General features: G+C 38.9%; 5 protein-coding genes and 1 pseudogene across 10 annotated transcripts; all 6 read right to left on the reverse strand.

Annotated features, from left to right (window-relative positions):
• Nucleotides 1-694: 694 nt before the first annotated feature.
• On the reverse strand, nucleotides 695-19,155 carry RABIF (RAB interacting factor). Of its 2 annotated transcripts, XM_077157438.1 has the most exons (3): nucleotides 18,843-19,155; nucleotides 12,963-13,140; nucleotides 4,150-4,288 (listed from the first exon to the last, which is right to left on the reverse strand). In XM_077157438.1, exons 1-3 carry the CDS (start codon nucleotides 18,966-18,968, stop codon nucleotides 4,248-4,250), a joined length of 345 nt encoding a protein of 114 aa, XP_077013553.1. In that variant the 5' UTR covers nucleotides 18,969-19,155; the 3' UTR covers nucleotides 4,150-4,247. The 2 variants fall into 2 exon arrangements, with proteins under 2 accessions (XP_077013552.1, XP_077013553.1); XM_077157437.1 differs by lacking the exon at nucleotides 12,963-13,140 and having other exon boundaries at nucleotides 695-4,288; nucleotides 18,843-19,141.
• Nucleotides 19,156-21,266: 2,111 nt separating this feature from the next.
• On the reverse strand, nucleotides 21,267-80,409 carry KLHL12 (kelch like family member 12). 3 transcript variants are annotated; one of them, XM_077157431.1, is made up of 12 exons: nucleotides 80,270-80,409; nucleotides 70,046-70,285; nucleotides 64,773-64,926; nucleotides 63,421-63,638; nucleotides 49,815-49,964; nucleotides 47,683-47,797; nucleotides 27,549-27,655; nucleotides 25,504-25,699; nucleotides 24,865-25,023; nucleotides 24,039-24,137; nucleotides 23,038-23,224; nucleotides 21,267-22,846 (listed from the first exon to the last, which is right to left on the reverse strand). In XM_077157431.1, exons 1-12 carry the CDS (start codon nucleotides 80,336-80,338, stop codon nucleotides 22,720-22,722), a joined length of 1,821 nt encoding a protein of 606 aa, XP_077013546.1. In that variant the 5' UTR covers nucleotides 80,339-80,409; the 3' UTR covers nucleotides 21,267-22,719. The 3 variants fall into 3 exon arrangements, with proteins under 3 accessions (XP_077013546.1, XP_077013548.1, XP_077013547.1); XM_077157433.1 differs by lacking the exon at nucleotides 80,270-80,409 and adding an exon at nucleotides 79,787-79,930; XM_077157432.1 differs by lacking the exon at nucleotides 80,270-80,409 and adding an exon at nucleotides 78,161-78,342.
• A 1,786-nt stretch (nucleotides 80,410-82,195) lies between these two features.
• Nucleotides 82,196-103,394, reverse strand: ADIPOR1 (adiponectin receptor 1). 2 transcript variants are annotated; one of them, XM_077157434.1, is made up of 8 exons: nucleotides 103,159-103,394; nucleotides 93,490-93,724; nucleotides 92,096-92,212; nucleotides 90,780-90,951; nucleotides 90,104-90,290; nucleotides 88,142-88,329; nucleotides 83,378-83,571; nucleotides 82,196-83,043 (listed from the first exon to the last, which is right to left on the reverse strand). In XM_077157434.1, the coding sequence occupies exons 2-8, from the start codon at nucleotides 93,628-93,630 to the stop codon at nucleotides 82,915-82,917; spliced, it is 1,128 nt and encodes a 375-aa protein (XP_077013549.1). In that variant the 5' UTR covers nucleotides 93,631-93,724; nucleotides 103,159-103,394; the 3' UTR covers nucleotides 82,196-82,914. The 2 variants fall into 2 exon arrangements, with proteins under 2 accessions (XP_077013549.1, XP_077013550.1); XM_077157435.1 differs by lacking the exon at nucleotides 103,159-103,394 and adding an exon at nucleotides 102,901-103,021.
• A 2,583-nt stretch (nucleotides 103,395-105,977) lies between these two features.
• On the reverse strand, nucleotides 105,978-111,679 carry CYB5R1 (cytochrome b5 reductase 1). Its single transcript, XM_077157436.1, has 9 exons — nucleotides 111,550-111,679; nucleotides 111,094-111,243; nucleotides 110,868-110,940; nucleotides 110,314-110,420; nucleotides 109,942-110,071; nucleotides 109,216-109,299; nucleotides 108,244-108,329; nucleotides 107,170-107,269; nucleotides 105,978-106,770 (listed from the first exon to the last, which is right to left on the reverse strand). The coding sequence occupies exons 1-9, from the start codon at nucleotides 111,562-111,564 to the stop codon at nucleotides 106,598-106,600; spliced, it is 918 nt and encodes a 305-aa protein (XP_077013551.1). The 5' UTR covers nucleotides 111,565-111,679; the 3' UTR covers nucleotides 105,978-106,597.
• Nucleotides 111,680-120,355: 8,676 nt separating this feature from the next.
• LOC143680878 (alpha-1,3-mannosyl-glycoprotein 4-beta-N-acetylglucosaminyltransferase-like protein MGAT4E) lies at nucleotides 120,356-124,470 on the reverse strand. 2 transcript variants are annotated; one of them, XM_077157440.1, is made up of 4 exons: nucleotides 124,098-124,470; nucleotides 123,522-123,692; nucleotides 122,371-122,527; nucleotides 120,356-121,604 (listed from the first exon to the last, which is right to left on the reverse strand). In XM_077157440.1, the coding sequence occupies exons 2-4, from the start codon at nucleotides 123,678-123,680 to the stop codon at nucleotides 120,463-120,465; spliced, it is 1,458 nt and encodes a 485-aa protein (XP_077013555.1). In that variant the 5' UTR covers nucleotides 123,681-123,692; nucleotides 124,098-124,470; the 3' UTR covers nucleotides 120,356-120,462. The 2 variants fall into 2 exon arrangements, with proteins under 2 accessions (XP_077013555.1, XP_077013556.1); XM_077157441.1 differs by having other exon boundaries at nucleotides 120,357-121,604; nucleotides 123,522-123,651; nucleotides 124,098-124,466.
• Nucleotides 124,471-133,012: 8,542 nt separating this feature from the next.
• Nucleotides 133,013-133,486, reverse strand: LOC143678990 (low molecular weight phosphotyrosine protein phosphatase pseudogene; annotated as a pseudogene).
• Nucleotides 133,487-136,726: the final 3,240 nt, after the last annotated feature.

Below are 136,726 nucleotides of genomic sequence, written 5' to 3' on the forward strand. Positions count from 1 at the left end.
AAGGGTTTCAGGGAACTAGCAGTTCGCTTTACTCTAATTTCATGGATGAGATCATTGGAAGCCGAAAGAGCCTGTATATTTCCCACTTCTGGCTATCCTTATTCCTGGAGTACAGCCATTTGGGGCCTCAATCGAAAGTGAGGAGGTTCGCCAGGTCAACCACCCTTTGACAGGCCCTATCATTCTACTTTTGGAAGACTGTCAGAATCACTGATCAGCCTCTGAACTGCCTTCCTCCAAGTTTGGCAAATGTCCCCATTTGTGGTCGGTAGAGGAAGAGTGGTCGGTAACACTAAGCCTACTTCCCAGGAACACCATATTTCCAATGGTCCTGGTCCAATAATTCTTCAAAGTCATGTTAACTCTTTGATGCCATCAAACAGATTTTTAAAAATATTTTGTACAGTTTTTTTAGCTACCTTCAGTAGAATGGTCGGTCCAAATGGCCTATAGACCATGAACAGATGCCCTCTATTAGTGGTATGTTAAAATCACCCATGTAGCCTCATATGTGACATGGTAGCAAAACATAGTAATATGAGTCCACTTTTGATTCGGTAGAAAGACAATTTTGTTGTAACAACCATGCTTTGTTAAAATCAACTGCTGTCCCTCAAAGGAATGCAGGTTTCTACACACACAGTAGCAAGCATGTGTTACCTCCATCTATCTAGAGCAAATAACAGTTAACTGATTCAGAAGTTTTTATCAAGGTTTATTATGAGTGAGGGAAATGGAAAGATAACATTCTTATTTTATTTTGGACACTAAATGATTGCTTAATTAGTTGACAGACCTCAAGATAAAACCTAAGGTTCAGGTTTCAGATTTCCTCTGATTTTTTCAAATTATATATTCTTCCCAAGGACAGATAGGAATTTTAATTTCCACTGTTTAAATGTCTTTATTTCTTTCAAATCAAACTGAAAAGGTGGAATAGCAATTCAATGTTTTTGGCTTCTGGAGTAACAATGTTTGGCAATTCTCCAAAAAGAAATACATATGATCAATAATTATATAAAAATATCATTAGTAATAAAATAAATGCATATTAAAATAACGAGATATATTTTTTCTCCTACGAAATTGATAAAATATTTTTTAATGATAATAAATACCCAGTGTTCTTAAGGGTTCAAAGAAATGAGTGCTCCCCCCTCCCAGAACCTCTTTTGTTGCTCGGATGTGGCCTATCTTTCTTCTCAGCCAACAGGGCAAGCAAACTCAGGGCCCTCACACTCTCTACGCGCGACATGACTCCCGGGGGTGTAAACCTCCCTGGCAACATGGGACAGATATCCTAGAATGAGCTGGGACTCAGCATCAAGGGATTAAGAAAACCTTCCGGACTGAAAGGGAAAAGAGAGAAATGAGACAAAATAAAAGGCCAGTGGCTGAGAGATTTCAAACAGAGTTGAGAGGTTATCCTGGAGGTTATTCCTATGCATTATATAAATATCCCCTTTTTAGTTTAAGATGTATTAGAGAGGGTAGAGGGAAGTGCCTGAAGCTGTAGAGCTGTGTTCCAGTAACCACGTTTCTTGAAGATGACTGTATAATGATATACCTTTTGTAATGTGACTGTGTGATTGTGAAAATCTTGTGTCTATTGCTCCTTTTATCTATGGTATGGACAGATGAGTAAAACATATGAATTAAAAATAAATAATAGGGGGAACAAATGTTAAAATTAAAAAAATATATATTGGGTAGATGGAAATACTAGTAGTCAATGAGAAGGAGGGGTAAGGAGTATGGTATGTATGAATTTTTCTTTTTTTCATTTCTTTTTTCTGGAGTGATGCAAATGTTCTAAAAAATGATCATGGTGATGAAAATACAACTGTGTGATGACATTGTGAGCCACTAATTGTATACCATGCATGGAATATTTGTATGTTAAGAATGTATGTGCTTATATGTTGTTTTATGAATAAAAATGAAAAGAAAAATACAGAAATGAGTGCTCCTTCACAATGTTAAGAGGAGGGTGAATTAGCCCAGCTATTTTGGAGGAATGTGTCAATTCAGCAAAGCTTTGAAAATGTTCATAGCCTGCAATTTACTTCTAACAGTGAATGCCAAGGAAATAATTAATAGCGTGCATACAGATTTAACTACATGGTTGTACATTAAGTCATTGTTTATAAGAGTAAAAACTGGTGACAACATAATACTGGATTGGTTAAATGTACTATAGTACAGAATACAGTGCAATACTAAAAACAATGGTTTACGTAGATGGATCTCTACTGACATGGAAGATGTTCAGCCTATTTTGCGAAATGAAAAAAAGCAAGTTATACAAGGATAGTATGATGTCATGTTTGTTTTAAAGAAACCATATCTATTTCTGTATATACAAAGAAAAACATCAAGGAGGATATATGCCACAATATGACCAATTGGCAATCTATGGGTGCTGAAGTATGAATGATTTTTGAAAAATCTTCATACCCATTTTCACATTTATTTATCTGTAATGAATGTGTACTAGTTCTGTGATTTACAAAAAAAGAAAAAAAATTAAGCCTAATTAAATAAAAACAGAAAACTGCTTTGCTGAGATTTGACTTGTGAAATGGGGGTGCCATATGCCAGTAGAGGCATCTACTTGGTTTTATCCTTTCTGACCCGAGTCGTTAAATCTCACAGTTGTTCTTCTGCAAGTGCCATAACAATGGACATCTCACCATTTGTCTGGAAAACACAGTTCGCTGATTTTCTACTAGAAATTATTCAGGATTCCTGACTTGGGAATGAAGTCACTTTTCTAAGAGGGAAGGTTGGTTAAAGAACTGTGCCCAAGTCACCACTTCAGTGGGGGAGCCCTCAGAATATGTTTCAAGGGGAAGGAACACGGAAGCAACCAGAAAACAGATGCAAAGGAATGACTGTGGATGGTAAGGTCTCTATTTAGTCCTTATTTCAATTCTAGGCCTCCTGAATCTTAAGAGGTAGAGATGACAAGAGGACCTGAAACCTTGGTATACAGGTTATAAGATGTTAAGTCAGTTCAGCATAGAAGGGTTAAACAAGTAATCATACCAACATTAAGCTGTTAGATCAACCTCACAGCTATAGAAACAGGTGCATCTGAATGGAAAGTCTGTAGGCTGGATTGGTGTAGAGATTTTGGTTGAACCCAAACTCTGCAGAGACCATGCCCAATAGGTTCAGTAAAGGATGGTATCCAATACAAAAGCTGTTCCTAAGAACCAAGGATGTTACTTGTCCAGATGAGACAGACCTATAAAATCATGTATAATTTTGCAAAGATGCACCCCTCAAATATCCAATACCTTTTGCTCTGATTCTAAGAGATCCTGGGAAAACAGCTACAGCCGAGTTCTGCTTGAGGTGGCTGTCAGGCAGGGTTGAAAAGGGTGTAGCAGTGATTTAAAATAACAAAGAGAAACCACATTAGGATTTGAAGGGAAGACAGGTTAGATTCATCATTACAATAAAATAGCATCATCAACCTAGAACAGAGGCTCTCAAACACAGCATTAGAGGTAAATGAGAGAGAGATGTGTCCAAAATGTGTTTCTGATTAGTGGTTTAAATACCAAACTTTCTAAGCATTATACCCTTTAAAAGAACAAATTACTGTAGATATAAGGTTAGCCATACAACAAAGTCACTCTCAGACACTTGTATTCACATAAGCTTTCTTGAATGAGAAAAGGGTGGAGTTTCAACTATCAGCACATGAGCATTACCTGTCATGTGGCAGCATGGCTAAACGCTGAACACCGCTCTCTTAGAGCAAGAAACCAGGGAGCCCCAGGCAGAACACCAGGAATGAGAACAGATTTGTGAAAGCACTCCAGTGGCCCAAAACTAGAAGAAATAGAGTTGAGAAAATGATGTGATGCAAGGCTAACTAAGCAAGAGGCATGCGCTCGAGGCTTTAAGGGAGGATCAACCCTTTGTATGTTTAGGTGGACATGTTGGTACTCAAAATTTTATATTAGTACAGAGAAGGCTAAATGTCAGTTCTTTCATAGCTGGAGGTAGAGTTGAGGCCCCCTCCTCTCAGTTACTCATGGGAAACCCGTTCCAAGGCCACATAGAAACTGTTCTTGTCATCTAGGCAATGCCAGCCAATTGGTCCAATTTCACAGTCCGCACAGACTAGAAACTTGATGTTGCCCACGTCCTTGGTGAAGCCCACATTCTCAAAGATGAACATGTCATCAACCAGCCAGTGTTCCTGGAGGAGATCTCCATCAGGATTGCTGCCATCAGCCAGAGCTGGTTTCTTCCTCATGGAGGGAAGGAAAAGCTACAGTAGAAAAGAACATAAAGAAGAGGCATCAAAGCCGTTACAATATCACACTCATTCTACTCATATTTTTTTACTGCGTTCATCAGCTTCCTGGAATGAAAAATAGAGAAGGAGCCCTATCTTAAGTTATAGACTAGGGTGCTGGGTGGCTCCTCTGTAGCCTCTGGTCCATGCCTTGATTCTTAAGAGAAATAAAAAGGGACATTCCTGGTTGCTGTGGTGACTTGGCTTCATTGCTATCCTCACCATGGCTAACAAGACCCCACACAGCCCTAATCTTCCCCAAACTCATTATGCTCCAGCAACACTGGCCTTCTTGCCCTTCATTGAATAGGATAAATCTGTTCTGCCCCTGGATCCTGGCATGGCTAACTCCTTTGCATTCAGCTCAAACTCAACATCCTCATGAGGTCTTTTCTAAACAAACAATCTAAATTATCTTCCCATATAGCCCACTATATTTACATTTTTAAAAACAGCTTTATTGAGGTATACTAGACATATACACTGCAAACATTTAGAGTGTAAAATCTGATACATTTTGACATACATATACACTGGTGAAATCCCTACCACAATCAAGATAATGCACATATCCATCACCCCCAAAAGCATCCTCACGCCCTTCCTACTTTTTTGTTTTGTTTTGTTTTTGCATGGGCAGGCACCAGGAATCGAACATGGGTCATGGGTCTCCTGCACGGCAGGCGAGAACTCTGCCTGCTGGAGCCACCGTGGCCCGCCCCCTTCCTACTTTATGTTTTAAATACCGCTTACCACTCTCTGAAAGTAACTTATTTGCTTACTTATACACCGTGTGTTTTCCTCCATCAGAAAAAATCTGGAAAGAAGGGAGCTCGCCTTTCTCATTCATTACCATATCCCTAGTGCCTAGCATAGTAACTACTATAGAGCAGGAACTCGAATATTTTTTAGAAGAGTGAATACAGGAAATCTGGCTTTGGTCTATTCCATCACTGTTATAAATACATTATATTTATCATATGAAAAGATCACTGGAAGTTAAGGACCAAAGTTCACTGGCAGCGAGCCCCAGAATACCACAGTCCTCTTGAAAGTATCACCTCGAGACACCCTGATTTGGACTTTGTCCCAGGCTCAAAACCTTCAATCATTTTTTGTTTTTTTAAACTTTTTTTATTGTATATTATAACATATACACAAAGCAAAGAAATAAAAAAGCAACAGTTTTCAAAGCACTCTTCAACAAGTGGTAACAGGGAAGATCCCAGAGTGTGTCATGGGCTACCACACAATCCTCTCATATTTTTCCTTCTAGCTGCTCCAGAATAAAGGAGGCTAGAGGGCTTAAATATTTTTTTTCAGCAATAAAAAAGGAATAATTTATTGACATGCAACAACATGGATGAATTTTAAAGGCATTATGCTGAGTGGAAGAAGCCAAATGGAAAAAAAAATTGCACATTGTTTGATTCTATTTATCTGACTTTCTGGAACTGAAAAAAATAATCTATGATGAAAAAGAAGCCTAACAGTGGCTTCTTCTGCGTAGCTGGAGGTGGACCGGAGGCAGAACTGACTGGGAAAAGGCACGAGGGAACTTTCTGGAGTGATAATATTCTATATTTTAGTAGGGATTTTTGTTACGTAGATGTATGCATTTTTCAAAATTCATCCAGTGATACACATGAGATTTGTGCATTTCACTATATATAAATTTTACTTAAAATTAAATGAAAAAAAAATTAGCACCTACTATAAGCCTCCATTTTCTCATTAGTAAACAAAAATAGTAATATCCCTGAAAGGGACAGTTACAAAAAGTAGTATTTGTAAAGTATAATACCTTTACATGGTGCTCCATAAATGAAAATAATCCTTTAAAACATGAACATTTATTCAAAAGAGTTAATATAAAAAATTCAGGCACACTCACTAAAATGAAACTATACTTTGTTATTGCTTTTTTTTTTTTACACGGGCAGGGACCGGGAATCAAACCTGGGTCTCGGGCATGGCAGGCATGAACTCTGCCTGCTGAGCCACTGTGGCCCACCCTGTTATTACTTCTTCTTTTTTTTTTTTTTTAAACTTTTTTTATTGTATAGTATAACATATATACAAAGCAAAGAAATAAAAAAGCAACAGTTTTCAAGGCACTCTTCAAAAAGTGGACACAGAATATATCCCAGAGTTTGTCATGGGCTACCATACAATCCCCTCATATTTTTCCTTCTAGCTGCTCCAGAATATAGGAGGCTATAGGGCTTAAATACTTTTTTTATCATTACAATAGATTTTTTTCCTTCCTTTATTTTTTGTGAACAATAGCATATATATAAAAAAGCTATAAATTTCCAAGCACAGCACCACAATTAGTTGAGAATATATATTTCAGACTTTGACATGGGTTACAATGTGTTCTAGTTTGCTAGCTGCTGGAATACAATATATCAGAAACAGAATGGCTTTTAAAAGGGGAGTTTAATAAATTGCTAGTTTACAGTTCTAAGGTCAAGAAGTTGTCCCAACTAAAACAAGTCTATAGAAATGTGAAATCTAAGGCACACAGGGAAAGATACCTTGATTCAAGAAGGCCAATGAAGTTCAGAGTTTTTCTCTCATCTGGAAAGGCACATGGTGAACATGGTCAGGGTTCCTCTCTCATCTGGAAGGGCACATGGTGAACATTTTGTCATCTGCTAGCTTCTTCTCCTGGCTTCCTGTTTCATGAAGCTCCCCGGGAGGCATTTTCCTTTTTCATCTCCAAAGGTCGCGCTGGCTGGTGGGCTCTGTTTCAAGTGGCTATGTCGTTCTGCTCTGCTGTCTCCGAATCTCTTTTCTCCAAAATGTTTCCTCTTTTATAGGACTCCAGAAACTTATCAAGACCCACCCAAATGTGTGGAGACATGTCATCACCTAATCCAGCTTAACAACCACTCTTGATTTAATCACATCTCCAGGGAGATGATCTGTGTACAGTTTCAAACATACAGTATTGAATAGGGATTATTCTGCCTTTATGAAATGGGATTTAGATTAAAACATGGCTTTTCTAGGGAACATACATCCTTTCAAATCAGCACACAATTTCACAATTTTAGGTTTTTACTTCTAGCTGCTCTAAAACTAGAGCTAAAAGAGATATCAATGTAATGATTCGGCATTCTTTTCCATTTGTTAAGTCCCATCTTCTATATATAATTCCACCATCACCTTTGATCTTTCCATACTTCACTTTAGGGTTGTTTGGGCTATGGCAATTCTTAATTTTTGATATTGGAAGGGTCTGTCATTAATATGGGGTAGGGAGACAGAACTATCTGATCTTCTGGAGAGGCTGGGCTAGGTTTCAGGACTCATCTGGATCAGAGGCCCATCTGGAGGTTGTAGGTTTCCCGCAAGTTAATTTAGTGCCTGGAACCCTTGTGGAATCTTATATATTGTCCTAGGTGGTATTTAGGATTGGCTGGAATGGTCCTGGTTGGGGGTTGGCAGGTTATGATAGGCAGCAAAGTCTACCTGAAGCTTGAGTAAGAAAAACCTCCAGAGTAGCCTCTTGACTCTGTTTGAACTCTCTCTGCCACTGATACTTTATTAATTGCACTTCTTTTCTCCCATTTGGTCAGGATGGAATTGTTGATCCCATTGTTCCAGGTCTGGATTCATCCCTGGGAGTCCTGTCCCACATCACAAGGGAGACTTTCAACCTTGGATGTCATGTCCCACATAGGGGGGAAGGCAGTGATGTCACTTGCAGAGTTGGACTTAGAGAGATGAGGCCACATCTGAGCAAAAACAGAGGTCCTCCAGAAGTAACTCTCAGGCATGCGTATAGGTCAAGTCTAAGCTTCTCTGCTACCTATATAAGCTCCACAAGACTAAGTCTCATGATCGAGGGCCTGGCCTATTGATTTGAGTATCCCTAAAGTTTGACACAGTATCAGGGTATTCCCTGATGGTAAGGTTTAATAGTTCCTTATTCTTTCTTCCCTCCCTCAGGGAACTTTGCCAATACTTTTTTTTTTTTTTCCTTTTGCACGGGCAAGCACTGGGAATTGAACCTAGGTCTCCAGCATGGCAGACAAGAACTCTGCCTGCTGAGCCACTGTAGCCTGCTTGCCAATATTTTTTTTATTATCTCCTTCATATACTCTAGGATGTTTCTAGGATTAGATAATCTATATAGGATTAAAGGACCTCTTTCTTATTCTGTGCTTCCTGTGTTTCAATTGTTCAAATGAGCTATACAGATAGGCTGAATTAGATTATGCACTACAGAAAATTTCAGTTCCAGATCAAATAAACCTTTTTTCCATTGGTCTCAAAGAGTATGTGTGGTTCTAAAATATAGACACTGTCTTCCTTACCCCTATGTTCTGAATTACGTTAACTCCAACCTGTTTGGCTTTGTTCTTATCTCTGAATATCAGATTATATATATAAAACAGCTCTCAAAATCCAGAAATAATATTCACCACTCAGGACTTAATGTGTCTGCTCTAAAAGCTTGCAATCCTTTTTGTATAAAGCATTTTCTAAAGGTGACCATACCATTGTTGTTTTTTTTTCTTTGTTTCTGCCTTATTTTGTCTCACCAAATGTCCCACATGTACATTCATATAGTTGAATGCCTCACAATTTTGTTTCTTTTTGTAGCAGCACAACCTTCGTTCATAAGTATACACCACTGTCCGCCAATCTACTTCTCAGTGTATCTTTCAGCCACCTCCATCTACTTGGCTTCATTTATAATGTTCAAAGTCAACAGTCCATCAACATTATCATGGAATAATTTCACTGATCCCAAGAGACAGAAAACCAATAAAAACACCTCTGCCAAACAGGAAATCTAAAGCTCCTCTTAACTCTTGTCCCTCACCCCGTTATCTACCTCTGCTGTTGCTGATGGTTTACTTTTGAACATAGCTCATAGAATGCAATAGCAGTGCTCCCCCTGTACCGTGGACTTAAACACTCTTTATACAAGATTCATATCTTTGAAGTAATTCTTAGGAGAACTCATTCATATTTCTAGTGTGAGTCAATGGGAAACGCAGGTCTATTCAACCCATTTCAATCTTGCTCATCTTCAATATGGTAATATTACTTCTAGAGCCACTAGAGAATCACCTTTGTTCTCAAATATTTCCTTACATTGGAGTTCAACCTCATTAGCTAACGGTTCACCCATCTCTAGCTTCTATGTATCTCTAAGTCCCCTATATTCTGTATCATAAGTCTCTGATTATATCTTTTTACTGATCATAAAAGTGAAACCATACAGTATTTATTCTTTGTGTCTGGCTAATTTTGCTCAGCATTATGTCCTCAAGGCTCATCCATCTTGCCATGTGCTTCAGGATCTCATTTTGTCTTACTGCTACATAATATTCCATCGTTATGTATATACCACATTTTGTTGATCCACTTGTCTGTTGATGGGCATTTAGTTTATTTCCATCTTTTGGGGACTGTGAATAATGCTGCTATGAACATCGGTGTGCAAATGTCTGTTTGTGTTGTTGCTTTTAGCTCTTCTGGGTATAGACCAAGCAGTTCTATTGCTGGGTCATATGGCAACTCAGTATTTAGTTTCTAAGTGTTCAGGCAGTTCCCTCCAGCCTCTCCATTACACCTTAACTAAAAAGGTGATATCTATTTAATGGGTAAGAATAACCTCCAGGATAACCTCTTGAATCTGTATGGAATCTCTTAGCCACTGACACTTTATTTTATCTCATTTCACTCTTCCCCCTTTTGCTTGATAAGGTTTTCTCAATACCTTGATGCTGAGTCCCAGCTCATTCTAGGATTTCTGTCCCATGTTGCCAGGAAGGTCCACACCCCTGGGAGTCATATCCTACGTAGAGAGGGGGAGGGCAGTGAGTCTGCTTGTCATGTTGGTTCTTCATGTGCTTTTGAGCCATCTGTATTTGCTCTTCAGAAAAATGCCTATTCATATCTTTAGCCCATTTTAAAATTGAATTGTTTGTTCTTCTGTTAAGTTGTATGATTTCTTCGTATATACAGGAAATCAAACCTTTGTCTGATATGTGATTTCCAAATATTTTCTCCCACTGAGTTGGCTGTATCTTCACCTTTTTGACAAAGTCGTTTGCAGTGCAGAGGCATTTGATTTTGAGGAGTTCCCATTTATATATTTTTTCTTTTGCTGCTTTTGCTTTGGGTGTAAAGTTTAGGAAGCTAACTCCTATTACTAGGTCTTGAAGATGTTTTCCCTACATTTTCAGCTATCAACACTCAATTGTCCTGAGCACAATGGGAAATGCACTACGTCTCTCCAGAAAAGGGTACAAGTCCTTAGGTAATATTCACTCTTAAACTTCATATCCTATGACTTACAGACTATAACATGGACAAGACAACTTATGTCATACGATAAGAGGAAAACAAGATATTTGCTTATGTACAAATGCAAACATACTCATAAGAAAACAGGGAGGAAATATTCACACACTAGTAGTTCTCATTTCTGTAACTGGTCACATGGTCATAGTTCAGATTTATCACTAGCTTCTTTTACTATCCATTCCATTTTCCCATTACCCCAAGCAAGCACTTCAGCTGGTTGTGGTTCTTTGACAGGTGGGTGACCCAGATCTTCATTCCTGAAGTTTATGGACCTGGACTGGATTGTTGCAGTTTTCCATTGACTTTAATCACAGAGCATGGTAGTACTAAGAGACACCCTAGGGGATTTCCTGTATTCCAGGAAAACTCTTCATTACCTCCATTGTGTAGTTGCAGTCCTATTTCCCTTTGACAGTCAGGATCAATCACCCCAGACAGAACAGTAATACCCTTTCATGCCTGTTGATTCAGTTGGCATGAGAAGCCCAAAGTGGCCAGATGGCTGTCTTAATTTCTAGTTCAGTGGAATCACTATTGTGTCTCCTGGAAGGAGCACTCCTTCTTTTGGATCTGAGACCTGTAGACCAGCAGAGCTTAAGGTTTCAGGGACAAGAAGAAAAAAATTTCCCAGTGGATCACTAGGGGTGATAGTGAGTGGTGCCACTCGCATTTCCATCCCTTGATTCCTGAACCCATGAATCCTGGCTATGGGAGAAAAAGCATCATAAAGTGGGCACTGATTCAGAGTACACATAAGCCTCCTGGAGAACACTGCTCCAGCCCTGCAATGAATTGCTACCTAGCTGGCAATGTAATTGGGTCTTCAAAATGCCACTCCACCATTCTATCAAACCAACTCCCTCCGGATGACAGGGAACGTGGTAAGTACAGAGAATCGAGCATGTGCCCATTCCTGCACTTCATTTGCTGTGAAATGGGTTCCTGAAGTGGCCAATGCTGTGTGGAATACCATGATGGTGGATAAGGCATTCTGTAAGTCCATGTATGGTAGTTTTTGCAGAACCACTGCATGTAGGGAATGCAAATCCATATCTGGAGCATGTGTCTATTCCAGTTAAAACAAATTGCTGCCCCTTCTGGTGGAAGTGACCCAATGTAATCAACCTGCCACTTGCTGATCACCTTGTGAATGGTGCCATATTAGGGACTAAATGTGGGTCTCTGCTGCTGGCAGATTGGGCACTCAGCAGTGCCTGTACCCAGGTAGGCCTTGGTGAGTGGACGTCCACTTGCTGAGTTCATACATAACCTTCATCCCTACCACCATGCCCACTGTGTTCATGAGTCCCCTGGGCAATGGCAGGAATGGCTTAGGAAAGAGGATGACTTTATCCACAGGATGGGTCATCTTACCCACTTGATTATTAAAACCTTCCTTTGCTGGTGACCCTCTGTTGAGCATTCACAAGGGACACAAATATCTTCAAGTTCTTTGCCTACTCAGAAAGGTCTATCCACATACCTCTTCCTCAGAATTCTTTGTCACCAATTTTCCAATTATGCTCCTTCCAAGTCCAAGTCCCTGACCACCCACTCAAACCATCAGCAACAGCCCACGAGCCAGTATATAAATGTACAGATATAATCACCTACAGGTGCAATCAACTGATTGATGACTTAATATACCAGCCTTCCAGTTTATCAACCAGCATGAAATATCCTTGCAGCAATGGTCAGGCCAGTCCTTGCCTGACCAGACAACTGGGCAACATCATGGGGCCAAGCTGACATCAGAACCTAACCATCACACAATATTTTAGTGTATCCAACATAACAAGGAGAAAGTCAAAGAGAACTCTAAGCATTTGCCTTCAGGAGGTGCCAAACAAAGTGCACCCACTTTCTGTTCACTGCTCCCATTTATGGTGTAAAACTGTATTTCTTCAAGAAGTTTCTCATTTGATAAGAGATTTAAGGGGAATACTATTATTAACCATTCAAAGTGTCAAACTGGACTCTGTTCCTCTACTCAACATTCCCATTTTTATTTAGATCTTGAAAGTGAGAGCCACAAATCTACACATCTGTGTATGGATCTCAACTTATTCAGTACAATGTCAAAGAACATGTGGAATATGATGAGGCCTTGTAGACAGAATAGTAGGGTGAAAATCAAGAAATTAACGTATAATTTGAAGCAGCTAACTCAGTTGGGTTGGGGGCCAAACTTGCAGGTTAGATCCCTGTCCTGGTCTGAATCTGTGGTGGACCCCAGAAAAGCTATGCCCTTTGATCCTCATTCCATATTGCTGGGTGGGAGCATTTTGATTGTTTCCATGAAGATGTGACTCACCGTATTGTGGGTGGTAACTTTTGATTAGATGATTTCCATGGAGGTGTGTTTCCACCCACTGAAGGTGGAATTGCTTGCTGGAATCTTTTAAAAGAGGAAACATTTTGGAGAGAGTACTTTTTGGTACAGCCACGCGAAAGCCAGCAGACACCGCCATGTTCGCCATGTGCCCTTCCAGCTGAGAGAGAAACATTGAACCTCGTCAAACTTCTTGAATCAAGGTATCTTTCCCCGGATGCCTTAAATTGGACATTTCTATAGAATTGTTTTAATTGGGTCATTTTCTTGGCCTTAGAACTGTAAACTAGCAACTTATCAAAGTCCCTTTTTGAAAAGTGATTCCATTTCTGGTATATTACATTCTGGCAGCTAGCAAACTAGAACAATCCCTGACCAGATGGGTTAACTTTGATCTATTCAGGACACCTATTAGTACCTCTAATTCTGGATAGCGTCCTCAGATATCTATACAGCATCACAACTGAGTGAGATTCTGTTGATGGCTCAATGGAATCCCTTTCGCTTTTTCAAGAACTATTAACAGTATCCTTTTAAAAACAAAATATTTTTTCATTGTAAAAGTATAATCTCAAAGAAAAGTTGGTAAATATGCTAAAATATAGATAAAAACAAAAACTGTTACATATATAAAACTTCTGATAACCTTTCATAATTATCTCTCTTCTGTGAGTTCTCATGTGTTTTTTAAAACATATCCACAAATTCTCTGACAATTATTTCATTAAGTGGTAGAGTTCTTATTCCTCCGCTTGAGCCTAGGTAGGCCATTGTGACAGCCTTGATGAATACAATGGAGTGAAAGTAGAAATGGCCACAATTTTTGGTGGTTCCTCTTGGGCCACTCGCTCTAGGAGCCTTCAGGGACCATGACGGAAGTCCTACTACCTTGAGGCCACCATGAGGAGAAACCATGTAGAGAGACCCAAAGAAAAACCAGACCCATCCCAAAGCCTGTTCTAATTCTCAAGTGTTTGATATTTCCAGTACAAAGACACAGTAAAGAAGGTTTTCAGATGACCCTTTGGATTGTCATCACAAAGACCCTGAATGAGAATTGCTGAGCCAAGCCCCAGTCAGCCCCTCAATTTGTGAGCCCAATAAAAAATGTAATTAAGTCACTGTTTTGGAGTGATTTTGCTATGCAGCAAACATAACTAGAATAATACTGCCTTACATAGCTGTGATGCATGTTCCATTTTGAGAGTTCTATTGACACAAGTGTAGGGTCACCATTATTATAAGAAATAATACAGAGAGCTCCGACCTGCTGTTTACCCAGCTTTCCCCAATGGCAACATTTTGTAAAACCATAGTTCAAGATCACAACAAGATACTGACATTGATACAATCCACTGATCTTATTCAGATCTTACCAGTTTACTTATATTCATTTGTGTCTGTGTGCATCTGTCTATGAGGTTTTATCACATTATACATGTGTATCCACCAACGCAGCAAGCTGGTCAAGATCCTGAACAGTTCTATCACCATAAAATTACTCATATTACTCTTTTATAACCACACTCACATCTCATACCCAGACCTCTCCATCTGATTCCTACATCTGATAAACACTAGTCGCATCTCCATTTCTAAAGTTTTATTGTTTCAAAAATGTTATATAAATGGATTCATACTGTATGTAACCTTTTGCAATTGGCTATTTTCATTCAGCCTAATTCCCTGGAAACTCATCCAGGTTGTTGTGTATCCCAATGCTCATTCCGTTTTCATTTCTGAGTAGTATTCCATGGTATAGATGAAACTAGTGTGTTTAACCGTTCACCTGTTAAAGGACATCTGGGCTGTGTGCAGTTTTGGGTTAGTACAGATAAAGCTATAATGACCATTCTTGTTCAGTTTTTGTGTGAATGTAAGTTTTCATTTCTTTAGGATAAATGAGTCAGAGTGTAACTGGTTGGTCATATGGTAGGTGAAAGTTTATTTTTATAAGAAACTGCCTTTGTTACAACCCTTGGGTCCTCTGCTCGCACATCTTATTTAAAAACTGCTCTATATTTTCTCTCCCATGACCCAATCTTGGGAGATTGCCCTCTGCCCTCTCTTGCCACAACTACCCCTCAAAAGAAACACACACACGAAACAAACAAAAAAACACCAAACAATTTCCTTCCATAACATCATTTCCTTTATCCTACCATCTCAAACTTTTTGGTGAATGTCTCTTTTTCCTCTTTATCTTCACAGAAGACACCAAAACAGCCTCCTCAGTGGCTGCTGCCTATTCTCTTACATTCTGCAAACTTCAAGATATGGAGTTGGGGACCAACAGCTTCCTGGTCCCCCAATGCAGCTAGCTCCCAGATTACTACTCCTACATCTTCCCTTGGACACCCCAGCTCTTCTAGGTTCATGCCTTCTGAAAACCGATCACTTGTGGTCATTTGAGGCAGCTCTAGTCATTCTTTTCTATGAACAGATGACCAGCACCTGGCTCAGTCTTTCTTTTGATTCCAAAACCTACGCATATTGTGGTTAGCTACTATACCCCTGGGGACGATCCATCCCCATACTTTCTCACCTGCTCTATCCGAATCACCTTAACTCTGCCCCAGTCTCATTTTTTACCACTTTTATCATGCTCTCTTCTCTTGCCATTTTTATCACATTCTGTGTTCTGGCCAAATCGAATCTTTCAGTTCTCTGAAGGTACCAGACTTTTACTCAGAACTATGAAATGTAACACTGCTGTTTCCCTTGCTTTTGTCTGCTCAATAATAATTTTGTCTGCCACAAACTTTACGCAGGATTTTGATAAGTAGAAGTACTGAGTTGAAGGGCATGAACATTTTATATATGAAACCATTTAAGTGACTCAGATAGAATACAAAATACATGCTGCACAAACGGTGGAGCAATGATGTTCATTAAATATACGAATCCATTCCATCCTTGCTAACTTATTATTTACACTAGATTAACAGTTTTCATTCATTAATTAAATACCGAATATTTATGAAGACTCATATGCACAGTGTAGTTGCAAGAAATACAAAAGTGGAGAGGACAGGAGCTCATAACATAGTGCACAAACAACAAACAACACAAATAATTTCATCATGTTAAGATTACAGACTTGAGAGTATTTTGTAGTCTTTAGGCCAAGGTTTCTCAACCTCAGCACTACTGACGTTTAGGCTGGAAAAGTCTTTGCTATGGGGAACTCTCCTGTGCATTGTAAGATACTTTGCAGCATGTCTAGCTGTACTCACTGGATACCAGTAGCAATTCCTCAATTGTGGTAAACGAAAATGTCTCCAAACAGTGCCAATATGTTTTCTGGGGTATAAAATTGCCCCTAGTCAAGAAACACTGCTTTAGACTACAGAAGTGTGGAATATAAGATTCTGTAGTCATAAGGCCCTTGATCATCTCAATGGTAGGACTGGAAAAGTATATTCTCAAATTGTTCCCATTTAGATACTACACTAAGTTGTTCCACTGGGTGGAGTGAGAGAGAACGCTATGGGCCACCTCTGACCATGACTCCTTATATACCTTACATTCCTCCAGATTTCTTTTAATGACTGGGAGCACTCCTTTAACATCTTCAAAAACGAGTAACAAACCTACAATAATTGCCTTGATGGTGGCTTCTCTGTAATATTTTGGGATTATTATGACAAGAAAGGGCTACTCCCAAAGCTTCAGGAGTTTTAGGACAGGTGTTGGGTACCCCTGAAGTTTTCCACTGTTCGTTTATTTGTTCTCTGTAAGTGAATGGAAGCTGTTTTTAGCTCTTGAAGTGCATGCCACATAGCAGGGGGAAGGAATTATAACAAGTTAGAATTTCCATGAGAGTAAAAAAAAATGTCTTGTTAACATCACATTTTACAAGTTATATTTGTATATTTGCTGAAACTAGTATTTGTGGAAAGGAAGGTGAAAAAAATTAGAACTGAAATTAGGGGGAAAACGGGTTGGACTAAGATGTGCTAGATTTCAAGGAAAGGGATAGGGTCCTTCCTTCAAACAGTCCTTTCTCAAGAAATATGAAATTTCCAGAAATAATGAAGCCATGGTAAAAACAAAGAAACTTCTTATCTTTTTAAAAAGAGGAAAAAAATTAAAACACATAAAAATAATTTCTAGGACTCTTTCTTGATGAGAGGTCACTTCGTTGAGAAGTGAAAAAAACAGAAATGTAATATGTATAATTCAACTTGCTCACACTATTTTTGGCATGATCAGTCTATATTAAAATACGTCAAATAAGAATTTAAAAGTTTAAATAAACTCTCAACCCCTTTGAGGAGTCTCAATTTCTGCCAGGAAAGGGACATGGGAAAAAAAATACATTATCTACTGTATGCCAGGCACAGTGCTCAGTGCTTTCACATAAATACTTTCCTAATATAGCCTTTATTTTACAGAATGAGCAAACTAAAACTCATGGAGGTTAGATAACTCTTCCAATATTAATGGTCGATAAGGTCAGAATTCAATTTCATGTATGTTTTAATTCCAAGATCCAGGCTAATTCTGCATCACCATCGAAAACTCTACTCCCAATCTTTGGAGCCTAATCAACAGGACAGGGGCAGCCCCACCAATCTCCAGACTAAAACCATTAAAATCCTGACTAAACAATGAAGACACTGATACTCTCTTCTTTCATTTCCAAAAAGGGCTCTGCTTTTAGAGGGAAGATGTGTTTCTTGCTTCTACTCTATCATCTGTTCAACCACAGGGAATAATAAAATGATCTAACATGTTTTTAGAAATAATCTTGAGTGACAGGATATGTACATGATTGATACGTAAATATACTTTGCCTTTCCTGCGGGTATGTTACTTTAACGGCTACCAAAATAAAAGAAAAAAAAGTCAACTTTCTCATTGGGGTGGTGGTGGTACCAAGGGTTTTAAAAATCCTAACTTGCACCCTATTGTAATTGTTATTCTAGCCTAGTCTGAGCCCTGTTAATACTTGATATTGTAATGGTAACAACTCCATCTCGCTTTGTTTGAATCCATAAAATCCCTGCCGTCCTTAGACTGTGGAGACATTTTTGGGCCCACAAGCCATCCCATCTCTGCTTCCCATAGCAATAAACTTTCTCTCTTTAGGGAAAAAAAAATCCTAACTTGAAAGAAAAAGTCTCACTTCAAAATTTATTTCCGGACTTTCTATTTCTATTCCACCTGAAATATGGTCCATCTCGGAAATCTTGGATTTCAGAGCTCTGGTAAAGCATTTAGGTTATGGGAGTTATTTGTCACATCCTCTACATCCAATCTGATGTTTCTGGAGCCCCTTTGTGGAGCAGATAGGCGCCTTTCGGAAATGAGATGGTGAATTACAGACCGGTGGGTGGGGTTTGATGTGGGACTCGAAATCAAGTTACACTCAAGCGCCATTCTGGCAATATCGAAAGTATGGACTGAAAGATTGTAAAACCGTCGGCTCCGGTCCATTCTTTCCACCTTCACGCAAGGAAAACTGAGCTCTAAAGTGGAGCGAGGCAAAGGACCCACTCTCTGGACTGGCACTTGAGGCGGCCTGGGGCATGGGCTCGGACCCGGGAAGCGGCACCGAGAAGCTTCCACACCTAGAGCCCGGGACGGAGAAGTGGGCTGTCAAAGGACGGGAAGAAAGGTACAGAGTAAAGTTCCCCGTTGCAAACGGCCATGGCTGACCGCCGGGACACTGAGGGGCAACCTCGCCCCTGGGAGCCGGGAGGGGCGGAGTCTCGAGCCGCGAGGGGCGTGACCTAGAGCCCGTTCGAGAAATGCGGCTCCGGAAATTGGAGAACCGGAACTAAGGCTCTCTGATGGCCTCAGCCCCTCTGCGAAAGACAGTGAGGAGTGTAAAGCGCTTCTAATCTGCTTCCCTACCTGCCGGCGGGAGAACAGAGCGGTCCCTGGTTGCAGCACCCGGGAGCCACAGCGTTGGCACAGTACCGCCTTCCGGTTTCGGCCCTCCGCTGACACTAATTCCTTCAGGTGCTCCCTTGGTTCCATTGCCGCCACCGCCACAGCCCTTCTCGGCCACTACCGCGCAGGCGCTGTCTGCTGATCGATCTTTCGTAATTGCGCTGGCGCGGCTTGGCAGAGGCGGGGCAGGGAGCCGACGATCACTCCCACTCTGCGCAGGCGCCCGCTTCACCCCTAGCGTGACCCTACTGCGCAAGCGCCCTCATTCATTGCCTGACCTGAGTGGCTTTATGACAGGGTCGCCTCCTAGGACCGGTGGCAGATCCTCTCTGTTCATACCCACCTTATCATTGTGCTACCCTTACTATTAAGACCTCGCCAAGCTCATTAAAAACGGCCTTAGCTCTTTAGTTTTCTGTTTGCATTCATTCTCAATGAATGGGGGTAGTATCAGGCACAATGTAAAGGGAACCTGGGTCAAATTCCCCATCAACAAGTTTTAGCCACATCAGATTCTTCTATCGCAGACTACATAGGAGGGCACGTACCTTCTTGATGTTGGAAATGAATGCCTTGGAAGTTTTGTTGGTTTTAGTTCTGACCATCTTAACCATTTAATATGTGGCACTGTATTAAAGCACTTTAGAAGCTAACACTATATTGTCACAGTTCCCTTATGGAGTTGGCACCCTTATCCCCAGTGCATAATAAGGAGGGTAAAGATCAGAAAAGTTACTTTCCATGGTCCAAAGATTCAGGCCCTATTCTAAAGCCACTACTCTGAATCATTACACTATATTTTTTCATTCCATTTGATTAGCCTTTGTTAGATCTCCAACTTATTAGTTCTTTTGCAACAGGTCTTTGGTTTCCTGAAAGGGGCAGATGGAAGAATGAGGGAGAACTAAACCATCTAATTCAGTAATCCCAAATCTACTCACTTACCCCCTGTGCACATTTATTCTTCTTCTGTGTACTCATTAAATCAACATTTGATAACTATACAATGTGCCACATATTATGCTAAGGATACAATAGGCACTTTGAGAATAAAGCCTAAACATGCAGACAGACCCAAACCCAACGACATGATAAAGCAATAGTCACAGGAACAAAGTAAATGGAAACATGAATTAGAGAATTAGAAAACATTTTACCCAGAGACATTCAAATTAGGCATTGAAAGGTGACTAGAATTTTTGTCAGGAAAGCAAGGGTATTTATAGACAGAAGGAACAGAATAATATGTGAACAAGGGTGAGAACAAATTTGGGAGTGGTTAGTAGACTGGTGTGGCTGGAGCATGTTATGTCTGCAAGTACAGGGAGAAGTGGAGGGATCTAAGACCAGAAAGATAAATTAGGCTAAGATCACCACGGGCCTAATGTCATGTTAAGTAACTGGAACTTTATAATATGGGCAATAGAAGTCTATGGATTTTTAGGTCAGAAATATCTTTTCAATATTTACTGAAAATCTACTGTATGCAAGGTATTCAATAATCCTATCTGTGCCTTAGAAAGATAACTGATGATAAAATGGAGAGGCTAGATTGGAAGAAAGGAAAAGACCAGAGGCAAAGATATCAGAAGGCTATCTATCATTCCATGAGTCAGAGTCAAGAGATAAAGGCCTGAGTCATCTAGTAGCAAGCAAAAGTGTTTAAGATCAGGAAAAGAATGGAAAGGGAGCAATAAGTTTTGACACTCTGATTTTTTTACAGAATTTTCAGTTGTGGCTAACATAAATAAAATGTTTAAGAATTATACTGTGAAACTCCAAAAGGGAAATCAGCACTAAAGATATCCTAGGAACCAACAGTTCTTTTCCCAACAGATCCCGCCTTTCCTTCAAACTCCCCTGGATCTCTTCCTGAGATATGATGAAACAAATCACATTTCATAGACCATGGTTTAACAAGCAGGCACAATTCATCTGCTAAAGAATATGGATCAAAGTGTTGGCAGGCTTAGTGAAAATACCTTCCTGTTGTAGCTCCCCCTTTCCTCTGCTCTGGAAATAACCAGAATTTTTGCAGTTTTGCAGGCTATCTGCATATCACCTACTAAAAACTGAAGCAAATAGAAAAAGGACTGATCAAAATTTTGAAATTAAGTAGATACTAAATGAGTTCAATATTGCCTCTTCTTTTTTCCCCTTGTAAACTCTGGATGGGAGAGGGGCCAGTGAAAATGGCAAGTTAGGTTCAATATTTTACTGATGAGACTTGCCATGGTGGTCAAGTGGTCTCTTAGCAGAGCAGCTGGCAGGCATACAAAGTGAAAACGTTGTAAGAGATGGAACCTACATTTGATCCCTACCTCATTTTCCAAAAAAATGTCTGGTGAAGGCAGTGCTGGTTAGCCACAAACTCTCCTAAAGGCATTTGAGACAGGTGATTTTTAATATTTTCTTAAAAAAATACAAAGGAAATTAACTCTGTAGGTCAATACAACTCAGGGAATGGTGAAAAATGGAATTTCAGAGCAAATGGAAAGTGCATCCCTGTTTAGATTATCATGTTCCCATACTCCTAATACCCATAAAGCAAGAATTTCATTCCATAACACAGAGGAGCCTCAGATGATAGCTCAAAAAACGATGATAGCACAGGTATGGGAATTAATAAATGAGTTTTGGTTCTTTGATTTGTCTCTACTGGGAAGAATAAAATCCATTGGAAGGATAGGTAAGGGAACCTTATAGGAGGAAAAGGTCCAAATGTACCAAACACAGCAGTAAAAACCACTCCTTAGCAGAAGTGTGCCCTTAAAAGAATGGTGCAATAATCATGTATATGAACTACTAGGCTGATACTACCCCATCCCATCCCAAAATAAATAGTATGGAAGTGTAATAGTGTAGTAGTATTTGATTCAAAAAGAAAGTCTCTTAGCCATTCAAGGCAAACCTTACCATGGCTAGATGAGGCCAATCAATAACATGATTGTAAAATCACAGGTACTTCTATGTTTATCCCCAGGCATACTGAACCCTCAACGTATTTTGCCATATTCTCTCTTCCCAACATTTGTACACTCTGTTATTCTCTCAGATAGTTTCCAGTTCAAAGATGCACAACCTTCTATTTTAGAAAGACCTTGGGGAAATACAAAGATCCTTAAAATAATACATCTTCTCAGTCTTCCAGATTATATTTCAGTGGTTTCTAGGTTCATTCACATTCCATCTAATTCAGTTTACTTTACTCTCTCTACCCTCTGTTCTGATATACCAACTCAGTCCCCCTAAGGGAATGTCAGATGAATTTATCTCCAATGATCTCCAAGGTTCTGATATGGCTTGCCCCCTATTTTTCCCTCCAGAATGGAACTATATTGTTCCTAACTACCTGTAGATTAGAAAATAAATTTGTTCCTGTGTTGGGAGGAGGGGAGGGGACTTGGGTTTTTCCAAGCTTATTCAAGTTGGTATCCTTCCAATCACCTAGGATGAATACTGCACACATTTAGTAGGTCATACTCACCTTAGTTCTCTGCAATATATGAGGCATAATATATATCTATATATATTCTCCCAAGTACATGGTAAGTTAAAAATGACAAAACAAAGTGCTCCCCATGGAGAAGGGATGATCATAGTCTCTCACACCCATTCAATGTGCATTCTTCTTTGAATGTCTGTTACCCACCCTTTTCAGGGACAACTATCAGCGCAAGGGGGAGAATGTGTCAAATAAGTACAATCATCACTGCACCGGTGCTTGTAATCACCCTGTGCAAACATTGAGAAACAGACATTCTGGAAAGGATCCTTGATTCTCCCCCAAACTGTCCCTTGAACTGGTCACTAGCTCTGGATGGCACTCCAACAATGGTCACTTCTCTCGCAGAACACACACACCGGCATCACAACGCTGGGTTCCCATGGATGTTACTACTTCCCAGTTGTCGATGATAGGGTCATAGCATTCAATGCTACTCAGCAGAGAATTCCCATCATATCTGAGTGTGAAAGAAACAAAAGAAGGAATTGAGCTTTCTATTTCTTTCCATATAAGACCATCATCAGATTGCCACTGGGGAACTTTGTTCCCACCCCACCTCAAACCTTTTCTCCATTCAAAAATGAAGACCAAATCACATGAACTCTTGCTCTGAATGCACCAAGACTCTTAACTTAGTTTCTAACTTACCCTGCAATTGCATAGAGTCTCCCCCGAAGCACTGTGGCTCCTACATAGCATCGTGGGGTGGTCATACTAGTGACAGTTGTCCAGGAATCTGTGCGAATGTTGTATGCTTCAACAGAAGAAAGGTGGGCTGTACCATCAAATCCCCCCACAACATAAATATGGTCATTCAGGAGGGCTACTCCTGCACCTGGGGAAAAAGAGGGTATAGCAAATAAAGACTAAGCCTAGGATCCGAATTCTAGAAACAAAACATGGTCACTGATGCTTAGCTGAATTCTAGGGTAGTAGAGGAAAGCAGACTGGGACCAGACAGGACTAGAATATCTAGTCCAGCACAGGTAAGCACATCTGTAAGTCCTTTGGCTAGGACTTTACATGAGAAAAAAACAAAACAAAACTGAAATGGTTCTCTTTTTTACCTTCACTGATTTGGAGCCCAAGCCTTCTCAATTAGAAGAAAATAAGGGAATTAAAAAAAAAAAAAAAAAGCAATGGAGGTGGAAGGATGGAAAGGAGATGTAACAATGGTTGTGAAAATTTTACCCAGAGGAAGTAGGCTGAATTAGCACAGTGTTTTCTCTTTTCAGAAATTTCAGTCTACTTTAGCTCAAGAAGTTCTCAGTGAAGGTAAATACTCTTTTGTTCCTATAACAATGTATTAAACATTATTCAACATTTATTTAGCATGTATTACATTGTACTAGATATTATACAATGTAGGGAGGGAACAAGGATACAAAAAATCAATAAAATAAGTCTTCTGTCCTCAAATTTATAATCTAGTTGAAGTTGAAGCTGTCTTTATCTTCACTAATATGCAGAGAAAACAGAGACAAGGAGGAAGTTAGACTTTGGCTTATATTTTTCATTAAATCTACAGTGAAACAGGAAATATAACTCAGATATATTGATACTCTGGTCCTGTGATTATGCCCCTACTGCATACAGAATGATTGTACAGCACTGTCTATGTTCCTCCCCTCACACCTGACTGGTCTTACCAGAGCGCTTGGTGGCCATTGGTGTAACATTAGTCCAGTGTCCTGTATGGGGATCATACTTCTCAACTGAATTTAAAATATTTAAGCCATCATATCCTCCTGAAAGACAGAAAGAATGGTAAGTCCCTATTCTCAGAGTGCTTTCTCTGAATGCTTCCAGTAATTCTCTTGATTTCAGTTCTCTCACAAGCATTCCAGTAACTTTAGGAGAAATCTGACTATCCTATTTTCTGCTTATAAAAAAAGATAATTCCAAGTTAATGGAAAACATATTGGCCTAGACAAGGATTTTAATTGAAGGAAGTGTATGGACTCAATTCTGATAAAAAGGGATCCTACTCAGAAGTATCTGAAACTGCAGAGCTGTGTACCAGTAGCCTTGTTTCTTGAAGATGATTGTTTAACAACATAGCATTTGCAATGTGACTGTGTTATTGTAAAAACCTTGTGTCTGATGTTCCTTTAGCTAAGGTATGGACAAATGAGTAAAAATATGGATAAAAAAGAAATAATAGGGGGAACAAAAGTTAAAAAAAATTGGGTAGATAGAAACTAGTAGTCAATGAGAATGAAGGGTGAGGGGTATGGTATGTATGAGTTTTTTCTTTTTTATTTCTTTTTCAGGAGTGATACAAATGTTCAAAAAAATGATCATGGTGTTGAATACACAACTATGTGGTGATATTGTGAACCACTGATTGTACACCATGTATGGAATGTTTGTATATTTGTATGTTATTAATAAAAATACTAAAAATAAAAAAAGGGATCCCACTCAGAGTCTGCTACCCAGTTTTCTCCCATCCCTGCATTCCAAGCTGAATACCAAGACAGTAGATCACTCCACTGGCCACCACAAGTCCAGCACCTTCCCGGGCTGTCTGCATATCTCCCAGCATGCTCCATTGGTCAATGTTTGGATCATATCGCTCCATACTGGTATGACGCCTGCTTCCATCAAAGCCTCCAGATACATAGATCATATCTGCCCAGAATGAACAAATCACAGACTATTAGAGAATGAGCGATTTCTAATAACTTTCTTTCCTATAAATTCCTCTCACGTTCTTCAAATGTCTGTGAACAAAAAGAAAGTGTTTTTTTAATAAGTCAGTTAAGTTTTATAGGTAAGGAAGACAGCACACACTCAAGACATCTAAAATGAATGGGATAAGACAGACTTCTCAAAATCATGTGAGGACTAAATGGAGTTTGTAATAATACAATACCTAGTAACAGTTCCCATCCATCACATGGGAACTTGATTTACCAACTTTGCAGTCTGTGTTAAACATCCATGAATATTGAACAACTTTGGTGACTCTGATATTTCCGAAAGCAAAAAGTTGTATTTGACCATATGAGTTATTCTCCACATTTCATGCTCCTGCTAGACAACAGGAGTGGTATGAAACCTGATCCACCCAAAGCAAAATGGAAACAATGCCCTGTACAGCAAGCCTACCTCCCAGGGTGGTAGCTCCAGCAAGGCCTCGTCGGACATTCATAGGGGCCACAGAATACCAGACCCCATCCTCATCTGCTGTGTAGTCTAGACATTCCACTGAGCTGAGGCGAGAACGGCCATCATAGCCACCAATTACATAGATACGGTCATGTAGGGACACTGAGGCTACATAACGTCTCTTTCGAGTGATGCTCTGTGAATTTGAGAGAGAAGAGGTACAAAGCATTTAGGTAAGACAAGCCTTGGGCCAACCTAACCTTTTGCTATCCTTTCTGTTTTTATCCCGGCTCCTTTGCTTCTTTGCCTGTCACCGTGAACCCTCTTTCAGGCAGTGGTTCATCCTCAAGTGGCCTTAGGCTAACTGCTTACTGAATGAATACCCTCTTGTTTGTTGTGGTACTCTTAAAGATGCAAGCCTTCTGCACATTTGACTCTTTCCAAGGCTTCCAAAGGATTTAATGTCTTTCTATGATCAATTATCTAGCTCTTTTCTATTCCAGATAACACTGGACAAAGAGACTGATACCCTTCCATAATGTAGAAAAGTACTTCAGCACTTCTAATCAAAGGCCCAGAATGCTCAGGCTCTAAAAGGCAGAAGAATTGATCAAAAGATTTCCCTGTTTTTCTCAGAATAATTACTGTTGTTTGTTCAGCCCTAAAATAGAGATATACTAAGGGAGAAAGTTACAGTAGTTTAACACAAGTTAATAATGAGATCAATTTAACACAGTATGACCAATGGAACATGCTGGGAGTTATGCAGACAGGCAAATAGTGGTGAAGAGCCAAGTTTAACTGACAGAGAGCCATTCACAAATCTGAAGTCAAATCTGTTTATTGAGTTCCTACTGTGTGCAAGACATGGTTGTAAGGAACACTGTGCTGTTAATCACTCTTTTCTGTTAGAGCCGGATTAACTATGACCTAGAATCAGGGCATGATGATATTTTATTTATTTACTTATTTTCTTTTTTATTAATTTTTAATTAAAAAATATAACAACAAACAAACACAAACATTCTTAACATGATCATTCTGTTCTACATATATAATCAGTAATTCATAATGCCATCACATAGTTGCATATTCATCATCATGATCATTTCTTAGAACATTTGAATCAATTCAGAAAAAGAAATAAAAAGACAACAGAAAAAAAATCATACATACCATACCCCTTACCCCTCCCTTTCATTGACCACTAGCATTTCAATCTAAATTTATTTTAACATTTGTTCCCCCATTATTTATTTTTATTCCGTATGTTTTACTTGTCTGTTGATAAGGTAGATAAAAGGAGCATCAGACACAAGGTTTTCACAATCACACAGTCACATTGTGAAAGCTATATCATTATACAATGATCTTCAAGAAACATGGCTACTGAACACAGCTCTACATTTTCAGGCAGTTCCCTCCAGCCTCTCCATTAAATCTTGACTAACAAGGTCACATCTACTTAATGGGTAAGAATAACCTCCAGGATAATCTCTCGACTCTGTTTGGAATCTCTCAGCCATTGACACCTTATTTTGTCTCATTTCGCTCTTCCCCCTTTTGGTCAAGAAGGTTTTCTCAATCCCTTGATGCTGAGTCCCAGCTCATTCTAGGATTTCTGTCCCACATTGCCAGGAAGGTCTACACCCCTAGGAGTCATGTCCCACGTAGACAGGGGGAGGGCAGTGAGTTTACTTGTTGTGTTGGCTGGAGAGAGAGGCCATATCTGAGCAATAAAAGAAGTTCTCTTGGGGGTGACTCTTATACCTAATATTAAGTAGGCTTGACCTACCCTTTGTGGGGTTAAGTTTCATATGAACAAACCCCAAGACTGGGGACTCAGCCTATTGTTTTGGTTGTCCCCACTTCATCAAGAATTCTCCACTTGTGGAAGTTAAATTTTTCCCCTTTCTCATCATTCCCCCAAGGGGACTTTGCAAATACTTTTTTACTCACTGTTCAAACATGATGATATTTAAACTGTCGGCCTTACACCGTTACTTACTGGTAAAAACCTTACAAGTGGTTACACTATTACTTACTGGCAAAAAGCTCCACTCCTGAGTTTTGGGGTCATATTTCTCTACCACATCAATAGGAGACTGCTGACTTCCAAAGCCCCCAACTACCAGAAGCACTTCATTGGCTCCTGTAGAGAAAGGGAGAAAAAGATCAGTTACTACATCATCTTTGGCTGAGTAACCCCTCACAAGGAAGTATAAGTAGAAACATCTCTAGGTTACCTTATTTTATACAGCCCAGAGAAGCAATCTGAAATAAGATATATCATAAGGCTACCTTAAGAAATTATTTCCTCTTGATGATCTAGCTCTTGAGAATGTGAAGGTCTGAAATTTAAATTTCTGGACATGAAAGCCCCAGAAGGCAAAGTGAACACAACACTACACCATTCCAACCTACCTAGATTACTTTGTCTGACCTAATAACTGAGGTGGGAGTCTAACAGAGCTTTCTGCCCTTCTCAGCCTGTAAAACTCAAGTTAGGAGTGTTTTGGCAATGGGGAAAGAACATTCTTTTAACCTTGTCTCTAATGCTGGAGTTTGAAACTCTAGGAACTAAGTAACAGATTTAAAAAATTTTCTCTTTTCCATGAGCTTTAACTTTTCCAAATCAGCCAATTACATGATCACATTCCTTGCCAATTTATCAAAATTGCCAAATTGCCACAGATTAGACTATAAAAGAGAAAGTCTTTTCTCATTTCCCCAAAGAATCTATTTTGACAATCTTTATATCCCCCTTTTTCCTTCAAGATCTTATTCTGATAAAACATTCCCTTTCTTGTTTCTTTCCAAAGAGCAAATTTCCTGAGGACATCTCTTGTGCAACCGCTCTATTAAAATTCATGAAGAGAATGGTTAGCTGGAGCATTTCAGACAATTCAATCTATAAGAGAGCATGTAGGAGAATAAGGCGGTCTTATAAGTAACCAGACTTGGACGAACAAATGTAGCACCTGAAGCTTGAAGGAATTTTATGCACACAAGAACTATTCCCAAGCATATCATGCAGTGGAATTGATCACATTCACAGTGTTGCATGACCCCCATGCCCATCCATTACTAAAACTTTCCTTTCACCCCCAAACAGAAACCCTACACTCATTTTGCATTAATTCACCATTGCCTCTGCCCCCTAACCCTGGTAATCTGTACTCTACTTTTTGTCTCTCTGAATTTGCATATACTCTGATATTTTTTTCTTTTTGGTTACAATGGAGTTTAAATTTGTAACCAAATCTATAACAATCTTGTTTGCTTTGATACCAATCTGACTTCAAGAGCATACATAAACTATGTCCCTATACCCCTCCATCAAATCTTTTGTAGCTCTTGTAAAAAATTACATGGTTATACATTATGAGTCCAAAACTATTGGTTTATCATTATATTTTATGCATTTGCCTTTAAAATGCTGTAGGAAGTAAAAAATGTAATTATAAATCAAAAGTACAATCATATTTGTATCTATATTTACCCACGTATATTTTTACTTGAGAACTTTTATTTTTTCATATGGCTTCAGTTAATTGTCTAGTGTCCTTTCCTATCCACCTGCAGAACTCCCTTTAGTATTTCTTGTAGGGTTGGTCTAAGTGATGACACTCAGCTTTTGTTCATTCAGGGATGTCTTAATCCCTCCCTCATTACTGAAAGACAGTTTTGCCAGATATAAAATTCTTGGTTGGCAATTTTTGCTTTCAGCTCTTTCAATATGTCTTCCCACTGCCTTCCTGCTTCCATGATTTCCAATGAGAAATCAGAACTTCATCTTATTGAGATTCCATTGTACATAATACATTGCTTCTCTCAAGTAGATTTTGGAATCTCCCTTTGTCTTTTGGCATCCAACAGTTTGTTTATTATACAATGTGGCAAGAGTTTGTTTGGGTTTATCCTACTTGGAGTCCACTGAACATCCTGGATGAGTATATTCATGTCTTTTGTTAAATTTGTGAAAATTTCAGCCATTATTATTCTTTCAGTCCCTTTCTCTTCTACTTCTAGGACTCCCACAATGTATATACTGTTTGATAATACATGACAGACTCCTCAGGTTCTGTTCACTTTTCTTATTCTTTCTTCTTTCTGCTTCTTAGACTGGATGATTTCAACTATCTTATCTCCAAATTCACTCATTCTTCTGACAGCTCCAATTTGCTGTTGAACCCCCTCTAGGGAATTTTAAATGTTAGTGTGGTTTCTAGCTCTAACTGGTTTCTTGTAATGATCTCCATGTCTCTACTGATATTCTCATTGTGTTTATCTTTCATTTTCCTGATTTGTCCATGTTTTCTTTCCTTTAGCTCTCTGAGCACATTTAAGATCAATCTTTAAAAAGCCTTTCTCTGGAATGTTCCTGGTCGATCCTCCTCATTGATGGGTTCTAAAGCTTTCCTCTTCTCTTTGCATGGGCCACTGGTTCATACACTTTTGCATGTTTTGTAATCTTTTGTTGAAACCTGGACATTTTTTTAAATTAATTTTTAAATTTTTAAAAAAATACCAAAAAACACTGAACGCAAACATTTGTAACTTTTGATTATTCCGTTCTACATATATAATCAGTAATTCACAATATCATCACATAGTTGCATATTCATCATCATGATCATTTCTTGGAACATTTGCATCTATTCAGAAAAAGAAATAAAAAGAAAACAAAAAAATTCATACATACCATACTCCCCACCCCTCCCCCTCACCAATCACCAGCATTTCACTCTAAATTTATTTTAACATTTGTTCCCCCATCATTCATCTTTATTCCATATGTTTTACTCGTCTGTTGATAAGGTAGATAAAAGGAGCATCAGACACAAGGTTTTCACAATCACACAGTCACACTGTGAAAGCTATATCATTATACAATCATCTTCAAAAAAACATGGCTACTTGAACACAGCTCCACATTTTCAAGCAGTTCCCTCCAGCCTCTCCACTACATTTTGACTAACAAGGTGTTATCTATTTAGTGCATAAGAATAACCTCCAGGATAACCTCTCAACTCTGTTTGGAATCTCTTAGCCATTGACACTTTATTTTGTCTCATTTTGCTCTTCCCCCTTTTGGTCAAGAAGGTTTTCTCAATCCCCTGATGCTGAGTCTCAGCTCATTCTAGGGGTTTTCTCAATCCCTTGATACTGAGTCTCAGCTCATTCCAGGATTTCTGTCCCAAGTTGCCAGGAGGTCCACACCCCTGAGAGTCATGTCCCACGTAGACAGGGGGAGGGTGGCGAGTTTGCTCGTTGTGTTGGCTGGAGAGAGAGGCCACATCTGAGCAACAAAAGAGGTTCTCTTGGGGGTGACTCTTAGGCCTAATTTTAAGTAGGCTTGACCTATCCTTTGTGGGGTTAAGCTTCATATGAACAAACCCCAAGACTGGGGGCTCAGCCTATAGCTTGGATTGTCTGCACTGCTAGTGAGAATATCAAGAATTCAATTTAGGGAAGTTGAATTTTCTCCCTTTCTCACCATTCCCCAAAGGGGACTTTGCAAATACTTTTTTATTCACTGTTCAAATCACTCTGGGATTCATCAGGGCATCACTCTGGACAAACCAACAAAATCTCATGCCCTACTCAAGGTTCCATGTATTTATGGTGTTCAATTAAGCTGTCTATATAAGTTATATTAGGAAATTCACTAGTCAAAATATAAATTTTGTACCAAATAAACATTTTTTGCTTTAGTCTCACACATAAGGTAAAATTTTAAAATATTAATTACCATCTATTTTCAGCACCCTGCACTAATGACATTCTTTTGTTCTTCCTCAGGCAAAAACATTTTTTAAATTTGTACATTTAGTCACTATCATTACACCTCTAGGCATTCCTAGATTATACCATCTCAGTCTTTATCGTCTTTCTTTCTGATTTCATTTGGGTTCCCAGCCATCCTCCCTCTATCATTCTCACATTCATTCAGTGTTTTAACAATTGTATTACAGTTAGGTTGTATTGTGCTGTCCATTTCTGAGTTTTTACATTCAGTCCTGTTGCACAATCTGTATCCCTTCAGCTCCAAATACCCAATATCTTACCCTGTTTCTACCTCCTGATGGTCTCTGTTACCAACGAAATATTCCAAGTTTATTCACTAATGTCAGTTTATATCAGTGAGACCATACAGTATTTGTCCTTTTGTTTCTGGCTAATCTCACTCAGCATAATGTCCTTAAGGTCCATCCATGTTGTTACATACTTCATAACTTTATTCTGTCTACGGCTGCATAATATTCCATCGTATGTATATACCACAGTTTGTTTAGCCACTTATCTGTTGATGGATACTTTGGCTGTTTCCATCTCTTGGTAATTGTAAATAATGCTGCTTTAAACACTGGTGTGCAAATGTCTGTTTGTGTCCTTGCCCTGATGTCCTCTGAGTAGATACCTAGTAATGGAAACCTGGACATTTTGATATTTTAATGTGTTATTGCTGAAATTTAGACTCTAAGACATCTGCTCCTTAAGCTTATATCCAGCTACTGTTATGATCAAACTCAAGCTTTCCTTGAATGTCAGGGGCGAATAGGAAAAAAAAAAAAGGAGAAAAAAAAAAAGAAAACAACTTTCCAGTTTTTGTAGATGACCTTGTGGGAGTGTTCTCCTTTGAAGCTTATCTATGTGTTTGGAGAATAGCTCCAAGCCAAAGTGTAGGGGTCCTATCTGCATATGTCTCCTCTCTTGGACATATGCATGTGGCCCTAGGAATTCCCCCATTTACAAGGAATCAAATGCTCCTTCTTTCCTAGGAAACAGTTTCCTTATAGTGCTGGCCACTGAACTGTATGTCCTACAGCTGGCAATCCCTTGCCTCAGGCAACACGACTTCTCTGCTCTCCCACAGCATTCTGTAAGAGAGCACTGTGAACTGCCTTTTACATGTAGGGCAAGTTCTGGGACAACAAGTTGCTCAAACCACAACTAGACAGATTGGGCCAGACATATATGCTCCTAGTTTGTGCAGAATTGTTATTATGGTCCTTCTGGATCCAGAATCAGAAATTCATGTGGGTGGTGACAGAAAAGACAGTAGTGTGGGGTAGTGTGTAGAGGTGGGACAGCCAGGGTACCATGAGATCCCACTGATTTTAAGTGGCATTTTTCTTGAATTGGTGGCTCACCCTGTTACTGTAATCTTTTAACTTGTTTGGAACTTCAAGAAACATGTTTCTACCCATTCTTCCAAGCTTCTGTAGGTGGGGACAGAGCCTTGAAAATTCTCACTTTACCTTCTTGATTGGGATAAGGCCTCTTCCATTACTTTCGTGCATAGAAAGTGTTCCTCTCAGAAACTGGTTAAATTTTACTATCTTTGAGAATTTCTAAGGTTTAAAATCTTTGGACCCCATGTTGGGGACCACTCACAATCTGACTAAAGTAAAAAATTAAGAGCTAGTGAAAGAGTCAGCCAGATGATTTTGAAGGAAGCCTCTTTCTTCATTGCCAGTGAGGAGGTCTTAATAAGTTAGACATTTTTCTTTATGATGAGGAAAGTGCGTCCAAAAAAATCTGACAAGAACAGTGTGAAAAAGTAATAAAATAAAATAAATAGAAAATAAATAAAGTAAAATTGAGGCATCCTGGCAGTGCCATGGTCGTTACTGTTTTGAGGGGGTGGTGTGTGTGTGTCGTGATAGAACTAGGGCAGACAGACGGCAGAAGTGCAAATAACAGAGTTCAAAGGGCTATATCTGCATTTGATCTTTGGCTCAGAACAGGGAATAGCTATTTCCATTATATCTTCTGGGAAAGAACAGCGGGTAAAGTTAATAACTAAAAACAAAACCCCCAAAGTTTACCTGGCATGCTATTTGTACTTAGCTGTTGAAGTCAATATTTAATTTCCTTATGCTGTATACAGAAGAGTTATTATTCTGGTAGCTGATTTAGCAACATCTATGAATAGAGATGGGTGGAAGACATCATAGTAGGAACAATCTAACTCCTAAGCCACTGACAAGGTGATACTGAATTAAGACTAATCCAAGAAAGCTTCAGAATTTCCCTTCTAGAACTTCTGAAAAATAATTTCAAAACTACTGAGGGGACATGAAGTCATACTCTAATCTCTCAAAATTAGGACAATAATCCAGTTCTCTGAGAAAGCAGTAAATTTTGCTGCTGTCTCCTCAGAGAAATGTACCTTTAAAGAATCTTTTGGGTTTGCTGGTTTATAAACATTTTCAATAGCTTTAGTTCAAATTAACAAAGCAGATAGTGATATCAAGTACCTGTGGGACACCTAAAACTCGGCAAAAAAACCCCTCTCTTCTATATTGGAAAGAACCTTAGTGATTGAATTTAACTTCCTTATATGCCCATGAAGACCTGGTGCCAGAAAGGTTAAAGACCCTACTCAAGTTCACACAGCAAGTTACTACAGTGAGTGACAAAACTGGGAGAAGTCAAAATAAGCAAAATGTCTTATCTCTTTAGTGCCGGATTCTTTCCACTACACCACTGGTTTATATAGTATTTAAAAAGGAAAAAAAAAATGCGTGTACGTATGTGTGTGTGTATGTGTATATATATATGTAAACTTTTTAAGCAACAAAAGTAACCTATGCTATGGTAATAACAGAGGCATATAAATAAAAGAGGAGTAACCTTGCTGAAGGTTTAGTGGACCCTTGAATACCTTTGCATGTTCTTAGAAACATACATATCTAAACAGAGGAAAGGTTTTTGCCTTTTTTATTAAATGCCCTCCTCTCCCCCACTCAGTATATCTGAGTCAGTCAGTCTCTCTGTCTACCAAGCCATGTATATCTGTCTCATGGGTTTTATTAGCTACATAATATTTTACAGTATGGATTACTAGAATCCAGTCAATCATTCATTCTTCTTCAGATGGAATTTAAGTAGTATCCTTTTCTTCTGCTAACACTAACAATTTGCAGTAAATATTCTTACATGTATTTCTTGCTATAACCGTGTTATTTTTACGGTATGGATTCCAAGAAGTGGAAGACAAAGGATGTACGCACTTTAAACTTCAATAAATATCTTCTTTTAATCTTCATTTCTAGACATGCTAGTGAAACACATTTTAAAACGTTTATCAGTCATTTAAACTTTCTCTTCTGTGTACTACCTGTACATCTCTTTTGCCAATCTTCTATTGGGTTGTCTTTTTCTTATTGATTTATATGTATTCATTTTTTTTCTTTTTGCATGGGCAGGCATTGGGAATTGGACCCAGGTCTCCAGCATGCTGGTGAGAACTTTGCCTGCTGAGTACCTTGGCCCGCCCTATATGTATTCATTTTAATATAAGAAATATTAACCTTTGTCAAATACATTGAATATATTTTCTCTCAGTCCACATGACTTTATGATGTCTTTTGCCATCATTGAAAAAACAAAGATGTAGTCAACTAACCTTGACTTCTTGATTTTTCTGTCTTAGTTATAAAGGCTCCTGCTCAGAAGTTAGCAAATATTTCCCTATAATTTCTTCTAATGTTTTCAAAGTTTTCCATATTTAGTCTGCATATACTGTGAGTCAGGGATCACATTTTATCACCCTGCAGAACGAATAAAATAGTACTACCTATTAATAGTACCTTCTCTAAGCACTCCTTTTTAAAAAAATTAAGATATCTTTGGATGGTGGGATTATGGGTGATTTTTATCTTTATTTTTTGCTTATTTATATTTCTAAATTTTCTACATTGAATATATAGTACTTACAGCATTAAAAAATGAAGGGAATAAATAACTATTTCACTTAAATCTATCAGTGAGCAGCTTAATTATTAATTAACACCTTAGCATGTATGATTCCCCAGTCAGAGAAAGAATAGGAAATAGTAAAAATAAAATACCACCCCATATATACAGAGTACTTTATAAACTACAAAATGCTTTTACATATTATATCTAGACTCTTGGGAGAGTGAAACAGGAAAGTTGCAAAATTGGACAGGAAGTATTCTAGTTTGCAAACTGCCGGAATGCGATATACCAGAAACTGAATGGTTTTTAAAAAGGGGAATTTATTAAGTTGCAAGTTTACAGTTCTAAGGCTGTGAGAATGTCCAAATTAAAGCAAAGCTATAGAAATGTCCAATCTAAGGCATCCAGGGAAAGATACCTTGGTTCAAGAAGGCTGATGACATTCAGGGTTTCTGTCTCAGCTGGAAAAGCACATGGTCTGATTTGCTAGTTTTCTCTTCAATGCTTTTTGTTTCACGAAACTCCCCTGGGGGGCATTTTCCTTCTTCATCTCCAAAGGTCTTTGGCTGTATGGACTCTGTTGGTTCTGGTGGCTGGTGGCTGGTGGCTCTAAGTTTTCTCCAAAGTGGTCTGCTCTTAAAAGACGCCACAAGCAACCCCACTTTGAATGGTGAGAGATGCATCTCCATGGAAACCATCTAATGAAAAGTTACCACCCACAATTGGGTGGGTCGCATCTCCATGGAAACAATAAAAAAGATACCACCAAGCAATACTGAATGAGGATTAAAGGACATGTTTTTTCCTGAGGTACGGAACAGATTCAAACTGGAACAGGAAATAACATCTGAGTATTTATTATGCGTTTGCTACAATGTTAGCCTTTATCTCCCAACAATCCAGTAAGATAAGACCCAAATGGTCTCAATTTAGAGGCAAATGCATAGGCTCAGATATACTGATACCCTGGATCAAGGTCATACAAGTAGTCATTGACGGGACTGGGATTTCAATTTATATATGCTTGCTAAAGAAACAGTTAAGATACATAGCATTTACTTTGTGCCGAGAACTGTTCTAAGCCTTTTATATAAATTAATTTATTTAATCCTCATAACAACATTAATGGGAGGTGTTATTATGACCCCATTTTATAGATAAGGCAACTGACGCAGAGAGAGGTTAGTTATGCCCACCTAGTAAGTGGTAACTGGGATCTGTACCCATGCGGTCTGGCTCCAGAGTTCATGCTCCTAAATAACAAATGTGTCACTGTAAAATCCCCTGTATTTTCTACTATATTGGGCTGCTGTTCCCTCCTTTTTTCATTCTAGAACTGGGAAAAAAAACATATAAGGGAACTGACCAAGATGGTGGTGTAAGATTCTCTAGGGTACTGTTCCCTGACAGAATCTTTGAACAACTAACAAAAACTAGTTGTTCTACCTTCTTCAGAAGTCTAGAAAACAGCTGAAGTAGTACAATAACTGGGAGAGTGCCGAATCAAGAAAATGCAGCTTGAAAAAATGGTAAAAGTTCATGGAATCCTTGTTGGCCCCTCTCCTTTCCCATTCCGTCCCCCATGTGGTGTGGAGCAACATGGAAGGAACAGAGTAACTCCTATATGCCTACTATGGTGCCTATACGTTTATACCAATGTACTGGGTGGCAGCCTGAAAGAATGAACCAGGAAACTTAACTCTGGATTAAGTTCCCAGAACATGCCCGCAGACAGAAGTTGCTAAAGCAGCACAAAAAAACAATTAAGTCAAAGTGGCCTGGGGCAAAGGATTACCTGCTTAAGTAATATAATAGAGCACCTGGGAGGGGGTGAAAGTCTTTATCATAGGAAACAGAAGAGGTATTCAAATTACTATAAATGTGGAAATTCCTAAGGCCCTGAATAATCACAAGCCAGCGTTTCCTATTTTTTTGGATTGCTCTGTCTGTTAGCTCCAGGCACTCAGGAAAGCTGTATCACTAGCTAGATACAAACTTAGGGAACAGATAGCTCAGGGACTAAATCCCAGAGTTAATGCTAAAATATTAAAATGTACCGTGTGCAACAAAAGATTCAAAAGAAACAAAGAAATAGGAATGATGGTGCATCCAAGGGGATAACATAAAAATCCGGAAACCATCAATGAAAAACACCAGACTTTAGACATATCAGATAAATACTTAAAAAAAAAAAGATCTTCAGTATGTTTAAGGAGATAAAGAAAAACAAAGCAAGAACTCAAGGATATCAGGAAAACAATGAATGAACAACATGAGAATCTCAAAGTGAGAGAAAATTTTAAAAAGGAACCAAACAGAAATACTAACACTTTTGTGAAGACCACAAAAACAGAAATAAAAAATTTCCAGTGGGTTTCAAAAGCACACTGGAACTGGCAAAAGAAAGAATCAGTGAATACAAAGACAAAACACATGAAGTCATTTAGACTGAGGAACAGAAAGAAAACAATTTTAAAAAGCAAACAGGGCCTAACAGTCCTGTGGGACATCATCAAGCATTAAGGGAGTTCAAGAAGAAGAAAGAGAGAAAGGGACAGAAAGAATATTCAAAGAAATAATGGCAAAAAACAAAACAAACAAACAAAAAAACCCAATTTAAGGAGAGACTGGATACGCACATTCAAGGGTCTAACAGATGTCAAACAGGAGTAACTCAAAAAGAACCAGACCCAGACACATAGGAGTCAAACTGTTAAATGTCAAGGACAAGGAGAGAGTTCTGAAAGCCACAAGAGAGAAGCAACATTTCATATACAATGGAGTCCCAATAAGATTAGATTATGATTTATCATCAGAAGACATGGAAGCAAGGAGTCAGGGAACAAATTATTTAAAGTGCTGAGAGATAACAACTGTCAATCAAGAATTTTACATTCATTGTGACTCTCAAAATAGAGTGAGAGATTAAGACATTCCCAGATAAAACAAAAGTGGAGGGATTTTGTCATCACTAAACATGCTCTACAAACAATGTTAAAGAGAGTTCTTCAGACTGAAAGGAAAAGACACCAAACGGTGGATCGAAGTGGCATAAAGAACCAAAGACCTCTGATAAAGGTAACCACATGCGTAATTATAAACGCTAGTGCTACTCCATTGTACTTTTTGGTATGCAACTCCACTTTTTGCTTCTTGCTGGTTTTATGCAAATGTAAAGATAAATACAGTCTCAGACATACAACATATAAAGAAATAATTTAAAACAAATAACAGCAAAAAGTTGGGGGCATGGGAGGGTAGAGGAAGAGTTTACGTGAATGCTTTTGAAGTTGATATCAAATCAAACACGATTATTATAAATTGAACATTAGGATGTTCTATTTTAGTTCCATGTATGGTAACCACAAAGAAAATATACAAAAAATATCTACAGAAAGAAATGAGAAGGAATTCAAAATGGTAGACTCCAAAAAAAAAAAAAAAAACAACACCATACAAATAAATATGAAAGTAGGCATTGATAGAAGAATTGAGGGACAAAAAAAGTCCTAAGACTTACAAAGAACAAATAAAATGGCAGAAGAAACTCCTACATTATCAGTAGCTACTTCAAATATAAATGAATTAAACTCTTCAAAAAGGTCAGATAGGTAAAAAGGATAAGCAAGCATATTACAACTATTTACTGCTTACAAGATACCTTCAATTAAAAAACAAAAGTGGGTTGTAAGTGAAAGATGGAAAAAAATATATTAAGCAAATAGTAACCAAAGAAGAGTTGGGGTATCCATACAAATGTCAGATAAAATAGACATTAAGTCATAAACTATTATAGCAGTGTGACAGTGGCTCAGTGGCAGAATTCTCGCCTGCCATGACAGAGACCTGGGTTTGTTTCCTGGTGCCTGCCCATGTTAAAAAAAAAAAAAAAGTCGCAAGGGACAAAGGTCACTATATACTGATAAGGGGCCAGTTCAACAAGAAGACACAACAATTATAAATAAATAAATAAGTGTATATATATATATATATATATATATATATATATATATATATATATATATATGTGCACCTAATGGCAGAACCTCAAAATATGTATAGTAAATACTTCCAGAGTTGAAGGGAGAAAAATAAGATGGTTCTACTTTAATAACAGGAAAGTTCAATAAACCACTTTTAAACAATGGGTAGAACATCTAGACAGAAGATCAATAAAGAAATTATTATACTGTAAACCAAGTAAACCTAATAGACATATAGAATACTACACCCAACAACAAAATACACATTCTTCTCAAGTGCACATGGATCACTCTCTGGGATAGACCATATCTTATATCACAAAACAAGACTCAAATTCAAAAACATTGAAGTCGTATGATACATCTTTTCCAACTACAATGGAATGAAACTAGAAATAAGTAACAGAGGAAGAACACAAATATGTGGAGATTAAACAACACACTCTTAAACAATCAATGGGTCAAAGAAGAAGTCTTAAGGGAAATTAGGAAATAGCTTGAAGCAAATGAAAATGAAAGCACAACATACCAGAACTATAGGATGCACCAAAGGCAGTGCTGAGATGGAAATGTATAGCTCTAAATGCTTATGTTAAAAAAGTAGAGAGAGCTCAAATTAGTGACCTAACCTCAAAACTGAAGGCTGTAGAAAAAAGAGAGCAAATAAACCCAAAGTAAGCAGAAAGAAGGAAATAACGATTATAATGGAGATAAAGGAAAAACAATTAAAAATAACAGAGAGAATTAATAAACAAAAAATTGTTTCTTTGAAAAGATCAATAAAATTGACAACCCTTTAGTTAGACTGAAAAAGAAAAAGAGAATAGCAATAATTAAAATCAGAAATGAAAGAGGGAACATTACTACTGGCACCACAGAAATAAAAAGGATAATAAGAGAATACTATGACCACTGTATGCCAACACATTGGATAACCTAGATAAAATGGACTAATTCTGAGAAACACACAAACTATCTAAACTGACTCAATTGGAAATGGAAGATCACAACAGGCAGGTAATAAGTAAAATTCAGTCATCAAAAACCTCCTAAAAAAGAAAAGCCCTGGACCAGATGGCTTCACTGGTGAATTTTAACAAACATTCAAGAATTAACACCAACCCTGCTCAAACTCTTCCAAAAATGAAAAGGAAGGAACAGTCTAACTCATTCTATGAGGACTGCATCACTCTAATACCAAAACCAAATAAAAATACCACAAGAAAACAAAATTACAGACCAATATCCCTTATGACTATAGATGCAAAAGCCCTCAACAAAATATTAGGAAACCAAATCCAACACCACATTAAAAGAATTATATACTGTCATAAGTGGAGTTTCTCTCAGATATGTAAGTGTGGTTCAACATAAGAAAATCAATTAATATAGTATACCATGTTAATAGAATGAAGGGAAAACAAACACATATATAATCTTCTCAATAAACTCAGGAAAGACATTTGACAAAATCCAGCACCACTTATTTATTTTTTGAGTTTTAAGATAGGCTGAGTTTATTTAATATAAAAGAACAGTGCTGTTTGCTTGAAAAATGAATTTTAAAATCTCTAGCTTTGTTGGATAAATCATTCTGCAGTGACAGTATATTGGATGCTTCATTTCCTCCGAGCCAATTTCATGCCTGTCTTAGCTTGCCTGGTTGCAGTGACAAATACCAGACAATGGGTTGGCTAAAACAATAGAATTTATTGTTTCATGGTTTTGGAGATTAGAAGGCTCACTTTCTGCCAGCGTCAGTAGCATTGTGATGCTGGTTTGCTGGCAATTGTTTCCCTGGCTTTCCCATAACATGGTGGTGGTGTCTTCTATTTTCTTGCTTCCATGACTTCCAGGTCCTCTTTATAAGGCCTCCAGGAATATGGATACTCACCCTCATTCAGTTAGCCCACCTCACCTAAAAATAACTATCTTCAAGAGGTCCTATTTACAAGGAGTTCACACCCATAGGAATGGATTAAGATGAAGAACATGTTTTTTCCTTGGATACATAATTCAATCTACCACAATGCCATATAAACATGAACTGAAAATTCCTGTTCATTTCTGCTTCTGCAATGGAAAGAAACAGCATTTCATTTCCTATAAAAAAGATTCCAAAACATATCAAAATACTTCTCATATTAAAAAATATTATATAATAATAACTGTAGCTAAACACCAGTTTGAAATAATAAAAAATCTCTCATTTCCCCTTGATCTATTCTTTTTGAAATGTTTAGAATTCCAGGAAAAAAAAATCTTAAAGCACAATAAAAGTAATGCAGTACACTTCTTATTTATTTGCATCCTCTCTCTTCTTCTTTTTGTCAGTCTTGCTAAGGGCCCATCAATCTTACTGATTTTCTCATAGAACCAACTTCTGGTCTTTCTGATTTTCTCTATTGTTTTCATGATCTCAATTTCATTTATTTCTGCTCTAATCTTTGTTATTTCTTTCCTTTTGCTTGCTTTGGGGTTAGTTTGCTGTTCTTTCTCCAGTTCTTCCAAGTGGACAGTTAATTCCCGATTTTTGCCCTTTCTTCTTTTTTGATATAGGCATTTAGGGCAATAAATTTCCCTCTTAGCACTGCCTTTGCTGCGTCCCATAAGTTTTGATATGTTGTGTTCTCATTTTCATTCACCTTGAGATATTTACTGATTTCTCTTGTAATTTCTTCCTTGACCCACTGGTTGTTTAAGAGTGTTGTTGAGCCTCCATGTATTTATGAATTTTCTGGCACTCTGCCTATTATTGATTTCCAACTTCATTCCTTTATGATCTGAGAAAGTGTTGTGTATAATTTCAATCTTTTTTAATTTGTTGAGACTTGCTTTGTGACCCAGCATATGGTCTATCTTTGAGAATGATCCATGAGCACTTGAGAAAAAGGTGTATCCTGCTGTTGTGGGGTGTAATGTCCTATAAATGTCTGTTAAGTCTAGCTCATTTATTGTAATATTCAAATTCTCTGTTTCTTTATTGATCCTCTGTCTAGATGTTCTGTCCATTGATGAGAGTGGGGAATTGAAGTCTCCAACTATTATGGTAGATGTGTCTATTTCCCTGTTCAGTATTTGCAGTGTTTGCCTCATGTATTTTGGGGCATTCTGGTTTGGTGCAATAAATATTTATCATTGTTATGTCTTCTTGTTTAATTGCTCCTTTTATTAGTAGATAGTATCCTTCTTTGTCTCTTTGAACTGTTTTACATTTGAAGTCGAATTTGTTGGATATTAGTATAGCTACTCCTGTTCTTTTCTGGTTGTTCTTTGCATGAAATATCTTTTCCCAACCTTTCACTTTCAACCTGTGTTTATCTTTGGGTCTAAGATGTGTTTCCTGTAGACAGCATATAGAAGGATCCTGTTTTTAATCCATTCTGCCAGTCTATGTCTTTTGATTGGGGAGTTCAGTCCATTAACACTTAGTGTTATTACTGTTTGGGTAGTACTTTCCTCTACCATTTTGCCTTTTGTATTTTATATATCATATCTAATTTTCCTTCTTTCTACACTCTTCTCCACACCTCTCTCTTCTGTCTTTTCGTATCCGTCTATAGTGCTCCCTTTAGTATTTCTTGCAGAGCTGGTCTCTTGGTCACAAATTCTCTCAGTGACTTTTTGCCTGAAAATGTTTTAATTTCTCCCTCATTTTTGAAGGACGATTTTGCTGGATATAGAATTCTTGGCTGGCAGTTTTTCTCTTTTACTAATTTAAATATATCATCCCACTGTCTTCTCGCCTCCATGGTTTCTGCTGAGAAATCTACCTAGTCTTATTGGGCTTCCCTTGTATGTGATGGATTGCTTTTCTCTTGCTGCTTTCAGGATCCTCTCTTTCTTTTTGACCTCTGACATTCTGACTAGTAAGTGTCTTGGAGAACGTCTATTTGGATCTATTCTGTTTGGGGTGCGCTGCATTTCTTGGATCTGTAATTTTAGGTCTTTCATAAGAGTTGGGAAATTTTCAGTGGTAATTTCTTCCATTAGTTTTTCTCCTCCTTTTTCCTTCTCTTCTCCTTCCGGGACACCCACAACACGTATATTTGTGCGCGTCATATTATCATTCAATTCCCTGAGTCCCTGCTCATATTTTTCCATTCTTTCCCTTATAGTTTCTGTTTCTTTTTGGATTTCAGATGTTCCATCCTCCAGTTCACTAATCCTAACCTCTGTCTCTTGAAATCTACCATTGTAGGTTTCCACTGTATTTTTCATCTCTTCTACTGTATCTTTCATTCCCATAAGTTCTGTGATTTGTTTTTTCAGATTTTCCATTTCTTCTTTTTGTTCATTCCTTGCCTTCTTCATGTCCTCCCTCAATTCATTGATTTGGTTTTTGATGAGGTTTTCCATTTCTGTTCGTACATTCTGAATTAGTTGTTTCAGCTCCTGTATCTCATTTGAACTACTGGTTTGTTCCTTTGACTGGGCCATATCTTCAATTTTCCTGGTGTGATCTGTTACTTTTTTCTGGCGTCTAGACATTTAATTACCTTAATTAGTTTATTCCGGAGATTGCTTTCACTTATCTTACCTAGGGTTTTCTTGCTAGATGAGTTTGTTGTCTATCTGTTCTTTGACCTTCAGTTCAGCTTTTTCTGGGCCTCTAGCTTAAGTTTTGTTTAACAGAGGGTAATTTTTCAGTTTTTGTTTTCTTGTTTCTTGTCCTGCTTGTAAGATGCCTTTTCCCTCCCCACCCTTAGGAGGGTCTACATAGGTATTACAGACTTCAGCCAGGTTTTCCCGGACTAAACTGGCCTCCTATCAGGGGGAAGGAGTCACCTGCGACAGTTTTCCCTGAAGGTGAGACCCAGCAGGTTGAAAGACTTTCCTGTGAAGTCTCTGGGCTCTGTTTTTCTTATCCTGCCCAGTATGTGGCGCTTGTCTGTCTGCGGGTCCCATCAGCAAAAGATGTTGTGGCTCCTTTAACTTTGGAAGGCTCTCCCTGCTGGGGGCGTGGTGGAGACAGAGGAGAGGTTGTAGGCTGGTTTTAATGGCTTCAAATTGCCAAGCCCTGGGGTCTGTATTCCTTGAGAGAGGGATTCCACCTGAGTTGCGTTTCACCCCTCCCCTGGGGAAGGCTCAGACAGGAGACAGTCCTGAAAGCAATCTGTTTCTGCATATGCCTGGGGTAGTTGCAGCCTGTGTAGTCCCACCGCTGAATCCAGAGGTAGCCAAGCCTCCAAAGAAACATCCACAAAAGCCTCCGTTTAGTCCCCTTTCCTCTTTTTTGGTTAGCCCAATAGGCGACCTCTGCCTTGACCAGTTTTGCCTGAGTTGGGGGCCTATTTTTAGTAGTCAGAATTTGTTTATTAATGCCACAATTGGTGTTTGGTTGAACTCAGTCCCTGCTACTGTTAGAGTCTCTTTCCTTTCCCTCCGGGAAGCCGCCTGTGGGGGAGGGGCGCCGGGAGCTGGCCGCCGCGGCTTGGGGAACTGCTGTGGCTTGGGGAACTCACTGTTCCGGAGACTTGCAGCTGGTCTAGCTGGTCCAAACTGGGGTACGCTGTGTGTCTGGTCACTATCGTGGCTCCGGGAGCTGTTCTGTACTGTTTCTGGTCATTTAGTAGTTGTTCTGGAGGACAAACTAAAACACGCACATTGCTAAGCCGCCATCTTCAACTATCTCTAGCACCACTTCTTGATAAAGATAATTAGAAAACTAGGAATAGGAGGAAACCTCCTCAACATGATAAAAGATAACATATGAAAAATCCACTACTAACATCATAACTCCCTGGTGAAAGAGTGTGAAGGCTTTCTCTCTAAGAGAAACAAGACAAGGATGTTCATTTCACCACTGTTATTCAGCATTGTACTTGAAGTTCTAGCCAGAGTAATTAGACAAGAAAAAGAAATAAAAGGCATCCAAATTGGAAAGGAACAAATAAAACTCTCTATTGGCAGATATGATAATTTTTCATACAGAAAATCCTGACAAAACCACAACAAAGCTACTAGAACTAATAAACAAAATGGTAGTAAGTAAATGGTAGAAGGCAAGATTCATACCCCCAAATCAATAGTGTTTCTATACACCAGTAATGAACAACCAGGAGAAGAAAACAAGAAAAAATTTCACTTACAATAGCAACAAAATGAAACAAATATCTAGGAATAAATCTATCCAAGGATGTAAAGGATTTGTAGACAGAAGATCACAAGAAATTCCTAAAAGAAATCACAGAAGACTGAAATAAAAGGAAGAATCTTCTGTATTCATGGATATCAATTCTAACCAAAATGATTTACAGATTCAACACAATTGCAATAAAAATCCCAACAGCTGCTTCTTTGCAGAAATGGAAAAGCAATCATCAAATTTATACGAAAAGGTAAGGGGTGCTGAACAGCTAAAACCATTTTGAAAAAAAAACAAAAAACAAAGCTGGAGAACTTCTCTATTTTAAAACTTCCTACAAAGCATAGTAATCAAAACAGATGGTATTGGCACAAGGACAGACATATAGACAAAAAGAATTAAATTGAGAGTTCAGAAATAAACTCACATCTATGGCCAAATGATTTTTGACAAGTGTTCAAAGTCCATTCAATTAGGAATGCAAGTCTCTTTAACATTTGTTCCTGTGAAAAGTGGATATTTACATGCAAGAATCACTGGGGACTCCGATCCCACACCATACACAAAAATTCACTCAAAATAGATCAAAGACCTAAATATAAGAACCAGAACTATAAAACTCTGAGAAGAAAATGTGGGGAAGCATCTTTAGGATCTTATGTTAAGTAATAGTTCTTAGACTTGACACAAAAGCATGAAAAAAAAAACAAAAATAAATGGGACCTCATAAAAATTAAAAATTTTGTACATGAAAGGAGTTTATCATGAAAATAAAAAGACAACTCTACAGAATGGGAGAAAGTATGTGGAAACCACATATCTGGTAAGGGTTTAATATCCAGAATTTATAAAGATATCATATAACTCAACAACAAAAAGATGACCCAATCAATAAATGGGCAAAAGACTCGAACAGATATTTCTCCAAAGAAGATAAACAAATGATGAAAAAGCACATGAAAAGATGCTCAACATCATTAGCCATCAGGGAAATGCAAATCAAAAGCACACTGAAATATCATTTCTCATCTACTAGAATGGTTAGTATTAAAAAATACAAAAATAACAAGTGTGGGAGAGGATGTAGATAAACAGGAACCCTCATTTATTATTGGTGGGAATGTGAAAAAGTGTAGTCACTGTGTAAAACTATTTGGCAGTTCCTCAGAAAGTTAAGAATAGAATTAACATATGACTCAGCAATCCTGATTCCAGGTACATACCCAAAAGAACTGGAAGCAGGAACACGAAAAGATTTTTGGTCACCAATGTTCATAGTGGCATTACTCACAACTGCCAAAGGGTAGAAGCAATCCAAGTGTCATTCAACAGATGAATGTATAAAACAAAATGTGGTATATATATATATATATATATATATATATATATATACACAATGTATATATATATACAATGAAATATTAATCAGCTATAAAAAGAATAAAGTTCTGATATATGTGACAACTGGCTGAACCTTGAAGATATCATACTGAGTGAAATAAGCCAGACACAAAAGAACATTGTATGTTGTCATTGATATGAAATAATCAGGAAAAGTAAATTGATAGTCAGAAACTAGAATACATGTTAGCAGAGGCTGCAGTGAGGATAGCAAATGGGGTTCTAATACTTAATTGTTACTGAACTTTTGTTCACATTAATGGAAAAGTTTTGGTAATGGATGGTGGTGATGGCATCATAACACATGACTATATTTAACATCCTGAGGTATATATAGATTTGAATGTGGTAAAAGGGGAAAATTTAGGTTGTACAATGTTACCAGAATAAAAATGAAAAAAACAAACAAAAAACAAAAGACTGTACAACACAGTGAATGCTAATGTAAACTATGAAGTATAGTTAATAGTAAATTATAATAACATTATTTCATTAATTGTAAAAAAAAAACCCGCACTAATGCAAAGTGTTAATAGGGAAAATTGTGTATGTGAGTGAGGGTATATGGGAACTCTGCATTTCCTCATGATTTTTTGTTAAACTACAATTTCTCTTATTTAAACACACATACACAAGGGGAAGGAGAGAAGCGCGTGGAAGCATAGCACTTATTACACAGCATTCAAAATAGTCTCTAATCAGTACACTCTATTATACGGGACAATACTTCAGAATTTAAGAAGTGATATCATACTATCTTGTTTAAGTCTCCAAATCATTATGTGAAATAGACAGGGAAGATATCCTTAATTCATAAGAAAGAAAGCTGAGAAGTAATATGACTTTCCCAGGATGACACCATTAATAAAATATCAATGCAGGTCTGAAATAAGGTATTTTAACTTCTTACACAGTATACTTTTCAACTACATTATGCCACCTCCAAGGAGTAGTTGAAAAATATCCTCTCAATCTGCCAAGGTGCCAGCTTACCTAGACGAGCCCTCGTCCTGGGTCCTTGCATCTGACTCCGCAGTTCAGGCCTCAGGTGAAACTTCTTTGCTTCATCAACTAAATCTCTGCATTGTAAACTACAGCGGATGAAAGGCTGAAATATAGCAGACAGTTCAGTGAGCCACAGTGGCCTCCTCCAATGTTGAGAAGAGTATAAATGGCACAGATAAAGAATGAACTTTTTAATACAGAAAACCAGTCTCCAAAGCTCTGGTTTCAGGAGGGATGCTGGTAAAAACTATGCTATGGATTTTCAGAAATGAATTTAAAATTAATTTTAATTTTTGAATAGATAATGTATTACATAGTTTGAAAACCAAATGATATTAAGAGATGTACACTGAAGTTTTGCACCTAGCCCTATTCCCATCTACCTTGGCAAGTACAGTACTTTGCTTTTACAACCTTCTAGCGATTATACAAATACAAGGATATAATAACTAATTAAAATTTTAAGGCGAAACTGAAGAGCTTTCCTGGGATGACAGGGAGTTCATCTTGCCTGAAATAATTTATGCAATATTTACAAAGCTGTCATATTCCCCATGTTTATTTCTGACAGAGTTCTGTCCTAGATATCAACTTGCCTCCTCAGATTCACCCTACAGCCTTCTCTACTCTGCTCTCTGGCTCAGAAGGCTACCCTATATAAGCCATATTCACAGGGTCCCCATGGCCCCTGGCTTCTGTTTGGGTTTGGCCATTGGGGAACACTAGAAGGAGCTGAGAGAGAGGAAAAGGAGTGAAGTCATCCTTATTTCTATTGGATCCCTCACTACAATCTTGGCCATATTCCTCACCGAGAGGTCACAGTTTTTCGCAACATAGCAACTCTACATGACTTACTTTCCTTTCAGGTTCTGGAAACCACTCCTCAACCTTTTCCTCTAAGGCTAGGGGTGGTTAACAGCTTGGCTGTACTAGTTCAGGCTACTTCACTGTCTTCTGCTGTTTCCTTATACTTGTACCTTGTAAACAGTTCCTTTATAAGCAAACCTTCTTCAAATTATCCCAGTTTGAGTATGCCATCTTCTTCCTGTTACGACCCTGATGAATATAAGCTCTAATCACATACCACCTATTTACCTGACCCAATAAATTTTCAGTATGAATGGGGCAGAAAAATAAACAATAATAGTAGCAAATACCTATAGATGAAGTTTAAAAAGTTTTATATATTAACCTATTTAATACTAACAATAGCCTGTGAGATAGGTACTATTATTATCTTCATTTTACAGATATGAAAGCTGAAGCACAAACAAATTAGGCAACTACCTAAGGTTCACATAATAAGTGATGAATTTGGAATTCAAAACTCAAGAGACTGGCTCTAGAGTCTGCAGTCCTAACCACTATGTAAAGAACTGGAATAAGGTGTATGTAGATGGGTTGTAAGGAAGAAATTACAAACAGGAGAAAAAGAGTGAGCTGTGACACTAACCAGTCCGCAACTTTTCTAATGTGAACAACTGAAAACTGAGTTTACAGTTAACTCACAAAGAGACCTGGGGCTGGGCTAGCAGGAGGAATTCATTCACTGCCATGGACCTTATCTACATGTTATAAATCAGTGTAACTGCAATGTATGGCCCTAGGTGGTTTACAAGGTAAAAAATCATGAAAATGTACCACCACCAATTTATGTTGGAGAAACACTTTTATAAATAAATCAAAATGATATAACCAAAGTTAATATTAAAATGTATCAAAAAGCCTTCACACTGATTTTACCCAAGGTAAAAAATAAAGAGGCTTGCTGAGCAAGCATTTTTGTCTTGTTTTTCAAGGCAATTTGAGGCAATTTATGTTTAATACAGAAGGGGATAAAGTTTATTATCTGATACTAGTTACGTAAAATACTTAGCAGTATGTTAAAAAAAAAAAATTAAGCTGTAGATTTTCATCTGCTTCAGAAGCCTGGCTCGTCAAGCAATTAATTTCTCCTAGAAATATGCCTAGGAACCACCAAGTACAATCCTCTCTTGCACTCATGGAGAGACTAACCAGGAAACTCTGTGCTTACATTAAAATAATCAATTTTGAATACACAATACTGAGCTACAAGAGATTTTCAAGGTGTTGGATCATTTGCGTCCTACATGCCTTACCTCAGCGTCTATTACATCTGTGATGTACCTAGGGGTCAGCAGGGGCATTCGGACATACTGGAGCAGGTCAGGCAAGGATTCTTCTCGCTCCTTTTTGGCGTGCTTCACCCAATTGATGACAGCCTCAAAGACTGGTTCTTCAGAATCCACCTGTAAATGTATAATTATACATCAGGGATATAAGTTTTTTAAATTAGCTCACATTCTTAAAAAGAAACCAAGCTATCTTTCTCCTTTACAGTACCCCAATCTCTTCCATCATCATTTACTTCTAGAAATAGCTAGGCTCTAGAGAAAATGATCTTTTCGGACACAGCTAACTCAGACCAGGAAAAGAATTACAGTCAACTTGGGTACAAATAGTTCCTAAGATAGCCCATCAAAGTCAAAGATTGGACTTCACTTCAGAATTTTTCCCATTCTGGACAGTTTTCTGGTTATTTCTGAAACTTTAGGTGGGGAATCTGTAGTCCTAATCAAAATTGGAATAACTTTTATTCATAAATGTGGTCTAATTCTGTCCAGCCTTGATTTCCTCCACATAAGCATGAGAAGCATGAGATTCACTTACATCAATATATGGAATGCTGCAGTTTTTAAAGCATTGTCTAGTATCATTTGAGCAACTACCATATATCTCAAATATAGACCTATTTACGATGATCTATATGATAGGTGTACCAGCTTAAAAGGATTTATGTACCCTAGAAAGCCATGTTTTTTTTCTTTTTGAAACATAACCGCATACAAACACAAACATTCTTTTTGTTTGTTTTTATTTTTTAATTTTTATTAATAAAACCAATCAACACACAATATGGACATTCTTTTTTAATCACATAGTTGTATATTCATCATTATGACCATTTCTTAGAACATCTGCATCAATTTACAAAAAGAAATAAAAAGAAAACAGAAAAAAAATTCATACATATCATACCCCTTACCCCTGCCTTGCATTGATCCTAGTATTTCAATCTACTAAATTTATTTTAGCATTTGTTCCCCTTATTATTTGTTTATTTTTAATCCATATGTTTTACTCGTCTCTCGATAAGGTAGATAAAAGGAGCATCAGACACAAAGTTTTCACAAGCACACAGTCACATTGTAAAAGCTGTATCATTACACAGTCATATTCAAGAAACATGGCTATAGGAGCACAGCTCTACATTTTCAGGCAGTTCCCTCCAGACTCTCCATTACACCTTAACTAAACAGGTGATATTTATTTAATACATAATAATAACCTCCAGGATAATCTCTTGCCTCTGGAATTTCTCAGCCATTGACACCTTATTTTGTCTCATTTCACTCTTCCCCCTTTTGGTCGAGAAGGTTTTTTCAATCCCTTGATGCTGAATTCCAGCTCATTCTAGGATTTCTGTCCCATGTTGCCAGGAAGGTCCACACCCCCGGGAGTCATGTCCCACGCAGAGAGGGGGAGGGCAGTGAGTTTGCTTGTTATGTTGGCTGAGAGAGAGAGAGGCCACATCTGAGCAACAAAAGAGGTTCTCTTGGGGGTGACTCTTAGGTCTATTTTTAAGTAGGCTTAGCTTATCCTTTTTGGAGTTAAGTTTCATATGAACAAACCCCAAGATTGGGGACTCAGCCTATTGCTTTGGTTGTCCCCACTGCTTGTGAGAATATCTAGAATTCTCCACTTGGGGAAGATGAATTTTCCCCCTTTCTCACCGTTCCTCCAAGGGGACTTTGCAAATACTTTTTTATTCACTGTTCAAATCACTCTGGGATTTATAAGGGCATCACTCTGGACAAACCTACAAAATCTCATGCCCTACATAATACACCAAGTATTATGGTGTTCAATTAAGCTATCCACATAAGTTATATTAGGAAATGCACTAGTCAAAATATAAATTTTGTACCAAATAATTTTTTGCTTTAGTCCCACATATAAGTTAAAGTTTTAAAATATTAATTACCATCTATTTTCAACACCCTGCAATACTGACATTCCTTTGTTCTTCCTCATACAAAAACCTTTATAAATCTGTACATTTAGTCACTATCATACATTCTAGGCATTCCTAGGTTATACTATCTCAGTCTTTATTGTCTATCTTTCCTTCTGATTTCATTTGTGCCCCCCAGGACTCCTCCCTCTATCATCCTCACGTTCAGCTTCATTCAGTAGTCTAGCATTACTGTATTACAGTTAGGCAGAATTGTGCTATCCATTTCTGAATTTTTACAATCAGTCCTGTTGTAGAAACGATATCCCTTTAGCTCCAATTACCCTATTTCTATCTCCTGATTGTCTCTGTTACCAACTGAAATTCTCCAAGTTCATTCATTAATGTCGGTTCATATCACTGAGACCATACAGTATCTGTCCTTTTGTTTTTGGCTAATATCACTCAGCATAATATCCTCAAGGTCCACCCATGTTGTTACATACTTCATAACTTTATTCTTTCTTACAGCTGCATAATGTTCCATTGTAGGTACATACTCCAGCTTGTTTAGCCACTTGTCTGTTGATGGACATTTTGGCTGTTTCCTTCTTTTGGCAATTGTAAATAATGCTGCTATAAACAATGGTGTGCAGATGTCCATTTGTGTCCTTGCCCTCATGTCTTCTGAGTAGATACCTAGCAACGGTATTGCTGGGTCATATGGCAATTCTATACTTAGCTTCCTAAGGAACCGCCAAACTGCCTTCCGCAGTGGTTGTACCATTTGACATTCCCACCAACAGTGGACAAGTGTGCCTCTAGAAAAACCATGTTTTAATCCTAATCAATCTTGTGTGAGCAACTGTTTCCTTTACTTCCTATCCAATACTGTATATTGGAAATTTGATTAGATTATCTCCATGGAGATGTGACCCACCCAATTGTGGGTGTTAACTTATATATATATATATATATATATACTTGGATGCATAGTCTGGGAATTGAACCTGGGTCTCCCGCATGGAACGCATTTTACCACTGAACCCCCCCCCCCCCCCCCAAATGCACCCATGGGTATTAACTTTTGAATAGAGGGAAATGGGTCTTGATTAGTTTACTGGAATCCTTGTTTGGAGAAGCCTCAGAATTATGGGATTCCAAGAGAACAGAGCCATGACAGGATGACGAGAATGACAAGAACAGTAGAGAAACAAGAACTAGAGTCCACCAGCCGGTGACCTTTGGAGATGAAGGAGAATGGCCCTGGGGGAGCTTCAAGAAGCAAGAGGCATGGAGAGGAAGCTAGAAGACATTGCCATGTTTGCCATGTGCCTTTCCAGACAGAGAGAGACCCTGAACTTCAACGGCCTTTCTTGGATGAAGGTAACCTCTTGTTGGTGCTTAATTTGGACATTTTCTCGGCTTTAGAACTGTAAAATAAGCAACTTATTAAATTCCCTCCTTTAAAAGCTGTTCTTTTTCTGGTATACTGCATTCCAGCAGCTAGCAAACCAGAACAATAGGGAAGAAATCATATATGATCCCTGCTCTTAATGGTCAAAAGGGGAGATAATTGTTAAGTTGGAAAAATAAATAACCCACTTTGCCATTATATACTGTATACAGGAAACATACAGGGGTTATAAGACAGAAAACCGGAGATTTCTAATTTAGATTGATGGGTCAGGGAAGAGCCTCCCTGAAGAAACATTAAATTTAAATTGGATGGATGAGTAGCAGTTAACTAGGGTAAGAGATTACTCCAAGGCAGACAAAAAGGTACATGCAAAGACCTTGGAGCTGTGTTTTCACCACAGTAGCCACTAGCCACACACGGCTATTTACATTTAAATAAATTAAAAATTAAAATAAAAAATCCAGTTTCTCAGTTGTGCTAGCCACATTTAAAGTATTCAACAGCCATATGCAGCTAATGGAAAATGAACTGGACAGCATAGATATAGGTCATTTCTAACTATAGAATGTTTTATTGGACAGCACTATCCTAGGGCAAAAAAGAAGTGTCAACTTAAGGAAATAATGGAGGGCTAGTATAGTAGAATGAATGAAGGAGGGAGATGATAAAGACAACGCAAGAGAGGTAAGCAAGGACCAGTTCACAGAGGGCATTAGAAGACTGAGGTTTACTAAGTCCAGAACAACTAGAAATGGTTAAAAGTTTTCAAGCAAAGTAGTGACATTATCATATTAATGTTCTGTAAAGACTATACTGGCTGCTCCGGGTAGAATAATTTGGGAAGACGAAGAGCTGGGAGGCCAGTTAGGAGGTGGCTCTGGTATACCAGACAAAAGCTGATGGAGCTCAGAGTACAGATATGGCAGTGATGATAGGGAGAATTAGATGCACTAGAGGAATATTTGGGAGGTCAAACTAATCGAGCCCTATGAATGGATTTGATGCAGGAGAAAATACAAAGAGTGTCCATGATTTTCTTTAACATAAAGACAATAATGATGATCTGATAGTTTTAAGCAGCCACATGCTAGACTCTCAGACTTACTAGATTTAAATTAGATGCATCAGTTACAAAATGGGGCTTCTCAATCATAAACAGAGATCCCTGAACTTACTGAAGCCAGAATAAATTGAAATTACAGAGGAACAGCTAAACTGGGAGGAAAAATAAACTTTAACAATAATTCCTTATTTTGAATAAAAAGAGAAATTTTCTACATAATAAATTTTCATGGGGAACTCTCTTATGTATTGGGCAATGGCATTCTTATTTAATGCTCAAAAGAACCCTTAAATACTAATATTATCTATATTTTGTAGGAGAGGAAACTGAAGAGTAGTTGCTAGGTAATTTATCCAATGTCATAACAGCCAAGATTCAAACTCCTCTTTTAGACTGACTCTAAAGTCCATGTTATTTCAACCAATATGTTGTACTACTTTCCATAGCTTTAAATACTACTGTTTTAAATAATAAGACGAAGCTTTAGTTAGCAATGCAATGTCACATCTGGTTGCTATTTTTGGCTGGAATATAGAACTGGCTGGAATAGAGAACTGAAAAAAGTGTGTCATTTCTTGTCTTTTCAGAAAAAAAGGCAAAGGTCGGTCTTGACAGACATTTAAGAAAACTACATAAAAGAGTTCTTAGGGTTTTTTTTCTTTTTTAGTTTTCCATCTAGTTTTATTCCAAAGTCTATACTGTTCCAAAATAAATTACTTCTATGACTGCTTCCTCACTTGGCCAATCAGAAAGAAACTGACAAGGTGACTAGTCCAAGGGAATAGGCAGGCCTGGAGCCAGACTGCCTGGATCTGGCTCTACTATTTACTATCAGTGGTACAGTGCTTAACCTCCAAGTCTTTTCCCTTCTCTGAAAAATAAGATAATTGTGAGAATTAAATAAGATAATCTCTATAAAATATCAGGAATGGTAACATTAGTATGTAAGCTCCAGGGAACAGGGATTTTGGTCTGTTTTGTGCATAACTGTATCCCCAGAACCTGAACAGTTCCGGGCACATAGTAAGTGCTCAATAAATATTTGATAAATTAACCAACAGTAAATTCTGAGTATTAGCTATTTTATTTTTATGTGCAGTGAACTTCAACTTTGTAGGCCCATTTTATTCACTATACTTTCCAATACATGGAGAAGTAAAAAAAAAAAATTAAGATATTCTAATGAATCACAAGTTTCCAAGTCTGAAGAATGTATACTTTGGCTATGCCTGGCATTTCAATGAAAGGATATAAAGTTCTCCACTCAGAGGGTGAAAACAAAGACTTTAGCAAATACTCGGCTCAGCAGAATTCATAACAGCAACTTCTTTGGGTTGATATAAAACACCACGTGAAACTGGAAAATAATTCTTTAGTTGAAACAATGTCACTGATGTACCTCAACCATTTTCCCTCAGAAAAGTCATTAGGGAAAGTTGTAAAGGAAAGGTGGCTAAAATTTCCTAAGAAATATATTTTAGACCTATTATTACATTACATAAAAATCCTAATTTTTATAAAACAAATAATTTGGTTTACAAAAAAAAGTAAATTTATAGGATTTCTTTAAATAGCAATTCTTTGTAGAAGACAGAATATTAATCAAATTTTGTTCCCAATATATCTTGGAATTGAGATATACCTGAAGAAGTACCACAAACTTCTAGGAATCCACTTATTGAAGACCCATTTTTTATCATTACCTAAGTAGGGGGAAGGAGGTAGAGGGAGAGATAATTATTAGATAGGAGAATTCTTAGCCTTTTGAGAAAACTGAATTTAACCTTACTGGGGGAAATAAAACCATACTGCTTGGCTCTACTAGGTGTTTTCTAGATGCTACTAACTAAATTAAAAATTGGGTCACTAGAAATTAATACCACAGGTTTTAAAGATATAGTCCTATATGGAACTTCTCACTCCAATTCTCAGCCAAACTACAGATCTAGATGCAATCAAATCTCTGCTAAACTGCTGGTATTATGATTTAGAATTTGGAATAACTAAGATTCTTTTTTTTTTATTAATTAAAAAAAAATTAACTAACACAACATTTAGAAATCATTCCATTCTACATATAAAATCAGTAATTCTTTTTTTAATTAATTAAAAATAAAATAACTAACACAACATTTAGAAATCATTCCATTCTACATATGCAATCAGTAATTCTTAATATCATCACATAGATGTATGATCATCATTTCTTAGTATATTTGCATCGATTTAGAAAAAGAAATAGCAAGACAACAGAAAAAGAAATAAAATGATAATATAGAGAAAAAATAAAAATAAAAAATACAAAAAATATTAAAAAAAACAAAAAAAACTATAGCTCAGATGCAGCTTCATTCAGTGTTTTAACATAATTACACTGCACTTAGGTAGTGTTGTGCTGTCCATTTTTGAGTTTTTGTATTCAGTCCTGTTGCACAGTCTGTATCCCTTCAGCTCCAATTACCCATTATCTTACCCTATTTCTAACTCCTGATGGTTTCTGTTACTAATGACATATTCCAAGTTTATTCTCTAATGTCGGTTCACATCAGTGGGACCATACAGTATTTGTCCTTTAGTTTTTGGCTAGTCTCATTCAGCATCATGTTCTCTAGGTCCATCCATGTTATTACATGCTTCATAAGTTTATTCTGTCTTAAAGCTGCACAATATTCCATCGTATGTATATACCACAGTTTGTTTAGCCACTTGTCTGTTGATGGACATTTTGGCTGTTTCCATCTCTTTGCAATTGTAAATAATGCTGCTATAAACATTGGTGTGCAAATGTCCATTTGTGTCTTTGCCCTTAAGTCCTTTGAGTAGATACCTAGCAATGGTATTGCTGGGTCGTATGGCAATTCTATATTCAGCTTTTTGAGGAACCGCCAAACTGCCTTCCACAGTGGTTGCACCATTTGACATTCCCACCAACAGTGGATAAGTGTGCCTCTTTCTCCACATCCTCTCCAGCACTTGTCATTTTCTGTTTTGTTGATAATGGCCATTCTGGTGGGTGCGAGATGATATCTCATTGTGGTTTTGATTTGCATTTCTCTAATGGCCAGGGACATTGAGCATCTCTTCATGTGCCTTTTGGCCATTTGTATTTCCTCTTCTGAGAGGCGTCTGTTCAAGTCTTTTTCCCATTTTGTAATTGGGTTGGCTGTCTTTTTGTTGTTGAGATGAACAATCTCTTTATAAATTCTGGATACTAGACCTTTATCTGACATGTTTTTCCAAATATTGTCTCCCATTGTGTAGGCTGTCTTTCTACTTTCTTGATGAAGTTCTTTGATGCACAAAAGTGTTTAATTTTGAGGAGCTCCCATTTATTTATTTCTCTCTTCAGTGCTCTTGCTTTAGGTTTAAGGTCCATAAAACCGCCTCCAATTGTAAGTTTCATAAGATATCTCCCTACATTTTCCTCTAACTGTTTTATGGTCTTAGACCTGATGTTTAGATCTTTGATCCATTTTGAGTTAACTTTTGTATAGGGTGTGAGATACGGGTCCTCTTTCATTCTTTTGCATATGGATATCCAGTTCTCTAGGCACCATTTATTGAGGAGACTGTTCTGTCCCAGGTGAGTTGGCTTGACTGCCTTATCAAAGATCAAATGTCCATAGATGAGAGGGTCTATATCTGAGCACTCTATTCAATTCCATTGGTCGATATATCTATCTTTATGCCAGTACCATGCTGTTTTGACAACTGTGGCTTCATAATATGCCTTAAAGTCAGGCAGCGTGAGATCTCCAGCTTCGTTTTTTTCCTCAAGATACTTTTAGCAATTTGGGGCGCCCTGCCCTTCCAGATAAATTTGCTTATTGGTTTTTCTATTTCTGAAAAATAAGTTGTTGGGATTTTGATTGGTATTGCATTGAATCTGTAAATCAATTTAGGTAGAATTGACATCTTAACTATATTTAGTCTTCCAATCCATGAATACGGTATGCCCTTCCATCTATTTAGGTCTTCTGTGATTTCTTTTAACAGTTTTTTGTAGTTTTCTTTCTATAGGACTTTTGTCTCTTTAGTTAAATTTATTCCTACGTATTTTATTCTTTTAGTTGCAATTGTAAATGGAATTCGTTTCTTGATTTCCCCCTCAGCTTGTTCATTGCTAGTGTATAGAAACACTACAGATTTTTTAATGTTGATCTTGTAACCTGCTACTTTGCTGTACTCATTTATTAGCTCTAGTAGTTTTGTTGTGGATTTTTCCGGCTTTTCGACATATAGTATCAAATCGTCTGCAAACAGTGATAGTTTTACTTCTTCCTTTCCAATTTTGATGCCTTGTATTTCTTTTTCTTGTCTAATTGCTCTGGCTAGAACCTCCAACACGATGTTGAGTAATAGTGGTGATAATGGACATCCTTGTCTTGTTCCTGATCTTAGGGGGAAAGTTTTCAATTTTTCCCCATTGAGGACGATATTAGCTGTGGGTTTTTCATATATTCCCTCTATCATTTTAAGGAAGTTCCCTAGTATTCCTATCCTTTGAAGTGTTTTCAAAGGAAAGGATGTTGAATCTTGTCAAATGCCTTCTCTGCATCAATTGAGATGATCCTGTGATTTTTATGCTTTGATTTGTTGATTTGGTGTATTACATTAATTGATTTTCTTATGTTGAACCATCCTTGCATACCTGGGATGAATCCTACTTGGTCATGATGTATAATTCTTTTAATGTTTTGCTGGATTCGATTTGCTAGGATTTTGTTGAGGATTTTTGCATCTATATTCATTAGAGAGATTGGTCTGCAGTTTTCTTTTTTTGTAATATCTTTGCCTGGTTTTGGTATGAGGGTGATGTTGGCTTCATAGAATGAATTAGGTAGCTTTCCCTCCACTTCAATTTTTTTGAAGAGTTTGAGCAGAGTTGGTACTAATTCTTTCTGGAATGTTTGGTAGAATTCACATGTGAAGCCGTCTAGTCCTGAACTTTTCTTTTTGGGAAGCTTTTTAGTGACTGATTCAATTTCTTTACTTGTGATTGGTTTGTTGAGGTCATCTATTTCTTCTTGAGTCAAAGTTGGTTGTTCATGCCTTTCTAGGAACTTGTCCATTTCATCTACACTGTTGTATTTATTAGCGGAAAGTTGTTCATAGTATCCTGTTATTACCGCCTTTATTTCTGTGAGGTCAGTGGTTATGTCTCCTCTTCCATTTCTGATCTTATTTATTTGCGTCCTCTCTCTTCTTCTTTTTGTCAATCTTGCTAAGGGCCCATCAATCTTGTTGATTTTCTCATAGAACCAACTTCTGTTTTTTCTGATTTTCTCTATTGTTTTCATGTTCTCAATTTCATTTATTTCTGCTCTAATCTTTGTTATTTCTTTCCTTTTGCTTGCTTTGGGGTTAGTTTGCTGTTCTTTCTCCAGTTCTTCCAAGTGGACAGTTAATTCCCGAATTTTTGCCCTTTCTTCTTTTCTGATATAGGCATTTAGGGCAATAAATTTCCCTCTTAGCACTGCCTTTGCTGCATCCCATAAGTTTTGATATGTTGTGCTTTCATTTTCATTCGCCTCGAGATATTTACTAATTTCTCTTGTAATTTCTTCCTTGACCCACTGGTTGTTTAAGAGTGTGTTGTTGAGCCTCCACGTATTTGTGAATTTTCTGGCACTCTGCCTATTATTGATTTCCAACTTCATTCCTTTATGATCTGAGAAAGTGTTGTGTATGATTTCAATCTTTTTAAACTTGTTGAGACTTGCTTGGTGACCCAGCATATGGTCTATCTTTGAGAATGATCCATGAGCACTTGAGAAAAAGGTGTATCCTGCTGTTGTGGGCTGTAATGTCCTATAAATGTCTGTTAAGTGTAGCTTATTTATTGTAATATTCAAATTCTCTGTTTCTTTATTGATCCTCTGTCTAGATGTTCTGTCCATTGATGAGAGTGGAGAACTGAAGTCTCCAACTATTATGGTAGATGTGTCTATTCCCCTTTTCAGTAACTGCAGTGTATTTCTCACGTATTTTGGGGCACTCTGATTCGGTGTGTAAATATTTCTGATTGTTATGTCTTCTTGTTTAATTGTTCCTTTTATTAGTAGATAGTATCCTTCTTTGTCTCTTTAAACTGTTTTACATTTGAAGTCTAATTTGTTGGATATTAGCATAGCTACTCCTGCTCTTTTCTGGTTGTTCTTTGCATGAAATATCTTTTCCCAACCTTTCACTTTCAACCTGTGTTTATCTTTGGGTCTAAGATGTGTTTCCTGTAGACAGCATATAGAAGGATCCTGTTTTTAATCCATTCTGCCAGTCTATGTCTTTTGATTGGGGAGTTCAGTCCATTAACACTTAGTGTTATTACTGTTTGGGTAGTACTTTCCTCTACCATTTTGCCTTTTGTATTTTATATATCATATCTAATTTTCCTTCTTTCTACACTCTTCTCCACACCTCTCTCTTCTGTCTTTTCGTATCTGTCTATAGTGCTCCATTTAGTATTTCTTGCAGAGCTGGTCTCTTGGTCACAAATTCTCTCAGTGACTTTTTGCCTGAAAATGTCTTAATTTCTCCCTCAGTTTTGAAGGACAATTTTGCTGGATATAGAAGTCTTGGTTGGCAGTTTTTCTCTTTTACTAATTTAAATATATCATCCCACTCTCTTCTTGCTTCCATGGTTTCTGCTGAGAAATCTACACATAGTCTTATTGGGTTTCCCTTGTATGTGATGGATTGTTTTTCTCTTGCTGCTTTCAAGATCCTCTCTTTCTCTTTGACCTCTGACATTCTAACTAGTAAGTGTCTTGGAAAACGTCTATGTGGATCTATTCTCTTTGGGGTGTGCTGCACTTCTTGGATCTGTAATTTTAGGTCTTTCATAAGAGTTGGGAAATTTTCAGTGATAATTTCTTCCATTATTTTTTCTCCTCCTTTTCCCTTCTCTTCTCCTTCTGGGACACCCACAACAGGTATATTTGTGCACTTCATATTATCATTCAATTCCCTGAGTCCCTGCTCAAATTTTTCCATTCTTTTCCCTATAGTTTCTGTTTCTTTTTGGATTTCAGATGTTCCATCCTCCAGTTCACTAATCCTAACCTCTGTCTCTTGAAATCTACCATTGTAGGTTTCCATTGTTTTTTTCATCTCTTTTACTGTATCTTTCATTCCCATAAGTTCTGTGATTTGTTTTTTCAGATTTTCCATTTCTTCTTTTTGTTCATTCCTTGCCTTCTTCATGTCCTCCCTCAATTTATTGATTTGGTTTTTGAAGAGGTTTTCCATTTCTGTTCGTATATTCAGAATTAGTTGTCTCAGCTCCTGTATCTCATTTGAGCTATTGGTTTGTTCCTTTGACTGGGCCATATCTTCAATTTTCCTGGTGTGATTTGTTATTTTTTGCTGGCGTCTGGGCATTTAATCAAATTTCCCTGAGTGTGGGACCCAGCAGGTTGAAAGACTTTCCTGTGAAGTCTCTGGGCTCTGTTTTTCTTATCCTGCCCAGTATGTGGTGCTTGTCTGTCTGCGGGTCCCACCAGCAAAAGATGTTGTGGTTCCTTTAACTTTGGAAGACTCTCGCTGCTGGGTGTGTGGTGGAGACAGAGGAAAGGTTGTAGGCTGGTTTTAATGGCTTCAAATTCTGAAGTCCTGGGATCTGAATTCCTTGAGAGGGGATTCCACCTGAGTTGTGTTTCACCCCTCCCATGGGGAAGGTTCAGGTGGTAGAGAGCACTGAAAGCAGCCCGTTTCTGCATTCGGGGCAGTTGCAACCTGTGTAATCCCAGCGCTGAGCCCAGAGGCAACCAAGCCTCCGTAGAAACAGCCGCAGAAGGCTCTGTTTCGCCCCCTTTCCTCTTTTTCAGTTAGCCCAATAGGCGACTTCTGCCTTGATCAGTTTCGCCTGAGCTGAGGGCCTATTTTTAGTAGTCAGAAGTTGTTCATTAATGCCACTATTGGTGTTAGGTTGGACTCAGTCTCTACTACTGTTGGAGACTCTTTCCTTTCCCTCCGGGAAGTCGCCTGTGGGGGAGGGGGTGCTGGCCGCCGCAGCTTGGGGAACCGCTGATCTGAGGCTCCCAGGCGGCCTGGGAAGCCACCTGTGAGGGAGGGGCGCTGGCCGCCGGCCGCTGTGGCTTGGGGAACTCGCCTCTCCGAGTCTCTCAGTCGAACCGGAAAGGAGGGAGGGAGGGGCGCCAGTCGCCAGCCGCCGCGGCCTGGGAAAGCGCGTGCCGCTCGGGGACCTCACCACAGCGGAGTCTCGCAGCCGGTCCAGCCGGTCCAGACTGGGGTACACTGTGTGTCCGGTCTCTGTCGTGGCTCTGGGAGCTGTTCTGTACTTTTTCTAATTATTTAGTAGTTGTTCTGGAGGAGGAACTAAGACGCGCACACCTTACTAAGCTGCCATCTTCTCCGGAAGTCAGGAACATTCATTTGGAATAACTAAGATTCTTAATGCTGGGCTAAGTCACTACAGGGTTGCTTGGTTATAGGTAGTTAACCCTCTGCTAGGTAAAGTAGTACTCCTTTAAAATCCAGTCCAGATGGCCCGTCCTTCTATCACCCAGACTCTCTCTCACAAGACACTTACTATCTGGCATCTGCTCACGGCAGACCCTTACCTCCAACTACCTGTCTCTTCCTTTTCGATCCATTCTGGAGCAAAACTTCATTTTTCTTTCTTCTGTTTAATCTCCCTACTTTGCATAGGGAGATTACACTCATTATACTCTATTCCTATTATACTCATTATACTCTATTATAATACTATTCTTTTTGTTTATATGTCTGCGTTTACTACTATACTGAGAATTCCCTGATTTTAGGAACTGTGTGTTTCTCACTTATGGATTTCTAGTACTTGGCATATTGATTATTACATAGTAGATACACTCAATAAGTGTTTGTAAAATGAGTGATTGAGTAACAGAAGTGCGCTACAGAAATCTAATTTCACTTCCAATTTCAGCTTATGCTTCACACTGTTTAACAGTGATTCTCAACTACTAGGATAATTAAGGAAAGCAGCAAATTCCCTTGTTGTAAATATGCAAATAAATTCAGCATGTAATTTCAGGGAGCTCATGAAAATCTTGGAAACACTTGGAACTTGGTTAAGAAGCCCTGCTACAGGAGGGGGAAAAAAGGAAAAAAGAAAAAGCCCTTCTGTAGAAAACTCCACCTTTCTTTGCAAATTTTGTAATGGCCCAGTCTTTCACAAACCATACCACCAAGTCAAATCTGTACCTGAATTTCATCACACTTGATTAGCTTTTCCACCTCTCCTTGACTTAGAAGAATGAATTCTTCATGTTGTACCACTTCAGGAAAATGCTTCTGGCTAAAAACTTCAGCTGCTTGCATCAGATCAACACAATTGTGAGTTTCAGCGAAATCTCTAATACCCAGGCAATTAGACGGGTCCAACTGACTTTCTAAGAACTCACAGCAGGCTTGCTTCACACCTAGGACAAATGCAGACAGTGAATATTTCAGGATACTCGCTAGGTGTTCAAATGGTCTTATTCCCGGATCTCAAAATCTTCTTTATATAGTATCAGAGGAAGCCTGTTCAACACCTAAGAATCAGATTAGAAATTCTGTGCTTAAGAAATTAAAATTCTATTTCTGTTTCATCTTTAAAATGAGTACAGTGAGGTTAATTGCTTTCAGGGACACTGGTAAAATTAAACAAAAATGCCTATGAAACTCTTGGAAATCAAGCTAAATAATTAATGACTGATTCAGCATAATGTACCAAATTTCCACTCCACATCAAAACTTATCAAAAGGCTCCACGAAGGAAAATAGGCAATAATAACATCTCATATTTTTCTAATCAAAAAGTTTAGAATATAAACTTAATTTCATAACTGTGCACTAATGTAATAGTTTCACACTGTTTCAATCATATTAAAAGCTAAAAATGTTTCTATCATGTGTATATAAAAACTGAAACTAATGGAAATAAAACTAGCAGACATTGGGAACTGGAAGGGAGAGACTATCTGTAATCCTGTGAAAACTAGAGACTCTTTGTTTTTTTGGATGCACCGTCCAGGAATTGAACCCGGGTCTCTCCTGCATGAAAGGCGAGCATTCTATCATTGAACCACCCGTGCACTCCTAGACTTATTGTTGAGCATCACTTCTAATCTTTTTTTTTTTTTGAATAGACAATGTGCATGGTCGAAAATTTAAAAGATACAAAAGGATTTACCATGAAAGTCCTCTTAGCCCCACTTATTCCACCAACCACCTAGCTCCCTTTCCTGTAGGCAATGAATAGTATCAATTTCTTGTGTTTCCTTCCAGGACGATGTATATGTAAGAGAAATCCATATACTATTATCTGCCCACACTCCATCTTTTAGAAGACACAACTGATATAAATGTGCTCTTGTGAAGAGCTAAATTCTCACATTTGGAAGTTCCCTTACATATGCAATGACATCCTATCTTTTATTACTCAAAGAGATAGTCAGGGGCAGAAAACAGCAAGCCCAGAGTCTGTTTCCATGATTTTCATGATTAAGTTTACCTTATTAATTTTAGAGAGCTACTTTGGAATGAACAATAGCAATTTCTATTGACTATACCTTTCAGCTGAAGCAAACAGGCTGCAGGGAGCAGTTCTTGTACATTCTCCACTGTCACATGCACTGTTTCTGTGTACACAAAGTCCAACAGGATTTCCATGGTAGAGGCAGTTAAACCTTGGATATCAACATATGGTTTCCCCTTTTCTGAAAGCTGAAAATTCAGAGGGTATGAAATAATTGAGGTCAGAAATCCAAAAGATAAAGGCATAATCTCACATCCAAGAGCTTGAAGGAGCATTAATATTCACTGACTATACATCCTAGAAAAAATTACGGTATCTTTTGATTGATTTGGATAAAGAAAGTATGGCACATATTTTTAGCTTTTCAGGTAAGGGAGTGGTTAACTATACTCCAGGAGTACACAGTGGGGTGACAGCTTATTGGAGTATTAATTTTACCAGTGAGCAACCACTGCTTTCACATTAAAACAAAGGTAGATGCATTATAGAATAGAATGCAAAAGTTCCATTAACATACCACTACGGTCCATGAGCTTTTAAGATAAAATATAAAATCTCAAAGAAATTTCATGCTTGTAGAAGACCCTCTGTGAGTTACACCTCTGACCCTTCAGGAATATTCACTCAGTCCCCTCATCTGTCATGAGACTACATTTAATAATAATGATTTAAAGGAACATGCAGGTCGTCTGAAGGAGTCTTCTGCTATAACGCTGACTATAACTGCACTGTTCGATGCTTTTTAAAAATATTGGGTTGACTCTATTTGGGGAATATGGAATTGTTCAGGGATATGTTTAATTTATAATATATTCTTGCAGTTTTAAGTATTGCTGAGGTCAGATAATTGTAGAGAATCATTTAGGTAAGGGTGGAAATTTCAATTTTACAGGACTGTAATATAAAAACTGATTACCTTATAAAAATTTTACTAGATCTAAACTTTAGTTTCGAAATCCTTACTATTTTTTTTTTGTATTCATTATTTTTCTTTTTTATTACAGAGGCCATAGGTTTACAGAAAAATTTTGAAAAAAATACAGTTTCCATTAACTTCCATATACTTTCCCATTGTTAATATTTAGCATTAATATGGTATTTTATTACAGTTGATGAGAGAATACATATTATTTCTTATAGGTAAAGAGTATACTATTGTGTAAACATGGCATAGTTACTCAACTAATAGTATATGTTTTAGAATTACATATTTTTCAAACTTTTGCTATCAACAAAAATAAGCAATAAAATCCATTCTGAAAATTGAATTATCCCTGGTGCATTTTCAAGGTCAAAACCTAAGTTATGAAGTCCTATGTCTTACTGTAATTGTATATTTAATTACAAAATCCCTGCTATTAACAAAACTTCAGTGCACTTCTACTATGAACTAAATGGATGTATCACCTTTGATTTCTGCAGCAGCCCAGAGTAATAATCAAAAAGCATTCTTCACCAAAATCAATAACTAAATTAATCCTCAACATTGAAATAAGTAACTAGGATCTAGTATTGAGAATATGTAAAGAACTCCTACAACTCAGTAACAAAAAGATGAACCATCCAATTAAAAATTGGGGGGTGTGTGTGCAAGAGTAGTTCAGTGGTAGAATTCTCACTTGCCATGCAGGAGACCTGGGTTCGATTCCCAGCCCATGTACTTTCCAAAAGCAAAAGAAACAAGGCAACAAACAAAAATTCAACAAATGGTGCTGCAATAACGGGATACTCACATGGAAAAAGAATGAAATGTGACGCCAACATACAGCATACCAAAAAAAAAAAAAAAAGGGCAAAAGACTTGAATAGACATTTATCCAAAGACATAAAAATGACCCAAAAAGCCCATGAAAAGATGTTAACATCATAAATCATTAGGGAAATGCAAATCAAAACCACAATGAGTTACCATACTTCATAACCACAAGGATGGTTATAATTTAAAAAATGGAAAATAAGTGTTGGGGAGAATGCAGAGAAATAGGAATTACATGTTGTTAGTGGGAATGCAAAATGGTCCTGCTGCTATGGAAGAGTTTGGAAATTCCTCAGAATAGTTAAAAGAACTAGTACATGACCCAGCAATTCCACTCTAGGTACATATCCCAAAGAATTGAAAACTGGAACTCAAACAAACATGTCATAGCAGCATTGTCCACAATAGACAAAAGGACTCAAATGTCTATCAGAGGATGAAAGGATAAACAAATTGTGATATACCCATACAATGAAATAGTATGCAGCCATAAAAAGGAATGAAGAACTTGACACAGGCTATAACACGAATGAACCTTGAAGACATTATGTAAAGTGAAAAAAATCAGATACAAAAGGATAAATATTGTATGATCTCATTTATGGGAAATAATTAGACTATGCAAATTCATAGTTAGAAATCAAAATACAGGTTACCAAGGCTAGGGGTAGGGGTGGGAATTGAGGAATTCTTAATTGATAGAATTATGTTTTGGAGATAGAGGTACCCACAATGCACAACATTGTGAATGCACTAAATAACACTGAATTGTTCGTGTTAAAATGCTAATTTTATGTTATATAAATTTCATCTCAATTAAAAAAAGTTAATAGCTTATTTTATTATTTTGGAAAAACATACTACATTTTATTAACATTCAACACAGTACAAGTATTTATAAACAATTACTGTCCTATCACATTAAATACATCCATTACTAATGATACTGAAATATAAGATTATATTTTTCCTAGAAGTTTCCCATTCAATAAATAAACTACTTCCATCAGTCAAATGTTTAAATCTGCAAATGGCTGTACTATGTAATAAGTAAGAACAATTTTCAAATTGCTTCTCATTTACTATTATTTTATTTGATTTTCACAGCAACTTGATATAGTAGTTAGATGTGATATTATAGCCATTTAGATAAAAGATTAAAGGTTCAAAGAAATTATATGACTTGACCAAGGTCATTTAACTAGGAAGAGACAGTTGAAACCGAGATTCTTTTGCTTCAGCCCTGTGATCTCTCACTGGATCACATTTGAGGAGTTATCTCAGGGCTGGACAAGAACCGTAAACCATCTACTTCAACCATTTTATTTTACAGATCAACCCAGTGAGGTTAGATGGGTACCTGTTTCACACAGAACTGAGAGACAGCTGGACCTAGAATCCATGTCTCTGGACTCTCTCCATTAAACCGATCACTCTTAAAAATAAAGACCAAGCCATCTGGCAGTTTCTTGCCTCATGCAGGTTATTATTATTATTATTATTATTATTAATAAAACAACATACAAACATACAAACATTCCATACATATACAATATACAATCAATGGCTCATAATATTATCTAATAGTTGTGTATTCATCACCATGATCATTTTTTTTAACATTTGTATCACTCCAGAAAAAGAAATTAAAAAAGAAAAAACTCATACATACCATGAGTTTCCACTTGTTGACCACTAGTATTCCCATCTACTCAATTTATTTTAACCTTTGTTCCCCCTATTATTTGTATATTTTTTATATATATATTTTACTCATCTGTCCATACTGTAGATAAAAGGAACATCAGACACAAGGTTTTCACAATCACAGTCACTTGTCAGTTTTTAAAGAGTTATGATAAAATGATTGCTGATGAGAAAAAAGAATTACCATATGGACCTCCATACTAATTTTTAAATGTGTAGAAAAATGGTGAAAACTGACTAATTTCCTTCAAGTGGAAGAAAAGGACATGCAATACATGAGTAGTCGGAAGCAGTCCTAGTTCATGAGTATTTCATACTCAGCAGTTGCTGGGCAACATTCTTCTAACCCAGTTAAATGTCAACTGCTTCTGATGCTCTTGGGCAGACACTGCGGAGGACAGTATAGGATATGGATCTGTAATGTTATATTACACAAGATCACTTTAAAATTAGCCTGGATTAGCTGGAATGACCTGTTAGGTTTCTGTTTTTCCTACCAGCCATATTATTGAGCAGTGGCTGATAGCATCACAAACAAACTATTTTGGTTTTCAAATAAGATTATAGAATATAAAAATCTATACTTAAAAGCTGAGGCAGCACAGAACTTAAAAACTGTTAGGCCTTCTGAGTCAGAAAATTAAGAATTAAATCCTACCTCTACAAGCCATGTGACTTTGGGCAAATCATTCAATATCTAAAACTGCTCTTTCCTTGGTAAAATGAGATGGTAACATCCACACCTAGAGTGAGTGCGATAGGCATAACAATCATCTAGCACAGTACCTAGCTAGTCCTACCTTTCCTATTCAGATTGAGCAGCAACATCTAAGGTGATGGGAATAATTAAAGAAAATATTGATGGCTAATAAATTTTTTTTTTGCTAATAAATTTTGTAATGTGTTATGACAATGAAATATGTCAGGTATATATATATATATATGTATATACACACATATACATATGTACTTATTTTATATATGTATTTATATAAGTATAGATGAATGATACAATGAACACCTGTACCCACCACTCAGCTTATCAAGATAATTTATTTAAATCTCTTTGTAAAACCAGGACTCGGGATCTTGAAAAACAGAAAAGTGTTCCTTTGTTCAACTCTCTAAGAGGACCTGAATATATTGTAAATATATTCAGCAGCCTTATTCTACATTACATTTTTTGCCAAGCAATGATGAAAAAGACTTTCTTAATGCTTTGTGAGCAGTACCTTTTTTCTTGTCAAGTCAACCTTTCTCTAATTCCTTTTGTTAGATGCTTACACTCCAGAGCCAGTACCTTTCCCAAGGTACAACCTCTATACCTGTACATTCAATCATTATATCTCATTTAACACTACCCTAAAAGCTGTATTGGTAGGATGGATATGATTTCCTACACCTCCTGTTAAGACATGGAAAATAAGGATGGAATCTCACTCTTCTTTTTTCCCTCCCTCCATCCCCCTTGGGTACATTCCTTTTAAAATATGAAACATCAGAAGTAGAAAAACAGAAAAGCAAATTTAAAAAAAATTAGGAAAACCAATAGCTAATATTTGAGTGTTTTACTACAATGCTAGACATTGTTTTAAGTACTTTATATATAATTTCTCTTATAGTCTTCACAATAACCCTATGTTTTCACGTGATCCCAATTTTAGAGATGAGGAAATTATGGCACAATCAAGTTAAGTGGCAGACTGTATCCAGAGCTTCCCCATTTGACTCCCACACTATTGAAATTCACTATTATATCAAACTTCTATTGTATTCAGCAAAAAGAGACAATTACAAGGTTGTATGTGTCAATCTGGTTTGTGAGGAGATAATTTACTACTTACTTCACTAGTGAACATGGCACAGAAGTAATCACTACAGGCAGCCAGCACAATCCGATGAGCAGGGAAGTCTTTCTGCTCTACTCTCAATGTCACATCACAGAGGGTATTGCTCTTCCTGAGGGAGTTCATTGAATTGAGGATGGATTTAGCATGAGTATTTGTCATTATGTCTTTGGGGGCCATAATGCCTCCCATCAAGCAATACGGAGAAAGGGGAAAAGGAATCCTTGTGTCCTGAAACTAAAAGAGAAAAACACCAATGAGTATATTTGAAGGACTGGATGGAACTGAACATATACTATTAGCATTAAAAATTCAGGAAATTAGAGGATTCCCCAGGCATAAACATCTATGAGTAGAGAGTACTCTTCCTCCTGGCATTACCACCACAATCTAGCTGTTAACTACCCAAGTAAAAGTGATCCCCTCTTCTCCTGATTTCTTTTTTTTTTTTTTTTTTAATAATTTTTTATTAATTAAAAAGAAATTACAAGAAAGAAACACAAACATCCGTAATATATGCTCATTCCATTCTACATATATAATCAGTAATTCACAATATCATCACATAGTTGCATATTCATCATCATGATAATCTCTGAGAACATTTGCATCAATTCAGAAAAAGAAATAAAAAGGCAACAGAAAAATAAAATAAAAACAGAAAAAGAAAAAGAATTTTTACATACCATATTCCTTATCCCTCCCTTTCATTGATCGCTAGTATTTCAAACTGAATTTATTTTAACATTTTTTTCCTCTATTATTTATTTTTCCTGAATCTACTATGTGCTTTTATTTTTTTATCCAACTTTAAAAATTTTTTTTAATTAATCAAAAAAAAGAAAAGAAAGTAACACAACATTTAGAAATCATTCCATTCTACACATGCACTCAGTAATTCTTAGTATCATCACATAGATGTATGATCATCATTTCTTAGTACATTTGCATCGATTTAGGAAAAGAACTAGCAAAACAGCAGAAAAAGATATAGAATGTTAATATAGAGAAGAGAATTAAAATAATAATACTAATAAAATATATATATATATAAAAAGGAAAAAGAAAAAAAACAAAAACAGAAGATACAAACAAACAAACAAACAAACAAAAAACCATATTTCAGGTGCAGCTTCATTCAGTGTTCCAACATAGTTACATTACACTTAGGTATTATTGTGCTGTCCATTTTTGAGTTTTTGTATCTAGTCCTGTTGCACAGTCTGTATCCCTTCAGCTCCAATTACCCGTTATCTTACCCTGTTTCTAACTCCTGCTGGTCTCTGTTACCAATGATATATTCCAAGCTGATTCTCGAATGTCGGTTCACATCAGTGGGACCATACAGTATTTGTCCTTTAGTTTTTGGCTAGACTCACTCAGCATAATGTTCTCTAGGTCCATCCATGTTATTACATGCTTCATAAGTTTAGTCTGTCTTAAAGCTGCATAATATTCCATCGTAGGTATACGCCACAGTTTGTTTAGCCACTCGTCTGTTGATGGACACTTTGGCTGTTTCCATCTCTTTGCAATTGTAGATAATGCTGCTATAAACACTGGTGTGCAAATGTCCGTCTGTGTCTTTGCCCTTAAGTCCTTTGAGTAGATACCTAGTAGTGGTATTGCTGGGTCGTAATCCATTCTGCCATTCTATGTCTTTTGATTGGGAAATTCAGTCCATTACCTTTTAGTGTTATTACTGTTTGGATAATATTTTCCTCTACCATTTTGGCTTCTGTATTATATATATCATATCTGATTTTCCTTCTTTCTACACTTTACTCCATACCTCTCTCTTCTGTCTTTTCGTATCTGACTCTAGTGCTCCCTTTAGTATTTCTTGCAGAGCTGGTCTCTTGGTCACAAATTCTCTCAGTGACTTTTTGTCTATAAATGTTTTAATTTCTCCTTCATTTTTGAAGGACAATTTTGCTGGATATAGGAGCCTTGGTTGGCAGTTTTTCTCTTTTAGTAATTTAAATATATCATCCCACTGTCTTCTAGCTTCCATGGTTTCTGCTGAGAAATCTACACATAGTCTTATTGGGTTTCCCTTGTATGTGACGGATTGTTTTTCTCTTGCTGCTTTCAAGATCCTCTCTTTCTCTTTGACCTCTGACATTCTAACTAGTAAGTGTCTTGGAGAACGCCTATTTGGGTCTATTCTCTTTGGGGTGCGCTGCACTTCTTGGATCTGTAAATTTAGGTCTTTCATAAGAGTTGGGAAATTTTCAGTGATAATTTCTTCCATTAGTTTTTCTCCTCCTTTTCCCTTCTCTTCTCCTTCTGGGACACCCACAACACGTATATTTGTGCGCTTCATATTGTCATTCAGTTCCCTGATCCCCTGCTCAAGTTTTCCCATTCTTTTCCCTATAGTTTCTGTTTCTTTTTGGAATTCAGATGTTCCATCCTCCAGTTCACTAATTGTAGCTTCTGTCTCTTTAGAGCTACCATTGTAGGTATCCATTGTTTTTTCCATTTTTTCTTCTTTGTCCTTCACTCCCATAAGTTCTGTGATTTGTTTTTTCAGATTTTCTATTTCTTCTTTTTGTTCAGCCCATGTCTTCTTCATGTCCTCCCTCAATTTATTGATTTGGTTTTTGAAGAAGTTTTCCATTTCTGTTCGTATATTCAGCATTAGTTGTCTCAGCTCCTGTATCTCATTTGAACTATTGGTTTGTTCCTTTGACTGGGCCATATCTTTAATTTTCCGAGCGTCATCCATTATTTTCTGCTGGTGTCTGGGCATTTGATCAGATTTCCCTGGGTGTGGGACCCGGCTGGTTGAAAGGTTTTTCTGTGAAATCTCTGGGCTGTTTTTCTTTTCCTGCCCGGTAGGTGGCACTCGTGGCGCTCGTCTGTCTGCGGGGCCCACCAGTAAAAGATGCTGTGGCTCCTTTAACTGGCCAGTCCGAATCTTGCAGTCAGCCCGGGAAACCGCGCGTGGAGGGGGTGGATCGCCGGCAGCCGTGGCTTGGGGGACTCCGGTCCAAATTGCCCAGCTGGCCCGAGACGCCAAGCGTGGCGGGAGGGCCCCACTATCCAACGTTCCCAGTCAGACCGGGGAGCCACGTGCGTGGAGGGGACCCCAGTCGCCAGCCGCCCCGGCCGGGAAAACGCGCGCCCCTTGGATATCTCACCGCAGCGGATTCTCCCTGCCCCTTCAGCCGTTCCAGAATGGGGTACGCTGTCTTTTTGGTCTCTGTTGTGGCTCCGGGAGCTGTTTCGTATTGTTTCTGTTTCTTTAGTTGCTTTTCTGGAGGAGGAGCTAAGACCCGCGCGTCTTACTAAGCCGCCATCTTCTCCGGAAGTCCTGATTTCTTTTTTATTAATTAAAAAAATACATTACAAGAAAGAGACACAAACATTCTTAAGACATGTTCATTCCGTTCTACATATATAATCAGTAATTCACAATATCATCACATAGTTGCATATTCATCATCATGATCATTTCTTAGAACATTTGCATCAATTTAGAAAAAGAAATAAAAAGACAATCGAAAAATAAAACAAAAACAGTGAAAAAAAATTATACATATCATACCCCTCCCTTCCACTGATCACTAGCATTTCAAACTGAATTTATTTTAACATTTGTTCCCCCTATTATTTATTTTTATTCCATATGTTCTACTTGTCTGTTGACAAGGTAGATAAAAGGAGCATCAGACACAAGGTTTTCACAATCACACAGTCACACTGTGAAAGCTATATCATTATACGATCATCATCAAGAAACATGGCCACTGGAATACAGCTCCACATTTCTGGCAGTTCCCTCCAGCCTCTCCATTACATCCTGACTAACAAGGTGACATCTACTTAATGCGTAAGAATAACTTCCAGGATAACCTCTCGACTCTGTTTGGGATCTCTCAGTCATCGACACTTTGTCTCATTTCACTCTTCCCCCTTTCGGTCAAGAAGGTTTTCTCAATCCCCTGATGCTGAGTCTCAGCTCATTCCAGGATTTCTGTCCGAAGTTGCCAAGAAGGTCCACACCCCTGGGAGTCTTGTCCCATGTAGACAGGGGGAGGGTGGTGAGTTTGCTTGCTGTGTTGGCTGGAGAGAGAGGCCACATCTGAGCAACAAAAGAGGCTCTTTTGGGGGTGACTCTTAGGCCTAATTTTAAGTAGGCTTGACCCATTCTTTGCGGGGTTAAGTTTCATATGAACAAATTCCAAGACTGGGGGTTCAGCCTATAGCTTTAGTTGTCCACACTGCTTGTGAGAATATCAAGAATTCAACTTGGGGAGGTTGAATTTTCCCGTTCTCACCATTCCCCAAAGGGGACTTTGCAAATACTTTTCTACTCACTGATCAAATCACTCTGGGATTCATCAGGGCATCACTCTGGATAAACCAACAAAATCTCATATCCTACCCAAGGTTCCATGTACTTAAGTTGTCCAACCAACTATCTACATAAGTTATATTAGGAGATGTACTAGTGAAAATATAAATTTTGTACCAAATAAACATTTTTGCTTTAGTCTCACACATAAGGTAAAATTTTAAAATATTAATTACCATCTATTTCAGCACCCTACAGTAATGACATTCCTTTGTTCTTCCTCATGCAAAAATATTTTAAAAATTTATACATTTAGTCACTATCATTATATACTCTAGGTATTCCTAGCTTATACCATCTCAATCTTTATCGTGTTTCTTTGTGATTTCATTTATGCCCCCAGTCCTCCTCCCTCTGCCATTCACACATTCAGCCTCATTCAGTGTTTTAACATAATTGTATTACAGTTAGGTAGTACTATGCTGTCCATTGCTGAGTTTTCATATTCAGTCCTGTTGCACAATCTGTATTCCTTCAGCTCCAATTATCCAGTATCTTACCCTATTTCTCCCTCCTGATGGTCTCTGTTACCAATGAAATAGTCCAAGTTTATTCACTAATTTTAGTTTATATCAGTGAGACCATACAGTATTTGTCCTTTTGTTTCTGGCTAATCTCACTCAGCATAATGTTTAAGGGCCATCCATGTTGCTACATACTTCATAACTTTATTCTGTCTTACAGCTGCATAATATTCCATCGTATGTATATGCCACAGTTTGTTGTTATCCATCTGTTGATGGACATTTTGGCTGTTTCCATCTCTTGGTAATTGTAAATAATGCTGCTATAAACACTGGTGTGCAAATGTCCATTTGTGTCCTTGCCCTCATGTCCTTGAGTAGAGACAGCATATAGATGGGTCCTGTTTTTTAATTCATTCTGCCAGTCTATGTCTTTTGATTGGGGAGTTTAATCCATTAATATTTAGTGTTATTACTGCATGGGTAGTACTTTCTTCTACCATTTTGTCTTTTGGATTTTATATGTCATATCTAATTTTCCTTCTTTACCTTTACTGATAGTCTTCCTTTCTACATTCTTCTCCACACCTCTCTCTTCTGTCTTTTCGTATCTGTCTCTAGTGCTCCCTTTAGTATTACTTGCAGAGTTGGTCTCTTGGTCACAAATTCTCTCAGTGATTTTTCGTCTGAAAATATTTTAATTTCTCCCTCATTTTTGAAGGACAATTTTGCTGGATATAGAATTCTTGGTTGGCAGTTTTTCTCTTTCAATAATTTAAATATATCATCCCACTGTCTTCTTGACTCCATGGTTTCTGCTGAGAAATCTATGCAGTCTTATTGGGCTTCCCTTGTAGGTGATTGTTCTAGTTTGCTAGCTGCTGGAATGCAATGTACCAGAAACGGAGTGGCTTTTAACAAGGGGAATTTAATGAGTTGCTAGTTTACAGTTCTAAGGCCGAGAAAATGTCCCAATTACAACAGTCTATAGAAATGTCCAATCAAAGGCATCCAGGGAAAGATACCTTGGTTCAAGAAGGCTGATGATGTTCAGGGTTTCTCTCTCATCTGGAAAGGCACATGGTGAACACAGTCAGGGCTTCTCTCTTGGCTGGAAGGGCACATGGCAAATACGGCATCATCTGCTAGCTTTCTCTCCTGGCTTCCAGTTTCATGAAGCTCCCCGGGAGGCGTTTTCCTTCTTCACCTCCAAAGCCGCTGGCTGGTGGACTTCAGCTTCTTGTGGCTATGTCATTCTGCTCTGCTCTCTCTGAATCTCTCATTCTCCAAAATATTTCATCTTTTATAGGACTTCAGAACCTAATCAAGACCCACTCAAATGGGTGGAGACATGTCATCCCCTAATCCAGTTTAACAACCACTCTTGACTAAATCACATCATCCAGGGAGATAATCTCATTACTGTTTCAAACATACAGTATTGAATAGAGATTATTCTACCTTTATGAAATGGGATTTATATTAAAACATGGCTTTTCTTAGGGGGCATGCTTCCTTTCAAACCAGCACAGTGATGGATTACTTTTCTCTTGCTGCTTCCAAGATTCTCTCTTTCTCTTTGACCTCTGACACTCTGATTAGTAAATGTCTTGGAGTACATCTATTTGGATCTATTCTCTTTCGGGTATGCTGCACTTCTTGGATCTGTAATTTTAAGTCTTTCACAAGAGTTGGGAAATTTCAGTGATAATTTCCTCCATTAGTTTTTCTCCTCCTCCTCCTCCTTTTCCCTTCTCTTCTCCTCCTGGGACACCCACAACATGTATATTCATACATTTCATATCGTCCTTCAATTCCCGGAGTTCCTGCTCATATTTTCCCATTTTTCCCCTATATTTTCTTTTTCTTGCCGGATTTCAGATGTTCCATCCTCTAGCTCACGAATCCTATGTTCTGCCTCTCGAAATCTACCATTGTAGGTTTCCATTGTTTTTTTCATCTCTTCTACTGTGCCTTTCATTCCCATAAGTTCTGATTTGTTTTTTCACACTTTCGATTTCTTCTTTTTGTTCACTCCTTGCCTTCTTTATATCTCCCTCAATTCACTGATTTGGTTTTTGATGAGGTTTTCCATATCTGTTCATATATTCTGAATTGTTTCAGCTCCTGTATCTCATTTGGTTCCTTTGACTGGGCCATATCTTCAATTTTCCTAGTGTGATTTGTTATTTTTTTTTTGCTGGTGTCTAGGCATTTAATTACCTTAGTTATTTTATTCTGGAGATTGCTTTCACTTCTTTTACCTAGGATTTTCTTGGTGGATTTGTTGTCTATCTATTCTTTGACATCCAGTTCAGCTTTATCTGGACCTCTAGCTCAGGTTTTGTTTAACAGCGGAGAATTTTTCAGTTCTTGTTTTCTTGTTTCTTGCCCTGCTTGTACGGTGTCTTCCTCCCACACACACTTAGGAGGGTCTACTTAGTTATTATGGACCCCAGCTGGATTTTCCCAGACCAAACTGGCCTCCTAGCAGGAGGAAAGAGTCACCTGTGTCGGTTTTCCTTGAGGGTGAGACCCAGCAGGTTGAAAGACTTTTCTGTGAAGTCTCTGGGCTCTGTTTTTCTTATCCTGCCCAGTATGTGCTGCTTGTCTGCCTGCTGGTCCCACCAACATAAGATGATGCAGTACCTTTAACTTTGGCAGACTCTCCCTGCTGGGGGCATGGTGGAGACAGAGTAGAGGTTGTAGGCTGGTTTTAATGGCTTCAAATTACCAAGCCCTGGTGCCTGAATTCCTTGAGGGAGGGATTCCACCTGAGTTGGGCTTCACCCCTCTCCTGGGGAAGGCACAGGCTCCAGACAAGCCCTCAAACGAGCTTGTTTCTGCCTATGCCTGGAGCAGTTGCAGACTGAGAAGCCCTGCCACTGTATCCAAAGGCAGTCAGCCTTTGTAGAAACATAGCCACAAAAACCTGTTTCTGGGCAGGCCACAGTGGCTCAGCAGGTAACAGTGCTTGCCTGCCATGCCCGAGGACCCGGGTTCGATTCCCGGTGCCTGCCCATGAAGAAAAATAAATAAATAAATCCCCTTTCTTTTTCCATCAGCCCTGCCCCCTTGGTGCTGGGGCAAAAATGAGTGACCTCCACCTTGATCAGGTTCACCTGAGCTGGGAGCCTACTTTCAGTAGACAGAATTTGTTAATTAATGTCACAATTGGCGTTTGGCTGGGCTCAGCCCCTGCTGCTGGTTAAGTCTCTTTCCTTTCTCCTGTGGGAAGCAGCCTGTGGGGGAGGGGCGCCAGCTGCCACGGCTTGGGAAACTCACGATTCTGGGGAAGCTCGCAGCAGGTCCAGCTGGTCCAGACTGGGGTACGCTGTGTGTCTGGTCACTCACGTGGTCCCAGGAGCTGTTCTGTATTGTTTCTGGTTATTTAGTAGTTGTTCTGGAGGGCGAACTAAAATGCACACATTGCTAAGCCACCATCTTGGCCCTCCTCTGATTTCTTAATACTGAGTGTCCCTACCACCTGACAGTTATTGTCATCAATAGAAACTGTATATTTCCCACATATTTTCATAAGGTTGTTGTCTGAAATGATGAAATGATAAATTCTTTAAAAGTAATATTACAAACTTATACCCATCAGTAGATGATAAGTACTTAGTGAATGGGGATCCCATGTTATATATCTTTCTAGCCCAGCAGGCACAGAGTAACTGTTAGTTACTTGAATGTAAGAATAAACAAAGTGCGAGTTTAACCGAGAGCAAGAAAGGTCAAAGTCAGTGAATATCTTTTTCTAAAGAGGAATGTAAATAATGATTTATGACCTCCAAATATATCTGGGTCTCAAAATAAAATTCAAATGATGACCCAGAGCCTATATCATAAGGGAAACCATGCAAGCTGCCTATGGACTTTTACTTGATGAAGCAACAGAAGTCCTTCAAGAAAAGGATTTTCCTACTCTATGTTATTAGTAAACGTCCATCAACATTAACAAATCAATATTTATAGTAATTCTTCTTTACTCAGAGACCCTTATTTAGATTAAAAACCTATCTGAACACCACTAACTGCACTGCCGTAGCTTGTCACCTTCAGAGTTCATTTTATATGTTAATGAAATGAACTCAATAAATTACACATAAAAAATCAATTTAAGGAGTGCTTTCTTGTCAACAAGGTGTAATCATACTTAAGTTAGCCCCTCATTGCTATCACAAATTTTCATCTACTTCTGTCTACAGGTAGCATGTTATTTTGTAAGCACTGTAGATACTTGTAGAACAACTCTCTGCAATACTCATTTTACAGAAAAGGAAGTGATTTGTGGAAGCATATGATGTTTTTCAAAAAGATTTTCCTAAAATCAACTTAGGTTCAACTGTAGGGCTTAAGAAGGATTTGAACAAATGCCCATTTACTGTGAAGATTTTCTGGGTGGTTATCACAGGCTCAGCCTACAACTAGACTTAGAGTGTCAGTGTCAAAACTGACAGAAACGCTATTGCAGCAAGGTCTTCTTACTTGTCCTTCAAGTTGTCATCCAGCAAAGTCTCAGCCACAACCCTCACGCACAACTTTCTGAGTGACCGTTTCCAGAGCTTCCCTTAAGATGTGAATAGAGGGGTTCAACCATGGGAGATTGGGGACCCGGGGCAAATTTTGTTAGGAATAAAATCGAGGTAGGAGAAAAGGGAAGGGAAAAGAGCTCCCTTCTTCTGACACTAGCATTTTGGCTGGCACCACGAGGTGGAGGGACTAGAGGGGGCCGTGGGGCGCAGTAGAGAGGACGGATACAGCTGCTAAATGCCCCCAGCCTTCCTGCTCCCCAAGGCGTCCCTTCCATTCCTCCCCGGAGGGAGACGACGAAAGGGGGAAGGGCCATACTGGGAGCTAAAAGGTAAGAAGGAACGTGCTGACTGCCTCCAATTCCGTGCAACTCACCTCCACTCCCGAGCCCACCCAGCCGCGCCGGGCCCGTCCCCCGCCCGTGGGGGTGGGGTGGGGCGCGGGGCTAGCAGGCGGCTCAGGAGGGGCCGAACCGCCGCCGCCACCGCCGCCGCCCCAACCCGGAGGCTCTGGAGCGGTCACCGTGCTGGTCGCCGCTCTCTTCACCGCCGCCGCGCTACGTGATGACGTAACGCAGCTGGAAGATGGCCCCCTCCCTCCTCGGGGTCTGCGTCACGTGACCAGCCATTTCACGTGACCAGTTTCTACCCAGATGCCCAGCTTCGGTGCGTTTAGGGAGAGAGGAAACGAGAAAGGTGGCGCTGAATCGGGTCCGGCCCGCAGGGCGACGTACTGCTCTCCAGCTAGGTGATTGGCTGAGGCTGAGCCCCATCTCCCCACGGCTCACGAGGCAGAATAGATTTAGAGGATTCCAAGGATTTGTAAATTAAGGTTCTGATTCCAGGGAGTACGTATTACCTGCCAGCTATTTAGGAACCCTCTCCCATCGAGAAAACCCACAGAAGATTCCAATTTCTTTAGGTCCATTCTCCACAACGACCTTTTCGGGCAGACCTCCACTGTGGTGAGACACCTCTGAGCTCTGCGATTCACAAACCTTCACATTCTCTGCATCATAATGGGGCTACTCATCTCTCCTGAAGTGATTCTGCTTTGCTTCCTCTACCCCAAGACAATTAATTGGAAGGCATTTGTGGCCCCTAAAAGTAGGACACTATCAAGTTCCTACCTCATTTAAATACTAGATACAATGAGGTGCTCAATAAATATTTGTTATTTCTCAGATCCACGTCTCTGGCCTTATTGCTGAAACAATAAGCATACACTAGGCTTCAGCACATATTCCAGACCTCATTACTTCCTCACCTAGGAAGTGGATGGAGTTGTATCAGATGTGTTCCCAAACTTTCCTTCCAGTTATATACTGGTGGTTGCAAACTCAGAGATGACTCCAGAAACCAGGCAGATGACTCCTAAGAGTGAAGCAGGCTAGGTAGGGACAATGAACTACACAAGTCCTCTCTAGAGGACATAGCTGCTACTCAGCTTCAGTCGACTGTTCCCACTGTGCAAACAAAACATGTTTGTAGACAGTTGTGGCCTGCAAGTAACCAGTTTGTGACTTTTGCTAACAAAAGTTTTCTACTAAATATCAAATAGATATAAAACACTTGTATCTTTGAAATATTCAGTGCAATGAATACCCAGGTACCCATCATCTAGTTGGAAAAAGAATGTAAAGTTTACCATTGAAACATGGTGTGTCCCTCTCCTCCCACCCTGTGCCTTACCCTTCAGACATAACCATTATTCTGAATTAACATTCCCCTTTTTAAGATTTTACCATTTGCTTGTATCCTTAAACTATCTTTAGTTTTGCACATTTCTGAACTTTATATAAATGCAACCATATGTATTCATCTGTAAGTTGCTTTCCTCCACAAATTTACTTCTGAATTCAACCATTGCTTTCTCTGTAATTCATTTTCACTATTAGTGTTTCATTATGTGAACTTTAACGACATTTATTTTTCCATTTAACAGTTTTGGACATGGGCTGTTTGCAATATTTTGCTATTACAAGCAGCTGTAATGAACTTTTTGTTTATGAGCACAAGGCATATACTGATGCATATCTGCACAAAGCGGTGACACCAATGTGTACTTTTACCAGCAGCATTTGGTCTGCTCCACATCCTTGTGAATACTCAATATTTTAGGCCTTTTAATTTGTGCCAATTTGATTGTAGGGAAATGCAATATCATTGTGGTATTTTACATTTCTCTATCACCACTTGAGGTTGAGAAACTTCTTGTTCGTTGCCTAGTTGAATTATTTCTTTAAAAACATCACTTGCTCCCTGAGTTGTACAAACTTGAAGTGAATCCAACTTTATTACCCAAGAAGACTTTCCTTCAACACCCTATATTAGCTGAGAAGTAATTACTGTAGGCCTCACTTTATCTATGAGCAGAACTTGAGTATAATTCACAAAGACACAGAAAGGCATTGAATGACCCCTTATGAGACAGCCTAACCAAGGCAGTGTTAATAGAAACTAACTCTAAAATAATATATAGTACACCTTTGATAATTTTAGGAGATCCCAACATCTTTAAGAATCCTCTAATTATTTGATACCATTATAGAATATTAATTTTCCCAATAAAATGTCTTGCAATAGGTAGAGAAAAATAAGCTGCATTGAGGAGCAAATGCTAGGAATTCAGTTAGGCTTATTTCTTGGCCCACATATACCAGTCTGTCAGAGCTCATGATTCAAGTTTATGCCTCAGCAGAATCTGAAACTGTTATATGTCGTAGACCTCTGGAGTATGCAAATAGTTGAAACCTTGAAATGTTAAATCTTTGAATGCCAAGTATCTTCTGTACTTTTCTTTTATTATCGTCATAGTCTGTGCATCAAGATACATAGCAATGATAGCAGGTTTCTTTTTAAAGCTTAGTATTAAATATTAAATATCTTTTCCCATTTTAACTTTACATTACTCTGCCAAGAAAAAAAAAATTAAAACTCAAGTTATTTGAAGCCTGGACATACTTCCATGATTAGCCGGGCTATGTAAAAGTTGGTGGCTTTGATCTTGCTGCTGTATACTCAGATTCAGGCCCTAAAAAGATGGGACCAGGTTATAATTGTTTTTGAAAAGTCTGCTACAAAAATGGATGGCCTGTCATAAGCCAGGTTACAAAATAAGGATTGGGGTAAGGAAGGGACATTTTCTTTCAGAAACAGAATTTCTAAAGAGTCCCAGTTCATCATTTTTTCTCAAAATGGTCTGAGGAGGGAGTAAAATCTCAACATGAGCTTCAAAGTACTGTCTCTTTGAGGGAATGGTAGTTGCCTTACGGAGGGGGAGGGATAAATTGGACTATCCTCTTCCCCACCAACTAGGGGAAATGGAAATGGAAAGTTTATTGCCCAGTGAGTGTGAAAGTGGGCTGAAGCTTTGATGGTAAAGAATTCTCTAAGAGGTTTCTTCTAGAAACAGACAACTCAGACTCTTCCTCTCACTTCAGCAAAGAAGTTATTTTTAAAAGCACTTGGGAAGTTCCTATGCCACACCTCTGGTGGGAAGGCTCAGAGAAGGGAGTCATCAGTACAGCCACCTTCTAGGCCATAACGGAATTCCTGAAGATTGGAGACTCCATAGAAGTGTACAAAGGCAGCTGCCACCACCAGGACATGGAAAATCTGATGAGACTGGAACTGCAGGAATAAAAAAAAAGAAAAGCCTTTAGTATAATGGCAAAAAAGGAGAAGAAATTCTAGTGGGAGAAAACATCTGCCTCTTTCGGTTTCTTTAACAAAATTATTTTTTTACATCATAAAAGTGATATCTTTATTATAGAAAACTTTTAAAATAGTCCTGCTCAAAAGTACACCAAAATATTATTTTTTTACAGTTTTTTCTATGTGTATATACATATGTAATGCACAAACAGTGCAAGATTCCTAAGTCTATTACCACCTTTTTACTCAACCTTTAACTTTACTTTGGCCACTCACCATCATAGTCCCTACTGGAAGAGTCATTTCTTACCCATATGTCAAACTTTCCAGGAAAGAAGCGCTCAGGAATTCGAGCAGCATAAAGGCCAGCTCCAGTGATGTACATCACAGCCATGAGAAAGAACCAGCCCATCTGTCCCACTGTGGTGGCCTTGACAAAGCCCTCAGCGATAGTAAAGTGCATGGTGGGCACAACACCACTCAAGCCAAGTCCCAGGAACACTCCTGATCAAAGCAAACATAAAAACAATGAAAGAGCCACTGTGTGGAAGTCATTGTTATCTTACTCTAGATTCTAAAATGTTTATATTAATTAGCTATTTTTTGGTGAACAGTAAATAGTTAGGAAATTTAGCCAGATGGATAACAGCAGATATTTATTCCACAGCCCAAATGTCTAAGTGCTTATATAGCTATCTTTTAAGGAACACCAAGAACAAACACCTTAAGTTCTTCATTATTTGTTAAAGAGCCTAGGCAAGAATTATGTGAAACTCCTTCATGACTGACTCAGGTACAGAACTAGATTTCAAGGCTTCAGTTGGCTGAATAGATCACCTGGCTCCCAAGCCAAAGAAGAATAAGACACGTTTCCCATTAAAACTATAAGAAGCTGTACATAGCAGAGAAGCTTAGCCTACCTATAGTTATACCTAAGAATCGCCTTTGGAGGGCCTCTTTTGTGGCTCAGATGTGGCCTCTCTTTCTCTCTCTAAGCCCAACTCCGCAAGTGAAACCACTGCCCTCCCCCCTATTCGGGACATGACGTCCAGGGGTGAAAGTCTCCCTGGCAGCATGGGAGATGACCCCCCAGAGGTGAATCTGGCCCTGAAACCATGGCATCAACAATGCCATCCTTACTAAGAGGGGGAAAAGAAGTGTTACAAATAAGGTATCAGTGGCTGAGAGAGTTCAAAATAGAGTTGAGAGGCTACTCTGGAGGTCACTCTTACATAAGCTTCAGTTAGACATTGCAACAATCATAACTTGCCAACCCCTAACCAAAACCATTCCTGCCAATCCTATGGAATACTTAGGGCATTATATAAGATTCTACAAAGGTTCTATGTACTACTGTAACTTTCCAGAAACCTATAGCCTCCAGATGGGTCCCTGGACCAGATAAGTCCTGAAATGCTGAGGGACCAACTTCTTCAGAACATCAACTAGTTCCATCCCCCATTCCATATTAATAACAACCCCTTCCAACGTGAAAAAGTTAGAATGGGCATAGGCCAAATACTCCTAGAGAGTGGGAGAAAAATTAAAAGTGATGGTGGAGTTATACAGAGAAGGTCGGGTTTAACAAATCAGTATGAGTGCTGAACCAGTATATTGATATTTTAGTCTCCAGTACCTTAGAGCAGCTAGAAATAAAGACCTAAAACTGTGGAACTGAAACCCATAACAAACCCTGAAATCTGTTCTACAACTAATTGTTGCAATACACTTTGAAATTTATTGCTATTTTGTATATGTTATTTTTCACAAAAAAGAAAATAAAAGAATATAATAGAGAAGATAGGATTTAATAAATGAGTATGACTGCTGAGTCAATATATTGATAATTTTCTTGGTCTCCAGTGTCTTGGGAACAGCTAGAAGAAAAAATGAAAAATCATGAAACTGTATACCTATACCAAACTTTAACATCTGTTTTAACTACTTGTTAAAATGTACTTGGAAATTTATTGCTTTTTTGTATATACGTTATTTTTCATAATTAAAACAAAACAAAATCATAAGAAGCCTGATTAGGTAGGTAGGTAGATAGACCAAGCTTAGACCTCCTGAGTAGGTAGATAGACCAAGCTTAGAAGTTGTCCATTGTTGCTGGGACACACAAAATAAGGCTATACAGCAAGGGAAGAATGGGCACTTGTCTCAATACCATTGTATTCTACATAATGAGAGGGCAGAGACTATTACCTTCTTCTTCTTTGTAGATAACCTGTTTAAGCACTGTGCCTAAACATGGTTGGTGCTTGGTAAATATTTAATTCTTTTAACCAAAGGTTAAAACACAGTAGATTAAAGCATTTGACAAAATTCAGCATCCTTTTCTGATAAAAGCACTTCAGAAGATAGGAATCAAAGGTAACTTCCTCAATACAATAAAGGGCATATGCGAAAAACCGATAGCCAGCATTGTACTCAGTGGAGAAAGATTCAAAGTTTTCCCCCTAAGATGAGGAATGAGATAAGGATGTCCCCTGTCACCACTATTATTCAACATTTTACTAGAAGTCTGAGTTAGAACAATCAGGCAGGACAAAGAAATAAAAGGCATGCAAACTAACATGGGACAGAAATCCTGGAATGAGTGAGACTCAGCATCAAGGGACTGAGAAAAACCCTAGAATGAGCTGAGAATTAACATCAAGGGATTGAGAGAACCTTCTCGACCAAAGGGGGAAGAGTGAAATGAGACTAAGTGTCAATGGCTGAGAGATTCCAAATAGAGTTGAGAGGTGATCCTGGAGGTTATTCTTATGCATTAAGTAGATATCACCTTGTTGTTCAAGATGTAGTAGAGAGGCTGGAGGGAACTGCCTGAAAATGTAGAGCTGTGTTCCAGTAGCTATGTTTCTTGATGATGATTGAACAATGATATAGCTTTCACAATGAGACTCTGTGAATGTGAAAACCTTGTGTCTGATGCTCCTTTTAGCTACTATATCAACAGAAGAATAGAACATATGGAATAAAAATAAATGATAGGGGGAACAAATGCTAAATTTAGTTTGTAATGCTAGTGGTAAATGAAAGCGAGGGGTAAGGGGTATGGTAGGTATAATCTTTTTTTTCTCTATTATCGTTTTATTTCTTTTTCTGTTGTCTTTTTATTTCTTTTTCTAAATCGATGCAAATGTTCTAAGAAATGATGAATATGCAACTATGTGATGATACTAAGAATTACTGACTGTATATGTAGAATGGAATGATATCTTAATGTTTTGTTATTTTTTTAATTAATAAAAAAGTTAAAAAAAAAAAAAAAGGCATGCAGGGCCATGGTGGCTCAGCAGGGAGAGTGCTCACCTGCCATGCCAGAGACCTGGGTTCGTTTCCCAGTGCCTGCCCATGTAAAAAAATAAATACATAAATCTCTTAAAAAAAAAAAAAAAGGCATGCAAACTGGAAAGGAAGAAGTAAAACTTTCATTATTTGCAGATGACATGATACTATACTTGGAAAAATCCTGTGAAATCTACAACAAAGTTACTTGAGCTAATAAAATTCAGCAAGGTGGCAGGATATAAAATTAATGTGCAAAAATCAGTAATATTTCTATATACAAGCAATGCCCTAATTGAGGAATCAAGGAAAAAATTCAATTCAAAATGGAACTAAAAGAATCACACTTGGGAATGAACTTAACTAGGGACGTTGTGCTGGTTTGAAATGATGTATATCCCCTAGAAAAGCCATGTTTTAATCTAAATCCCATTTCGTAAAGGCAGAATAATCCCTATTCAATACTGTATGTTTGAAACTGTAATCAGATCATCTCCATGGATGATATGATTTAGTCAAGAGTGGTTGTTAAACTGGATTAGGTGACAACATGTCTCCATTCATTTGGGTGGATCTTGATAACTTTCTGGAGTCCTATAAAAGAGAGAACATTTTGGAGAATAAGTGTGATTCAGAGAGAGCCAGAGAAGAACGACATAACCATGAGAGCCCACATCGACCTTTGGCGATGAAGAAGGAAAACGCCTCCCCGGGAGCTTCATGAAACAGGAAGCTAGGAGAGAAAGCTAGCAGATGACGCCATGTATCCTTCCAGCTGAGAGAGACCATGACTGTGTTCACCATGTGCCTTCTTGGATGAGAGAGAGACCCTGAACTTCATCGACCTTATTGAACCAAGGTTATCCTTCCCTGGATACCTTTGATTGGACATTTCTATAGACTTATTGTAATTGGGAGATTATCTCAGCCCTAGAATAAACTTGCAACTTATTAAATTCCCCTTTTTAAAAGCCATTCTATTTCTGGTATATTGCATTCCAGCAGCTAGCAAACTAGAACAGACGTAAAGGACTTGTACACAGAAAACTACATAACATTGCTAAAAGAAATCAAAGAAGATCTAAATAGGTGGAAAGACATTCCCTGCTCATGGATAGGAAGGTTAAATATAGTTAAGATATCAATCCTACCAAAATTGATCTACAGATTCAATGCAGTACCAATCAAAATTCCAACAACCTACTTTGAAGACTTGGAAAAGCTAGTTACCAAATTGATCTGGAAGGGAAAAAAAACACAGGAGGTATTAAAAAGTCTAAAGGGAACGAAGACTAGTGGTAATTGGTGGTTGCTGCAGGTAATAAAAGCTTAAAATAAGAGTCTAAAGATGTTTGTGCTTGTAGCTACTATATTAGTTGTTACCAGTGTTTATGGTCAAGTGTTTTATTAATCAAACCAAGCCTTCCAAACAACTCTGGGTGTTTTAATTTTAACCTCTTTGTTTGAGTGCTTAGGACTCAGATCACTAAAATGATGGTGCCAGCTATATTTTTTAACTGTCTTTAACTGAGCATGGTTAAGAGCTGTCATATCTATGATTTCAGCTAACTGACCAGTTGGATGATCTGTCTATTAATATTTTACTAAAATAATATGAAAATGAGGGGAGAATCGAGCCTTGAGAATCCATGCTATTTTGAAAGTTCTAAATACAAATCAAGATTTGCAAGGGGCTCCCAAACTTCAAATCTTAGTGTCCACAGTGGAGCAAGGTGCACAGATATTGGTAAGGTTTGCACTATGTAGGCTCACCTACCTGCTCTTGTCTGCCGGTGCTTAGGAGTGGCAAACCGGTCCCACTGTGCCACAATGATGGCAGAAATCCCCAGGACACAGACGATGGAGAGGTAGATGAGCCGTGGCTGTGGGGAGCAGTAGAAGGAGTAGTAGAGCCAGGGGACAAAGCTCCCCATAATCAGTAGAGCGATCCCTGAATAGTCCAGTCTACGGAAAAAGTCACAAAGATTAAACAAATCAGTGGGAGAAAAAAAAAGAATCCCAATGGCTCATTTAACTGGTTCTTTCTGTTCTCTACCTACTCCCAGGTTTGAATATCCCTGGTCTCCCCTTACTTTCCATAAAATCTATCTTGTATCCTGGATTAAAATTCCACAAGATCAAGCACTTATATTTTACAGTAGAAAAGTTTCTAAGAATCCCTGATCACAGAACTTTATCCCTTTCCTTTAGTTCTGAAGGCTATATCCTCCTGGTTGATGACTCCTGGTTTATAGGAGATCTATCACAATTCAGCTGGCTCCCAGCATCACACTGAACAAGAGCTCTGAATATGCCCCAATTCAGATAAGTTGAATTTTAAAAACGAAATCTTCAGACTGGGAGTATTATTAAGAGGTGCTTTAGCTTCTTCTGTTTCAGTTGACTATTTAAATGATGAGAATGTATTCTTGTTATTGAAGGAAAAAGTAACTCACTATCATCACCATCAAAACTACTATCACCCCAATATATGGTCTGCAATATTTAAAATATACCTATTTGTATTCCTTTTGCATTATGAAGAAACAAGTACAATTTGTGTGACAGTTTTGAGACTGAAAGGTGAAAATTCTGCCTTCATTTGAATGAGTTGGTTGCTTTTTTTTTTAAGAGGGCAAGAATGTTATGGTGCTAAACTTGACAAAGAAGAAACCATTGAAATGCTGATAATTTTAATAATCTTTTTAAAAGCACTGAGGGGGCAAAGATTTAAAATTATGTCATAACAAAAATAAATCTATAAATCTGTTTCATATTACTAACTAGAGTTTCAGTTAATTCAATTTCTAATAAATATTTTTTTCTAGTAACTATTTACTATAAAGATTCTAAAAATGGAAAAAACAAAAACCTAACGAACTAAAAAACAAAACTACCATCACCACCACCATCACAAAAAACACAAGCAAACAAATAAATAGAACTCAAGGCTCAGAATGGGGGAACAGGGAAAGCATTAGATGATGGACATCCGGGGCTTCCAGCAATGCATGGGCAGCAAAGATAAGCTTTCCGTGACTGGTGAGCAGGAGCACAAGCAGAAGGAAGCACAGGATACTTTACCACACCCTGTCCTGGCTTGGGCCAACAGGAAGGTAAGCTAGTACTAGGTACAAGGTCTCAGAAAGCAGCTTTGGGAAGGAAACTTGGCAACTTGTACTCCAGTTTCACAACGGATGAGTCATGCAACTTTACATGTGCAGATAGAAAAAATATTCCACAATTAGGTTCTATCTGTTGATGAGGCTGTACTGAATTTTTTCATGAAGGACTTAAAAGAAAAGCTTCATCACCCACAAAATAGAAAGCATTTCCTCCTGGCATATCAGAGAATCTTTACGGCTTAGCGAAGTATCCAGCACCCAGTCAGCACAGGGATCACAAGGTATGATAATATACACATGCAAATCTTTTCCTACTGATTTTTTTAAAAAATATTTTTATTGACAAATCTTCACACACGTACATTCCATACACGGTATAAAATCAATGGCTCACAATATCATCACATGGTTATGTATACATCATCATGATCATTTTGTAGATCATTTGCATTACTCCAGAAAAAGAAAAAGAAAGAAGAAAAATGCATACATACCATACTCTTTTTTTTTTTGGGTATATGGGTCGGGAATTGAATTTGGGTCTCCCGCATGACAGGCAAACATTCTACCCCTAAACCACCCATGCAACCCTTACTGATGTTCCTTTTACTCACTTGGAAAAAGTCCGAGAAACTTTCTCTGAATGACAATAGACAGTGTGAAAGAGCCAGGAGAAACTGAGGCAGAGCACTGCACCCAAAAAGAACATCCCAAAAACCACCTTCTCCTGTAGAGGGGCCATGAAGTACATATTTGGTCTGAGCATGGTCAAGATTCCCAAAAAGAGAAATAGCACAAAACCTACAAGAGGAAAAAAAAAAGTGTGAATAAAGAGGGAGTGTGTGTGCTTTGACAGTGTCAGGATAGTTAATAGTATTAAATCATACAGGGTTTCACTATGAGAATTACAGTCCAACATTTCAGGAGAAAATGGCACCAGTTATATTTCTAAATTCAGTAGAAAAGGCAAGTTTTTGAAATGCTGGCATTTCTGTACAACAGGAAATTATGAAGTAGAATCGCCTCCACCTAGAATAATTCTGCAAAGGATCATAAGAGAACATCTAGTTCCAATTTCTTTTCCAATTTCTAGTCCATACTCCCCCAGTCTTAAAAGATCAGTGACCAAAGGTCAACCAAGGGCACTGGTAATTTAAAAGCACGATTCCAGCTATCAATCCATCAGAGTATCTTTGCTCTTATTCCCTTCTCACAGATCAAGGCTATATAGTCCTTTGGCATTTAAGGAGATAACAAGTTGGATTTTTTTTCCCCATCTCAATCACTTACCAAGCAGATGGGTCCAGATGTTGCCAGTTTCTGTATGGATGCGGAAGATGCTCTTGAAGCAAGCCCGAAAAGAGGGCATGGGTGGTCTGTGGCCATGTAGTAGGTAGTCATTGTCCTTCAGCCAGTCGGGGAGCACATCATATGGGATGACCCTCCAACGTCCCTCCCAGACCTAGAATATATACATACTCTTTCTAGGTAGGCCCTGGAGAATACCAGCTTCCCCAAAGGCACGGGAGGAAGGAGAGGCAGTCTAGGAGGGTGTCAATCGAGTTTTGGATAGTTCCAGTTATTTTTACACTGTTTAATGTGTAAACAGCCAGACAGTGGAGATATCCAAGGCAAAGCAAGAGTGAGGCTCATAGAGTATTAACCCATAACTGGACCACTTATTTTTATTTTTTATTTTTATGTTTTTGTTTAGTCAAGTTGGGTTATCTGAATATGCTTTAGATGAACATTTTCCAACCCTTAAAAAATATTTATGTTTCACAACCTCTTTTAAACTACTTGAAATTTCAAAATTAACCAAACAATGTGAATGAAAGCAAAGCAATGAAAGTTATACATATGGTTTCGGTTTTTAAAAATCTACAGATCACTCCTTTGCCTCTTTGCTCCAGGAGATTCTGTTTGTCCCCTGTTCCATCCTTTCCATCAATTAGAGTCTAAGCGCTTTCTTGGCTGGGATTATGTGTTTTTTTTAAAGCAGGGTTTCTGAACTGAGCATTCATGGTCAATGAACAGAATCCAGGGAGTGGATGGAAATGTGGATGGAAAAACATTATCTTCATTGATGTCTAATTAATATTTAGCATTTCCCTTACTAATAAACATAGGTAACAAAGCATGATAGTATTAGATTCTTCACTAATAGAAATCACAGATATTTTCATACCTCATTATAGTCTTGCAGATCTCTTGCAGAAAATATTGTTTCTACTCACCACTACTTAGAAATCTAATAAAATATGCTAAGGCTTGTCATTAACACATTTTAAATGAATTAATAAAGGAATCCATATTACTCTATCACATTTAAATATTTTGATGGCTGTCAAAGAAATCAGTGGTACAAAAAAAGTTATGGACCCATGTTTTAAGAGTATATTTTGAACAATGCACAACACAGCAGGCAGTACAAACTTAGCCATCTTTTCTCTTGATTTACTTCATCTTAAGCAGAAAACAAACCCACCCACAGGAGTAAAAGCTTTTCAACGCAATGCATACTCTGAACCGGAAAGCCTTGCCTGCTTGCTTCCCAGTAAGCCAGCTACCCTTCCCATTTCAGGACAGAAGCTTTTAGGCTGTACCTTATATACAAACTCCTCCATTTTCTCCATGGCATGGTGGGCTTGAAGGGGAAGTGTCAGTACTCGCACCTCCTCCTCTTCTTCCTGGGGCACTGGGCATGTTTGCTCTTCTTCAGCCTAAAGGGGAAAAAACAAACAAATAAACAAGCAAACCTTAAGGAATCATCTCTTTAAGTAATTGTATTACTCCAAATCAGAGAGATCCAGAAATCTTAAATTTAATATTTCTGCCCAACCTCTCTCTCCTATTAGGGCCATGTGGCCTCTTCTCCAAAAGCATGATACTTACTGGGTTGAAAACACTATGGTCATTTATTAATACTTTGTGAATGCTGAAGTCAAAGAACACAGGAGACAGACCGATTGAAATTGGCTATCTAAGGGGCACAGGATAAACACACCAGTCCTAAGCGTTCTTTAATTTTAACGATTTCCCACTTTCAGATCACAAAACTGTCAAAGCAATGAAAAAGACACAGTGTCAGAGATTCTCTTCATTTAATTCTGCCCACAGTTCTCTGGAAGCTGACTCAGGGAAGTTACAGTGACTGAAACTTTGTATCCACAGCAGTTCGCAGTGGTTTCACCTCCCTAGTACTGGTTCCCTGGAAAGAAGTAGCACTGATTTCTGTACCCAAAGGACACCCAAGGCTCCAAACCAAGAAGATATACATAGCGGTTCAACTTCTTCTCTGGGCCAGTTTCTCTTTCTTATCTGTCGATTGTCCATGATATACAAATAATCCTTCTTAGACAAGATCCCTACTTGTCTCCCTTAATATCCTTTCTTTTTCTCAGTAACAAAGCCCTTGGGTTTATTCCGGGTGACAATGTACCCAATGAAAAGATATATTTCCTTATCCTTATTTCTTACGAACATGGTAAGTAACTAACTTTTGGCTTATGAGATGAAAATGGGAGTGTTGCAAGGTACGTTTAGAAAGTGTTTTAAAAATGTAAAGAATGAACCCTTCTTCTCCTTTCCCCTTCCTCCTTTGTGGAAGCTAGAATGTGGGCATGATGGGCAGCAGATTAAGATGGAATAGCAAGACAGAAGGAGCCTGAGTCCCTGACAGTGGTAGAGTCTACAAACAATCTTGGTTTGATTACTTCCAAGGTTATTTATGTGAAAGAGACTTTTATCTTAACCTGCTGGATTTCAGGCCTTGTGCTAAGCACTGAGGTTACAGAGATAAGTGAACCTGCAAAAGCTCACTGTGGGAAAAACAGACAAATAGATACTTATAATACAGTCTGATAAGTACTTAAATAGAGATATTCCCAGGGTACTATGGTTTCTCCTTTTGGGAGAAAGCTAAGATCTTTTTTTTTTTTTTTTTTAAAAAGGAGACTGACAGAAGCCTAAGGGAATGACTTCTGGGAAGACGACTTACTTTGGTTGGGTTGGTGATTACCCGTTTGCCCTTCTCTTCTAGCAGGGGTCCCAGTTCAGCCAATTCCACCGTGTCAGTTTCCCTGTTACTGGCGGGAGCCCCATTGCCCTGTGTCACCACAGATCCTTTGTGGGAAGACATCTGGCTGGTACCTCAATACCCTGCAGCTTCAGCTTGGGGAAAGGTTGGGGTCTCTCAGCCCCAGGGGGCAGAGATCTCCCTGTGATGGTAGACACTAAAAGCAAACACAAACATGAAGGGTGTCGACAATTTATTCCTCTTATAGTTTAATTCCTACAATTCAATACTGAATAAAATAAGACACAGCTAAACAACTCACACTATGTCCCCAACTGTAAAGGCCAGTTAACTGCTTAAATGAAACCTATTCCTTCCTCTTCAATATCACCCTTTACCCAGAACTTCACTAATCTGACAGATAAGGCTGAAAATATATCTGGATGTCTATTTTCAAAGGTTTGGTGGTTATTTGCCAAACTGTCATCACAGAAAAACAGCAACCAATCCTTCATTCCCTCTCACAGACTTGGATTCCCATTAGTGAGAAAAGTCTTCCTACCCTTCCCCAAATTCATTCTGCCCAAGAAAACCTGGCTCTGAGATTGAGGAACAAAAATATGAGGCCAACACCCGACTACAATTACTACAAGACTACCCAGGATTAAAAAATGAATTAAATTCCACTGAATTCAGCAGTTACCTCTGCTGTGCTAAATGCATGCAAAAGAAACTTGGTCATGGCCTGGATGCCCAGTAGTTAAATTCTCTTCAAGCTCTACTAATTCACTATTATAGGATTATAGCCTGGGTTCAATACTTGGGTAAGAAGTTTTTATCAGGGTCTCCTTAAAGCAAGCAATAACTTACCTGGAAGCAGGTAACTGAAGACAAGGAGGCAGCCCTAGCCTTGCCCTTTGACACACAAACACACACACACACACCACCCAATCTGTTCTGCAAGGGCTTGTCTCAACCACCATAGCCCATAATCTGAGTCCCCCTCAGATTAGTTTTTCACAAACGAGAGACAGGCACAAGTTCTTTTAGGAAAACCAGAGGAATGCAAAAATCAGTTTTCTAGGAAAAGTTTCAGAAATATTTCAGGTTTTCCTGGGTTGGACCTTAGGTAGTAGTTTTTGATCATGCTTGAGGGAAAAGCAAATAATAATGGAAAGCGCGGAAAAGTGTCCAAAAATTTCTACTGTATTATAAATGACTAGCTCTTTTTATTCAAGAGCAATAACAATTTGTTCATAATTGGATGCATATAGTCAGGGAAGGGTAATTCTAAAGTTTCATAGCAGTCATGCTGTGCTCAACACACACGCATAGCTGAAAGCAATAGCAAGTCTTGTCCAAGAGAGTAAAAAACAATAACTCACTCTTCAGGAGACCTTTATGTGGTATCAACACATAGACTGTTCCTCTTCCTTTAAATGTGCAAGCCTCTGACAAGACAGATGCCACCACACACTCATAGTCAACAACTGAGCCCAAGGAGAACAGGAAACCAGAGGCCCCTGAAAACCTCAGGAGATAGGCAACTCACGTGAGAAGAAACATTAGGAAATCTTTCTCAGTAGTCTTACCACAAGACATTTTCTTAAAGTGAAACACTACTCAAAATAAACTGCTTTACCAAGAAATAATTTATACTGTCAGCAAAAAATAAAAATGGTTTTGGGCATCTTGGAGAAGTTTGAAAAGGGGAACATACTATGCTTTTAACACTGGTTACCAGTAATTTAGAAGAAGGCCACAAGGGCTAAAAAGAAATCTGTCCTCAGGTTTGGGGATGCAGTATTACATGGATCATAAATTGATACACATCGCTAATTTTGGTCAGATCTGATATTTCAGAACAGATGAATGAATGAATACACATGTTGGGCAGTATTTTAGTCAGCAGTATTCTTGCCATTAGCTAAGGGTTTGTGTACTTTTTCTTGTGCTTGTGGGATTCTTTCCTATCCCCATTCCCAGAATAAGTCAACATATTCATTAAATACTGAGCATATGTATTTAGTCCTAGCACCCTAGGTCATTCTAAGATATCATGCAAAATATGAAATTGAGTAAGTTACACCATATTCCTTTTATTAGATTCCTAGGGCTGCCATAACAAACTGCCACAAAGTAGGTGGTTTAAAACAACAGAAATTTGTTCTCTCACAGTTCTGGAAGACAGATGTTCAAAATCAAGGTGTTGGCAGGGCCATGCTCCCTCTGAAGCCTCCAGAAGAGGATCCTTCTTTTTCTCTTCCAGCTTCTGGCAGCCCCAGGTATTCCTTGGCTTTCCAATCTCTGCCTCCCTCTTCCCATGACTATCTTCCCTATCTCTGTGTATCCAAATTTCCCTCTTCTTATAAGGACACCAGTCATTGGATTTCAGGCCCATCCTAATTCAGCATGACTTTGTCTTGACTAATTACATCTCCAAAATCTTATTTCCAAATAAGGTCACATTCACAGGTTCTAGTAGACATGAAATTTGGGGGGACACTATTCTACCTAAGACAGTCCTCCAAGAGCCTACAATCAGATAGCATAAGGTAGTTTGTGATACATACAAAACAAGTGACTCAGGTTCATTGCTACAGGAGCGCCATGAAGGTAGAGAACACTTCAACTAGAAAGGTCATACACTGAGCTCAGCTAGAGTGTTAACTATGTTATTAGAGGCAACGAGAATAATACAGACAAACATTAAGTTGGGCAATTAAAAGCAGAGATTAGACCCAGGATCCAGTTTGGCATTCTTACTAATTTCTTCACTTGCTTTGAAAAATCTTTCTAATGCCCTTAAGTCTAAATTCTCTTACGATGACCTAAATCCCTTAGCAATCATCAAAGTCTTTTCCCTTTCCAGGCCAAATCATTTTCTGCTAATTCTTCTGATTCCTTGCAGTTTCATTATCACAAGCTCCTATATACACCTACCCACCTCAGCACACACACCCTGTTTTTTTTAGCCTCAGAGTCACTAAATTCAACAGAAACCCCAGTTAACTCACAAACCAACCATGATCCTCAACTCATCATACAAGAGATACCATCGTGCATTAAAGTACATACAACGGCGGTCAATGGAGATCATGTCACCATAGTGAGCAAAGTCCACTGTCCAGTTTGGTCTTCTAAACTGCAGCAACACAGAGACAGGAAAGGCAGAAATAGGGATTGGAGGCCTGATAAGAAAGAAGAACAAATGATCCTAGGGCCTGAAAATATCACTTCTGATAGAGTGGACCATTTGCAAAGACCTGGGAATTACAAGCAAGTGTTTTAGTCTCTACTATATAAAATCAGTACAACCCCCTAAGGTTTTTTTTCTAAACTTTTTTTTTATTGTATAGTATAACATATATACAAAGAAAAGAAATAAAAAAGCAAGTTTTCAAAGTACTCTTCAAAAATGGTTAAAAGATAGATCTCAGAGTTTGTCACGGGCTACCATACAATTCTCTCATATTTTTCCTTCTAGCTGCTCCAGGATACAGGAGGCTACAGGACTTAAATACTTTTTTATCATCACACTTGACCTTTTTTTTTTGGTGAACAATAACATATATACAAAAAAGCTATAAATTTCCAAGCACAGCACCACAATTAGTTGTAGAACATAGTTCAGACTTTGACATGGGTTACAATTTCATAATTTTAGGTTTTTACTTCTAGCTGCTCTAAAATACTGGAGACTAAAAGAGTTATCAAATTAATGATTCAGCATTCATATTCATTTGTTAAGTCCTATCTTCTATGTATTATTCCACCATCACCTTTAATCTTTCCATACCTCTCATTGGAAACCCCTAAGGTTCTAGACTGATTGTGGGATTATTCAGGAGAGCCAAAATCCACTTCTTCAACTTCCTGTCAGCTTTTTATGTCTTATGTATCTCAGAGGAAACATTACCCCTCAAACCTGCCACATCCAACACATTGTAACTGAGCCAACTTCACTGAGTACATTTTTGATGGGTTTCTTTAACTCAAGCTAATAACCACTAAGCTTTTCAACTGGATAAACCTAGGATATTAGAGAGTAAAGCTGTAGAGGTAGGGAGGTGTTTGTCTTCCTACAAATAAAATAATCCTGTACCAAACTTGGGAACAGATAGATTTTTACTCACCAGCCAGTTAGCTGAAGAGTTTATTTCCTTTCCAGCTTTTTGAGACATTTATTCTGTGATCCAGTGCCCAAGTTTTTTTCTTTTTTTTTTTTTTGCATGGGCAGGCACCGGGAATTGAACCTAAGTCTCTGGCATGGCAGGCAAGAACTCTGTCTGCTGAGCTACCATGGCCCACTGTGCCCAAGTTTTTTAGGCTATAGCACACTGTTTCCCAAGAGTCAAAGGAAAAAGCTCAAGAGTCAAAAAGCTCCTTCTGGGAGTTTTTAACTTGGAGTCCTTGGACCCATGCTCTGTCTGTGCCTACCTTCATTCTTATCGTTGTAAAGCAACCTAGTCCAGCAGTAAAGACAACAATACAACCATCTTTTCCTCTCTTGACTCCCTTTTTAGGGAGGGTGGCTTCACATCATTGTTGGGGAAAAAAGAGTCAAGGTAAAGGAGCCCATGTTTAAAAATGATCAAAGTGTGGTAATGGGATGATCCTGAAACCCTGTTGCTCAGTATATATCTGGACGAACTGAGTGTGGAGACACAAATGGACACTTGCACACTGGTGTCTATGGCAGCAGTGTTCACAATCCACAAAAGATGGAAGCAGTCTAAGGGTACAATGACGGATGATTAGAAAAGGGAACTACAGTGCATATATACAACGGACTACTGAGTGGCCACAAGAAGGATGAAATTGTGAGGCATGCAACTAGACAAATGAACTTTAAGGATTGTATGTCAATGAAATATCAAAAATAAAAAGAGAAATATTATCATGCCTCACTCATATGGACTAACTATAATATAAAAACTCAGTAGACTGAAGTCAAGGTTATAAGGTAGGGGCCTATTATAAAGAATGCTAGATTGTAAGCTCTTACAGCATAAATATTCACGAGACGTAATTGTTATTTCTAAATTCTGAGATACTGAGCTGTTTGTTTATAACCTGATCATTCCTAGAAACTTCGGGTATTTATGTGACACCTGAAACACAGAATTGGAGCTCTGAAACTATAAAAGTCAGCAGTACCCCATACAGGAACTGTTTAAAAAGTTGAGAAAGTGATCAGACTTGAGTAGAGATAGGAATGAAGCTGATCTGGATAGGACTAAGGTAAATCAGAATACAGGGTAAAGGATGATATGGTCCATATTTAAAGACTTTAACCTCTGTGTGAGATCAAAGGGAGAGATGTTTATTTGGTGCAAAATTTATATTTTGGGTAGTGCATTTCCTAATCTAACTTGTATGGTCAGTTTACTTGAACACCATAAGTACATGAAATCTTGAATAGGGTGTGAGACTTTGTTGGTTTGTCTAGGTTAGTATGATGCCCTGATATATCCCAGAGTAATCTGGGCAGTAAATAAAGAAGAATTTCAGGTCCCATTGGGGCACTGGGGAGAAAGGAGGAGATATTAAACTTCCCCATTTGGAGAATTTCTGATATCCTCACAAGCAGCAGAGACAAACAAATCAACAGGCCAAGCTCTCAATCTTGGGGTTTGTCCCCATGAAACTATTCCTGAAAAGGACTGGCTAAGCCTACTTAAAATCAGGCCTAAAAGACACTCCCAGAGTACCTGTTTTGTTACTCAGATGTGACCTCTGTCTCTAAGCTGACATGGCACATGAACTCACTACCCTCCCCTGTCACGTAGGACATGATTCCCAGGGGTGTAAATCTCCCTGGAAACGTGGGAGAGAAATCCCAGGATGAGCTGGGATCTGGCATCAAGGGATTAAGAAAGCCTTCTTGACCAAAAGGGGGAAGAGAGAAATGAGATGAAATAGTTTCAGTGGCTGAGAGATTTCAAACAGAGTCTGAAGGTTATCCTTACTCATTATATAGATATCCCTTTTTAGTTTATGAAGTGGCTAGAGGGAAGTACCTGAAACTGTCGTGCTGTGTTCCAATAGGTTTCATTCTTGAAGATGACTGTACAACAATATAGCTTTTACAGTGTAACTGTGTGATTGTGAACACCTTGTGTTTGATGCTCCTTTTATCTAGGGTATGGACAGATGAATGAAAAATATGGATAAATAATATGAGTGAAGACTATGGGGGACAAAGGTTAAAATAAATTGGACAGATGGAAATACTAGTGGTCAATGAGAGGAAGCGGTAAGGGGTATGGTATGTATGAGTTTTTTCTATTTTCTTTTTTTGGAGTGACGCAAATGTTCTAAAAAATGATCATGGTGATGAATACACAACTATGTGATGATATTATGAGCCACTGATTGTACACCATGTATGGACTGTTCGTATGTTAAGATTTATCAATAAAATATATATTTTTAACAGGGTCGAGAGGTTATCCTGGAGGTTACTCTTAACGCATTAAGTAGATATCACCTTGTTATTCAAGATGTAGTGGAGAGGCTGGAGGGAACTGCCTGAAAATGTAGAGCTGTGTTCCAGTAGCCATGTTTCTTGATGATGACTGAATAATGATATAGCTTTCACAATGTGACTGTGTGATTGTGAAAACCTTCTGATGCTCCTTTTATCTACCATGTCAACAGACAAGTAGAACATATGGAATAAAAATAAATAAAAGGGGGAACAAATGTTAAAATAAATTTAGTTTGAAATGCTAGTGATAAATGAAAGTAAGGGGTAAGCGGTATGGTATGTATAATCTTTTTTTTTCTGTTATTGTTTTATTTCTTTATGCAACTATGTGATGCATATGCATCATATGCAACTATGTGATAATACTGAGAATTACTGATTATATGTGTAGAATGGAATGATATGTTGATGTTTGTTTGTTCTTAATTTTTCTAATTAATAAATTAATTTTTAAAAGTTTAAAATATATATATATGTATTTTTAAAAATGTAGTAACAGGGCCTTAGTTCTCCAACCTCATGTCAAGTACCAGTGAATACAGGCTGAAGTGGAAAATCACACTCCAACTTCCTTTGTAGTTCTCCCCCAACTAAAGCTTACCCAACAGAAGAAAGAGGTCTTTTAGATCCTATCCTTAAGGGACACAAGAAAACTTTCTGAATGCCTGGCAAAAACAAAACTGTAAACAATATATAGGTAGGTGTGTGAGAGAGTTTCAAGACAGTGTCTGTTTTTAACATCTGACTTCCAAGTACATCACCAAATCTAACACACTCCGGTTAACTCACAAACCAACCACAGCCTCAATATAGTTAGTCAGTACAGGTGCACTCAATCTATACTGCAGACCTCGGAAACAAAAATAAACTAGGTACATGCCTGAAAATCAGTCACTTAGAACTGGTCTGGCTAGAGGGCATTTACCAGGATCTTTTCAAGCCAAGATAGCTACAAACTTTATAAACATTAATCACGCCCCCAACATTTCTGAGCAAGAAAAAGAAATCAACTTCAAGCATGGTGAGAGGAACAAAGCAAGGTAGGTGACATTAGGAACAACGGACAGTAAGGACAAAATGTAATGACTTTGATCAGTACCAGCACCAGAAGAAAAAACACAATAATCAACTTTTGGATTTAAAGATGGTTTAAGTTTCTTAAGGTGGCTGGGTCAGGTTCTAGCACACCATCTGACTTCTTTGGGTAAACCAAATCATTTAACTCATCAGCTGATCACAAATAGATGGAAAGGGGTAACTAACCTACCATGGGTGTCAAGAGTTTGGCTTCATATTACAAGAATCAAAGGAATTTCCCAGGGAAACAGAGAACAAATTTTCTAGGCTAGAAAGAAGTCCAAATTCTATCTTTTATTTATCTGAGAATATCTGCTGTGTATTGACTATGCTCATGTATTGTGGCTATAGAGACAGGACAAAGAATTAAAGGTTTGACATAACTGTTAGTATGTATTTTAAGAGAGGGAAATAACTTTTGTTTTTCTAATAACATCACTACAAGGCTAAATACCATAATGTGCTGTAGGAAGCCAGAAGAAAAGCTCACTTTTAGTTGAAGTGATTAGAAAAAGTTTTGTGTAAGATTTAAGCAAGGTTCTTGATAGTTAAAGATGGGAGAAGGAATTGCAGAAGGCTATAGTATCATGAACAAAGGCTTGAAAGAACAAGGCTTCTAGGGCATTGAATGATACATTTTTTTTCCACAAGGGAGTCTTGCATAGGTGGAATGAGGCCAGAATAAAAAAAACTGAAGACAGATTAAAAGCCTTCCTAAGGAGGTGTACTTTATCTGTAAGCAAAGCGGGAGCCTCAGTGGATTAATGTTGATTCCTGTTACTTATCTGAGATTCTCATATACTTGCAGGTAAAGTGGTAACTTGATTTTTTTTTTTTAAACCCTTGGGAATCATGTAGTTTGTTGGTCACTGAGAACAGAATACTTTCAGATTCTACTCTGCAATTAGGTATATTTGTCATGGCCTATCCTCAAAAGGACCTTTGGAGGTAACACCAGTTTTTCTGTTGGTTTGTTTTGAGATTGATTCCCCTAGTATCAACCACAAAACGGGTGCACAGAAGTTACTTCTGGAATAAAGAAATTTAGTGGCTGCCAGTGGGGGTAAGGGTGGTAGTGGGGTATACAACTGCTACCCTAACTTGCCAACCTGTTTAGCCCTGTCCAGTCTAAACTCCTGCGCTATTTTGATAAAATAAAACCTCAGAAACAGCAATATCTCCATCACAAGCTATTCAGCTGCTACCAAGAGAGAAAGTAGTGAAGAGATCCTACACTTAAGCCATCATAATTTTCAGATTTAAGAAGGCAGCCTCTATAGTCACCGAAGTGTTTTCTAGCCTGTTTTCGAAGTACTTGGGTAAATACTACGGTTAACCTAGTAAAGTACATGGCCTCCTATTGCTCCTCTGGCATCTGAAACTGTGTAAACCGGAATTTGTCAGTTTCCCACTTTATGAAGCACCAAGAAAAAGAAGCAAAACATTTACCTCTTAAAAAAAATCGAAGGCTTGAAGACCAAACCTCATCATTCTTAGCTTTCTAAGGGAATGAAATTTCGTTTTTCCCAAATTAATTTATATTTTGCTCACATTTCAGCTCCCAGGTTTGCCCTAACCCGGTAAACTGTCCGCCAAGCCTCTCCTCTCCCATCATGGTAGGGGCAGTTACCTGATGACCTGTCAACGACTGTTGTTGGTCAAGGAACCTTAGCGCTTCCCAGACCACCCAAGGCCGGTATTCCTGTCCCGGAGCTGCTGTGCTGCGTCTCAGGCCCATTTCCCCACTGCCCACTCGCCCCGCGCGGGCCGGTCCCTTCCCGACTCTAAGCCTGAACCCCGGGCCGGGACGACGCAGCACTCACCAGGGCCGTTGGGGGTCGGGGGTAAAACTGGGGGACGCGTTTAAAATGTTGGCTAGGCCGCCTCGAAGGCTGCGCGGAGTGGGAGGGGCCGGAAGTGTTTACTACAGCGACCGCGAAGAAGCCGCAGGCCCCGGCGGCCGCAGGGCCAGGGCCGGGGTCACGGAGGCCGCGGGACCCTCGGGATGTCTTAGGCCGGTCTACTCCACCCTGATCTTTCCTCAGGTCTCGCCGGAGGCTCCCCGAGGTGCCGTCACTTACCGCCGGGCGGGCGGGCTCTGCGGGGGGCCGGGATCCCCCGCGCTACATCCCGCGGCGCTGGAGGCGGCCTGCGGCCGAGCGGCCCCGGATCTTCAGCGCCCTCCCCGCGCCGGAAGGGACCACGCGACGACTCAGCGTCACCTCCGCAGCCGCGTCACCACTTCTTGGGCTCTACCTTGCCACCAATTCCTGGCATTCCTGCCCAAGTCCCAATCACAGGGCCGCTCCTCTTCGCCACACCCCGCGCCCACAGGGGCCGCCTCCTCCCGCCCACGCCCGGCCCCCTCCAGGATAGGCCCCGCCCACCCCATCCCAGGCCCCACCTCCGCGCTCTGCTCCAAAAACAGTCTCAACATTATCCAATTCCAAACTCCACCTGGAAAAAGGAGAGGACCGCCCTCGCGAGGACCCATTCCTTCAAGTCACAACCTGGAGCGCGTGATGAAGGAATTTCAGGGAATTAGACCAAACCCTGCAAAGGAATGCTAAATTTCCTACCACACACCTGTCTCTCAGCTAGAAAATCTATCGCATCTAGTTTACTATCAGTACAAGTCGTTTCATCTCCCAAACATTTCTCAATTAGTCCTTTCTTCTTCAACCTTATGGTCCCCTCCTTCCCTCATTTATCGCGAGTGGACTATGTGCCATATCCTGGGCTGTTTTCGTTTTGGCTTCTGTTTTGCATATCTGGGAAACAAAAGCGTGCTGCAGCTCTCACGTGAATCAGAATACAGAAAATAAAATGATTTGAGAGACAATTTTACTCGACTCTTCTAAGGATAGAAGATAACTAGTGCTATTTTAGGTGCAGAAGAAGTTAATTCATTACTAAGAACAGATCCCTTGGGGCATACGGCTTAATTCTCTTAGGCAGTTACAAGTATGGGCTCTGCTGACACACAGATCTAGACTTGTGTCCCTCGCCAGCCTCTGATCTTGAGAATTGCTGAACTACAGTAGATAATTGTGTCTGTTTGAAGAGTGGGAATAAAATAGTGCTATTTCATTGGATCTTTGTCAGAATTAAGAGATGATTCATGCAGGCGCTTAGTATGATGTCTGGCACATAATACATGTTTCATAAACATTAGCTATTACTGTGTTGACCACTGTATAAAACCCTCAGAAACTTCCACTGTCCACAAGATTGGGTTCAAGTTATTCCGCATGGCATTACAAGAACCTTTACAAACTGGCTCCAACCTACTCAGGCTCATCTTTCTCCACTTTACCTCTTGCATCTTCTTCACAACAAACTTTCCCTAGTTCTCTAAACATGAACCTATCTTTTATTCCTACACGCTTCTGTACCTACTGGTTCTTCTGTTGGACTTCTCTTTCCCCCATTCTCTGCCTCAAGATCCAAGCAACAATGTTCTGGGAAATGATCATGATGATGAATATGCAACTATGTGATGATATTGTGAATTGCTGAGTGTATGTGTTGGGAATGTTTGTTTCTTGTAATTTTTTTTAATTAAGCAACATACAATGTCCAGAACTAGGTTTGATTTTTGACTTCAGTAATACGGTAAGTTCACATTCAGGCTCTGTCAGCCACTGACCAGCTGTATGTCCTTTGGCAAGTCCTTAGTCCTTGGTTCAAATTAATACTCAGCATGGCACATAATACATGGCTGTTACTAAAATGTTAATTCCCTTTCTCTTCTTCCTCCTCCTCTGAATCCTTCCCAACCCCTCCTAAATCCTCATCAGTACTTTATATTTATCTCTATTATAGATAGTATTCATCAGACTGTGCTGTAATTATTTATGTGCCTATTTTACTCAGAGTTCTTTCAGAGTCTTAGGCCCCCAAAGTCATGACTGTTTCTTCAGGGTCTTGGGCATAAATGTTTGTATGAACATTGTGGGTGAGACAGAAACCACGTAAGATAAGGAATGGTGAGTCTGTATGTGAGACTTTTTTTTTTTTCCTATTTCTCTGTATGTGTCCAACAATCCTAAGGAGGTAAGGTGACCAGGACTGTGTCTTGCAGGGTATGTATGACACATATAGAAGCTGATCAAGAAATATTTGATGGAATACCATCAACAGTACTTACTGAGGACCTGTGGTTGGATTTCCCTGGGGTCCTGTGGAGGGGTGAATTCTGAGTCAACATGCCTTTCTTGCAGGGAATCCAGTAAAAGTAATAAACAGTTGTATACAGAAACACAATGTCCACCTTCCTCCAGAGCCCAGTGTACTGTTTTGTCCCAATGGGTCTAACAAGGAAGAATTTGAAGGGGCTGCCCTAACCCTTCCCTGGGATAAAGGAATGGATTGGGTCATGCTGTTGTAGCAGAGCAGGACACTCAGGACAGATGGACCTGGGCGAGGCCAACTCTGCTCCGGCACCAGTAAGCCTGGCTGGGACTGGTGAGGTCAGGTTAATTTTTAAAGAAGGCTTCTCTTCCAAACAGAAAGATAATACTTTCATTTATTTGTCAGACACCCTGAAGGATAAATATGGTGAAGAAAGGTCTAAGAGAAGGAAGAAGGGGAAAAGTGGCCAAACTAGAGGACCACTGTGAGGTATACCTGGGCACAGAAAGCATTCCCTTTAATATGTGTGTTCTCCTCCTCCCACTTCCAAAGTCTCCAGGGAAATCTGAGCTTCTGGCTCTGGTGAGAGAGCTGCTGAGATGAACACTGAGTTTGGTCACAGCTCATATTTCACCACATCGTAAAACTGCTCATAGGCTCTTTGAAAGACCTGGGAAAAATTCTGTACTGGAAAACCCTTTCCCCCAAGGTTCTTAAGCATGAAAAGCCTTGGAAACGTGTATGTCAGACACAACAACCCCTTACATATCACACAGGGACCTCAGCCCCATTTATTTGTATAGCCAGTGGTTCCTGTCATGAACAGGAGTGGGCAGCCACTTTCTTCCATTCGGGGCAGGGGTAGAGGGACAGAAACACAATACAGCCTCCTTTCTCTTGATGGCGGGAGATCTGAAGAAACCATAACCTCCTTTCCTTGCATTCACACTTGCATGTGAACTTAGATTCACACATAAACAATCTGCCCATGGGTTAAGCAATGAATATTTAGTAAAATCCATGATACTGGCTATTCCTTTCATTACAGCCACAGAGAAGTTGAGGATCTGATGCTGCCAAAGAACTAACCAGTCTTGGAACAAATGTACATGCTCCCTTCTTTCTGACCCCTTAAGAAAGACTGCTTCATGGGCCTGACCTGGAACTTTTATCATGTGTTGGTTTGGGAGGCCTTCTAGGAAATAACACAGCTTTGGCTCTCTTCCATGGGCTACAAGTATGTGTTCCTGCAGGTACCATCCAGAGTTCAGCTCCAGAGTAAGACACAAAAGGCTAATGCTATCAGAAAAGAAAGCAAGGGCTTATAGTGTTTAGTAATGACCGGGGACAACTGCAGGGCAAAGGACCAGGAAAGCTTGGGTATGCTCAGTAGGTGAATCGCATCTTTTGCGAGTAGCCCAGTTTGTCCAAGTTGGGATGGCAGGCCAGCTGCACCATCGGGGGTGGTCCACAGAGCAGCAGCAGCACATCATCCCCTGGGGCAGGCAGGTGCTCCTGGATCATACTGGCAGTCACAAAGCCCTTGCTGTAGGCCCAATCTGAAGTATAGGGGAGAGGAGAGAACTGATGTCCCAGACCTATGCTGCTAAGGGAGTATAGTGCAAGAATGAAAGGCCACTGAGAAGGGCATAGAAAGGATCCTGCAGAGCTATGAAGTTGTAGGAGCAACTGGATGGGTATACACAGCCTGCCACAGCAGATGATGAATATGCTCAATCTGCCTCAGGTCTAGACTCAGCAGCACAGCCATCCCTGCTATCTACTCAGTAAACAGGAACTGGGAGGGAAGGGCCCAAGAGACCATTGTGTCTGCACAGAATGGGTAGTGTAGCAGTGTCAGCAAGGGTTGATTTTACTGAAAACAGAACTCATAGAGGGTAAGGCCTTGATTTTGATGATAAAGGGAAATGTGGGATGTACAGAAAGGGGGAGGGTACCTTGTGGGGGCTGATCCACAGTGAACCAGAGCTTAAAACGATTAGGATGTTGAGCCTGCAGTTCTTCCAAGTCTTCCCGCAAGATTATGTCCTTTTCAGTCTGAAAAGAAGAGGGGAAGCAAAGTCTTCAGGAACCTTCTTAGGCTCAGATAAAACAAATTCTCTTCTATAACAACTTTCCTACCAGGAGAGAGAAAAAAAGTTCTAGAGAAGAAGAAAGATCTTATAGAGCTGATATGGAGTTAGGATGAGGGGAAGGAGAGGGGAATAGCCTTTTTCTACATAATAGTAAAGAATAAAGATGGAATATTTAACCAAGAAGACCTAAGTTTCTATGCTCAGAATTAGATCCCTTAAATGTTTTCTTTTCTTTTTTCCTTGGAGGCTGTACTGGTTTGAAGCTGTTATTTTCTCCAGATAAGTCACTATTATTTTAATCCATTCCTGTGGATATAGACCTATTGAAGGATGGATCTTTTGGTTAGGTTATTTCAATTTGAGATGTGACCTACCCATTAATCCTTTTACTGGAGTTCTTTATCAGGTTAAAAGACAGAAAAACCCAGAGAGCTCAGAGAGAAAAGCCCTGGAGAAGCAAGCAGGAACCCACAGAAGCTCAAAGATGAAGTAACTGAAACCAGAAGCTGAAAGCAATGAAATCCAGAGCAAAGGATTAGTAGATGCTGGTCACATGCCTTGCTATCAAAGGAACCCTGAATGCCAGCAGCCTGTCTTCAGAGAAGGTATCATCCTGTTGATGCCTTCATTGGGGCATTTTAATGGCCTTGGAACTATAAATTTGTAAGCTAATAAGTCCCATTGTAAAAGCCTACCCATTTCTGGTATATTGCATTCTGGCAGTTTTAATAAACAGAAACAGAGGCCATGGAGATAATTTGGTGCAGTACTCTGTCTTCTTTCCTCCTTATGGTAGAGGGTTCTCTACTTTGCAGAGGAAATCTTGGACAGAGGCTAGAACATGCAGTGGACCCAGTTCTGCCCATCTGCACCACACCTCTCAGCCCTCCCCACATAGCAACTTTGAAGTCCCAGGACTGAGAAAAGCAAACCAACCTGGTTGGCAAAAAGCAGAAAGCACTGAGTTGGATCTTCAGGGTCTTTCAGGATGGCACGTATCAGTTGAAGCATTGGGGTGATCCCTGCATAACGATACCCCTCAGTGAGATGTGCTGGCCACACCCCCTCCCCGACCCTAGCTCTTAGTGACCAAACCTATCATCTTAAAATTACTTATTCACCATTCTGCTCCATTTCCCTTTAGTGTTCTAATCCTCTAACCTCCTCCTGGTTACTCTCCAGCACCCACATTTCTGTACAGAAATACCATTTATTCCAAACTCACTGAAATTCATATCTAGTAGGTAAACTGTGTACACCCTCAATAGTCACATTAAGTTCATACTGTTGAAATCCTTCTAAGGAACCAGTCTATGATTCTTCCTTTCAAAGTCCCTTGGAGGCTAGGATTCAAATGGCTCAGAGGACTACATGTACCTCCTGATTCAATGACGAGAGTTATGGAACACTGGACATGCAGTAAAGTGCATGTGCTTTGGAATCGGGCAGACATGTATACTAATCTTGCCTCTGCCCATTACCAATTATATAAACCTGTGGAAATTTCTTAACCTCTATTTTCTCATCTGTAAAATGGGGAGGCTAAAACCTATTTCAAACATGCATATGTAATATGATTAGCATAAGGTCGAATATATATTAGTGTCCAAATAAATGTTAATGTTCTTTCTTCCAGACTAGTCTTCCTAGCTGTTTCTCTCTCCTCACCTAAAAACGGTCAGATTCATTCAGATCTTGGTAGAACCCATCTGATTTATTTCTCTCGTTCTCTCAGTTAAAACTATTTTTTGGTTTCTACCTGGTTATGTCTTTTTTTGGATAGTAGGCATTGTTGGGAATTCCCTAACAGCTTGACTATAAATACCAAACATTCTGAGGATCACTTGGGAGTTTTCACGGCGACAATCAACAGAGGTGGGAGAGAACAGCCCCTCAAATGACATACACCTGTCCCGCCGGCAATCATTCCCAATTTCTTTGCCTTCCGGGGTTCTGGAGGAGATTTCTTGCTAGGCTGAATGTTAAAATTCCCTGAGAAGTCAAATGAAGAGAGAAAGAAAGAACAAAGTCAATATAGGGAACTAATAAAACAAATGCAGAATTGAAAATATGTCCAAGGCCAGTTTAGCAGCTGCTATGAAACCTGATCTTGGAACTGGGGTGGAGGTTTGAGTTGAGCCAGTCCTGACAATAATACACTCGAGGGACAATGGGGGAGGGCTATCTGTCTCATATTGTCAAGTACCAGTCAGCTCAGGGCCTCCTGAGGTGTCTGTCTTGGCTGCCTCTGGTAAAGGGTCACTCCCTGGTGAGGGTGTTAGGCATTGGGCCAGGTATGACTCTACTTTCCCAAGAGGTACAGAGCAGCTTTAAAGGCTTGCTAATGCACCCATGGGAAAGAATGAAAGCTTCTCTAGTTCTGTCCACAGCTAGGTCTGAAGCGTAAATCTTTGATGAAGGGGAAGAGGGGCATATTGCTTTAGTAATCGCCACAGCTGTTACTTGAGTTCAAGTGCATAGGGGCTGAGTAATATGCCTTTCTAAAGTATCAGTGCTATGCTCAGAAGGAAGGGTAGTTCTGGCCCTTACATACAAAACAGTTTCACTGTGCCAGCAGGGCCCTTGGGAACTGGAGAAATGGGAGACGAGCTGAAAGAGAAGTATGGTTATTACCTTTCCCGGTATAAGTGAGCAGCCCACTTGGCCCCCGAAACTCTACCATATCCCCAATTTTCAGGCTATTCAGGTACTGAGACATCTTTCCTCCCTCAGGAAACTTGGGTTGTACACCCTTCAGGTAGATCTGAGAAGACAGAATGGAAAATACTTTATTTGGAATGTCACAGTGTTTTCATTCCCCAGCTGGCGGAACCTCCCTGAAGCTGGGATAGGGATCACACACATGCTCTTTTCCCTAGTCCACATACTTTCCTCATAACCACAAAGGACATGACATCTCCTGCTATCAAACAAATCTTGGAAGTTTCTACAAATCCCAGAAAGAGCGGGGTAAGAAGCTCTTAGAGTTCCTCCTTACCCCCTTACCTTGATGACAAGATCCACGTAGCCTCGGTCCTCATCACTGGTGACAGGAGTATATGGCCTGATGACCAGGCTGCCATCAATTCGGGCAGAGAGGTAAACATGTTTACCTAGAGACCAGGCAGGGAGTTACATAAAGGCTGCTTGTAGATGTGCTGCATCCCTTTTCTCTTTCAAAATAGTCAAGGAGATTTTAGAGAACAAGGATAGTTGCTTCCTGCTGTGGCCCCAGTGAGCTACCAGAAAGAGGAGTCACCCCTTTGAGTACCCAGTTGGATCCCTCATAAACCTCCCACTGGAGGAACTACTAAGCAGCAGCAGATGAGTTGAGGATCCCAGCAATGAGAAATTAGTGCTTGCTCAGGGCAGAGGTAAGAGAAGGACATTGATGGCTGGGGTCCAGTGGCAGGACCCCAGTGGCACCTACCAGCCTGGAGGACTAAGAGCCAGGTGGGAGAAGGGGAAGGAAATAGATACAGTGTGTTTCTGGAGACCCCAGAAGGGTAATCACCCCCTTATTATATGACAGAAAGAAGCCCACTCCACACTTTCCTTACCCACAGGCAGCCCCAGAATGTGGTGGGCAGTGGGCAGGGCAAAGCGGAACCTCTTGGTGTTGTGGCTCACAGTCTGGAGAACAGATGACACAGGTGTTTCACCAAGCAGGTCTGGAGCTGCCAAGTCCCAACCTCCACGGTGCTCACCCATTCATACTAGGAAGAAATTCGGCTCCCCTTCTCTCCCACCCCCACTCTTGGGCTGATCCCTTCCTCCATAACTTACCGTCTTGTCTAGTAGTCGCAGGAGGTACTTCTCATTGGGATCTAGGAGAGTGACCCGAGGCCGGCGGGACCTCCGAACCAGATAGGAGCCCACAGCTATGCCGAGCAGAGTCAGCAGCCCCACCCCAAGGGAGGCCAGCAGGACTGGGCTCTGTGGGTAGAGAAGGGAGCGTGACGGCCACGCGGGGGAAGAGGCCAGGGAGTGGATGGTGACCGCCCCTTGCAACTCGCCGCCCCAGGGGTGGCGATCCGGAGCTCCAGGGCGGGTCCATGCCAGGGCCAGAGGGGTAACCTGAGCGGGGTCCCGAACAAGGATGGGCCGTACAGGACCCGGGCATCCAGGGTGGGTCCAGAGACCTATGGGGCGGGGTCGGCGGTAAGAGTCCCTGGTCTGGGGTGTGGCCAGAACCGGGTGGAGCGGGGTCCCCCCGTGCAGGTTAGGAAGCGAGGGTCTCACCGGCTGGATCCCCATGTTCTGACGAAGCGACCTCCACCGCCCGGCCGGCGGACAGATCCCACAATGCGCCGCGGGACGGGCAGGAGGCGGCGCCTGTGGATGGATCCGCCCCGGCGCCTGTGGATGGATCCGCCCCGAGCCCCACCTCTTCCCTCTGCGACTGGTTGGCCCGGCTCAGCAGCCCGGGTACTTCTGCCACTGAGCTCCCTCTCCAGTCCCTCATCCCCAGCTTTCTGCCCCTCCCCATCCCGCCTCCTCCATTCAGTCACCAGGATTGCTGGTTCATTTATGGCAGTTCTATACTTAGTTTCCTGAGGAACTACCAAACTGTCTTACACAGCACCTGTACCATTCTACATTCCCACCAACAGTAAATATGTGTTCTTGTTTCTCTACATCCTCTCCAACTCTTGTTTTTTTTTTTTTTTTAATAGTAGCCGTTCTAGTAGGTATGAAATGACATCATGCAGCTTTGATTTGCATTTTCCTAATAGCTAGTGATGTTGAATGTGCTTTCTAGCCATTTGTATATCCTTTGGAAAAATGTCTATTCATGTCTGTGCCGATTTAAAACTGTCTTGAACCCCAGAAAACCCAAGTTCTTTCATCCTCATTCAATATTGCTGAGTGGAATCTTTTTATGGTTTCCGTGGAGATGTGATGGTGGTACTTTTTGATAACATGGTTTCCATGGAGATGTGTCTCCACCCATACGAGATGGGGTTGCTTACTAGAGTCCTTCAAGAGAGAACCGTTTTGGAAAAAGCTTTAGAGCCCACAGAACCAACAGAGGATGAACTGTCAGATACCTTTGGAGATGCAGAAGGAAAATGCCTGTGGGGAAGTCTTATGAAATGAGGAGAGAAAGTTAGCAGATGTCATGTGCCTTCCCAGTTGAAAGAGAAACCCTGAACTTCATTGGCCTTTTTTTTTTTTTTTTTTTTTTGGTGTTAAGGTATCTTTCTCTAGATGCCTTTAGTTTGTACATTCCTATGGCCTTAGAACTGTAAACTTGCAACTTAATAAATTCCCTTTTTAAAAGCTATTCCCTTTCTGGTATATTGCATTCTGACAGGTTTAACAAACTAAACCAGTCTTTTGCCCATTTTTAAATTGGGTTGTCTTTATGTCAATGAGTTGTAGGATCTCTTTATATATCCTGGATATTAAACCCTTATCTGATATGTGACTTCCAAATATTTTCTCCCATTGAGTAGGCTGCCTTTTCACCCTCTTGACAAAGTCCTTTGAAGCACAAATTATTAAGTTTTGAGGAGATCCCATTTGTTTATTTTTCCTTTTGTTGCTTGTGCTTTGGGAGTAAGGTCTAAGAAACCACCTCTTACCACAAGATCTTGAAGCTACTTCCTTACATTTTCTTCCAGGAGTTTTATAATTCTGCCTTTTATATTTAGGTCTTTGATCTATTTTGAGTTAATTTTGTATAAAGTATAGCAATATGGGTCTTCTTTCATTCTTTTGCATATGGATATCTAGTTCTCCCAGCACCATTTGTTAAGGGACTGCTCTGTCCTATTTGGGTAGACTTGGTATCCTCGTCAAAAATCATTTAACCATAGATGTGAGGGTCTATTTCCAAATAGCCAATTCAATTTCATTGGTCAATATGTCTGTCTTTATGCCAGTACCATTCTTTTATTTTAACCAATTTGGCTCTGTAATATGCTTTAAATTCAGGAAGTGAGACTCCTCCAACTTCATTTTTCTTTTTCTAGATGTTTTTGGCTATTCAGGGGCCCTTACTATGTGGGTTTGAAAGGATTATGTACCCTAGAAAAGTCACGTTTTAATCTTGATCCAATCTGTGGAAGTAACCATTTATTTTGATCCCTATTCAGTACTATAGGTTGGAGACTCAGTTGGGTTATCTCCAAGGAGATGTGACTCACCCAATTGTGGGTATTAACCTTGGATTGGAGGGAGATGTGACTCCACCCATGCCAGGTGGGTCTTGATTAGTTCACTGGAATCCTTTAAAAGAGGAAGCATTTTGGAAAAGTTCTGAGATTCTGAGAGGGCAGAGCCATGACAGAATGTTGAGAAAGCCACAAGAACTACCAGAACCCACACAGCCAGAGATCTTTGGAAATGAAGAAGGAAAACGCCCCTAGAGGAGCTTCATGAAAGAAGAAGCCTAGAGAGAAAGCTAGCCGAAGCCACCATGTTCACCATGTGCCTTTCCATTAGAGAGAGAAACCCGGAACTTCATTGGCCTTTCTTGAGTGAAGGTAGTCTCCTGATGTTGCCTTAATTTGAACATTTTTACAGACTTGCTTTAATTGGGACATTTTCTCGGTCTTATGACTGTAAACTAGCAACTTACTAAATTCCCTTCTAAAAAAAGCCATTCTGTTTCTGGTATATTGCATTCCAGCAGCTAGAACACTTACCTTTCCAAATAAATTTGGTAATTGGGTTTTCTAATTCTGAAAAATAGGCTGTTGGAATTTTGATTGGGTTTGGGTTGAATATGTAAATCAATGCGGGAAGAATTGACATCTTAACAATATTTAGTTTTCCAATCCATGAACATGGAATGTCCTTCCATTTATTTAGGTCTTCTTTGATTTCTTTTAGCAATCTTTTGTGGTTTTCTGCATGTAGGTCCTTTACATCCTTGGTTAAGTTTATTCCTAGATATTTGATTCTTTTAGTTGCTATTTGTGTTGGTTTGAAACTGTTATATTCCCCCAGAAAAGCCATGTTTTTCTAATCCAATCTTGGGGGAGGGCAGACCTATTGTTGGATGGAACTTTTTGAGTAGGTTGTTTCCATGGAGATGTGACCCTGCTCATTCAAGGTGTGTCTTAATCCACTTACTGAAGTCCTTTAAGAGGGAGACATTTTGGATAAAGCACAAATGCTTGGAGGAAGAAAATGCCCCAGCAGAAGCCAGAAGGACCCATAGGAGCTGAGAGAGCCATTTTTGAAACCACCTCAGGAGAGAAGGGCCCACATATGTCACCATGTGCCTTTCCATGTGACAGAGAAACTTGAATGCAATTGGCCTTTCTTCAGTGAAGGCATCCTTTTGTTGATGCCCTGATTCGGGCATTCCATAGCTTTAGAATTGTAACTTCTGATTTAATAAATTCCAGTTGTAAAGCCCAATCCATTTCTGTTATTTTGCATTGTGGCAGCTTTAGCAAACCACAACACTATTGTAAATGGGTTTTTCCCCCCTGATTTTCTCCTTAGATTGCTTAGTATATAGAAACACCACTGATTGTTGCATATTGATCTCGTGTCCAGCCATTTTGCTGAACTCATTTATTATGTCTAATATCTTTGTTCTAGAGTTTTTGGGACTTCCTAGTATAAGATCATTTAATCTGCAAATAGTTGAAGTTTTACTTCTTTCTTTCCAATTTGGATGCCTTTTATTTCTTTTTCATGCCTAATTGCTCTAGCTAGAACTTCTAGCACAATGTTGAAAAACATTGGTGACAATGGGCACCTTGTCTTGTTCCTGATCTCAACAGGAAAGCTTTCAGTCTTTTGCCAGTGAGTATGATGTTAGCTCTGGGTTTTTCATATATGTCTTTATCATGTTGAGGAAGTTTCCTTCTATTCCTATCTTTTGATGTGTTTTTACCAAGAAGGTATGCTGGATTTTGTCAAGTGCCTTTTCTGCATCAGTTGAGAGCATGTGGTTCTTTTCCTTAAATTTGCTGGTATGGTTTATTACACTAATTGATTTCCTTGTGTTGAACTACCTTTGCATACATGGCTGGAAGAGTTTGAGAAAGATTGGTATTAATTCTTCTTGGAGTGATTGGTAGAACTCACCTGTGAAACCGTCTGGTTTTGGGCTTTTCTTTGTTGGGAGATTTTTGATGACTGTTTCAATCTCTTTACTTGTGATTGGTTTGCTGAGATCTTCTATTTCTTCTGGAGTCGATATAAACTATTCATGTGTTCCTAGAAGATTATCCATTTCATATAAGTTGTCTAGTTTGTTGGCATACAATTGTTCATAGTATCCTCTTATGATCTTTTAAATTTCTGTGGCATCAGTAGTAATGTCCCCCTTTCATTTTTAATTTTATCTATTTGCAATTTCTCTCTTTTTTTCTTTATCAGTCTAGCTAAGGGCTATCAATTTTATTCATCTTCTCAAAGAACCAACTTTTGGTTTTGCTGATTCTCTCTTTTGCCTTTGTGTTCTTAGTTTCATCTTTAATCTTTGTTATTTCTTTCTACTTGCTTTTGGATTAGTTTGTTGTTCTTTTTCTATTTCCTCAGGTGTATAGTTAGGTCTTTATTTGAGCTATTTCTTCCTTTTTTTTTAGTTTATTTATTTTTATTTATTATACATAACCACATACAAACACAAACATTCTTATTATATGATCATTCCGTTCTTGTTATATAATCAATAACTCACACTATCATCTCATAGTTGTATGTTCATCATCATGATCATTTCTTAGAACATCTGCATCAATTCAGAAAAAGCAATAAAAAGAAAACAAAAAAAATTCACACATACCATACCCCTTACCCCTCCCCTTCACTGATCACCAACATTCCAATCTACTAAATTTATTTTAACATTTGTTCCCCCTATTATTTATTTATTTATTTTAAATCCATATGTTTTACTTGTCCATTGAGAAGATAGACAAAAGAAACATCAGACACAAGGCTCTCACAACCACACAGTCACGGTGCAACAGCCACATCATCATACAGTTATCTTCAAGAAACATGGCCACTGGAGCACAGCTCCACATTTTTAGGCAGTTCCTTCCAGCCTCTCCATTACACCTTAACTAAACAGGTGATATCCATTTAATATGTAAGGCTAACCTCCAGGATAACTTCTCGACTCTGTTTGGAATCTCTCAGCTATTGACACTTTATTTTGTTTCATTTCACTCTTCCCCCTTTTGGTCCAGAAGGTTTTCTCAATCCCTTGAGACTGAGTTCAGCTCATTCTAGGATTTCTGTCCTACGTTGCCAGGAAGGTCCATACCCCTGGGAGTCATGTCCCACGTAGACAGGGGGAGGGCAGTGAGTTTGTTTGCTGTGTCAGTTGAGAGAGAGAGGCCACATCTGAGCAACAGAAGAGGTTCTCTTGGGGGTGACTCTTAGGCCTAATTTTAAGTGGCCTTAGCCTATCCTTTGCGGGATTAAGTTTCATATGAACAAACCCCAAGATTGGAGGCTTGGCCTATTGCTTTGGCTGTCCCCACTGCCTGTGAGAATATCAAGAATTCTCCACTTGGGGAAGTTGAATTTTCTCCCTTCCTCACCATTCCACCTAGGGGACTCTGCAAATACTTCCCTATTCACTGTTCAAATCACTCTGGGATTTATCTGGGTATTTCTTCCTTTTTAATGCAGACATTTAGGGCTATAAATTTCCCTCTTAGCATTGTCTCCGCTGAGTCCCGTAAGTTTTGATATGTTGTGTTCTTGCTTTCATTGGACTCAAGAAATTTACTTATTCCTCTTGCAATTCCTTCTTTGACCCATTGATTGTTTAATCTCCATAAATTTGTGCATTTTTCAGTACTCTTCCTGTTGTTGATTTCAAGCATCATTCCATTATGATCAGAGAAAGTGCTTTGTATAATTTCAGTCTGTTTTGAATTTTTAAGGCCTATTTTGTGGCCCAACATGTGATCTATCCTGGAGAATGACCCATGAATACTTCAGAAGAATATATATCCTGCTGTTCTGTGGTGCATTTTCTGTATATGTCTGTTAAGTCTAGTTCATTTATCAAATTATTCGAGTTCCTTGTTTCCTTATCGATTCTGTGTCTAGGTTTTCTATGTTTTTATGTGAGTGGTGTGTTGAAATCTCCAGCTATTATTGTAGATATGTCTATTTCTCCCTATGGTTTTGCTAGTGTTTGCCTCATGTATTTTGGGGCACCCTGCTTAGGTACATATATATTTATGATTGTTATTTCTCCTTGGTGGGTTTCCCATTTTATTAATATATAATATTCTTCTTTGTCTCTTATAACAGCTTTGCATTTAAAGTCTATTTTGTCCAATATTAGTATAGCTACCCCCATTTCTTTTCTTTTTTTTCATACTGTTTGCATGGAATATAGTTTTTCAGCCTTTCATTTTCAACGTATTTATGTCCTTGAGTCTAATTTAAGTCTCTTGTAGACAGCATATAGATGATTCATAATTTTATCCATTCTGCCAATCTGTGTCTTTTGATTAGGAGTTTAATCCAATAGTATTCAATGTTATTACTGTTATGACAGTACTTACTTCAATCATTTTATCCTTTGGCTTTTATATGTCATATCTTATTTTTGTCTCTTTTTGTGTCCTTTTAGTTAACTTTAGTGATACTCTCCATTTCTACACTCTCCTCTAAGCCTGTCTCTTGTCCTTTTCCTTCAGCCTGCAAGACTCACACCCCCGCCTTTTTTGTGCAAGTATTTCTTATTTTTAATGTCTTTTATTGTACATATATTGCATATATATAACATATTGTATATATAACATATACAAAGAAAAGAAAGAGAATATATATATATATAACATATTTGTTATATATATAACATATATATAAAGAAAAGAAAGGAAATGCAATGATTTTCAAGGTACACTTCAACAAGTAGTTACAGAACAGATTTCAGAGTTTGTTATGGGTTACCATTCCTTTATTTCAGGTTCTACTTTCTAGCTGCTCCAAAACACTGAAGGCTAGAAGAAATATATTTTTTCTTTTTGTGTGAAAAATAACGTATATACAAAAAAAGCAATAAATTTCAAAACACATCACAACAATTAGTTGTAGAATAGATTTCAGAGTTTGGTGTGGGTTACAATTTCACAATTTTAGGATTTTACTTCTAGCTGCTCTAAGATACTGGAGACTAGAAGAAATATCAATAAAATGATTCAGTAATCATACTCATTTTTTAAACCTTACCTTCATTGTATAACTCCACCATCACCTTTGATCGTTCTCCCACTCTTTAGGAGTATTTGGGCTATGTCCAGTCTAACTTTTTCATGTTGGAAGGTGCTATTGATAATATGGGATGGGGCATAGGACTAGTTGATATTCTGGAGAGGCCGACCCCTCTGCATTTCAGGACTTATCTTGTCCAGGGACCCATCTGGAAGTTGGAGGTTTCTGGAAAGTTACCCTTCTGCATGGAACCTTTGTAGAATCTTATATAATGCCCAAAGTGTTCTTTAGGATTGGCAGGAATGGTTTTGGCTGGGGTTTGGCAAGCTATGGTAGGTAGCAATGTCTAATTGAAGCATGGAGAAGAGTGACCTTCAGAGTCACTGCCAAATTAAGTTTGCCATCTTATATGAGCATGGTTCATGGTACCCCAAAACAATTATAACAGAAAGATCACAGATCACCATAACAGATATAATAATGAAAAAGGTCTACGTATTGTGAAGATTACCAAAATGAGATACAGAGAAATGAAGTGAACACTTTCTGTTGGGAAAATGGTGCCGATAGACTTGTTTGCTGCAGGGTTGCGACAAACCTTCAGTTTGCAATATCTGTGAAGCACGATAAAGAGACGTGCAATAGAACAAGGTATGCCTATACTTCTTGCCTCTTTGAATTTGGACAACTTAGTCAACTTCTCTTGAGTTTCCTCATCTATAGATGGATTCATACTCTCATCTATATTTGTAGCAATGTCTACATATATATTTGGATAATATCTAGTTTGTAAGATTGTTTTGAGGATTAAATGAGATGTGTAACATGCTTAGCATAGTACCTGTCATAGAGCAAAATACTCAACAGAAGAGCTGAGTTTTAAAATAGCATCTTGAATATCTAGGAATAAATTTAAGCTAGGAAGTGAAAGACTTGTATGCTAAAAACTACAAAATACTGTTGAAAGAAATTGAAGAAAATCTAAATGAATGGCTATGCAACCCATGTTAATGAATCAGGATATATAATATAGTTAAGATGCCAATACTACCCATAAATATCTACAGGTTCAATGCAATCCCTATTAAAAATCCAGCAGCTTTTTCCCCCTTTTTCCAGAAATTGAAAAGCTGATTCTCAAATTCACAAGGAACTACAAGGAGCCCCCCCCAAAAGAAAAGCCATCTCGAAAAAGAAAAACAAAGTTGGAGGACTCACATTTCCCAATTTTAAGATGTATTACAAAGCTACATTAATCAAAATATGTGATTATTTACATATTTTTTCTCCCCTCGAGAAAGTTATAGCTTCTATTCTAAACATTTGGGGGTAAGATATGGAACATTTCAATGTTCTAATGAAAAGGACCCTCTCCATAGAAAAATGCACACATGAACCAATAAAAATTTTGCACATAGCTCTAGAGGAATCATGGACACTTGAAACATCCATTCCTGAATCCCAGCTAAGCAATTTTTGCTCCAGTGGGGTCTCAACTTTGGCACAGTGGGGGCTTGGGTCTATAGATGTCAGCCCAAACCAATTCCACCCCCATGATTAATGTAATTTCAAGACTGTTGCCAACTCTAGGTAGAGCAATAAGTCAGGGAAAGATCCTAGGGTGTTATACCCGTGTGCAGACAAGAACCCAGGCAGGTAGGTCATGATGACCCTCACTTTGGCCCTTGGAGGCCAGAAAGATATTGTATTGTGTCTGACCCCCATTAGATTGTGTCATCTATCTTAAGTAGCTTAGGAAACCCAGAATTAGGTTGATCATATATCAACTTGCCCACGGCAGTCTCGGTTTATATCTTTTGTTCCAGTTTAATTATTAATAACCTCTCATTTCATTCTCAAAAGTGTCCTGGTCTGGCCAATAAATTATATGGTTATGTGACTCAGAATGAGCAGCTCTTGATCAATTTCTAGCTTTATTTCTTATCAATCATGTCGATTTCATTCCCAACCCCTATCCCTCCAGAATTCCCATCCGGCCCTCTAACTCTCCTCTTCCTCAGACTCTGTCCAGACTTTGATCTGCCTGATCAGGAGGAAAGAATCTTGAGTGGCTAGCACCAGCAGTCGTATACAACTCAACTCCTCCTCAGAATCGTCTTCATAAAATACCCTCTGGTCCAAATTCCCTTCCACCAGTGGCCCCAGCAGGGTATAGCGGGCGCAGCCTTTGGGATGCTCCATGGGATCATAGCCCAGTTCTACTTGCCCCTGATGCAGCAGGTACTTCCCTTCTTTATGAGAGCCTGTCAGCACCACTATCCGGGTGACTTTTTGTGGCCTTTCCAAAATCACTGTCAGGTGGTTGCCTCTCACAGGATCCAAGGTAGCATAGCACTCCTCATTCAGAATATAGGCATATTGTGGAAAAAAATTTGATATTGTCATCATGTCAGTGATGACACTGGCAAGAGGGTTGTCTGGTTCATCAAAGACCTTTTCCTTATCCATGGGAAAGCATGTGTCCTCCAACACAGAATAATTGCCCATCACTCCCATGATTGAGGGAGTGAAACGAATTGGAACATTTTGGGCCAAAAGAAAGCGGAATTTAGACAGAAGCAAGTCAGTAGGAATGTCCTTAGGGGAGAGGAAGAAGAATGAGGTCAGGCGAGAGAGGTCACTCGTGTGGAAAACTTTCCCAGAGAAGCTCAGGCTGGAGAACTCCAGGATCACCCAACGTATTTCTTTCCAGGCGGATAATACCCAATAGATGGCAGAAACAAACTTGGGAACAAAGTGAACATTATTTCCTACCATCAGAAAGTAATCAGAGAGGTTGCTAGCAAAGTTCATGAGGAGGGCATAATCTACTTTCTGCCTGAAATAAAGTTTTTCACAGGATGAAGAGTGATTGGTGTTATTCAGATCTCTTGGGAGAAGAAAGCTATCAAGAAGACCATGGATCACGAGCAGCTTCTGGGTCTCAATATATTGTTTGAAGAGACTTGAAATATTGGCCACTGTTTGGCTGAGCCATCCAGGGTCAGGATCTGACAGATGGACCAGTACTGTGATATACTTCAGCTCAGGTTCTGAGGATGCACGGAAAAGGGATTGCAGGGTGTCCAAGAGGTCACTTGCATGAGGATGGGGCGCCAAAGAAATCCCCACTGTCAGCAGTTCTGAGGGGAGATATGGAGACCTTTAGTATTTCAGGATGGTGAAGAGTTCCTAGGTTAGAATGGTCCTCCCAGGACTTCTCTTTAATGCTAATGCCTGTGACAAATTCCTATTTCCTCTCCTGGGGAGGATATGGTACAGGTAACAGGTTAACATCTGATCAGGAGTTGGGAGCTGGTTTTATTTGATCAATACTTTAGAAATCTGTGGGAGGTGTGGGACAGGTGGTTTTATGGAGGGCAAAGCTCTCTCTGATGTGGAAGGCTGCCCCCCATCAAAGGCAAATTTGCCATCTTGGCAAATTATCTTAGCCTGGCCTTGACCTTCAAAATTATCTCAGGTATCATCAACCAGACCTGGATTAGAGGATCTCCAAGGACCTTTGTGAACCCAAGGGTCCTGGCCGTCTAGTACACTGGAATACAACATCCACACAGTCCTCCTTTCCCTCTACCCATTTCTTTTTTCTACTGCCCCCCTCTGGCTCCTCTCCCACCTCTCCTTCTCCCTGGGGGCCTGCCATGAAGAAGCTTCACTAGGGGGTGTCTCCTTAACAGGGCCACTGGGGACCACGCCTCTCTTTCGGTCATTAAAAGTGGAGGAAGATGGGAGGAAATGAAGTCTGGATTTTATCCTGCAATAAATTACATAGGATGGCTTTTCCTCATATATCAATGCTTTGTCCTTTTTTACTTACCTTCCCTTTCCCTCATTAAAAGACTCTGTCTGACTGTCTCCCAGTCTGACCACTCCCTCCCATGTACTCACTCTTTTCCTGGGGAATAGTTCCAGCCAGAAATTTGTAGTTGGTGTGTTGGAATAAAGGAGATTTTTTCTGCATTTTCTTGAAGGTCTCCAGATGTTTCTTGATTTCAGATTTTAGTTGCCCCTGATGTAGCTGCCACACAACTCTCTTCTTTTCCTCCTGGGGAGAGGATAAGTGTTAGCCCTGAGGTTCATGTTCACATCCACTGGAGATGATTCTTTCCCCTCTGGAGACATTGCAGGGCAGATTCACCTTCCAGAACTTGCTGGGCCAAGCCTCAGGATGCCAGTACCAGGAAGGCAGAGTGTCTCTGCCCATTTCCCTGCTGTTCCTACCATGTGTTGAGAACACTCAGGAGCTCCCAGCACAGGTCATGGGCCCTGCCCATGAGAGGACTGGGGCCTGTCCAGTTTTGCGCAGGATGTCTGTAGGGAGGTAAGAATTTCCTGCCCTCACCATAGCCTCACATCTAATCTTTCCTTTTCAGGTTGGAAAAAGTCCTCGAACTCAGATCAGGGCTCAGCTAGGTACTGTGATAGATGCTGAAAATCGTTGCCTGGTCCCTGTCCATGAGGAATTTACTCATGGTGCCTCAGTTCTCAAGTCCTGTCTTTTACTGAATTGTGACCACCCGTACATTTCTGAACCACTACCCCCTAGCCACTTGTGCTTTAATCTAGATGACCTGAACATTTTAGGAAGAAAATATACTCCAAAGCCTCAGCATGACTGTACCAGATTGTACTTCTTCACTTGCAGCTGTTGTAAACTTCAAGGAAGTTATTTCAGAGCCCTGACTCTCAGTCCCTTCATTTATGAAATGGGAAGAACAGCATCTCCCATGTCTGGTTCTGGTGAGGGAAGTGGCTGGCATCCAGGAAGTCCTCATCACATGCTGATCCTGCTGGTCAGCGTAAGCCCCTAAAGGCAGCCTTTCCACACTTTGGATGCCTCTCTTCTTCCTGCACCTATCTAAATCCTATCCCTATTTCAGGGTTAGTTTAATATTTATCTTTTCCCTGACACTCTCCCAATCCTTCAGGTGCCCTCTTCTGAGAATTACAGTGATGCTAGAGTGTTTCACATAACTGGAAAAATTTCCCACCTAATGAAGGGTTGAAAAGCGGTCCAGCTCTCAAGCTCTGTTACTCACCATTGACAGACTGTACTCAACATGCCCCTGGTTATTCTTTTGGAAGAAGAAGCCCAGAAAGAGGAAGGACACAGCAACTATGGTATATCTCCATAGACAACGGTTCATAATGCTTGGCCCAGGAGCAGCTCTGCAAAGTAATGTGAACAGGATATGCATCTTGAGTTCCTCCTACACAGAAAAGCAATGGATAGTCTTCTTTTTGCCTTGAATTCTTCCACTTCCTTTCCCCTACCCCTTATTCTGATTGTGACTACTTATTTCCCTGACATTTTCCCCACCCAAATCAACCCTCCCCCACTACTTGTACCCATCTAGGGAAAGACAAAGGTCAATGAGTTTCATTCTGTGAAGTCTCTACCTTCTTCACCTCCTGCCTGGGTTTCCAGGTGAACTTGGGCGATTTTCCTTCATTTATCTACTCTTGGAGAACAGACCCAACCAGAGAACATTTATTGTCAAGAAAAGGAAATCAAGGACCTAGGTGTTAAATGTGTCTTTCCCAAAGCTTCAAACTACAGCTAAGATTTACTCTGGGGGTTTACTGATATGTCCTTTCTGTTAACCCGCACTTACCTTTGTGTCTGAGCCTTTCCAGGATTATGTTTGGCAGATACAAGAGGTATTGGATCAAGTCGGAGGTACAAAGGGAAACTCTTGTTGTCGAGTCTGCACTATGCCTTGCTGGTAAGGAGTATGTGGACCTGAAAGTGACCAGAAGTTTCTAGCCATGTGGAAATCTTTAGTATATTTGAAGTGCCATATCCATTGGAATCTTATTTTTTTCTAACAGAAGATAAGGCTTGAGTATTTATCAGAGAGCAGGGATTTCTCTGAAACCAAGAAAAAACTCTAATGTTGAAGGACAGTTCCCAAAGTGGCTCCTTTGAGGTAGCTGAACCTGGTCACCCCTCCCAGGAGACCCTACCTGACAACCATTGTTCACCCTGAATGGGGCTGCTGCACACCATTCTAGCCTCACATCAAGCATCTGTTTCTGGGTGAGATGGGAAGAGAGTTTTAAAATCAGCTTTCCAGTCTTTTATGTCAAACACAGAGATGTGTAAATCACCTGTTACCTTGAATCAAGGTGACAGTCTGAAGTTTGAATGATTCTTTCCCCTATTAGAGGACCCCCATGGGTGGTTCCTGGAGGAGGCACTGCCCCCGTTCTACACCTCCTTCTCCAGGCTGTGGTCAGTCTGTCCTGCCTGGTAGCCTTCTTAGTCACTGCAAATCAGTCCTCAAATCTCCTGATTATTCTTGAGCCAGAATTTCCCAGTGTACCTGCGAAGATTCCTTTTCTTCTGTTTATCTGTCCTTCCTCTCCTCCCTTCTTTGAACACTTTTCTTCCAATTGTTCCCCTTATTTTTTCCTTTTTCTTCTAAAAAAATCACCATAACAATGATTTAAATTGAATATATATGATTTGCCACAATTTTCTCCCATTCTGTAGGTTGTTTTTTTCATTTTTCTTAATAATTTCCTTTGATAGATGAAAGTTTTTAATTTTGACTATATCAAATTTATTTGTTGTTTCTTTTATCGTTCATATTTTTGAGGTCATATCTAATAAGCCATTGTTGAATCCCAGGTCGTGAAGATTTGTCCCTATGCTGTTTTCTAAGAATTTTATAATTTTAGCTCTTTTATTTAGGCTGTTGAACCATTTCAAGTTGACTTCTCTTTATGATGTGAAGTGGGGATCTAAGTCTAACTACATTCTTTTGCCTGTGGATATCCAGTTTTCCCATTTTTTATTTGTTGGAGACAGTCTCATATGTTAAGTAATTATTTTTCCCCCTCAGCATGTACTTAGATACCTTGTCAAAAATCAATTGGCCTTAGATGTGTGGGTCTATTTCTAGGCTTTCAATTCTGTTACATTAATCTATTTGTCTATCTTTATTAAGTTAAGATGGCTAGAGAATATCGAGAACAACTTTTTTTAGCTTTAAAAAGTTACATATACCCTGATGAATCCCAGAGTGATTCAATCAGTGAGTGGAAAAGTATTTGCAAAGCCCACTTCGGGGAATGGTGAGAATGGGGAGAAATTCAACTTCCCCAAGTTGAATTCTTGATATTCTCAAATGCAGTGTGGACAACCAAAGCTATAGGCTGAGCCCCAGTCTTGGGGTTTGTTCATATGAAACTTAACCCCACAAAGGATAGGTCAAGTCTACTTAAAATTTAGGCCTAAGAGTCACCCCCAAGAGAGCCTATTTTGTTGCTCAGATGTGGCCTCTCTCTCCAGCCAACATGACGAGCAGTCTCACCACCCTCCCCCTCTCTGCGTGGGACATGACTCCCAGGGGTGTGGACCTTCCTGGCAACGTGGGACAGAGATCCTGGAATGAGCTGAGACTCAGAATCAAGGGACTGAGAAAAACTCTAGAATGAGCTGAGAATTAACATCAAGGGATTGAGAGAAACTTCTCAACCAGAGGGGGAAGAGTGAAATGAGACTAAGTGCCAATGGCTGAGAGATTCCAAAAAGAGTCGAGAGGTTATCCTGGAGGTTATTCTTATGCATTAAGTAGATATCACCTTGTTGTTCAAGATGTAGTGGAGAGGCTGGAGGGAACTGCCTGAAAATGTAGAGCTGTGTTCCAGTAGCCATGTTTCTTGATGATGATTGAACAATGACATAGCTTTCACAATGAGACTCTGTGAATGTGAAAACCTTGGGTCTGATGCTCCTTTTAGCTACTATATCAACAGAAGAGTAGAACATATGGAATAAAAATAAATAATAGGGGGAACAAATGCTAAAATAAATTTAGTTTGAAATGCTAGTGATCAATGAAAGTGAGGGGTAAGGGGTATATAAGTATAATCTTTTTTTTCTTTTCTGTGTTCATTTTATTTCTTTTTCTGAATTAATGCAAATGTTCTAAGAAATGATGAATATGCAACTAAGTGATGATATTGTGAATTACTGATTATATATGTTGATGTTTTATTTGGTTTGTTTATTTTTAAAATTAATAAATTTTTAAAAAGTTATGTATAATTTTGATGAAGGTCAATTTATCATTTTTTTTCTTTTATGGACAGTGATTGCTTGTTGTCCTGTTTAAAAAATCTTTGTATACTATAATGTTCCAAGGATATTCTCTTTTATTTCCTTTAGAAGTTTTATAGAGTTAGTTTTGACTTTATTCTATGATTCATTTCAAATTAACATTTGTATATGGAGTAATGCAGGGATAGAGGTTCATTTCTTCTCACTTTTATCCAGTTGTTCCAGAACCACTTGTTGAAAAGTCTTCCTTTTACCCATTGAATTACCTTGGCACTTTGTAAAAATGAATTAATTGTGTAAGTGTAAAGCTATTTTTACTCTACTCAGTTTCGTTGATTTGTTTGCTAACTTTACTAATATAAGTAGTATCATGTCTTATATTCCTACTCCTTGGTCATAACAATGATCTATGCATTTGTCTTGCAGTTGTGTAGAGTGGAATTTAAAAAATGTTATTGTGGCTACATATATACAACATAAATATACCATTTTAACCACTTTCAAATATACAATTCAGTGGTATGAATTACATTCACAATATTGTGCTTCCATCACCACCATCCTTTAAGAAAACCTTTCCATCACACCAAACAGAAACTCCACATGCAATGAGCATCACCCATTCCCCCCTACTCTGACCCTAGTGACCTGAAATTTAATTTCCTTCTCTATCAATATGTATATTCTAGTTATTTTAATCAGGTGAAATCATACATTTGTCTTTTTGGTCTCCCTTATTTCACTCGACATGCTGTCTTCACAGATCACCCATGTTGTAGCATGCATCAGAACTTCATTCCTTTTTTTAATAGATCAATAATCCCTTGTGTATATGTACCAGATTTTATCCATTCATCGGTTGATGGACACTTGGGTTGTTTCTAACTTTTGGAAATTGTGAATAACGCTGCTATAAACATTGGTGTACAAGTATCCATTTGAGTCAAGTGTTTTTACTTTTTTGGATATATACCTAGAAGTTTGCCACTGGCACTTTTATACTTAACTTTCTGAGGAAATGCTGAACTGTCTTCCACAGTGACAGGACCATTCCCACCAACAATGTATGAAGGTTCAGATTTCTTCACAGCCTCACCAAGATTTATTTTTTGTTTTAAATAATAGCCATTCTAGTGAGTTTGAAGTGGTATCTCATTGTTGTTTTGATTTGCATTTCTCTAATGGCTAATGGTGCTGAACATCTTTTCATATTCTCATGGGCTATGTTTCTTTGGAGAAACATACGTTCAAGTCCTTTGCTTGCTTTTTTCTATTGGGTTGTTGACTTTCTGTTGCTCAGTTGTAGGAGTTCTTTATATATTCCAGATAGAAATCCTTATCAGAGATAATAGGTTCCAAATATTTTCTCCCATTCTGAAGTTTTTCTTTTTACTGTCTTAATAATATCCTTCAATGCAAAAAAAAAAAATTAATTTTGATGTAATCTAGTTTATTTTTTCTCATTGCTTATGATTTTGATGTAAAGTTTAAGAATACATTGCCTAGGGTCAAGATGGTGGCTTAACAACGTGCGTATTTTAGTTCATCCTCCAGAACAACTACTAAATAACCAGAAACAGTACAGAACAGCTCCTGGGGCCACGTCAGTGACCAGACACACAGCATATCCCAGTCTGGACCAGCTGGACTGGCTGCGAGCACCTCCCAGAACCGTGAGTTCCCAAAGCTGTGGCGGCCAGTACCCCTCCCCCACAGGCTGCTTCCCAGAGGGGAAAGGAAAGGAAATTTACCAGCAGCAGGGACTGGGCACAATCAAACGTCAACTGTGGAACTAATTAACAAATTCTGACTACTAAAAATAGGCCCCCAGCTTAGGTGAACCTGATCAAAGCGGAGGTTGCTCATTTTTGCCCCGGTGCCAAGGGGGCAGGACTGACAGAAAAAGGTGAAAAAAAAAAAAGAAAGAAGGAAACAGGTTTTTGTGGCTGTGTATCTACAAAGGCTTGACTACCTCTGGATACAGCGGCAGGACTTTTCAGGCTGCAACTGCCTCAGGCATAGGCAGAAGTGAGCTCTTTTGGGGGCTTATTTGGAGCCTGTGCCTTCCCTAGGGGAGGGGTGAAGCCCCACCCAGGTGGAATCCCTCCATCAAAGAATTCAGACACCAGGGCTTGGTAATTTGAAGCCGTTAAAACCAGCCTACAACCTCTCCTCTGTCTCCACCACGCCCCCAGCCAAAGTTAAAGGTACCGCATCATCTTATGCTAGTGGGACCTGCAGTCAGACAAGCGCCACATACAGGGCAGGATAAGAAAAACAGAGTCCAGAGACTTCACAGGAAAGTCTTTCAAACTGCTGGGTCTCACCCTCAGGGAAAACCGACGCAGGTGACTCTTTCCTCCTGATAAGAGGCCACTTTGGTCTGGGAAAATCCGGCTGGGGTATATAATATCTAAGTAGACCCTCCTAAGTGTGGGGGTGGGGATGGGGGTGGGGGTGGGGGTGGGGAAAGGCACCACACAAGCAGGGCAAGAAACAAGAAAACAAGAACTGAAAAATTCTCCTCTGTTAAACAAAACTTAAGCTAAAGGTCCAGATAAAGCTGAACGGAATGTCAAAGAACAGATAAACAACAAATTCATCCAGCAAGAAAACCCTAGATAAAAGAAGTGAAAGCAATCTCCAGAATAAACTAATTAAGGTAATTCAATGGCTAGATGCCAGCAAAAAATAACAAATCACACTAGGAAAATTGAAGATATGGCCCCGTCAAAGGAACAAACCAACAATTCAAATGACATACAGGAGCTGAAACAATTCAGAATGTACGAACAGACATGGAAAACCTCATCAAAAACCAAATCAGTGAATTGAGGGAGGATATAAAGAAGGCAAGGAAAGAACAAAAAGAAGAAACTGAAAGTCTGAAGAAACAAATCACAGAACTTACGGGAATGAAAGACACAGTAGAAGAAATGAAAAAAACAATGGAAACCTACAATGGTAGATTTTGAGAGACAGAACATAGGATTTCTGAACTGGAGGACAGAACATCTGAAATCCGACAAGAAACAGAAACTATAGGAAAAAAAATGAAAAAATAAGAGATAAAGGTATTAGGAGTTTTTGCCCTGGCAGAGAAGGGGCAGGGCTGACAGAAAAAAAACCAAACAAACAATAGAGGGTTTTTGAGTCAGACAGCGCAAAATACTTGAAAAGTGCTGGACCCTAAAAAAAGTGGGGGCACACATAGAGCCTGGAGATATATAGAGCCACATACCAACTTAAGTTCTTGATTGACAAACCTAAGGATTGGGGTCCTGCTCTGAAAAGGATTTTTTTCTTTTCTCTTGCAGCTTTCAGAATTTTCTCTTTGTCCTTGACATTTGTCCTTGGCATTTCACAGTTTGATTACTGTGTTAGTTAGATTCAGTTGTCAACTTGGCCAGGTGAGCATACCTAGTTCTGTTGCTGCGGACATAAGCCAATGGTACGTGAACCTCATCTGTTGCTAATTACATCTGCAGTCGGCTAGGAGGTGTGCCTGCTGCAATGAGTGCCGTTTGACTTAATTGGCTGGTGCTTAAATGAGATAGTGCAATGTAGCATAGCCTAAGCAGCTCGGCATTCCTCATCTCTCAGCACTTGCAGCTCAGCGCAGGCCTTTGGAGATGCGGAAAGAAGTCAACCCGGGGAAAGTTGTTGGAACCCAGGGGCCTGGAGAGAAGAGCAGTAGAGACCATCCTGTGCCTTCCACGTAAGAAAGAACCTCAGTGGAAAGTTAGCTGCCTTTCCTCTGAAGAACTAACAAAATAAATCCCCTTTTATTAAAAGCCAATCTGTCTCTGGTGTGTTGCATTCCGGCAGCTAGCAAACCAGAACAGTTACTATCTGTGTGGGTATGGTTCTTTTTGAATTTATCTTGATTGGGGCCCACTGGACTTCTTAAGTGTGCATATTCATTATTTTTATTAAATTTGAAGGTTTTCTGCCATTATTTCTTTGACTACTCTTTCTACCCCTTTCTCATTTTCTTCTTCTGGGACTCCCATAATGTATAAATTGGTGTGCTTAAGGGAATCCCACAAGTCACTTAAGCTCTTTTTTTTTCTTCCTGCCCTTAAGCCTGAATCAAGTAAATTGTCTTGTCTTTGAGATCACTGATTCTTTCTTCTGCCAGTTCCAATCTTCTGTTGATACCTTCTAGGGAGTTTATTATTTTAGTTATTAATTTAGTTAGTTATTAAGTTATTAGTTCTTCAATTTCAGTAACTTTTTTTCTTTTAAAATTTTCTATCTATTTAGACTGTCATATTTTTCATTTGTTGTTTTCCTGTTATTCTTTTATTTCTCTGTGTTGTTCTCAATCTCCTTGAGCATATTGAGGATCATTTATTAAAAGTCTTTGTGTGGTAGGTCCAAAGTCTTGTCCTCTTTGTTGATGTTTTTTCTATATCTTTATCTTTTGCTTTGGATGGGTCATCATTTTCTGTTTCTTTGTTTGTCTTGCAATCTTTTTTTGCATGCTGCATGTTTCAATATTTTAAAGTGTTAGCTCTGGGATTTAGCCCCTGAGCTATCTGTGCCTCAACTTATAACCAGCTATGTGTATGACAGAGATTTTCTTGAGTGCCAGTAGCTACCAAATATAAACAAATGAGCATGAAAGGTGCCTGTCCCTGTCTTTATAAATTGGCTCTGCTTTGGCTGCTTGTCTCCTTCAGAGCTTAGCTCTCCCATCAGGAAGATTAGATCAAGATGAATAAGAAGTTCAGGGTCCTCTCTGTCTTATGTGAGAGTTTGGAGCATGTGCTTCTTTCTTGACATGGCTTATGCCTGCTTGTGCTTTTAAGAATTCCCCCAATTATAAGAATTCAAATGACCTCCCTACTCTCAATGAAATCGACTTTCACTCCCTGCTGGGTGTAGTATTGTATGACTACATTACTAGTAAGGTGAGCCTTTGCCGCAGACCACTTTGGCTTAGTTATTGTTTACATTGCTTTAGGTGTCTGCATGCTCCTTTCTCCTGCAGGACAAGTTCTGGAAGGGTGAATCCAATACAAGTTTCCTGGTTCATTCTTTCAGGGTTCCATCTGATAAATTGTACAGGCCCCTAGTATGTTCAGAGGGGTTCCCTGGAACAGAGCAGGGAACCCCAATGGGAGTGCAGGCTGATCCACATCACCTGGGGAGTGGGAGGTGGGGAGGTGGAGCTTGCAATGGCATCATGAGTTTTGCCTTCCATTTTTCAAGCTGCAGTTTCTTGATTCTGCACTCACCCATTACTAAAACACTAACTTTTTCCCAGACATTTGAGGAAGATGTTTCTGCTCATGTTTCTATTTATTCAAAGATTCTGTGAGGGGACTAGCACCATGGACTATCTTATGTCATCATCTTGGTCGACTAAAAGCCTTTTTTTTTTTTTTGTATATTTATATTCCCCAGTTTATTTTGAAAACAACCTTTTCTGCTATATAGCCAAATGAATTTGAAATTACAGTTATCTCAAAGTACACAGTAATTACCTATTAATGAAACATAGATAAAAGAAGGCAACACATATTTAAGGACTTCAACATAATAAAATTCTCTTTTTCCGAATTTTCAAATTACTTCTTTTTCCCATATAAACCAATATATATAATATTTGACATTTGGGTTACATGTGCATATAAAGCAGACACATTTGTCAATGTGAGCGTATGATGAAGCAGCATGCAATACCCTTTCTGGATATAATTAAATTTTCGGAGGCAACATGGTCCAAATGGGAGCAAAAAGTTGATTTCCTTGTGAAATAAACTAGATAAAAGACTAATGCTAAAGATTTATACCAGAAATTATTCTATTTCCTCTCCTTTTAACATACAAATGTGCACTCTGGGTATGTGTGAATCAAAATACTTACAATCAAGATTGTGAAAGCCTATGACTAGGGTAGTATGTAATTCAATAAAAGGCTCTGGGGTGAAAAAAAAAGGAATTATAGGTGAAGAGAACATTTGTCTAACAGTTATACATATTGGCTTAATAAAGAGGTAGATTATGTAAAAGTCTCAATGGGCTCAGATATTCACTGGGGCCTGAAAATGATGTTTAATTATTTACTAAGATCATAATTAAGCATATTAGAAGGCTAGCTGTCACTGTATAGTACCTTAAGGTCAAACACTGAAAAGAAATGATTGTTACAAAACACACAAAATGTTGTATTTTGTGGTTCCACTATTTTGTTTGTTCCATTATTTTTGTAATTCGGGCAAGAGAAGAGGTCCAATTTGTTTAAGAATATTTAATGTACCCCATAAGCTGTCTGAATCAGAGATTTTTTATTAATTCCAGCTACGATTATTTTTTAATATAAACAAGTCGATTGAAAAAAGTTGTGGCCTTGAGCTATGAAACATTACACTTTTAGCAAACTGATTGAAAAACCTAGAACATCACTGTAAGATGTTAATCACTGTTGGCCCTCAGCAGTGAATGGATGCAGCTTTACTGTGACTTCTCCAAAATTGCTTTGCAGCACCTAACACGCTGCTGGGACACGTTCTCCAAGTCCCAGTTATTCCCATAATAGGGATCCTCAGTAAGTTGTTTTTGTGGATCATAGCTCCCCAGCAGTTCAATTTTTGCTTTGCAGTTTTAAACTTCATTACCTTTTCTATTCAAATTTCTCAAATTGCTTTCATCCATAGACAGTATATATTTAAATGTGGCAGGGTCTTCTTTGGTAAACTGCTAGGCAACATGATTCAAAGGAATATCATGCTGCTTCATGCAATTTTGCCCTTGACAATCAGGAGGGTTTCCTAGCTCATAAGCGGAAGTTGTGGCGCTGTCTATCCTCCAGTTATCTGAAATATTTTGATCAGTTACAAGTTTTCTGAAGGTGGCTTCTGCAATGGGTGACTGACAAATGTTACTGAGACATACAAACAGCGCCGATTTGGGCGGCCGCGCTGCCATCTTCTCAGCCACAGAGAAAGACACAGAGAAAATCTTTTTTCTTTTTAATGTAAACCTTTAGAACCATAATTTTCCCTCTGTACACTGCCTTTTCTGCAGGCCATAAGTTTTGTTATATGCTGTACTTTCATTTCCTTCATCTCAGGATATTTTCTAATTTCTTTTGTGATTTCTTCCTGATATTAATTTGTTTAAAATTGTTTTGATTAATTTCCACATATTTGTGAATTTTCTGGTTCACCTCTTATTGATTTCTAGCATAATGACATTTTGGTCAGATAAAGTATTTTGTACTATTTCAACACTTAAGAAATTCTTTGAAGGAGGTGCAAAGGTAATTCAGTGGTAGAATTTTCGCCTGCTGTGTGGGAGACCTGGGTTTGATTCCCAGCCCATGCACTGAACCCTCCTCCCCTAAATTTCAACAAATGATGCTACAATAACAGGATAGTCACATGGAAAAAGACTGAAATATGACCCCCACCATACAGCATTAAAAAAATATTCTTTGAGACATATTTTCTGTCCAGCATGTGATCTATTCTAGAAAATGACCCCTGAGCGCTTGAGGAGAATGTGTATTCTGCTGTTGTTAGATGAAGTGTTCTGATTATGTGTGTTAGTTTTTATATTTATTTATTCATTTATTTTTATAGTTGGTTTTTAGTATTTTTCAATTCCTATATTTCCTTGTTGGTTTTTGCCTAAATGGTCTATCCATTATTGAAAATGTTGTTTTGAAGTTTCCTACGGGTAAATGGAAACTATCGATTTCTCCCTTCAAATTTGTCAATATTACCTTAATATATTCTGGCTCTGTTGTTAGGTCCATATATGATTATAATTGTTTTATCTTCTTGATGTTTTACCCATTTAGCAATATGTAATGTTCTTCCTTATCACCTGTCTTCCAGTTTGCCAGCTGCCAGAATGCAATATACCAACAACAGAACAGTTTTTAAAAAGGGGAATTTAATAAGTTGCTCGTTTACATTTCAAAGACCAAGAAAATGTCCCAATTAAAGCAAGCCTATAAAAATGTCCAAATTAAGGCACCAAGAAGAGGTTACCTTCACTCAAGAAAGGCCAATGGGTTCAGCGTTTCTCTCTCAACTGGGAAGGCATGTGGCAGACATGGCTACAATCTGCTAGCTTTCTCTCCTGGCTTCTTGTTTCATGAAGCTTCCATGGGAATGTTCTTCTTCATCCCCACAGGTCACTGGTTGGTTGACTCTATGGTTCTCTCAGCCTTGTGGCTCATGCTTGGCTCTGCTGTGGCTTTCTCTTGGCTCTAAAAAGGATGTCTCTCCGGTATGATCTCTAAATGTTGGGTTAATTTCTTTTTTTCCGTTAATTTAAAAAAAAAAAAAAAAAAGAGAAGGGATAATTGGAGATGAAGGGATACAGACTGTACAACGGGACTGGATATAAAAACTCAGAAATGGACAGCACAATACTACCCAATTGTAATGCAATTATGTTAAAACACTGAATGAAGCTGCATGTGAGGTATAGGTTTTTTGTTTTTGTTTTTTTTGTTTTTTTTTCTTTCTATTATTGTTTTAATTCTTATTCTGTTGTCTTTTTATTTCTTTTTCTAAATCGATGCAAATGTACTAAGAAATGATGAATATGCAACTATGTGATGTTATTAAGAATTACTGATTGTACATGTAGATTAGAATGATTTCTAATTGTTTTGTTAATTCTTTTTTTTAATTAATAAAAAAAAAAAAAAAGGATGTCTCTCCAAAATGTTTCCTCTTTTAAAGGATTAATGGGTGGAGTCACAACTCCATGGAAGCTATTTGATCAAAAGTTACCACCCACAACTGGGTGGGTTATATCTCCATTGGAACAATCAAAGTGTTCCCAGTGAGCAATATTGAATGAGGATTAAAGGACATGACTTCTGTGGGGTCCACCAAATATTCACACCAGCACACCTTGTAACATATTTTGATTTATAATCTATTGTGTGCAGTCACCCCAACTCTCTTTTGGTTGTTTGCATGGAATATTTTTTCCATCCTTTCCCTTTCAACCTACTTGTGTCTTCAAATTTAAGGTGAGTCTTTTGTAAAGTACATATTGTTTGTTCATTCTTTTTAATCCATTCTGTTAATCTCTGCCTTTGGCTGGAATGTTTAATCCATTTATATTTAAAGTACCTACTGATAATGCAGGACTTAATTTTGCTAATTTGCTAGTTGTTTTTGTAATTCTTATACCTTTGTTGTTCCTCAATTCTTCCAATACTGCTTACTTTTGCATTTAGTAGAACTTTTATAATGAACCATTTATAATCCTTTCTGATTTTCTTCTCTGTATATATATTTTTATCATTTCTATGGGGCTTAAATTTAACTTCCTAAATCCATAACAATCTCATTTGATCTGATATCAACTTAAATTCAGTATACACAAGTTATGTTCCTATACACTTCTGCCTCACCTTATGTTGCTATTACAAATTTCATCTTTATATATTGTGACTCCACACTATAGATTTATGATTACTTTTCATCCATTTGCATTTTAGATCCCATAAGAAACAATAAGTGGAGTTAAATACCAAAGGTAGACTTGTACTTGCTTTAATAATTACCCATCCAGCTACCTGCATTATTTTATGCAGCTTTGATGTGCTGTCTAATTTCCTTTCTTTTCAACCTGAAGAACTCCTTTTAGAAAATCTTTTAGGGATGCTCTAGTTGTCATGAACTCCATCAACTTTAGTTTATTTGCAAGTGTCTTAATCCCTCCCTCAGTTTTGAAATACAGTTTTGCAGAATTCTTGGTTTGAAAATCTTTCTTTCATCTCTTTAAATATGTTGTCCCATTGCCTTCTTGTCTCCATATCTATTTAATGCGTAAGAATAACCTCCAGGATAACCTCTCAACCAGTGAGTCTCTCCTGTGGAGTTCGTCCAGACCATTCATTGGAGTCATCAGCTTCACAGCCTGCCCTATGGATTTTGGACTCTACGTTCCCATGGTTATGTGAGACACTTTTATAAATTTTATATGTACAGATATTTCCTGCTGATTCTGTTTCTCTAGAGAACGCTAGCTAATACAGCTTGGTACCGGGAGTGGGATGGTGGTTCTTAAGAAATAGAATCTTAAAAATGGGTTTTAGAATTGGTTTTCTACTCTGACAGGACTCAAAGTCACTAAGGACTCTGTTTCACATAATCAGAATAATACTGCCAATCCATGGGGTGAGTTGGCAAAAGA

This window comes from Tamandua tetradactyla, chromosome 4 (genome assembly GCF_023851605.1).
Source record: "Tamandua tetradactyla isolate mTamTet1 chromosome 4, mTamTet1.pri, whole genome shotgun sequence".
Lineage (NCBI taxonomy): Eukaryota > Metazoa > Chordata > Mammalia > Pilosa > Myrmecophagidae > Tamandua > Tamandua tetradactyla.

What these genes read in the sequence shown, in the direction of transcription:
- CYB5R1 (XM_077157436.1), bottom strand. An exon ending in TGCGACTACTAGACAAGACG is followed by an intron (nt 110,941 to 111,093) that starts GTAAGTTATGGA and finishes TCTGTTCTCCAG; the next exon opens with ACTGTGAGCCACAACACCAA. An exon ending in GCTCACTTATACCGGGAAAG is followed by an intron (nt 109,300 to 109,941) that starts GTAATAACCATA and finishes TTGACTTCTCAG; the next exon opens with GGAATTTTAACATTCAGCCT.
- LOC143680878 (XM_077157440.1), bottom strand. Translation starts at nt 123,680, where the DNA reads ATGCATATCCTGTTCACATTACTTTGCAGAGCTGCTCCTGGGCCAAGC. An exon ending in TTGAGTACAGTCTGTCAATG is followed by an intron (nt 122,528 to 123,521) that starts GTGAGTAACAGA and finishes TCCTCTCCCCAG; the next exon opens with GAGGAAAAGAAGAGAGTTGT. An exon ending in AACTATTCCCCAGGAAAAGA is followed by an intron (nt 121,605 to 122,370) that starts GTGAGTACATGG and finishes ATCTCCCCTCAG; the next exon opens with AACTGCTGACAGTGGGGATT.
- KLHL12 (XM_077157431.1), bottom strand. Translation starts at nt 80,338, where the DNA reads ATGGACCTAAAGAAATTGGAATCTTCTGTGGGTTTTCTCGATGGGAGA. An exon ending in TCAAGTGTGATGAAATTCAG is followed by an intron (nt 49,965 to 63,420) that starts GTACAGATTTGA and finishes ATACATTTACAG; the next exon opens with GTGGATTCTGAAGAACCAGT. An exon ending in CAGATGTAATAGACGCTGAG is followed by an intron (nt 47,798 to 49,814) that starts GTAAGGCATGTA and finishes GCTATATTTCAG; the next exon opens with CCTTTCATCCGCTGTAGTTT.
- ADIPOR1 (XM_077157434.1), bottom strand. Translation starts at nt 93,630, where the DNA reads ATGTCTTCCCACAAAGGATCTGTGGTGACACAGGGCAATGGGGCTCCC. An exon ending in GCACCGGCAGACAAGAGCAG is followed by an intron (nt 83,572 to 88,141) that starts GTAGGTGAGCCT and finishes TGCTTTGATCAG; the next exon opens with GAGTGTTCCTGGGACTTGGC. An exon ending in CTGGAAAGTTTGACATATGG is followed by an intron (nt 83,044 to 83,377) that starts GTAAGAAATGAC and finishes TTATTCCTGCAG; the next exon opens with TTCCAGTCTCATCAGATTTT.
- RABIF (XM_077157437.1), bottom strand. Translation starts at nt 18,968, where the DNA reads ATGGAACCAAGGGAGCACCTGAAGGAATTAGTGTCAGCGGAGGGCCGA. An exon ending in CTCTGTTCTCCCGCCGGCAG is followed by an intron (nt 4,289 to 18,842) that starts GTAGGGAAGCAG and finishes TTTCTACTGTAG; the next exon opens with CTTTTCCTTCCCTCCATGAG.